The sequence below is a fragment of the Mytilus galloprovincialis genome, chromosome 10 (genome assembly GCF_965363235.1).
Source record: "Mytilus galloprovincialis chromosome 10, xbMytGall1.hap1.1, whole genome shotgun sequence".
In the NCBI taxonomy this organism is placed as follows: Eukaryota; Metazoa; Mollusca; class Bivalvia; order Mytilida; family Mytilidae; genus Mytilus; species Mytilus galloprovincialis.
In genome coordinates, this window is record NC_134847.1 from 16,841,641 (window position 1) to 16,985,819 (window position 144,179).

A 144,179-nucleotide genomic window follows, 5' to 3' on the forward strand; every position below is an offset into this window, starting at 1 on the left:
TTAAAGTGCAACGCATAACACACGTTTTATAAGCGAATAAGGAACGAATAAGTAACAGGGTATCAGTGTAGCGGTGAAACGGGTAAATATGCCCTTATAGGGTTTTGTTTTCACCTCAGAGAACACATAATTACCGCCAAAGACATGAAAGCAATCGATAGTCGATTTATTTCAAGGTGCAACGCATACCACGCGTATTAAAAGCGAATAAGGAACGAATAAGTAACAGGGTATCAGTCGAGCGCTGAAACGGGTACAAATGTTCTATAAGAGTTATTTCACCTCTAAGAACCGACAGTTACTACCAGAGACACAAAAATATTTCTTTTTTAAAGTGCAACGCATAACACACGTTTTATAAGCGAATAAGGAACGAATAAGTAACAGGGTATCAGTGTAGCGGTGAAACGGGTAAATATGCGCTAATAGGTTTTTTTCACCTCAGAGAACACATAATTACCGCCAAAGACATGAAAGCAATCGATAATCGATTAATTTCAAGGTGCAACGCATACCATGCGTATTAAAAGCGAATAAGGAACGAATAAGTAACAGGGTATCAGTCGAGCGCTGAAACGGGTACAAATGTTCTATTAGAGTTATTTCACCTCTAAGAACCGACAGTTACCACCAGAGACACAAAAATATTTCTTTTTTAAAGTGCAACGCATAACACACGTTTTATAAGCGAATAAGTAACAGGGTATCAGTGTAACGCTGAAACGGGTACATACACGCTAATTGGGTTATTTCCCCTCTAAGAACACATTGTTACCACCAGAGACAATTGAAAATCCTTTTCTAAAAGGTGCAACGTATACAAAACGTATTAAAAGCGAATAAGTAACAGGGTATTATCCGAGCGCTGGAACGGGTACATACGCGCTAATAGGGTTATTTCATCTCTAAGAACACATTGTTATCACCAGAGACATGACCACAATTGAAAATCCTTTTCTAAAAGGTGTAACGTATAACAAACGTATACTAGTAAGCGAATAAGTAACAGGGTATTAACCAAGCGCCGGAACAGTTGCATACGCGCTAATAGGATTATTTCATCTATAAGAACACATTATTACCACCAGAGACATGAACACAATTGAAAATCATTTTCTAAAAGATGTAACGGATAACAAACGTATTATAAGCGAATAAGTAACGAATAAGTAACAGGGTATTAACCGAGCGCTGGAACGGGTACATACGCGGTAATAGGGTTATTTCATCTCTAAGAACACATTATTACCACCAGAGACATGAACACCATTGAAAATCATTTTCTAAAAGGTGCAACGGATAACAAACGCATACCTGTCAACCTGTGACGATGAAAATATAGAAGAATCAAATCTCAGGTCATAACGCGTACGAACTTTTTCGAGCTGAATTTCAGTATTTATGGTACATTTTCTTATAATGTATATCAAAGATACCAAAACATCAATGCATGTTCACTTTGTTAAGTCATTTTAAATCTTATTAAATATTATTTCATTGCACTTTTAAAGATTTTTATAAATTTGTGTAACTCAGTCTTGTGTGCTTTACTTTTTGAAAAAAAAATAATACAATCATCAACCACTAGAATTTAATGGAATTCTTAAATGTTTGAGACTATTCACTTTGTAGCTTTTAACCATAAAGTTTATATTTAACAAGGAAATTAGACTATGATAAAATATAGTTATACAGTTAAGGGGGCTCCTGGGTACAAATCAATATTTTTTCTAATATAGGATTTCGCTATATTTTTTTATAAATGAACTTTATCATATACTTAAAAGAAAAATGAAATAAAAAAATGGGGTCACCGCTCATTTAAGCTCACAATCTGCCTCCGGAAGAAGCATATATTTTTGTTAATGTCCTTTTTTTCTGTTGAGCTAATAGGAGAAATAGAGGTTATATCGAAATAAAAAAATAACCTAATTACAGAAATCGCTTAAATTTTACAATTATTTAGTTTATGTACAGCTTATTTGAAAACAATAATAAAAAATATAGGTCACCGATGAGTTTAAAAAGATATTTCAAATTTAATGCCAAAAAATGGCATTTTTGCACCAAAGGGAGATAATTTGGAGCTTTTTCAATGATACAAACATTTTAAAAGTCATCTGGGGCCAAACCGAATCGTTTTTTTGGGTTGATTTTTGTACCATATCATAAAGTAATAACTAACAGTGTAATAAATAAAATTTGTAATGAAAAAATAAAGGTTTAATTTTTTGCTGAAATTTTTGTACCCACGAGCCACCTTAAAGGAAGTATAAATGTAAAAAATAATTTTCAACTTTTTTTTAAAAATTGTATAAAGGTATAAAATAATGAATAGTTATTTTTCAATATGTATTTGAATTTTATATTTTTAATGATTTAATCTTTTTCCCACATAAAACGTAAATATAAGGAATAATTTTGAATGGTGACAAATAAGGGGAAGTAACTCTAGTTCAGTTTGTAACCAATGGTGCAATTTATTTACGACCTAAAGCTAAGGTAATTGGTGTTAATCAACAGTGTGTTTGACACCAAAGCTGTCAAGTGAAGCCATGCACTTAATGGGTCACATAATTTGACAGTTCACATTGCTAGATGAACTTCCTGTTCATGGAAGAATTACGAATTTGCCGGTATTTCAAAGGAATATTACTTATGAAATCAATCTCAAGGCTAAGAAATACGGGTGAAATCGGGTCATTTTCGGAATTCCCGGGTTATTTGAATGACCCGGCGGGTGTTCCGGGTGATCCCTCAGAATTGTGAAAATCTCGGGTCACACCCGCAGAATACGGGTCAGTTGACAGGTATGACAAACGTATTATAAGCGAATAAGTATCAGGGAATTAACCGAGCGCTGGAACGGGAACATGCGCGGTAATAGGGTTATTTCATCTCTAAGAACTCCTTATTACCACCAGAGACATGAACACAATTGAAAATCCTTTTCTAAAAGGTGCAACGTATAACAAACGTATCAGGGCCGTAACTACATTGAGGCAAATGAGGCAAATGCCTCAGGTAAAAAATTGTTTTCACGGAAAGTGTCTTGCAAGAAGCAAGTTCTCTTCACTCTCTGGTGTATCCCCTGGATGTTTTTCGTTATCCATGTTTCCATTTTCCTTTTAGTTTTCAGAGTTGATGGTCTATTGTTTGTACTTCTGTGTTCCGGGTTTGTCTTTTGTTCATTTATTGTCTGAGGGTTGATTTTCATTTGTAAACGTGGTTTTGCAATGTTGCATGTCCACTGATGTGTAGAATTGTGCGAGAAATATATTTTAAAAACATGCGATGCTACTCAGTGGACACAAAAACAAATTGTCCTTTCTGCATGGATAATTGAAATTGATATCAAAGAATACAAAACAGTTTGTTTTATTGTAAATAAAACTAGATAGCTGACATGGTTTGAATTAAAGTAAGGTCACATATTTCCCGATATCAAATACATATGAAATAATTTGAAGAAAAAAACAAGGTATTCGGCCATGTATGACCTTTTACATTGAAAGTTTAAACTTCGTTAAGTAGTGTTGAGACCCTTTAACAGATAATAAAGGAGTATGGGGACATAAACACACACAAAGTCAATGCGTAGAAAAAATACAAATGATCAATGGTCAAAGTTTGTGTTCCTGCTCTTCATCTTCAACAACACTTTTAAAGAATCATTATTACCGTAAAAGATCAAAAAACAAGGCGAAGATGTTCCCTAGTGTGGACTTAAGCAGTACTAGTACTTAAAAATCACCGAAGTCTAATCACAATACTAGACAAGAACAGACAGACAGATACGGTATTAATAATTATGAAAATTATGAAAATTACGAATTTTGCTTTATCCTACATATCGGTCTTTTAATGTTGTCTCTAATACCTAAAATTTTTAAATTACAATGAATCTTTGTTTTTGCTTTGAAACCTGATTGTCAAAAAAATATATAAAAATTAATTATGCCGTTTCGATGCAAGAAAGAGTCTGGGAAATGCTCAGAATGCACGATTTTGCGTTATTTTTCTCAGAGCTTCTGGGGGGCGGCCCCCAGACCCCTCGCCCAAATTTTATTTTGCCTCACTATTAAAAGAGGCTAGTTACGGCCCTGCGTATTATAAGCGAATAAGTAACGAACAAGTTGCTTTCTTTAAAAAAAGAAATGCAATCGTAAACCCAAAATGCATGTTTGGTATTTGGTATTGGTATTAGATATTTTTTTAGAAAAAAAGTCGGTTTCTAGGCTTAATTACAAATTAATGATTTTTGTGGTTATAAAAGAAGAAATGCAATACGTGAAACTTAATAGCTGTTTTTATTGGAATTTGAGATACACAACAGCCTGTGTTTGATTTTGCCTTTTCCACCTGCCCACCCGTGCCCACTCTAGCTATAATCTCTGTTTTGTAAAAAATATTGATTACAAATGCTTATCTGCTTTTTTCAAGTGATTGTACTTGCATGTTTTTTTAGAAAAACTACATGCCCACTCCTATGGGTGGGCAGAGTGGACAAGGTTGAATTTTTGCCCACCCGGTGCCCACTCCTTTGGTGGGTCGGTAGACAAAGCAGAATCCACCTGCGCTGTAGTGTATGTTCATAGTTATTTGAACAAAGAAAATTCACAATTATGAAAATTGTAAGGTGTTCCTTTTACATTTAAACATGATTGTTCTTTCATTAACTTTTAAAAAGTGTCTTTTACATGGTATAGTTACATTAATGTTTTATGGTATGTATGTAAGATTTTTTAAAACAGGTATATTCATAAGCACATGTTTTAGTCAGAAGCATGTTGTTTGAATTGTTATAACAGTGTTTTGGTACACTTAGTAGGATGCAGTTCAAAGTAAGCCAAATATTGAAGGCTGTATTATAACCTGTAATTCCTTACTTTAACTACACTGTATCTTACTGGAGAGTTCTCTTTTGGTATTCCTACCACTTTACAAACACATTTTCTCTCTGACATTTGATTATTTCATTAGAATAATCTAAATATTTAAATTGAACTGAAGTAGCCTTGTAGGTTTCTTATATTGACCTATCCTTCTTCTCTTATACTAGTCTAGTCACTTGGGTGCACTGTATAACCTACTGATCACTGAGATGGTTTGTATTGAAAGAAAAAATGTAACCTGTAAATTTACATTTTGCCTAATTGTACCACATTGTGTCTTGAAAGGGAGTTGTGTCAATGACCGGGTTGGCAAAGTTTTTTTTTTTGTGTTTTGGTGTACGGAATGTTTATTGTGTTATTGTCTATCTTGCAGTAATATTAATCTGACCTTGATTTTATATTCATGGTTCGTGTTATTTGATTCTTGTTTGGTCTGTTTTTTTAGATACTATAAGGAATAAGTGAACTTTGTTTGTTTTATGGAATAATTGTAATGTATTTTTTAGATACGATAATAAAGGTTTAGTTTAACTGTATTTAATGTACAAAATAATTATAAGGCGCGCATGTTTTAGGTTTGTTTCTCAGATACATTTGGTTCTTCAATACAGCAAGAAAATCTCGCACCCAAAGGCGCGCTTCAGCTGGCCCATAAACAAAAATATGTACTAGTTCAGCGATAATGGACGTCATACTAAACTTTCTCGTTTTTTATATAGATTAGGCTTTTGGTTTTCCGGTTTGAATGGTTTTACACTAGTAATTTTGGGGACCCTTATATAGTTTGTTGTGAGCCTAAGCTACGTGTTAAAGACCGTACCTTGACCTATAATGGTTTACTTTTATAAATTGTGCCTTGGATGGAGAGTTGTCTCATTGGCACTCATACCACATCTTCCTTTATCTATCCAAAATATATAAAAGAAATTAAAATTAAGATTCATAGAAGACCAACACAAAGGCCAGAGGCTCCTTACCTTGGACGGACACAAAAATGCGGCGGAGTTAAACACAAAACATAAACACGTTTTGTGAGATCTCAACCCTCCTTTTGTACCTCTAGCCAATGCAAATAAAAAAAAAAACCAGCAATACGGACAGTAAAACTCAGTTTAAAAGAAGTCAGTGTCCGATTTCCGATGTCAGAATAGGAAACAAATGAAACTTACAAAATGACAATGACACATAAATTAACAAAGGACTGTCTACTACCAGTTACTGACATTCCAGCCCCACACCTCAATTAAACTGATTGAAAGATTATGACTGTCTTAATTATTTGAATATCAGCCACAATCCCTCCCGTTAGGGGTTGCGTATCATATCATCATAAAATATATGAGAAGAAAATAACCCGTATTTGTATGAGCTATGGTGTTTATGTATTATGTTGTCTCACTGGTACTCGCATCGATCGCGATCAATCGGGCCACAAGTTTTTGAATACATGATGCCCAAAACGGACCATATTCGGAAAAATTGAATCATAATTGTTTCGTTTGTTTTCAAAATATACCACTGAGGAATACTTTTTCATTGACTATTCCTAAATTTGGGTCAAAACCGTACTTAATCATGAACAAACAGTCATCTTTAATGAGAAAAAAAAACTTGTGTACGTGTATTCAGTTTTCAGTGGATTTGACTTACTCTACACTTTTACAATTATATGTTTAGAGAAACCACATTACATTATTCATTTAAGTTGACGACACTAAAACTTCATCATAAACTATAACCAAATCATTTACCATAAACAGAGACAGACTGATGAACGGACGTAAAGACTTTTAAATATAATGGCCATCTCTATCGTCGACGGAGCATAACAAAATCAAATTCGTGAATTGAGGAACATGTCAGTCTTGTGTCAATCTGTTATCAAAACAAAATCTTGAGATTTTTAGAAATAAAGTATAATGCATAAGTGCGAATAGTAGTTGTATATTTGTTACACGAACGTCTACATAGGTTCGATAGTGTCCTCGCTCTATTGCCAAGTCTGTTTCAAACCGTTCCAATAAACTCTGATATAAAGTGGAGGCTTCCGACGCATCTGTTTATTCAGTATTTATGTCAGGAGTCGATACAAATGCAGTGATGATTTTTTGCTAGAGTATTTCCATGTAATCTAGCCCCATTTCAAAAGAAAACCTTATGCATTTCTCCACTCTGTCACTTTAAAAAGGAGACATTGAAGCCCCGTACTATGTGTAAGGTCAAAGAATTTAACGCACACTATATTATGTTGTGCGCACAATATATTTAATTGTGCGCACAATATGTTTAAGTTGTGCGCACAATATATTTAAGTTGTGCGCACAATATATTATTTGTGCGCACACTATATTATTTTGTGCGCACAACTTATTTAAGTTGTGCGCACAATATAATTTTTTTTCTTTGCATGTCCCTAGCGGGGCTCCGTAGTTTTCACAAAAAAAAATAATTATTTTGTTTTTATGAAGAGGAACATTTTAAAATTAATTACTACAGAAGTGATAATTAGTTCCCTGGCTAAGGTAACTATAAATAGAAAATATTTGTTCTTATCTCTATCTGCATCTGTCATCACTCGGTATCTAAAAAAAATATTTTTTCATATTCAATATCTATTTAATTACATTTTTAATAACCAATTTTTTTTTTATTAAAGTTGCAATATTTAATCACAAATAATAACTGTAATTTAATCATATGCAAGAAAGACTTCCCTTTAATTTCAGTAAAAAAAATAGCTTGCTTTTTACATCATGTACATCTTCCCTAAACTTAAAATCTAAAATAAAATGCTATTAATACTTTTTTTAAAGATTTTATTTTTAATTATTCTCGTTCACAATATAAATCGCATTGTTTACATGAACTCTTCTCATATCTAAACACAGCTGGTTTCAACGTTTGACTCTAATTAAAATACACGCATGTAGGTTAATATTAGCAGCTTGTAATCGTGTGCAATGAAATATTATATTATAATAAATTTCAGATCATACGTATAATATCTCTATAGCAACTTAAAATGCTAATGCTATCTATTCAACAGATTTATAGGATATAAAGTACTAAATGGTGGCCCCATTGCCGGCAATGCTATTTTTAGCAATTATCTCCTTAAAAGGCGCTTTCAATAAACTAATTATGGAAAAACTGCTGTTGTCTAATTGAAGCTCGATATCTATTTTCGATTTTACCGCACTCAAATATATATGGTCCCATGGCTTTTCTTGTTGAATTTTGGGGGTTTTCACGATACCTGACGATTTCGCAGAAAAATTCCCTAATTTTGAGCAACATAAAAAAAATATTTCCGGCCCTTCATACTATACATTTAAAGACAAATTTGTGCTTGCATGAAACTTCATTCATAATGCCTTCCAGAAGAAAAATATATAAAAGATATAACAACCAATCACAGAGAGCCATCTATTTTTATCTCTGTGTCATGTTCCCTTCATAAAATGGCTGCGCCCATGTAATTTTATTTGGTACATTGTAACCAGTAAGCTATTGCGCATGTATTTAATAGGTGGTCATAGAAGCTATTGCGCATGTATTTGAAAGGTGGTCATAGAAAGAACAGAAGTGTTCCGAATAACATCCGGTGTTCCGAAAGACTACATATATCGTCCAATATATACTGCGTAAACCCTCAGGGGTTTCAGGGGTTTACGCAATAAGTAACAGGGTATTAACTGACGGCTGGAACGGGTACATACGCCCTTAAAGGGTTATTTCATATCTTAGAACACATTATTATCACCAAAGACATCAACACAATTGAAAAACGATTTATTTCAAGGTGTAACGTATAACAAATGTATTATAAGCGAATAAGGAACGAATAAATAACAGGATATTATCCGAGCACTGGAACAGGTACATACGCACTTATAGGGTGATTTCATTTCTAAGAACACATTGTTACCACCAGACTTATGAACACAATTGAAAATCCTTTTCTAAAGTGCAACGTATAACACATGTATAATAAGCGAATAAGTAGAGAATAAGTAACAGGGTATTAACCGACGGCTGGAACGGGTACATACGCGCTAATAGGGTTATTTCATCTCTAAGAACACATTGTTACCACCAGAGACATGAACACAATTGAAAATCGATTTATTTCAAGGTGCAACGCATAACACACGTTTTATAAGCGAATAAGGAACGAATAAGTAACAGGGTATCAGTGTAGCGCTGAAACGGGTACGTATGCGCTAATGGGGTTATTTCACCTCAGAGAACACATAATTACCGCCAGAGACATGAAAGCAATTGATAATCGATTTATTTCAAGGTGCAACGTATACACGCGTATTAAAAGCGAATAAGGAACGAATAAGTAACAGGGTATCAATGTAGCGCTGAAACGGGTACATATGTTCTATTAGGGTTATTTCACCTCTAAGAACCGGTAGTAACCACCAGAGACACGAACATATTTCTTTTTAAAATTGGAACGTATAACACACGTTTTATAAGCGAATAAGGAACGAATAAGTAACAGGATAACAGTGTATATAGCGTTAAAACGGGTACATAGGCGCTAATAGGGTGTTTTCCCCTCTTAGAACACATAGGTACCACAAGAGACAAGAAAACAATTGAAAATCATTTTCTAAAAGGTGTAACATATAACAAACGTATGAGACGCGAATAAGAAACGAATAAGTAACAGGGTAACAGTCGAGCGCGGAAACGGGTACATACGCGCTTATAGGGTTAAATCACCCCTTAGAACCCAAATTTACCACCAGTGACAAGAAAACAATTGAAAATCATTTTATTTTAAATGTGCAATGTATACGTAACACGCGTATTATACGCGAATAAGGAACGAATAAGTAACAGGGTATCAGTCGAGCGCTGAGACTGCTACATACGCGCTGATAGGGGTATATCACCTCTTAGAAACGAAATCTACCACTAGAAACAAGAAAACAAGAAAAGGTGCAACGTATACCAAACGTATTAAAAGCGATTAAGGAACGAATAAGTAACAGGGTATAAACCGAGCGCTGGAACGGGTACATACGCGCTAATAGTGTTATTTCATCTCTAAGAACACATAGTTACCGCCAGAGACAAGAACACAATTGAAAATCATTTTCTAAAAGGTGCAACGTATTATACGCGTGTTATAAACAAGGTATTAGACAATCTCCGAAACGATGAACACCCCGCTAACATGTTTTATAGCTGACCATGCGGTATGGACTTTGCTTATTGTTGAAGGCCGTATCGTGAACTATAGTTGTTAATGTCTGTGTCATTTTGGTCTATTGTGGGGAGTTGTCTCATTGGCGATCATACCACATCTTCATTTTTATACAAGCTCTAAAAGGTGATTTCACTTCTTCGAACCAAGAACCAGATCTTCAAACATACGAATATAAAACATTTAAAAGGTAGAACGTATAAAAATCAAATAAGAAACAAATAAGTATCTAACATAGAGCAACAGGATCGGTTAAGCACAAACACATATAAATAGGTCATAAAAAGGTCATTTTACCTCAACAAATTTAGAACTATAACCAGACATAAGAATATAAACAATTAAAAAGGGGGAAGGATATCGAAAATCGAATAAGTAACGAATAAGGAATAAGTAATAAGTAACGAATAAGGAATAAGTAATAAGTAACGAATAGGTAATAAGGAATAGGTAACGAATAGGAGGTAATGAGGAATAAGTAACGAATAGGTAATGAATAGGGAATAAGGAATAAGTAACGAATAGGGAATAGGGAATAAGTAACGAATAGGTAACGAATAGGGAATATGGAATAAGTAACGAATAGGGAATAGGGAATAAGCAACGAATAGGTAACGAATATGGAATGGGGAATAGGTAACGAATAGGTAACGAATTTGGAATGGGGAATAGGTAACGAATAGGTAACGAATAGGGAATAGGGAATATATAATACCGATGAGACAACTATCGACCAGAAAATAAGGAGATTTGGTATGATTATCGATCAGACAACCATCAACCAGAAAATAAGGAGATTTTGGTATGATTACCGATGAGACAACTATCCACCAGAAAATAAGGAGATTTGGTATGATTATCGATCAGACAACCATCAACCAGAAAATAAGGAGATTTTGGTATGATTACCGATGAGACAACTATCCACCAGAAAATAAGGAGATTTAGTATGATAACCGATGAGACAACTATCCACCATAAAGTAAGAAGATTTGGTATGACTACCTATTAGAAAACTATCCGCCAGAAAATAAGAAATAAGGAGATTTGGTATTACTACAGAACAGACTACTATCTGCCAGAAAAAAGGGAAGTTTAGTATGATTACCGTTGAGACAACTATCCACCAGAAAATAGGGCGATTTTGTATGATTTCCAATGAGACAACTATCCATCAGAAAATAGGGAGATTTGGTATGATTACCGATGAGACAACTCACCATTAGAAAATAGGGAGATTTGGCCCCTAATTCCTAACCTGTTGGGACCAAAACTCCCAAAACTAATCCCAACCTTTTGTGATCATTAACCTTGTGTCAAAATTTCATAGATTTCTATTTACTTAAACTAAAGTTAAAGTGCGAAAACCAAGAAAATGCTTATTTGGGCCCTTTTTGGACCCTAATTCCTAAACTGTTGGGACCATAACTCCCAAAATCAATCCCAACCTTCCTTTTATGGTCATAAACCTTTTGTTTAAATTTCATAGATTTCTATTTACTTATACTAAAGTTATAGTGCGAAAACCAAATGTCTTTGGACGACGACGACACCAACGTGATACCAATATGCGACCCAAACATTTTCAATTTTTGCGGTCGTATAAATATAGTCAAGAACTTTGGAATCATATTAAAGAGTTAAATCCAAAAGAGGATAATATTTTTCCACCTAAAATGCAGTATGAAAATCAAACTGTTTATAACAACCAAGATATTGTAAATACTTATAATGTTCATTTTTCATCCTTAGCTGAAAATTTATTACAAATAATACTTCAGACATGGATTTTTCTATGCTACAAAATTTTACTAGTAAAAAGTTAAAGAAAACTGAAAATTTTAATTTAAAACTTATTTCTGTTGGAGAGGTGTGTTCTCAACTAAAACATCTTAATATTGATAAATCCGCAGGTTTAGATGGAATTGGTCCCACTTTTTCATAAAGCTAAGTGCAGAAACAATATCGCCATCATTAACTTTTTTAATAAACAAAAGTATAACTTCAAATCGTTTTCCGCAAAAATTAAAACTTGCAAGAGTAACTGCTATACATAAAGGAGGACCAAGAGATATTCCCTCAAATTATCGTCCAATTTCTATTTTAAATACCATATGTAAAATTTTCAAGACACAGTTATATGATTCCTAAACAATGAAAAATTGTTACATATCGCCCATTCAGGTTTCAGACAAGGTCACTCGTGCCAAACAGCCCTAACTAAACTAATTGACGAATGGTTAAACTATTTAGATAATAGAGAAATAGTTGGTACAGTGTTTTTTAGATTTCAGTAAGGCTTTTGACCTAAATATTAACCATGCCGTACTTTTAGAAAAGTTAAAATTTTATCATATTGGAGAACATATGATAGATTGGATAAAATCATATTTGTCTGAAAGACAACAAGAAGTCCAATACGCTAACATTAAATCTGATAAATCGTTTGTAAAGTATGGAGTGCCTCAATGTTCTCTTTTAGGTCCTCTGTTATTTTTAATATGTATAAATGATTTACCACTTCATGTTAAACAATCCAACATGGATTTATATGCTGATGATTCAACATTGCATTTTCATGATAAAAACATTGAAAAAATAAACAGCATATTACATAATGTGGAATAATTCAAGAAACGTTGTTATAATCATTTTCTTGAAAATTATATGAATGTCAAATAATTTGTTTTCCTTTAACAAAACTTTATCAAATATTGCCATGTATGACCTTTTGAATAATTGAATTGTGTATATAGGAGTAATATATATTGTATTTTAATGTATGAATGTTAACTGTATGCATTTATTTTGTTTGAGGGCCTCAATGCGGAAAATTAGACTAGTTCTTATTGAGTTACTCTCTTTAAATAAAGAATTATTATTATTATTTTCTTAAATGAAAGTGGCCGCGTTTGTATTCATTCTTAATATTGAAATGCAAGTTGTATTTGATGATAATACATAGTATATGTATTAAAAGGTTGAAAATGAACACGGATGCGGCCACTTTAATTGTTGACAAAAACCATATGAAAAGTAACATTTTTTTGGCATACTAGTATTTGAAAGATTTTTCATATTTAGGCTTGAATCGGAGCGTTTTTAATGACTAAATCAGTTAAAATCTTTCACTTAAACTAATTGAATCAACTGAAATAGACACATAAGTGTTTAAAAAGTGTCCAAAATCTTTTGTCAGATGAAGCTGAAATTTGAGGCCAAAATCGGCCCTTAACGGACCTACTCCTTTTGCCGTTGTATAACCAGATGCTTCACAGGGCGCAGCTTTATACGACCACATAGTTCGAACCCTGAACATTGGGGCAAGTATGGACACAACATTCAAGCTTGGAACATCTCTGAATTTGGATTGTGATTAAATAGTTGACACAACACAGGTTTCTGACACATAATGAATGTGGTCTAAGAACTTAAACTTGAAAACTTAAAAATTTTAAATTGGACATTTACCTATTATGGTATATCCATAAATCTAACTACATGGTTAGATTCAGAATATCATAGAACCCCAAGAATCCAATTTTTGATGAAATCAAATAATGTTAAACCTTAGACCCTTTAGACATCAATGTGGACCAATTTGAAAACAGGACCAACCAGATGCTCCGCAGGGCGCAGCTTTATACGACCGCAGAGGTTGAACCCTGAACGGTTGGGGCAAGTATGGACACAACATTCAAGCTGGATTCAGCTCTAAATTTGGATTGTGATTAAATAGTTGACACAGCATAGGTTTCTGACACAGAATGAATGTGGTCTAATGAACTTAAAATTTTTGTTTTGCCTTTGAGCAATTCACTATGCTGTTTAATATTAATCCTCTCAAAAATATGTTTGAAGAAATTATCTTTTTATTTATGAAATCTGAAATGAGAAAAATTGACCCTCCCCACAAATTTTTTTTTTCACATCCCGCTTTCCCTTATTCCAAAACTGATCTCAATTCGAATTTCTAATGGAGTTTGCAACAATAACTACTCATTTAAATACATTATAAAATAATAAAATGTAAAAAGTCCTTGTTATCACTGAATGGTAAAGATTGTTTTAATTTATCAGTTGGTAGTAAAAGTGAATTTACATTGTATATTGTATAAAACAATGATTTAAGTAGATTTAACTACTATTCTGGACAAAGAAAGATAACTCAAAAAAAGATTAAAATTTCTTGCTATTGCGCAATATTGTGCAATTATATATATCTTGCTATTGCGCAATACTGTGCAATTGAAAATACTTGCTATTGCACAATACTGTGCAATTGAAGATTTCTTGCTATTGCGCAATACTGTGCAATGGAAAATTTCTTGCTATTGCTGAATACTGTGCAATTGAAGATTTCTTGCTATTGCACAATACTTAATATAATAATTTTGGATCCTAATTTGGACCAACTGAAAAACTGGGCCCATAATCAAAAATCTAAGTACATGTTTAGATTCAGCATATCAAAGAACCCCAAGAATTCAATTTTTGTTAAAATCAAACATAGTTTAATTTTAGACCCTTTGGACTTTAAAGGGAAACTTCGCAAAAAAATCAAAAATTGATATTATGTTCATTCTGTATAAAAATGCTCAAATTCATAGATATTAAAGTTTTATTCCGCTAGATAAGCGATCACCATCGGTTTTAAATTTAGAGTATCAATTCTCCGAGATCCGCCATCTTGTCTTCTTTCCCGATGAATAAAAACGATATGTCTATAAACCACAAAGAAACAAAACTACAGTAACAGATGTAGTCGTAATTGCGTGTCGATATCTTGTCAATCGTACGATTGTTTAATCCGACTAACTAACTTGATACGGAAAATATTCTTACTTTTTTTTTAAATACCATGGTCTGTTGTTTTTAAACTGTTGATATTGGAATTAGGTGAAAAGTCAAAGTTGAAATCATAATTAAGTGTTCCGTGAAAATTGTTTTCGAAAATCTAATTTGTTCATAATTATACCCCCGCTTTAAAAAAGGGGGGGGTATACTGTTTTACCTCTGTCTGTCCATCAGTCCGTCCGTCAGTCCTTCAGTCCGTCCGTCAGTCAGTCCGTCCCATGAAACTTTCGTCACATTTTTCTCAGGAACTACAATACAAGGATTTCTGAAATTTGGTTTCATGGTTTATCTAAGTCAGCTATACCGTGTGATGCGTTTTCAGATTGATCACTTGACAACTTCCTGTTTACCGAACACTTGTATGATTTTACACATGATAGCCAAGTTGAAAATTTTCGTCACATTTTTCTCAGGAACTACAATACAAGGATTTCTGAAATTTGGTTTCAGGGTTTATCTAAGTCAGCTATACCGTTTGATGCGTTTTCAGATTGATCACTTGACAACTTTCTGTTTACCGAACACTTGTACGATTTTACACATGATAGCCAAGTTGAAAATTTTCGTCACATTTTTCTCAGGAACTACAATACAAGGATTTCTGAAATTTGGTTTCAGGATTTATATAAGTCAGCTATACCGTGTGATGCGTTTTCAGATTGATCACTTGACAACTTCCTGTTTACCGAACACTTGCATATTTTTACACTATTAATATTATCCACTTGCGGCGGGGGTATCATCAGTGAGCAGTAGCTCGCAGTTTACTTGTTCTTTAAAGTGATAAACTTTTTTCAAATATATTTTGATCTTCCCTCATCTGATCACCAGCATGGCTAAAGGTATTACTTCCAAAGGTATTGTGAGGGGTGTGAGGTGACACGTCCAGGTATTCAAGCGATTTCCTGTCGGGCTTGCAAGTTCATGCATCGTTTCACTTCTGCAGGTATTGATCAGTGTACACGGCTGATAACTTATAACTTATAACTTTCCATTTTGAACTATCAGATGTATAATATACAGCTCTGTCTTACTTGTCATTACTAAACTCATACGCTTGTTTATAAATAACATTTCTGGTGTAAAGAATATAATTCATAAAAATATAAATAATACCCAAAAAATAAGATTTGATGAAATTAAAATCTATTTAAATATTTTTTCCAAGGGTGAATTTGGGAAAATGTAATATATAGTCATTGTCAATAGTGAAGGACAGATTGGAACAGACCAGAAATATTGATTTAAAAAAATGTACGCACTTGCCGACGATTCCTTTATACGACTGGATAGAAAGTTACGGAACAATAGCGCAATTTAAAATATATACGTGTATACATTGAACATAAGAAAAAAACATATATTTTGAATAAATAGGGGTTAAAGTGTTGTAAATAGACTAGTCCACGTATGCCAACAGTATGTAATCATTGAATGTCGATAGACTACAGTTGTATACCAAAAGAAGAAGAGAACCAATTTGATTTAAATACAGGTCGATGTATAACTTTTGCTTTGGTTCATTGAAGCTGTGGACCTAGGAAAATCACAGATTTATATTTCAATAAGATTGTTCTCAAACAAAGGAAGGAATTCGTCATCACAATTGTTATATATGCCACTGGACGAACACTAATTATCCCCAGGGGATGTGAATATTTTGCTGGGAAACTTTTGAGTATCAAAGTTTCAAATTTATTTCGGGATTTATTTTCTTTCTTGGTATTCAATAACAGAAAAAAGAATAAATAACTTGTTCGCTAAATAGGGGTATTCTTGTCAGATAAAAGAATTTTAGTTATATTTAAAAAATAGGGAAATATGACATTAAATTGGTTCTGTCTTTTTTTAAACAACGTTAAAACGATGTGTGTCTAAGGTGAACGCCACAAGAACCCTGTAATACTAGTACGAGAGTATAGCATGTAAACATTCCTTCTCAATAATATGGTTGTATTGGAAATCTTTTCATACAGATTGACAACTCATTGTCCGATATGCATGTAATATTTGCCACATGACGCCCATAGTTCTTTCTACCATCATCACCTTATTCTTTGATATTGCTGTAAACATCGATGGTTCACACCCAAACAAAATGGGAGTAATGAACCTTCAGAGCTTCTCCGTGTTATACACTTGTGAAATATATAGACGAAATTTCTGTATTGAAATGAATCTACATCTCACAAACAGGATTTTCAAATAACGATTTTGAGTAATTACCTTACAAACCAATATAAACGTATGGCAAGATATAACCATGAAGGAATTTAGTTTTTGTCAGACGCAAGAACTCATCACTATATCATAAACGTATACGTATATATATGCATACAGTTTCAAATATCAAGAACAAGCGGTCGATGTCGATAGTCTGTTTTCTAACTGTTCAGAGTTAGACATGTCACTTGTTCATTCTTGGAAGCCTTCATATTCCCCGTCTAACGATGGAACTCTTTCTGATTGTGTTGACTATAAATGCTTGTATGGTAATTCTGTCGTTTATCTGTACAAGCGGTTGCATTTCCTGTCCTTTCCCAACAAACAAACGAACGAAACGCCACTAGTCTGATTTCTCTGGAGCTCATCCTCAATGGCTCTTATACGTCAGGAAACTTACATGTATACTAATAATGATTGTTTCATGAACAACGATGTGTGAACGAACTATTATAAATTCGCCAATATCTGTTATGCATGACTAAAATATAACTTTTATTACAACTACTGTATTACTTATTTGGATTATTCAACATTGCACAAATATTATCATAGAATTTTTTAAAAAATCCTCAAAAATTCTCAAAAGAAATAATGCCTTAGCTTAGATAATTGGTATTCTTTTCACAAAAAGTTCGTGTAAATGATTGTCAAATGAATTTAATTATGTAAGAATAAAATGTTAAAAAGAAACTAAAAAAAAATTATGCATGTTGTAGGTTGTATTTTTTTGTCAATTAAAAACTTTAAAATTGCAATAGTTTTATTAGCATTTAAACACAGCCAGATTTGAATACAAGTTAAGAAATTCCGGTAAAGTCAATGATATCAAACAGATGTACAATGGTATATCAAATTGGGTAATATTGCATTTAGTTTTTATTAAAGATTAAAACTACTATTTTTTGCTTCATATTTGAATCTTTACGCCAATTGCCGCTAAGAAAGTAATAAAACATTGTTTCCTTTTATTTTTATACACTTTCGGAATTACGAATCAGAATTTTATTTTCAATTAATTTACACAATTTAATTATTGTATCTTTATTCTCATCGTGTATTAAATCTTAGTGTATTAACATCATGGCAGCATATACTCTTTCTAATCCTTTCTGTTTATCCTTTCCAAATAACAACATTTATACCTGTGTACGCTTGAACTCACACCTGCGGCTAAATAGCTACAAGGTAAACGAATTGACCTCAAGCCAGAAATATACAGTGACCTTTACAAAATAATATACACACTCTGCTCACACATTAGTTGCATTGAAATGATTATCAAAACAATAACGGTAAATAGAATTGAAATATTTTCAGTTCAATATCAGTAAAAATGTTCAATAAATATTTTATTAAAAAAATTAATTAAATTTATTCAAAAACATTTACTAGAGATAATTTTATAGGAGTTTAATTCAATCAATACAAAACGGTATATATATGCATATTCACTTTCGTTCATTCTTATATTGTGGTTAATAACTTCGACCATTCGTCAGCTGTGCGCTTTTAATTACGTATATTGTCGATAAGCTATAAGAGTTAAACAGATTTTATTTTTTCCCAGAATTCAATAAATCGGGCTAATACGTCACGACCCACTCGAGAATTCAACCAAAAAAGTTACAAATACTTGATTTTCTCCGTTATTAGAAGGAATATAAATTTAAAACTTTGCAAATGTGTTTTTTATGTTAAGATGAACATGATTAGATGATAAGTAAAAAATCGCGGAATTTCCCTTTAATGTAGACAAATTTGAAAACGAGACCAAAAATGAAGAATCTACATACACAGTTAGATTTGGCATATCAAAGAACCCCAATTATTCAATTTTTGATGAAATCAAACAAAGTTTAGTTTTGGACCCTTTGGGCCCCTTATTCCTAAACTGTTGGGACCAAAACCAATACTTACCTTCCTTTTATGGTCATAAACCTTGTCTAAAAATTTCATAGATTTCTATTCACTTATACTAAAGTTATGGTGCGAAAACCAAGAAAAATGCTTATTTGGGCCTTTTTTGGCCCCTAATTCCTAAATTATTGGGACCTCAACTCCAAAAATCCATCCCAACCTTCCTTTTGTGGTTATAAACCTTGTGTTTAAATTTCATTGATTTCTATTTACTTATACTAAAGTTATTGTGCGAAAACCAAGAATAATGCTTATTTGAGCCCTTTTTTTGGCCCCTTATTCCTAAAATCTTGGGACCAACTGTTGCAACCAAAACTCTCAAAATCAATCCCAACCTTCCTTTTGTGGTCATGTACATTGTGTCAAAATTTCATAGATTTCTATTTACTAAAACTAAAGTTATAGTGCGAAAACCAAGAAAATGCTTATTTTGGGCCCTTTTTGGCCCCTTATTCCTAAAATCTTGGGACCAAAACTCCCAAAATCAATCCCAACCTTCCTTCTGTGGTCATAAACCGTGTGTTAAAATTTCATAGATTTCTATTCACTTTTACTTAAGGTAACACGATACCGAATGACGTTACGCCACGAGTTATCGTTCCTGACGTTATCGTATAACGTTCACACACAAGCCAATGCAGCAGGTTCTGCAATCACAAAGTGATTACATAATAAAGAAAAAATATTTTTGATAATCATAACTATGTGACATTTTTAACGGTTACTTTTTTCTAGATGCAGAGTGCCGAGAGTTTTGATGCAATCCGTAACGGTTAACTTTTCGACATAGATTTTTTTATCGTTTTACGGCAATTCTTCTGCTCATTGTTAACCTTTAAAAATGTATTACTTTACTTTTACTTTTAATTCATATTCTGTTTCTTTAATATTTGAGCATCTGCACGATTTATCTATATATGTTCTTATGCAAAATAGACGGAGTTTTATCACTTTATTTTACTCTTAGTTTATTTTTGCAATAAAAACTTTTTCATGATGCACGCCGTATCCCAATGAAATATTTTGTTTTGAAAATAGAATTCTTGTCTATAGAAACTTAGGATGATGTGTAAAAAAACGCGGAATTGTACAACTATTAATTGGTGTTAAAATAGTCGTCAAAAACACCGCTCGGGCAAAATGAAAAAAGAAATTTATCTGGATGAGAATACGGATAGAATAAGACAAAAAAGCACAATACAAGCAGACTTTGAAACTCCTACAGAAAATAGTTTGTTAGTATGGAATGTAGAAAAGTGGTTTAACTTGGTTATTTTGCCGAATAACATTTCCTGTGTTCCAAGTGTAAACATTCTCATTGGCTGTACAGAGTAAATCTGATATAGTTTCGGAAACATTTTAAAAATAAAGTGCTAGCTTCGTAATATCATAGACCAAGTCTACACAGGACAGACAGCAACATCGGAATCAGGCCTGAGAAAGTTACCGTAGGCTGGGAAATTCATGGGAACTTGATTCGGTAGAAATTAAAAAAAAATAAACCAGGTCCCGTTAGAGTCTGATTAAAGCCAGTCCCAAGTATCCACTTGCATCTATAAATATTTTTGTGTGATTTGAGTTGGAAATGATGTACATGTACAAGTTCGGAGACAAAATGACTGATAGATAATTAACATAGTTGCCTTTTTAGGTCATGGGTGGCATATTGCTCACATGATATACCCTCAATTTCCAGTGTCAGTCCAAATTTTCTCAACCATCTTCCCGGATCGCCTCTATTACAAAACCTATCTATTATTGTATTAATGTTAACTTGTTCTCGTCCTGAACATGCATGGCATATTTGCCACTGGACGTTTAAGCAACCAACAATCAATCCTACAATTTACACCCGTCACTTGAAACTTCAGTTGTTAAAATTTAAATCATTGCCTCTATTTTTTTCAAAGAAATCGACAAAGTTTACGAATATTTACGCAAAAAGAAATATCTACGTTTCCGCAGAGACATATGTCTCTGGTTTCCGCTTGCTAATTATGGAAGTGGGGTAACATGAAACTTTATTTGTAAAAGTACAAGTACATATAAAACAAAAAAAAACATATGGAACATGTCATTTGTACAAAGAATGATAAATAGAGACATGGGATTTGCAATTTATGAGATAGCAACATCTGGACATTTAACGACATCAAAACCAAAGACATCAAGCAAATTTTGACTAATGGTAATTGGACCAGCATCTTTTTATTTCTAATTTGTAAATTTAGTAAACGTTGGCCCCCTAAATTGGAAAGTATAATTAACACAGTAACATTTCAGTCTCCTAGTACATATGTGTTTAAGTCCTAATACTTTTGTTCTTCTGGAGAAAATTTACTCGGAATTATTATAGAATGCTTTTTTTTCTCTGTGTCCGTTCTACCGTCAATCCCGCACTTGGTGTATATAGGGTTTACAGTCTTTTTGCTTCAGGTTTAAATTATGTACCTGGTGTTACTACTCATATTAAAAGTTCGCATATCGTCTGGATTTTCTTTATTTTTTGTTCATGACAGGTTGCTGGATTAGGCGTTTTGATAAAATATAAAAGGCACGCAGACTCCGGCTTACATCTCCTACATGTGGAATTTCAAGCTGAAACTTTTATATTTCGCATTTGCAGTTTGTTTCACTTATAAAGAATGCATATATGATCTCAAGATTTGTTCGTAAATAATTTTCCACAAATGACACTGTGAAATTTTGCATACAGTTTGCAAGGTTTGTCCGACTTGTTGAGCAGCCAACTCACACATTTACACCGCGTTAAACCAATGTGTGTAGCAAGTCAAGAATAGGACGGCTGTTTGTCTATCATTCTTTTAATGTATTTGAGCTTATGATTTCGTCATTTGATAAGGGACTTTCTAAGTTTTGAATATTTTCTTTGAGTTTTGTTATTTTATTTTTTAGAATGTGCATTTTATCAGGATCATTATTTTCCCTCATAATATTCACAACTAACAGAATGTTAAACCTTTTTTGACTGGTGCATCAAATGTGTCTTTTATTAACAACTGTTTTCAAAATTGTATTGTATCGTCCCGAACATGCATGAACTATTTGCCACTGAACGTTAAAGAACCATCAAAAACCGATCAATTATAAAACTATAAAAACCGATCAATTATAAAACTGTTAACTGAATCAAATTTTTAAAGTACTCTATTTCTGCATGGATGAAGCAACGACACCACCATTGTCTTAAACGATGGAGTTAAAAACTCAGTAATTCAAATGAATCCCACGTGAAATTTTTCATGTTATTTTCACGTGAACTTTACAAAAATATGAAGGTATTTTTCATGATTTAAAGTAAATTTTTTAATAATCTTATTTTGAAAATTTACGTGAATTCAACGTGTACCTGATTTATGCATGATTCACGTGGAACCAACCAGTTCAAGCAAGTTTCAAGTATATGCTCGTTATGAAAATCAGACGAGATTAATGTTAATTCATGTGAGTGAAATTTCCAGGTGCAGAACGAAATAAATTATATCAGCAGAATTGTGTATTTCATTACTAGGAAAGGAGTAGGTCCGGTAAGGACCGATTTTGGCCTCAAATTTCAGGTTCATCTGACGAAAGATTTTGACCACTTTTTAATCACTTAAGTGTCTATTTTATTTGATTCAATTAGTTTATGTGAAAGATTTTAACTGATTGTGCCATTAAAAACGACCCGATTCAAGCTCAAATATGAAAAATCTACCAAATATGCAAAAAAATGTCACTTTTCAGATGGTTCTTGTCAAAAATGAAAGTGGCCGCATCCGTGTTCATCCTCAACCTTTATATATGTTATGTATTATCATAAAATACAACTTACATTTGAATATAAAGGATGAACACGAATGCGGCCACTTTCGTTTTACACGAAAACTGTCTAAAATTTAACTAAAATGCTAGAATTGTAAAGATTTCAGTGATTTAGCATGACTTAATGGTGCTAGTACCCGATATATGTGCATTGTATTGTCAAAAACAGCCCATATGTATGTAAAAGAAGCATTCTACTGTTCAATTAATAAATAAATTAAAGTTTACATTTTAACAATTTTGTAAAACTGCTATATTTTGGGGCCAAAAAGGGGTCTTACCGGACCTACTCCTTTACGAAACCCGACAGAGGAAATAAAAATAAAAATAAACACCATTCAGATCCCGACACATATTTTGTTTTCAATATCTCTGAGTAGTAATACCGTAACGTTACATTCTGTATTCAATAACGTCACACGTTTTCGGTCCAATTCTAATGGTATCAATCAACTTTGAAGCCATTTATCTCAAAAACAAGGATGGTGACATATGAGTTTCTATACGTGTATGGATTCAGTATGCAATTCTGGATATTATGTTAGTTTTTTGTTTTTCTCCGTATATAAGAACATAGCCATCCATTGGAAAATCTAAAAAGTTAAGCCGAAAAAAAGGCATTTCCCCTATATACCTAGGTAAACTTGTCGCCAAAATTGACGTTTTCCTATGAAAATACCAAGAAAACAAAAATGGTGACCCCCATTTTTTATTACATATTCCGATGTAACTCGATTCAAAGAACACGTGTGCCAAAAAGTTTGGAAATCGGGAGATATGCCATTCGGTATCGTGTTACCTTAAGTTAGAGTGCGAAAACTAAAAGTATTCGGACGACGACGCCAACGTGATACCAATATACGACCAAAAAATTTTTGATTTTTGCGGTCGTATAAAAATTAAGAATCTAAATACACGGTTAGATTTGGCATATCAAAGAACCCCAATAATTCATTTTTTGATGAAATCAAACAAAATTTAATTTTGGACCCTTTTGGCCCCTTATTCCTAAACTTTAAATTTTAAATTGGACATTACCTATTATGGTCCAATATCCAAAATCTAAATACATGGTTAGATTCAGCATATCAAAGAACCCCAAGAATCCAATTTTTTGATGAAATCAAATAAAGTTCAATGTTGGACCCTTTAGACCTCAATGTGGACCAATCTGATAACCGGGCCCAAACATCAAAAATCTAATTACATGGTTAGATTAAGCATATATCAAAGAACCCAATATATACAATTTTTGTTGAAATCAAACAAAGTTTAATTTTGGACCGCAATTTGGACCAACTTGAAAACTGGGCCTATAATCAAAAATCTAAATACAGGTTTAGATTCAGCATATCAAAGAACCCCAAGGATTCAATTTTTGTTGAAATCAAACAAAGTTTAATTTTGGACCCCAATTTGGACCAACTTGAAAACTGGGCCAATAATCAAAAATCTAAGTACATGTTTAGATTCAGCATATCAAAGAATCCAAAGAATTCAGTTTTTTTTTAAATCAAACTTAGTTTAATTTTGGACCCTTTGGACCTTAATGTAGACCAATTTGAAAACAGGACCAAAAATTAAGAATCTTCATACACAGTTAGATTCGGCATATCAAAGAACCCCAATTATTCAATTTTTGATGAATTCAAACAAAGTTAAATTTTTGACCTTTTGGGCCCCTTATTCCTAAACTATTGGGACCAAAACTCCCAAAATCAATCCCAACCTTCCGTTCATTGTCACAAACCTTATGTTTAAATTTCATAGATTTCTATTTCCTTATACTTAAGTTATGGTGCGAAAACCAAGAAAAATGCTTATTTGGGCCCCTAATTCCCAAAATGTTGGGACCTCAACTCCCAACCTTCCTTTTGTGTTCATAAACCATGTGTTTAAATTTCATTGATTACTGTTTACTTATACTAAAGTTATTGTGCGAAAACAAAGAATAATGCTTATTTGGGCCCCTAATTCCTAAACTGTTGGGACCAAAACTCCCAAAATCAATCCCAACCTTCCTGTAGTGGTCATAAACCTTGTGTCAAAATTTCATAGATTTCTATTCACTTAAACTAAAGTTATAGTGCGAAAACCAAGAAAATGCTTGTTTGAGCCTTTTTTGGCCCCTAATTCCCAAACTGTTGGGACCAAAACTTCCAAAATCTATCCCAACCTTCCTTTTATGGTCATAAACCTTGTGTTTAAATTTCATATATTTATATTCATTTATACTTAAGTTATAGTGCGAAAACCAAAAGTCTTCGGACGCCGACGACGCCAACGTGATACCAATATGCGACCAAAAAGTTTTCAATTTTTGCGGTCGTATAAAAACTCAACAATGAGTAATGAACCCGAAAATTTTTTGGTCGTATAAAAACTTAACAATGAGTAATGAACCCATAAATATAAGGTCAAGGTAAAATAAAACTGGAGAGACTGACATGCACCTCATGAAATATTTTAATACACCTAATAGATATAAACAGCATATAGTATTAGAAAAAGACAAAAAACCTCAAAAAACTTTTGACCACTGAACCATGATAAGAGGCCAAGGTCAGACGACACCAGCCAGCTAGACATGTACAGCTTACAATCATTCAATACACCAACTATAGTAGACCTATTGAATACTGGAGAAGAAAAAGACCAAACTCAACTATAATCACTGAACCATGAAAATGAGGTCAAGGTAGATTACACATGCAAGTTCGACGTGTACACCTCAGTCCTTCCATACACACAATAAACTATACCTATCGCGAAAGCAATAGTATCGTAGATGTGGACTTGACCACCAAAAACTTCACCTTGTTCACGGATCCACGACACAAGAGGTCCAAGTGAAAATTGGCAAATTGTCCGACAGGCATAAGGACCTTCGAAGGTCCAACATACCAAAATAGTTATCCTATTAAGAAATTAATATTACAAAAAAATCCAACCTTTTTAAAGTAGGCACTGAACAATGAAAATGAGGTCAAGGACAAACTTCACAACACGAGGCATATATATATATATATATATATACGAAGTATGAAGCATCAAAGTCTTACACCAGCTAAAATATAAAGCTTTGAAGTAGTACAGGCTTAAAACTCAAAACTAAACCATACAAATGAGGTCAAGGTCCGATGATGCCTGCCAGTTGGACATGTAAACTTAACCATCCTTCAATACACCAAATATACTAGACCCATTACTAACTAATGAAATGCTAAAGGCAAGTGCCAATAGTTTAGTTCCATGTTATAGAAAATTATTTAATTTATGTCTTAACACAGGAAAATATCCCGAATGCTGGGCTGAAGGATACACTCTACCCCTTTTTAAGTCAGGGGACCCAACTGATCCCTCAAACTACAGAGGCATCTCAATTACATGTGCAATTGGTAAACTTTTTAATACAATCTTAAATGATAGACTTGACAAATATTTATTACAAAACAGTCTAATTACTGAGTTTCAAATTGGCTTTGTTAAAAAGTCCAGAACATCTGATCATATGTTTTTGCTTAAAAATATGATTGACTCGGTACTTTCCACAGGTAAAAAATTGTATGCCTGTTTTATAGATTTTAAAAAGGCGTTTGATTCAGTCATACATAGTGGTATTAAATATAAACTATTACAGATGGGATTAGGAGGAAATTTTTACAACATTATAAAGAACATGTACAATGTTAGCTCAACTTGTGTCAAAGCTGGGAAAATTTTAACTGACTCTTTTAGAGTTAAATTAGGGGTTCGACAAGGTGATAACCTAAGCCCTAATCTTTTCAAAATTTTTATAAATGACTTTCCATCATATATTGATAATGTTGATGATGATCTGATTTTGGGTGATACTAATATTAATTGTTTAATGTATGCTGATGATATTGTTTTGCTCTCTACCACATCATATGGTCTTCAATCTAAGTTAAAAAATGTTGATAAGTTTTGCTCTGACTGGTGCTTAAACATAAACACCAATAAAACAAAAATTTTAGTATTTAATAAGCAAGGTAGACTTATCAATGAAAAATTTACTCTTCAGCAAGTTGAACTGGAATGTGTACAGCACTACAAGTATTTAGGCCTTATATTTTCGGCTTCAGGTGTCTTCTCTCATGCAAGACAGGAATTGTACAAAAAGAGTCTAAAAGGCTATTATAAATTATGCAAAGATGTTATTCGTTCACATCCAAAAATTACTACCAGTCTACATCTATTTGATCACATGATCAAACCTATTTCTTTATATTCCTCTGAAATTTGGGGTACATTTAACCCAAAGAGTAGTAAATTTAGAAATGATATAGTCTTAGATAAAATTTATTCAGATCTTGAACCAGATAAATTACACATGAAAATAACAAAATTTATTTTGGGTGTAAACAGAAAGAGCAGCAATTTTGCTGTACTCTCTGAACTAGGTAGATTTCCTACTTATATTAGTATTGTGAAAAATCTACTGAATTATTATTTTAGAATTGAAAATATGCCTGAGGACTCTTTATTATATAAAGCCTTACAAACCTCAAAAGATTTAGATGATAAAAATCACAATAGTTGGTATAGCAGTGTCAGACACTTATGTAAAATTATTGACCTGCCTAGTAACTTCATTAATTTTAGTAAATACAAATTCAGAAAATGTTTACTTAATTGTTTAAAAGTATCCTATGTCAAATCTTGGGAAAATGCTTATAGCCAAAATAGCCAAGGAAAACTAAGAACATATTGTCAGTTTAAAACATCATTTTGTAAAGAAAATTATTTAAATATCTTGAAAAATTTTGATTTGAGAAAAGCTATCACAAAATTCAGGATTTCTTCTCATAGACTTAAAATTGAAACTGGGAGATATTCCAAATTAGAAGTTCATCAAAGAATTTGTGATAAATGCGATTTAAATAAAGTGGAAGATGAACTTCATTTTCTTATAGAATGTCCTGTATACTCTAAGGATAGAGACATGTTATTTGATCTGATATTTAAAGAATGTAAAAATTTTTACTCCTTGGATATGGTCAATAAATTTATTTGGCTATTAAACTGTGAGTCTATTAATATTTTAAAACAACTTGGCTATTTCTTATCAAAACACCTGCCTTGAGTAAACATATATAATATAACACTGGGATACTGTAAGTAATATTTAAAATGTCTAACTTTTTAAAGCATACTGTTTTGTTGTTTTGCTTTATTGTATTTGTAATTGTTTGTAACTATATATTGTCATGAATGTATATGCACTATGCCCCTTGAGGGTACCTCTTATGGAAAAAAAAAAAAAAGATATTCTATTCTATAATATCGGAGATATGGACTTGACCATGAAACCTCAACTGATCAATGAAATGAGCTAAAGAACAAGTGTAAACAGTCTGGACTTTACAAGGACCTTGAAGGATGCACACATACCAAATTTAGTCTGGTCTGCTGACAAGTTTGCAAGTTTTATTAATTAATGACAAAAGCAGAATACTGTGTTGCATTTTTAAGGTCTCAACTAGGCAATTCAGCAATGATAACTTTGCATACTTTTGTCATCATGTACCATGTTTAAAATTGTGTTATGACTTTTCTAGGCGTGTCTATTTTGATATTCAGTCGACTTGAAAAGCTCTAGTCTAGTGTTTATGTAGTTTATTCAATTATGACATTATGAGATGCTGCTTCTTCCCCACAACAGCAGTTTGAATGGGTTAAATGAAGATAATCAATTAACTTTAATCAGTTTAATTGAAATCTGGAGAAGGCATGTCAGCAACTGCTAGTGGTCCTTTGTTAATTTAAGTATCATTGTCATTTTGCAGGGTTTCTTTTGTTACCTATTCTGATATTGGACTCCCAACATCTTTTGAAAAAAGTTTTACTGTGCATTTGTTTATTCTACATTAGCTAGAGGTATAGGGAGATGATTGAGATCCAACAAAAAACAATTTTCGCGTCTGTCCCAAGTCAAGTGCGACATCTAGACCACATTTTGTTCAGGGGCCAGTTGAAGCACACCTCTGGGTGCAGGATTTTCTCAGTGTTAAATCCATTGGCGACCTTCAGCTGTTTTCTGTCCTTTCTTTCCATTCTAAATTCTATATTTTTTAAGCAAACTGGGAGACTTCGAAGTCAGAATTGTATGTCAAGATGGAGTCTTTTGTGCCGACAGATCTAATGAAGTGGCAGTAACAGTCTAGTCTTCGCTCTGAATATGTCATTAGACATTAAACATCCTTTAGGAGAAAAATTCGAGACAATACCATCATAAATAATGTTGTATTACTACATTTTCAAGGCATGTTGTACTACTAATCAACAAATTTTTTGACATCACATTTTCAAAATTATATGAAATAAGACCAGACAACAGACACATGTTGAGAACATTTTAATTATCAAAACATCTCAACAGTCAGATTAGTCCATGATTCTTCTTAGTATATTCTCTGAGAAGGTGTCATGGTTCCCTTGATGTAAAGGGCTCGCACGTTCTGCCAGTTCTTCTTCAAGAGAGACACCAAGAAATTGATGGACAGAGAAATATTTGAATAGAGTTCATCTGGGCTCATGTTGACATGTCCTACACATACAGCCAGACAGAGTACCTGAAAAATATAAGTTAAGTAAATACAAGTTGCAACATTATAGAATTCAGATGTTATTTGTTGCCTATATACTATGTTTGTAAATAATGGTTTGTTTCTTCATTTTCTATAGGAAATTAAAAGTATATTGTTTGCTTTTGTATTACAAAAGTAAATATGTAGTTCCAATTGAAATTAATCAAGTTCTGATTCATTTAATACAAGTGCAGAAACTGAAATTTCTCAATTATTCCATTTATAAAGGGACATTGTACGGTGACCTATAGTTGTTAATGTCTGTCATTTTGGTCTCTTGTGGACAGTTGTCCGATTGACAATCATACCACATCTTTTTTATACAACTCTTGAAAATTGATCTGTATTTGGCAATAATAAGTATGCTTCAGATTCCAGAATTTTTTGGTTGTTGCACAGTTAAGTTTGACAACGGAAACTTATTTAGGACATACAGATGTACAAGGGTGAAATGTAATACAAATGTCTACGTTTAATGTTCACTTTAGGAAATTCAGGGATTAAAATAATCCAATCTCAAATTGTACAATATCTCTATTTGTACAAACAACAAACGGTGAAACCCACCTTTTTCAACTGAAACTTGATAGTTGCTTTCTGTTCCTCACACTTTGTGACCAAAGATTCGTTATGAGAGACTTGGATGGGAAACTTTCCTGCTTTGTTTAATCCAGGACCCAACAACCTTGGGATGGTCTTGATGATAGAGTCAGAAGCCAGGAAACCATCGTATCTCTTAGCTACAAAACAAAATAAAGAATTACATGCTTTGGTACATACTATCAAATGGCGACTACCTTCTTGATCCTTCAGTACTTGTGTTTTAAACTTACTTTAAGAAAGTGTACTTAATGAGCATGAATAATCAGCAAATTATTGAGGTATTGTACACAATTGAAAAGAAATAAAATAAAATAAGCTTAAGTTATTTTATGTATAGATGCAAGCCTCAAGGGCATAGGACAAACCAGACTTGAGCTTGATTTGGAAAAGCAGAAAAAATGGGATCTGCAGTTATTCGTTATTGCTACTTCAGCACATTCAGAAAAAAATAACTAATATAGATATTGAAATGACATTTACATGGTTGCAAATCCTGCAATTAATTAAATTAGGTAATTATTTTGACAAGTCAACTATTTTCCTCCTCCATATATTTCTGCAACTCAAATATGAACATCAATCCACGTCATGGTTTGATTATTTGTATTGCTGTTATGTTTGTTAAATAGATTTACAAGGTATACCCAGCATCTCCTTTTACAAGATAAAATTAACATTAAAATGTTGCATTCATATATAATATAAGCTATTTTATAAGTACCTAATTTTTTAACAAGCTTTTTGTCCTTGTTCAACTTTTTCAAGGAATCAGTATCCATACTGGGGAGATCATTAGCCTTAGCCTGATCACAATGCACTTGGTCACCCAAAATACAGATCTTCATCTTTGGTCTTGGAATGTGCTTTAGTCTGTAAACATTTAAAATTAGGATTCAACAATAAATCAATACATACATCATGTACATGTAGAGTACAATGAATTTTGTAGCTACACAATAGAAATTACATTTTAGAGTACATTTAAAGAACATTGCTATTCTGCATTGTTACAATCCACACTTTCAAAACACGGAAACTTTTAACATATTACATATTTTTAACTAAAACATGGAACTATTGTATGAATTATATTTCTTGCTAGAATATAAACAGCTAAATATAAATTCCATACACAAAAACGCATTTCCATAGGTTTTTTTTTTAACATCATGCATGGTATTGGGACACTTTTTGATATGTATTTCTTAGGAATGTTTCGTGTTTAACTTCTAGAATCTACTATTTGCAAATTAACTTATGAAGTTCAAAATGAAATATTTTGGGATAAAATTTCATTGATCTTTTTGTGACACAATTTGCAACATTACTGCTAACAAATTCTTACCACCAGCAGAACTGTTTCTGTTGAAGAATCACTGATCTCTGGCTTTACTTAACTTTCTGGTACCATCGTTTGTGCAAACAATGTATACCTTCCCAATTATTTTAAGACCCTGGGTGGAGGTCCGCTGGGAAGTTTCCCAGCTACCTATGCCAGGATGCCAACAACACCATCATTTTTTTCTTTTAACAGATAATTTTGTTACTTTTAAAATACAGAGTGTTCAATTCAAATGTAAAGTTCCAAATAGTCTTAAAAATATAAAATTCGTACATTTTCCACATTGGCCTTGTTTATCATTATAAAGAAATTAAACAAAGTTTAAGTGTTGTTGGCTTTTTGAGAATTTCCTGGAAAGGTCATGTAAACCTACTTGACTGTGCCAGAGAAACGCTTGTCCTTTTGAGGATCATAATTCTTCAAAGCAATCTGGAGCTCTATAGACTGCGTAAATTTCCTCTTCTTGTCATTGGAATCTTTCAGGACGGTGGAAATGGCCTCGTACAAGTTGTCACGAGAAATTTTACTGAAAAACAAAAGTAAAGTTTTCACTGATGATCAGGACTAACAAACTAGTCTTTATAAGGAAATAAGCAAATTGAAACGGTATTACAAATGAATAACATACATGTACGGTATATAATCAGACTTGCAAGCTTTTGGTGACCGACACATTAAAAGAAAGTTTATGGACTTGCAAAAAAAGGCTACAAGGAGAATGATGCTGTTCCTGCCATCGTTAATGAAAGAGGTCAGCAATACAACCGAACATATTATAAAAGTTGCACAAATACATTCATCAGTGTTGTTCTTTTAAAAGATGTAGCTATGCTTACATGTTACTGGTCTACAAGACAGATCAGTGATATAGCAAACAAAGCAGTTAATGTTACAGCTTAAAACGCCAAACATGTCATGGACTAGACAAACTTGGAGCTGGAGCTGTGTTATTACAAATTCACAAGCATATAAACAAACTCTATAAAATACATGTACTTCATAATCAATCTATTACAAATTATGTAATTCTTTATCATTAGTTGCAAGGAAGAATAATATAACTTGCTTTAAATATGAGTCAATACTTATTTTAAACACGATTTGTAGTATGAACGCTTTGTGAATGGCCAGATGATGAACTTGCCATACAATATTATCACCTTCATACACGTTTCTTTTACAGTATAGGAAACCAACACTGCAATTAATGTGCAGATATGGGGCAAAAACTGTACTAAGGACACATTGAATGTGATGATTGACAATAGACATGTACATTTATTATATGGTAAATTCAGAAATTAATATTGATGTTAAGGAATGCTGCTATTGTCATTTAAAAAGCTGGAGCAATGTTATATGAAATACACAATTCTAAAGCAATATGAAATGCACAATTCTAAAGCAAATTTACTAACTCTTGAACTAATTCCTTACAAATCATTGATATATATTTGTTCATTGACATTAGTTATGCAATTGCAACGAAGACTTAAATTACTTGTTTAATTCTTTCTCATCTTGAACAGCTCAACGTTTTAAACATTTGTAGTATGAAAGCTTTGTGAATGGCCAGATGATGAACTTGCCATACAATATTATCACCTTCATACACGTTTCTTTTACAGTATAGGAAACCAACACTGCAATTAATGTGCAGATATGGGGCAAAAACTGTACTATATGCATCATAATATTCATTAATTATACTGGAAATTCAGGAATTATTATTGCTTCAAATGGAACACTGCTATTGAAATTATCAAGTTGAAACACGTTCAAATATTTCAAAAATGTTTCTCTGTTTATTATGTTGGTGGTCTAGGTGAGTCGCAAACAATACAACAAAAAGGGTAGTTGCTTTTACAGCTTAGAAACGCCAAACTTGTTACTGACAACACAAATTTGGAGCTGGAACTGTTTTAAATGGGCCATTTGAATTTTGTATCAATTGTCTACACCCCAATATTACTTTTGAACTATGTAAAGATGTGGAATACAAGTCAACAAGACAACAATCAAGCGTTTTTTTTTTTTATATTAACCATTAAACAGACAACTAAGGGACAAACGACTTCCGCAACAGATAGCAACCTATTTGTTAGTCTTGTATTGTTACACGTAGATTGTCCACACTTCAAGTTTCATCTTAATTATTTCAGTCAAATTTGTTGTCAGACTTGGCATCTTTCTGTTCATACATGTTCTTTGTATTTACAAATATGACAAGTTGGACAACAAGAGCTACTTAACATTTGTATGGATTGCATTGCAAACCAAAGCCTACATTTCTTGGAAAAGGGAGTTTTTTAAAATTTACTTGTATCTTCTAAAACTGACAAAATGTTGCCCCGCTTTACGTGTCACTTGTCTATATGAAAGACATATGATATAGCGAACAGGGCAGTTTTATATTACAGCTATAAACGCCAAACTTGTCATAGTCTGGACAAATTTGGAGCTGGAACTGTGTAAAACAAAAGTGCCAAGATTCTAGATCTATTGGTACAATGTAAACACTGCACTATTGAATTCAACTTGACAAGCTTGCATAAATAACCTTATAAAGGGACACAACAAGAACTGTAGAAGTGACCTCCCCGAAATTAGTACTTGCATGTAAATCAGAGTTGGGGAGGGGTACATGTAAATTGCACCAGTTTCACATCATTTGGTTGAGGCAAACTTAGGTCAAATAGCAGAAACAAAAAAATATCAATTTTATATTTGTTAAGCCTTAAGGGCACAACTCTACAATGGAAAAAGAGATGCTACCAAAATTCAAATTTGATACATTTGATGTATTTTGGTAGCCTCCCTTTTACCATTCAAGATAATATATGATCCATGTTAATTTCCTTTGAACCTTAAATGTGTTCAAGTACGGGAGACATTGCAATTATATCCATTTAGATTAGTTCTATTCATTGATTAATAAATAACTGATGAAATGTAGCCCAGCTTTACGTGTCACTTGTCTATATGAAAGACATATGATATAGCGAACAGGGCAGTTTTATATTACAGCTATAAACGCCAAACTTGTCATAGTCTGGACAAATTTGGAGCTGGAACTGTGTTAACATAGTACCAACATTCTATTGGTACAATGTAAAATCTAAGAATTATAATCTTTATCTTTATAATACATGTACATTCTTAATCTTCAGAAAGATACTTGTAGTATTACATTCAATCTTTTAAGAATAATTATAAATTTATACAGGGAAGCAAGTTCTGAATTTTTATGCTATTTGATATTAGAAATGGCATTGGTCTGACAAGTGGACTGAAAATGTCTGAACTGTTCTGTCGTAACAAGAACTCATGTGGACTGAAATTTGGGACAAAACACTAATTCGGCATAAAAATTAGAAAGATCATATAATTTTTAACATGTGCACCAAGTTACATGTACAAGTTTATTGGACTTCCAACATTATTCAAATTAAAGCTACCTCAACCAAACACTTCCCCTGAAGCAGGACAGACGGATGAACAGACCAAAAACATAATGCCCACTACATGTAGTTGGGCACAAGCCTACATAAATAAAATGAATTTACTATGTTGGAGCTTATTCCCTTCAAAATATAGTTTCTTTGGAGATCAAATTATTTTAAACTGATAGAAATGTAGCCCCGCTTTACGTGTCACTTGTCTATTTGAAAGACATATGATATAGCGAACAGGGCAGTTTATTATCACAGCTATAAACGCCAAACTTGTCATAGTCTGGACAAACTTGGAGCTGGAACTGTGTTAAGACATTGCTATCACTCTATCCCAGTGTAAACAAAATCATAAATGCAATCTTTATCTTCCCTGTAGAGCCAGAGGTTGAAAGCTTGTGTCTTGATGCATGTAGGCACAAGAAAGGTCTTAATCAAATGATGAACCCAAACCTTAAAAGAAATAGTAGTCCGCTGTAATATTTTTAAATTCTTTTTGGGATGACCTTGAAATTTGTAACAATATATTTATGGGAAAGGTACTTTTCAAGGTTACGACAGAACAGTTCAGACATTTTAAGTGTTTTTTTTTGTCATATTGGGCAACAGTAGGTCTTGTCTAGTCCAAATAATTGTGATGTCTGGCAAGACTATTTTAATATTTGTCAATGACACAAAGACTTGTACATGTATACAATTCTTCATGTCATTTTATTAAATATCCAAAGGTTTTCATCAACTTTAAACTAGAAAAAGTTTGAGCTTATCTACTGTAAATTCAGAAATTATTGCTTACATTTATCATTGTGATCGTCATTTTAGACTTAAATGTGATTTTACCTGTTGAATTCATCTAAAATATTTCAAAAATTTCTGGATTTTTTATCAAAATTAAAATAAAATAAATCAAATGTAAAAATATTCCATCATTTGAACAACTTGAAAAGATGTTGCCCAGCTTTACGTGTCACTTGTCTATAAGAAAGACATATGATATAGCGAACAGGGCAGTTTTATATTACAGCTATAAACGCCAAACTTGTCATAGTCTAGACAATGTTGGAGCTGGAACTGTATAGTCATTAGTCATTACTATCACTCGTATAGTCATTAGTCATTACTATCACTTGTATTTCATAATGAAAACAAAATCATGAGTGCAATCTTTATCTTCTCTGTAGAGGTTGAAAGTTAGTCTTGAAGGGTTCTTAAATCTTTTCATAAGGTAAGGACATTTCCTAGTGCTTTTTTGTCATATTTGGCAGTCAAATCTTGTCAGGATGTATTCATAAGAGCAGAAATGCACTTTAGATCACTTTAACGTCGAAGGTCATTTTCTGCTACCATTTGTGTCAAATTGTTTAAATTTTTTACTGTAATTCGTCAAAACATCTTTTTTATGATATGTAAGAGGTCTTAAATAATTATATCTTAACAGTTTTTTATTGGGAAAAAATTAATGTGTTCATCGTCTAAAAGAAGTTGCACATTTTAACAATTACTGTTGTCATAATTTGGCCAGAATTTTTACGGTTATTTATCTTGAAGGTATCACCCGTTTCCACCCTGTTTCATGCATACAATTCTTCATTTTTTTAAAGATCAAAGTTTCCACACCTGCCATCATAATTTTTTCAAGTGCAAGATAAAGGTAATAGATGGCAAAATCTTTAAATGGGGCCTTCAAATTTTGTTTTAATGTTGTTTGTTTGCTTCTCCGTGCTTTTACAATACAAATCTCAAATTGATTGTTTTGCTTTTAAATTCTAACAACTTCACACCTAAAAGTACATCTCATGGATATTTATTTATAAATAGTTTTAAATAAATGTCACCATGCTTTACGTGTCACTAGTCTATATGAAAGACATATGATATAGCGAACAGGGCAGTTTATTATTACAGCTATAAACGCCAAACTTGTCATGGTCTGGACAAACTTGGAGCTGGAACTGTGTTGGCAAGTCATCGAAATTGACCAAAATTTCCAAGGTTTGCTTCAATCTAATGATTTTCACATCAACCACACTGGTCAAGACTAGACAAGTCACCACCAGTCATTAAAAGACTGAAAATGTATAGGGTAACAAATGGAGTCTTGTCATTCAACTTGCAACTGATACAAGTCCGAAAACGTGTGGTAAATTTTAAAGTCTTAAAAAAATGTGGTCACATCTCAAAATCATCGTTTCAATATTACAATGATACTTAGAAACATTAATATGTCGTGTGTAAGGCAAAAGAAATAACATTTCAAGTAAAGTTTTCCAGGATTAGGTGGATTTTGAAGAGCGATGAATACACACCTCATCTTGCCTGCTTCGGGAAACCGGAAAAGGAAGTTGTGAGGAACCCTGCGATCGAAATAGGTAATGAATACAGCGTAGATTTTGTATTGCGAACGTATGACGGACACATATGATTGCTTTTGTTTATTATCAAAACCATTTTCCTCTTTTAAACTAGTGCCCTTTCTATAAACTAGGATAATTGAAAGCTGAAGTAATAAGTTTTAATTATGAAAAAAGGAAAAGAAAACAATTGCCAGTTACCGTATACTGGGTTCATTCGCCCATAGAGTCCTTAATTCGTCCTGGTTTTATTTTAACTGCTTTAAAAAAAGCAATATTAATATTAAGAATAATATGAGGCCGGTGTTACCTGTGAAAAGGTAAGAAGTCCGTATCATTTACATTTTTATTAATTATAATATTTTTAATTTAGGTACATCTCTCCTCGGTCCATGGCATCTTCCTCTGAGCATACTATTGAGGGAAAGAAAAGCAATTAATCTATATAGTTAAATATTTTCTTTGAAAAATTAAAAATTAACTAATGAAACCAGTAAAATATTCTTGTACAGTAAAATAAAAACAAAATATGAAATAGACAAATACATTTCTAAAAATAGTTTTGAAAATAGAAAATTATTATGTAAAATGCGAGTAAGTGACCATTTCTTGGAAATAGAGAGGGGTAGATATAAAAGAATTCAAATAGAAAATAGAATATGTAAACATTGTAATATAAATGCGATTGAACATGAAACCCATTTTTTCTTAAAATGTAAATTTAATAAATCTTTACGTAATCAGCTTGAAAAAGATATAATAATATATGTCCAGAATACTTTAAATTGTCTGAAACAGATAATTTAATTACAATTACTTCTATCTTCATTTGATATTATGCAGCTTACTGTTCCGTTCATTAAAAAGTCATTTGCACTGAGCATGCTGAGGGGAGTGGACACAACGCCTGCATAAATATTACTGTTTTACCACTTTATATATGATGTTTTATATGTTAATTTTTCCATTGTGCATATTGTATTGTATTGTTTGTATATGCCTTCAACCCCCAGGGGTAAAAATGTGCATTTCATAAATAAATAAATAAATAAATATATAAAACACATGTTGTGTTAAGCTCTGATCCTGTCCATAACGTTATAGTATGGTATTAGTTTTCTGTTTTGCTTTTTCCAATCATATTGTGTTGTAAAATGATGCCCTTTATGGGTTCTTGATTAGATTAATAAAATTCTTATCTTATCTGATCTTATCTTATACTCAATAGCACTTTCAGTTTAGATTTTTCTTACACATTTTTTAATGGTTCCGTCAAATGTTTACGTTTTAACGGGATTAGTGATTATTTGTGATATTTTTTTTTATTTCGCTTGCAAGTTTTGTTTTGCACATCAATATGGATACTTCTTTTGATGTTTGGTTGTACTGAATATGCATGAAATATTTCCCACTGAAAGTAACGTAAGCAACAAACAACAAAAGATATCGTATTTGGGTAATGCATATAAGTCTATATAAAATGAGAAGATATATACGGTATGATGAGTGCCAGTGAGACAACTCTCTGCCAGAGACCAATTGACATAAAACGTAATAAAATGCATGGTTCCCCATTTTAAAGGAAGAAGATATATATTTTGCTTTAATATAAAAAGTTTGGAGGGAATTACAAGTTAAACGGGTCTTGCTTATAAAATTCACTTTACTTTCTTTAATAACGGTACAATAAGATTAAGAAATTGAACGATTGTCAGAAAAAAACTGAAGTTATTTATATTCATCTAATATGTTTACAAGCTTTGTATGATGTAGAGAGGTATATAGCCACGCTTCAGGCCCAATTTTATTTTCACTTTCAAGTTCTATACATAAGAATCTTATTGCAGAGAAATAATAAAAAATCGAAGTTTTACGCTTAAATTTTCAATAAATAACGTCGCAAATGACAATTTATTTGTAAAAAGCGGCGCAAACCGACATTGGACATCTTGCAAGACATTTACCAGAAGCCGTTGCATTTTTATATGTGGTGTCAGTGCTGCAAAAGTTCGATTTTGATATCGTCTATGTATATGTACTTTTGTGAGCATAATTTTCACAAACGAAATATCATATAATCTTATAAAATAAAACCTAAATTTTGATAACTTAACATTTTCCAAAATCTGACCATAATGAACACTATTTGTTTTTGACAAAAAATAGCGTTGGTTGATACATGAACGCATATTTAGTTATATTGTAATACTTTATCTATAAAGCATATCATTCATTCGAATTTTCCGGGATATAACACTGTTTTGAAGAACACATACACCCCTGTTAAAGTTATTATGCGTATAATCTGTTACGTCTGACACGTTTATTTTTGACGTTTTGTCAATATGTAGTCCTTATTTAAGACTATTGTTAAATATAATAAAACAATTTGTATTTTTTTTTCGGAATAGTATTACCTGTCTAGTCTATGGATATAAGTTTTATATAACTTAACTGTTATGACTTTATAGAAAATACTGTTTATTAGTTTGGACTTGTTGATTACACGGTATTGACGCATTAACGTACATAACGTCTGACCGTTGGTCCATGGGAACAGTACATGCATACATGTATTCCAACATACATGTTTCTTGCCGGCGCCCTTACCAATATGAGGGTCGTAATGGGGGTAATTTCGTGACGAATAACGGTAAATGAAGTTAACGGCAATTTTGGTGTATGAAATTAATTCAATCCGTAATAATTACATTAGATGTATGTTTCATTATAATACTTTATTCTGATTGGCTAACTGCACATCACATGTTATTCCTTAAGCAATTGCATTACTCAATAAAACTTTTCATTCATGATAACACGTGGTCCCACAATAAAGTGCACAGGTGAATTAAATAAAAAAATATAAAATTCGTGTTTTCATGATCAAAGCTAAAAAATGTAATTATAAGTATTGAATGCTTCTTTTTGTAACTTTATAGGGTTGTAAAAGCGTTGACCTTGCGTACATTTTTAGAATGAAGCGCTTCCGCGCTTCATACAAAATGTACTTCGGTCAACGCTTTTACACCCCAATAAAGTTACAAAAAGAAGCATTCAATCCTTAAATAATTCAAAAATTACAAAAGATAAATGCATGATTTTTCGATTTTCAATTATGGTTTAACCAGCCAAAGATTTACGCAAATTTTTACCAAAATCTGTGAGATAGGCCACAGTAACTTGGCCTTAAACAAGTTGTCTTTAAAGGTACGACATAAAATGACCGTTTGACGCCTGACGACCATCTAATATTCAGCAAGGGCAGTTTCATAACATATGATTAATAGGGACTGTGTATGAGAAACTTTGAAAGATCCAGTCTTCGAGCCTCAAACGTATAAGCTGACCACACTACGAATATGCATGCATATGCCATTTCATAACACTTGTGGATTGGGAACTGCATGCGTTTGAAAAACTTTGAAGGCCTCAGACAAAGAATTTCAAACAAATGGACTGACCACACTAAAAATCAAGGGCCATTTTCACGCAATTGCTGACCAGGAACTGCATATGAAACGCCTTGAAAGCTACAGGCCTCAAGCTTCGAACTTTGAGGATGACCTTCTTATATAAGTGAACGTCTTCTGTCGTGTCTGATTGTGTTTGTTCATGGTGGTGAATTTGGTTTCGATCTTTTGATTGTGTCTCTTAAATATATGCACTACTCTTGTAAACCCGGGAATACTTGTAGTACTTGACTTGCAACTATAGGATTAATTCATGTTACTTTTATGTTAAGTTTGTGAGTAAGTACTATAATTCTCAAGATTCGATAATCTCACAAAAGATATTTCAAGGATCAGTTGCGACACAAACATTCTGAGGAATTGGTCTGTCGATAATATCCTCAATAGCAAGTTCTGGTTGGCGTCTCAACGTCAGTGGAACAAATTTCTATTATGGTGTCCGAATTTTTACTATAAGGGCAATATTCTTTATAATTCTATCAGATTTGTCACTGGAGCCAAATTTTATTGTACTATCAAAATCAACTGACATGCACATATCAGTTAGATTTTCTGTCTCCATCTGGGTATTTTTGTATCAAGTTTGTAAATAAGGGTTATAATCATGAGTTCGGTACTTCAACATGTTCAACCTATATTAGTTTACTTACCTGTGACTTTGCTGGACAGTTATATCTATTGAATAAAATTCTATAGTGTGTAACTTGACACGATTTTTTATAACAAAATCCACCCTATATTTTTTTGTACATGAATCAGGCCGTTATTTTTCTCGTTTGAAAAGTTTTACATTGTCATTTCGGGGCCTTTTATAGCTGACTGTGCGGTATGGGTTTTGCTCATTGTTGAAGGCCATACGGTGAGCTATAGTTGTTAATTTCTGTGTCTTTTTGTTTTCTTGTGGAGAGTTGTCTCATTGGCAAACATACCGACACAACGTTAGATATTGCTACTACCATGAAAAATAGCGCTTTGTAAATAATTGACAGGAAAAAATTCTTAGAAATGCCGAAATAGATATGTCAAATTATATATGAAAATAAAGATTGGTTCTTAAATTTTCACATTATGATAGAGAGAGAATAACAATGTAATATTCATAGGCACCGGAAGACACAGATTATCAGAGAAAAGGGTTTGCTTAGCCTTGTCCCATGTAACAAACTTAAAACATATAACTCGAAAAAATCGTCAAATGTTCACGCAACTCTTTGAAATTTTGCATGAACGTTCTATAACGTGATATATTTCAGTTATGGTTTACATGGCTGTCTCCATTGAGAATTTACATAGATATTTTGAAAAGAATATGATGAAATGAAATGTCCCAGGATAAATTTATTTTGGAAACTTGAAATATTTCAGTTAAAAAATAAAATTTTGAAAGATAATTTATTAAATTGTAAGCACGATCGTTTTGTACTAAGTATAAGCTCCAAGAACTCAAATTATCAAATAAATTGAGCTACATATTCAATTAAAAACAATAGGGTTGCAATGTCTTGCGGAAATGTCCGAGTTAAACTTTCATGCCTTCACAAAACTTTTACGGCCAAAAAAACAGAGAATTAATTTCGTGAAGACTATTTTGGGGTTCTGAAAACTATACCAATAAAAAGTACTTTAAAAGCTGTATTTGGTACACCAAATTGTAAAGGGATTACACGTTATCTATACAGAAATACGATTTCATGAAAATGTCTTGCGAGGTTGTCCGTTAACATTATTTGACGTTGCAACAAGCGTAATATGCTAGATATGACATGAACTGCATTCGCGGGTTCCTTCTTCCGCTTACTATAAATGTCCTGCTTTCTACCATACGAAATGGTGCACATATTACAAAGAATGCAAATCTATAAAACCATCAAAAAGAAAGAAAAACTTTAGTATCATAATTATAAGCCATTGCATTATCTCTTGTACCACCGCTTGAATTAAATGATGCAGAAATAGTCCACAAAAACACAAATTTAATGATAGTAAAATCTGATATCCTATATAAATTGTAGAATCATAATATTATTGAATTGGAATTTCGGCGGCATTTATACTTGTGTATAATACTTATGCATTTACCCAACAAGGAAAAAAGGAAACAATAGATTGTGCGAGTTTCTAATTTAACGTCATTTTTCTGTTACAATAAATGGTAGCAATATCTGACGTTGCGTTACCGTGGTCGTGTGTCACATCTTCTATTTATATATATAAGTTACTATACAAGTTATATACGTGAGTTTGTATTTATTGTAATTTGTGCAGGCAATTTTTGTACAAATTGCAATTTAAAGTCAAAATACAAATTACAATTTGTACAGAATGATAACTTGTACACAACATATACATTTATAAATTATAATATATCAAAATAATACATATATCAATATATATATAGAATGATCCATATATTTGAAAAAGGTTTAAAAAAATGAAATTTAGAATTTTGGTAAAAGCAAAAAAAAAATTTATCATACTATGAATAGCATTCATTTCAGTCACAAAGGATGGGACCTTTTATAGCTGACTATCCGGTATGGGTTTTGCTCATTGTTGAAGGCCATACGATGAGCTATAGTTGTTAATTTCTGTGTCATTTTGGTCACTTGTGGAGAGTTGTCTCATTGGCAAACATACCACATCTTCTATTCTTATATATAAGTTACTGTACAAGTTATATACGTGAGTTTGTAATTATTGTAATTTGTGCACGCAATTTTTGTACAAATTGCAATTTAAAGTCAAATGATACAAATTATAATTTGTACAGAATGATAACTTGTGCACAACATATACATTTATAAATTATACATGTTATATATAGAATGATCCATATATTTGAAAAAGGTTTAAAAAAAATGAAATTTAGATTTTTGGCAAAAGCAAAAAAAAAAAAAAAAAAAAAAAAAATCACGGTATCTTACTAATAGCATTTATTTCAGTCACAAAAGAGTTTTTTTCGTTTCGATGATAGTTGTACAAGCAAAAACAGTATATATAAGAGGAACATAAAAGTAGATATATAATTAAACATAGCGGACAAAAACATCCAGCATACATATCATTTTTAAAAACAACAGTATCAAATTATAGCAAACTGTAGCTGTTGATGTGGATAAGGTAAAGAAATGTAAGTGAGAGTAATTCAAGTACACAAAATACCTATTATTTTATGATAAAAATGTTTTCTTCTAGTATTGAAAGCCAGGGGTCCCAGAAGATATTGGCCGTATGACTGAAAAGGGTTACTTGTAAAAAAATATATTCTTTTCTAGTGTAAGAGATTCTTTGACGTATTTTTTTGTCCTGTAAAATTCACCTGAAGTTTTGTTCAATTTTGTAAGGAACTGGTATTCAAGAATGATTAAGTTTTGTTATCTTATTATTTCTCTAAATTGTTTTCCTAAATTGCCAAATAAAAGAATATCTATATTAAATGGTATTATTATTTGTGCTTGGTCATAAACCCAATCAGCGGTACTCATTTTTTGTCAACCTTAGAGCGACAAACTTATAAAATCAGTTATAAATTAAATAACATATCGAACAAATATACATGTATGATTAATGCTGGTAATTTTAAAATCTTCCACTTATTCAGCAAGTCGGCCATCATTGTGAAATTTGCAATGCACTTATCACTATGGGTTGAAAAAAACCTTTAAATGACAAGATATTAAAGAATTAACAAGCTAAAATGGTTACAGGTGACAACTCACAAGTTGTCCCAACAGAGGTGAGACCAAATGTTGTGTGTCCTCTGTTGTCAAAACGAAAACCATCAGTTGTTATACTTCCTTGAACGATTCAATGAACATTATAAAAATACATGTATCATAAATGAAAGTTTTATTGATTAATTCATTTTTATATATTTAAGTTAACATAGAATACAGTGAATAAACCCAGCAAACTTGCACGTAAAATATGAATTATCGAAGGCTATAATTATAAATGAAGCAACTCGTTATAAACATCATACTATGTCATCATGGTCATTCCTACATTTGTATTAAAATATAAAATAATCAGGGTTGCTTTCAATTTCGTAGCAGCTACATAGATCTAAATAGGGCTATGTAGATTATTGACTACTGAATGTGTAGCTAGACTAGTTGCTAAATAGATCTAGATTGCAGTTAGATGGTTAGGTTAGCTACACGTTAAGTAGTCAAAAATCTCTGTAGCCCTATGTATCTGTTACGATATTGAACGCAACCCTGCTAGACACTTTCCTGCTGTTGGTGTTAAAACTAAAAGTGTACATACACAGATACATACTAAAAGCAAACTGTTTGATTGTTGATCCAGTGTTATGAATTGTATCTCTGTCCGGATATGCATGGATTGCCTCATTTTTATGCCTCATTTATGGGCATTATGTTGTCTGGTCTGTGCGTCAGTTTGTCTGTTCATTGATTCATCTGTCTGTCTGTCCTGCTTCAGGTTGAAGTTATTGGTCGAGGTAGTTTTTGGTGAAGTTGAAGTCCTATCAACTGGAAACTTAGTACACATATTCCTTATGATATGATCTTTCTTATTTTAATGCCAATTTTGACCCAAACTCCAAGGTCCACTGAACATAGAAAAAGATATTTCTCAAGGTCTTTCAAACCTATCCAGATATTGAGTCCAGCTATAATGTTCATTGATTCAAAGACCAATATTTGTTCAATTTGTCAGTTGTCACTTGAAGAAAGCTGAATTGTGTACAAATTACATTGTACACTTGGATTAAGCTGACATCATGCAACAAAAGCTTTCAAATTTAAGATAGCAAATGTTTTAAATTGAAATTAAGATTGTTTGCTCAACTTGTGTGGTTGTTAGTAATGACAGAAAATTTGCAAGTGTAAGTAAGTCTTAACGTTAACTCTTAACCCTTTCAACGCTATACGCGCATTATGCCGCAATGATGTATGCCGTCCGCCACTGCTATTCACGGCATATGCCGCGATGACTGGATTTTTCATCAGGACCCAAACCATTCGGTTTTCATTCGGGTCCTCTCTTTTTTTTTCCTCGTATGAATCGAGGATATACAAGGTCTCATTTGCGCTTGAAATCCCGGCAATTTTTAAAGTATAGTCATGCAGTAGATGGAAAAGAGAAGGAAAATAAAAACAAATATTTTGACAAATGCAAATCGCGGAAATCGGAAACGAAGCTGTAAATATGGAAATATTATACCTCAATGTGTTTATTACATTTAATTCGTGTGGGAAATATGATTTGATCGATCATTACGAGACGTAGAAAAAGGGGGGAAAACGGAGATTGACTGAAAACTTTGAGAAAGGAGCCACTTATTTGTGCCATCATTACATAATTTGTTGTGTATGGTACAATACGCTACGGAATCGAGCAACTGGTGTCTTTTTTCTATATATAGCAGACATTGCAGATAAAACAACAAAATAAATGAAGTCGAAAAGTAGTTTTTATTCAAAATTCAACACAAATGTTACACAGGCCATTCATTAGGAGGCGGTACCAGGTACTTTTACCCTTCTATGCTATTGACAGGTATTGCCTAAATGTAGGAATTTTCATATAAGATATCAGGCCTCGACAATAACGCTTGTCCGATTGTCCTGTACCAGAGCGAAAAAAGGTCGGACAAGTAAAAACTGTAACAAGCTTGTCAGTTGGGACAAGTACAATTATTCTGCAGAAAATAAAGTTCATCCAACTTTGATAAACAAAGTATAATTATAAACAAAAAAAAACAAATATTAATTTGACATGTTTCTGTATTCTGTTTATTCAAATGCGAAACCTTTTTCTTCAACATTTTTACTTGCAATCGATAATTTTTAATTGGTTCTTTGTCTGACAGGTACTTTTTAACAGGTTAAATGTATACTATTCTCGGAAACCAGTCTTACTGATCCGAATCAATATTGCGCTTTGTAGATAAGGTAACTTTACAGGACAGTTCGTCACCTCGACAGGCAGTTTAGTTCAATGTTTAATAGACAGTTTGGCACCGCAGGAGACATATTTAGTAGACATGATTGATAGACAGTTTGGCAAGGCAGGAGACATTTCGGGACCAAGACAAATCAGTATCTCATTTTCTTCCCTTATTCTGTTCTTTATAATAAATACCATACCGGTAAATTTTTTACAAAAATATTTTTTTTTTATTTACCATAATTTCATAAAATTCACAAAACCATATTCGATCATAAGCAGAAAAAAACAATACTTGCAATATGGTGACCTATAGTTGTAAATTTCTGTGTCATTTGGTCTCTTGTAGAGAGTTTTCTCATTGCCATTGGCAATCAGACCTTATCTTCTTCTTTTTATTGATTGCATTTGAATAAAACTTTTTTCAACTAAAAAAAAAAAAACAGGATACAAATCCAATGAGTGTACAGGCCTATCAGATGGTGCCTAATGTTTAGATTCTGATGAGACTTGCATTGGTGAAAACTAGAACCTCAGGCTGGTTAAGTCCTGTGACATGACTAGATTCAGTTGTACTTGACTCATATTTTTGAAAAGTATTTAAAAAGAAATTCATCAAATTCTATTCTATTGTTTAAATTCATTTTTTTTCCCTTTAATCAACTTAAAATTTAAAAAGGTTATTTTTAGTTAAAAAAATTTGGACAAGTAACAATTTCATTCGGACAAGTAAGTTTTGGTATGTACTTGTCCTACTGGACAAGTTGAAAATAAAGTTATTGTAGAGGCCTGGATATTCATGGAATAAATTGAAAAGTACCACCTAGAAACGTGGAAAGTACCAGTCAACATGAAAGATAATGAAACCCCTGATTAATAATGTAATAAATTACACCTTTTACCTGTTAATTACCTGAAAATGCAGGTAACCTGATAAAATTTTGACTGAAATAATTGCCTAACATTACAGTTCATGCTCTTCTGAGCATTTTTCATGCAATAACTTTCTCTGTATCTCTTATAACAAAAAAGATACAGCAGTCTGAAAAGGAATATACTGTTCTAAAGAATGAACACAAAAAAAATGCAGCAGCAACAGCCATTTTTCTATTTTTTTGTGTAGCGTTGAAAGGGTTAACATGATAAAAAAATCTTTAGTATGTTAGTTTTTATAACTCTTCAAACCCTTTTATATGTACATCCATCATGTCCTTTTGAGCTTCATGATCATCACAACAGAATTAAATCCTAGTAATGACCCTTTAAAATTTTTCCATTTTTGAAGATTTTGAGTTTTGTCTTAGATGTTTACTTAAAAATATACATATAGATTTTACATACATGGCAAACTCCTAAAATAATAACCTTCATTTATATGAGATTATTGATTCTGCTTAATTTCAATTTTAAAAATTTGATCGTTTACTATCATGACTAATTTGGCCTCATCTTTATATGACTTAAGATTTTGAATATCTTTGTAAGGAAAAATAGTTGTAGACAGCAAACAGTTCAAAGGAAAATATATCTTTCTAATGTTCAAACACACATAGATATTTAGTGAGAGGTCAAGTCACAATATACATGATATATATATATATGGCATGTGTTCACAAAATTTTCTGAAAGAATTTGGACATGTACAATATAAGTATGCCTTTCTGTTGTAACTAAGAACATGCTTTTTTATGATGTATGGTTACAATGTCAACGACGTATACCTAAAATATCCTGTTCTTCATATCAGAAACCTTGAAAGAGTAAGAATTCTGTATGTATCAATTCATAAAAATTAATCTATCGATAGCCATAACATTTGAAACCATAACATTTCAAATGTTAAAATCTCTTACATAGTAAACACAAATTTAAAATAGTGTGTCACATCTTGCTTTACTTTGACCTACACTAATCAGCAGATACATTTACTAAGAATAGGAGATCTTAACTGTCCCAATCTTCATTAGAGAATTGATATTTTATTGCAGAATGTGTGTGTAGCAGAAGAACCGCGGATTCTATGTGTCATCCGTGACATGATAGATCCGAATACAGCGGGAAGTAAAAAGACCGTTAATCTACCAGCATCAACATCTATTGGAGATGTGATAGATGAGATATCCAAATTAACAAGATATATTGCCAGCAGTATTAACATAAAATACAACAAACAAGTGGCAGCAGAAATGGAAGAGGTAAAATACATGTTAATACGCAACACATACATGTACAAACATCAGGTCACATGATATTTGTTTTTTCACAAAAAGAAAAATTCAGATCTCAAAATTCTAAGTACTGCAATCACAGTAATATTTCACAATTTTTTTCAATCATTGTGATTTGCAGTTCTGGTAATAAAAATGATTTTAAATTGAAAACAGCCGTATATATATAGTAAAATTATTTTGAATGAGTTTATTGATAAGTCAACTATCTCTTTTTGCTGACAAGTACAACATAAGTTTATATAATATTTATGTGTAAACTCAGCTGACTGGCCAAAAAACTGAAAATGTTAAATACAAAGTATAATACATGTTAACATACTAATAAACTCTATTTAGAAAATTACTTTATTGCTTATAATTTTGATAAAATACTCTGAAAAAAATGCCCAGAGCAAATATTTTATGAGCACTTTAAAACAGAACTATTTCTCACTCTGAAGTGACATATGCTTGAAGTTGTGATGTCATGTAACAAGTTTATATTTGTATAATCAATTTGGTTACCATAACTCTACCCTTTAACATGTTTAAAATAAAACATATATAAAAATTCTTCATAATTTCAACTGCCAAAAGTATAACAATTATACACCAAAATAGAAATCTATTACGTTTTCCTATAAATATAGTTCAGTGTTCTTTGAGCAAAGGTCATATATCATTATTATCACTATGAAGTCAATGAAATTAACACCTTGACATATATCTGTTTGACACTACAGATTAATTTTCTTTAAATTGGAATTTTGTAGTTGATTACAAATATATGACATTGGAGAAAATGTATTCTATAAATGATCAGAAATTATCATATTTCTTCTAGATATCCTTGTATACTTGTGCAAATCAGAAGTTATCAGATATCTGTATGCTTGGAACAAGACGACATGAATTCACAGTGGTGGAGAAAGAGGACACACTGCCACAAAAATTGTCTGATATTCCAGTAAGTCATTGTCTTGGGGTCAAATGTTGAATATAAGATCTGGTCAAATAAAAAAAAAGAAGATGTGATATGATTGCCAATGAGGCAAATCTACACAAGAGACCAAATGACACAGATCTTCACCTGACAAGACTTGGGTGATTTTGTATAAATTTCCTATTCAGATCAATGAATAGATTTAGAGTGCTATACAGACAGTTTTATAAATTCTATTACAGTTATTTTCTATTTATTATATATATACTTAGTAGTAAATACCGATAAATTGTATGTATAATACAATCAATGGCAAGCGTGCTGTATCAGCCACCCGTGATGATAACGATATCAGCACGGTTGCAAAAGCTTTATCACACCTTTAATCTGTATGACGTCACATCATCGATTGCAGTCACTGTTGCAAAGGCTTTATCAAAACCCTAATCTGTATGTCGTCATGTCAAACCTATAATCTGTAAGACGTCATTTCAAACCTCCTTATCTGTATGACGTCATGTCACATAAAAAACATCTACTTGAGGTATATGTATATAATAAAGTGTATATGATAAGGCTTTTTCAATATCACACACTCACAGGCCATTCATTAGGAGGTGGTACCCGGTACTTTTACCCTCCTATGCTATTGACAAGTACCGCCTAAATGTAGAAATTTTTATATAAGATATTCATGGAATAAATTGAAAAGTACCACCTAGAAAAGTGGAAAGTACCAGTCAACATGAAAGATAATGAAACCCCTGACACTGTATCAACCCTCAACCAATATAATCCCTTGAGCAGCAGAGCTCTTGGGAATATATTGGTGTCTCGGGGTGATACGGATGCGATATTGAAAACGCCATATGATATTCTCTATGTATCACACTGTTATGGTTATGTTTCTATTAACTTATATATGGGTAATCAGTTTCTTAGTACTTGTACCAGTTATTGTCAAGGTTGACAATTTGTAGAAGTAGATGCACCATGAAAAAGACTACCAAAAATGCATACTTATTGTGTATAAAAAGTGAATTTCTCTTTTTTTCAGCCCGCTCCAGATCCACCAAGTTATGATAGTGTTGCATCAACATCTTCATCCTATATATCTGGTTCTACACCTGCCAACGAAACAGTTTCCACATATCCTGACTCAGGCTATACATATGCCTCCATTATGTTGAAATCTGACACAGGTAAACATGTACATACTAGAAACAGTTATTCTGACAATGGCATTATCTTGGGACCACTGACGCTGTTTCAGTGGATTTGTGGATGCATGTAATCTAGAGTGTGAAAATTTTGTAGCTCAAGGCAATGCCAAGTTGAAAAGAAGTTAAGATAAATAAAAAAAAAATTGCGGTCTATTAACCAAGCATGAACTTGTATTTGTTTAGTAATATGCTTGTGATCATGAGGATTATTTTGAAGTATGTAAACAAATATTTTGTTTGTCTAAAGAAATTTTGTTCAGCGTTAGATTGCACATGTTATAAGTGTTTATTTCTTTTGTTATATTTCAGGATATGTTGGACTGGTCAATCAAGCAATGACATGTTACCTCAATAGTTTGATTCAGACATTGTACATGACACCAGAATTCAGAAATGCTTTATATAGGTAAGATAGAGATCAACGATAGTCCCATTTTCATTTTCTCACTTTTTTACAAGCTTTGTATTACTTGTATATCATTAAGGCCGTAAAAGTCTTGGTATGTGTGATAACAAATTTAGAAATGTTTTTTTTATATTTCATTGGCACTATGGTAATTTTGCCATGAACAAAAAAGATTAATATTACTGCGTACTCATTTTCATAATCAAGAAGTATATTGCATTATTTTGGAAAATAATGAAACTATATTAAAATGTTCTTATAATACTTATTCAATGATATTAACTTTTATATTAGAATTACAAATGCATTTCAAAACACTGCTGATTAGTAGAACATATGGTGAGTAACTTCCATCAATGTGAAATAGCCTTTTCAAATTAGTAAGATAGGTTACAAAACATATAATATATAGAAATAAGAAGATGTGGTATGAGTGCCAACAAGATAACTCTCCATTCAAGTCACAAAGTTTGAAAAATTATAACAATTAAAGGTCAAAGTACGACCTTCAACACAGAGTCTTGGCTCACATCAAACAGCAAGCTATTAAGGCACCCAAAATAAATAGTGTAAAACAATTCAAACAAGAAAACCAAGGGTCTAACTTATATAAAAGAAGAGAGAAAAGAAACACTTATGAACAAACGACAACCAATGAACAAACATACCGGTAAGCTCCCATTGAGATCACAAGCATATAAATCAAATATTGATGTAATTATAGATGGGAGTTTGATGGATCAGAAGATGAGGCTTTCAAAAGTATTCCATACCAACTACAGAAACTTTTCCTACAGCTACAGGTAATATTATCTCAGAATTGATGAATTTCGAAAGCTTTCAATATGATGATACTGTACATGAAAAAACGTAGGAAACTTTAGAACAGATATGTATCCTGTTCAGAAGAGGTATTTTGTAGAAAATTCTAGCCTAGACGAGGTAAATTTAGTCTGGAAACTAATTTATTCCTCTTGAACATGAAATATCAGTTAAAAAAAATTCATAACAATAAATAGCTAAGAAAAATATTGAAAACCCATTTTTCCTTAGCAGAGTAAAAAAAAGTAGTTAATAATGCACAAATTAATCAAGCCTCTCAGTCAAGGGTTAAAAAGGCATATATGTTTTGGCAAATAACATGACGAGAGGTTAGATTAGGCATATCCTTTATGCTGAAATATCACTAGTGTCTCTTGTATTAAATTGATTGATTGATTGTTGGTTGCTTAACGTCCAGTGGCAAATATTTCATGCATATTCAGGACGAGAACAAGTTAACAATAAATACAATAGGTAGGTTTTGTCATAATAGAGGCCGTTTGGGATGATAGTCGGGGAAATTTAGACTGCCACTGAAACATAAGGGTATATTGGATAGGGACAGAAATTTTGCCTTGCAACAGGTCACCTACGGACCCCTCAAAGAGTTGATGCAAGGGTTTCTTAACGTGCAAAGAGCGTGGCACTCCCTTTACACGAGGATAAATAAAGTCATATTTTTCAAGCTGAAATGCAACACACAAAAATAATTCTAAATGTCATATTTTTGCACCTTTTATCATGATGAAAATTTCTGAATTTACAGTAATAAATTAAGCAAGGCAAGAGTAAATGAAGAATAACTGTAATAAATATGTATATATGTATTGTTATAGACAAGTAAAAAGAGAGCAGTGGAGACCACAGAGCTTACGAGAAGTTTTGGTTGGGATAGTAGTGAAGGTAGGCATTAAGTTCATATTTGTACATGTTTATTTAATATTTTTGTAACTTTTTTTTTTTACCATAACCCTTTTGCCGATGAGTCCCGGTTTACCGGGATTCACCCTTCAGACAGCTGACGATGAGTGCCGTTTTACCGGGATCGGAATACCTCTTTTATATTTCCCGCTCAAAACAGTGCAAACACGAGTTATCTTTCTTTGTTTGAATACACAGATGAAAGTGTAAACATGGCGCTTCCATTTGTTGAAAACCGTGTCAAAATCAGAGGAAATTTACGGAATTTACGAGAATTTGAAATGAGGGAACATTTTTTTTGAAAGAATATGGAAGAATTGAAGCCAAACTAGTATACTTTTTTTATATCAAATGTTGTATTATGTACAAAACACTTGGACTAAACATCGTTCAGTGTAAGGAATTTGTACAGCCTCATTAAATTTTTCATAATTTTGCCGTTTTGGGTTAAAAAATTACGATTTTGGGTCAAAGAGCAGAACTTTGATAATTTTAACTAGATAATGCCGAAAATTTGAAAATTTGAATATTTTATGAAGAAAAAATTATCAAAACATGAACAAAACTGTGAACATGTTGTTAGTGAATGAAATAAAGACACAAATAACTACAGACAAGTTTTTATTGACATTTATTATGAAAATCTCCCACTTGAGTAATAGTAGCTAGGGAAGCCATCGTCTCAGGGTAGCTTCTGTCTGGGCAGCTATCGGTGAAAGGGTTAAGAAAACATAGAATAGATCCTTCTCCATTCATTCCATTAATTTAGTGAGTTGTCCTCAAATTTGCTATTAGATAAGTCTATATAAATATAATGTGGTATGACTGCCAATGAGACAACTTTCCATCCAAGTCAAAATGTTTAAAATGATAACAATTATAGGTCAAAGTGTTGACTTCAACACGGAGCCCTGGTTAACATCCAACAGCAAGCTACAATGGCTAGGGTAAAACAATTCAAACAGGGAAAACAAGGGTCTAATCTATTTAAAAAAGGAGAAACCAAATAACCCTTATGAACCACCCCAGTGAATGACAACAACTGAACAACAGGCTATTCAACTTTAAAATTCCATATAAATTTGAAAATAAGGAGAATAAAAAAAAAAAGGGGAAAAAAGTATTATTTTTATGTCCGTTTAACTTTTTGATGTCGTTCAAGCCCCAAAATTTTTGACCATTTATGATATGGCATAATTACCATTGAGAAATCTTTCCACCAAAGTTGAAGTGGATGTTAGCAATTGTAGGTGACCATATGTTTAAAAGCTCTCTTCCCTGCAGGTAAAACAATGTTTGATAGACATAACATTTATTCACTTCAGTGTGGCAGCAACATGATGTCCAAGAACTATGCCGGGTGATGTTTGATGCCCTTGAATCGAAATGGAGGAATACAGACCAGGCTAATCTAATTAATCATCTGTATCAGGGCAAAATGAAGGACTATGTCAAGTGCTTAGAGGTAAACAAAAAGTACACAAATATGTTTGCAAGCAAACTAGGATCAGTTTCTACCTTATGTTAATGCTACTAGTTTTGCCCATTTTTATAATTTGGACTTTAATTGAATGTTTTTGATTTAATGTACTGTTTACATGAAGGATATTTTTATGTTTGCAAGTTAACTCTGAAAAAAAAAGATTAACTTGAGCCATCAAGGTGTTTATATTGTTTTATAAAACTCTTTAGAACACAGGCTATCTAGAAATTATCTGTGAAAAAAATATTGGCACTAAAAAAACAAAGGCATACACAATGACTTAATTAGTTTTAAAGAGCAAAGCTATCCATAGTGCATGGAAATAAAAAATATCCTATCAGAATCTTTAGATGTTAGACACCTGAATTTTAAACCAACTGTTAAAGATTCTGATGTTTGAATATTTATCTTGACAGTGTAATAATGAAAGTGCTAGAGTGGATGCGTATTTAGACATACCATTGGTTATTCGTCCATTTGGATCACAGACTGCTTACGGTTCTGTGGTAAGTATTAATGCATATTTAGACATACCATTGGTAATTCGTCCATTTTGATCACAGACTGCTTACGGTTCTGTGGTAAGTATTTCTGTGTATTTAGACATACCATTGGTAATTCATCCATTTTGATCACAGACTGCTTATGGTTCTGTGGTAAGTATTTCTGTGTATTTAGACATACCATTGGTTATTCATCCAATTGGATCACAGACTGCTTACGGTTCTGTGGTATTTCTGTGTATTTAGACATACTATTGGTAATTCATCCATTTTGATCACAGACTGCTTATGGTTCTGTGGTAAGTATTTCTGTGTATTTAGACATACTATTGGTTATTCATCCAAATGGATCACAGACTGCTTATGGTAACTATGGTAAGTTTTTCTGCATATTAAAATGTACAAAATGTATTATTAGTAATTTTTACATTCAGCTAAAAAAATATGTGTATTTAAAAGTACCATTGGTATATTAGTCAAATTAATATGTTGATAAGTTGAAAAAATTACACTTCATGGTTCAAGTTTAAATGAATTTTAGGAAATATATGAAATTTTGAATGTGACACAAACCCAAAAACAAAAAGGTTGACTACAATTCTGGTTATACAGCAAAAACTATCATATTATTTTTACCATTTGATGTTTATACATGTATTAAAGTCATATAAAACGAGTGATGGGTAAAAAATATTGTTAATCCAATTCTTGTACCAATGCAGATATCTATCATAAACTTAATCTTTTGTGTACGATTTTATCTTTTTTTACGCTTCTATTTCTTATAATCGTTGAATTTGTTGAATTTGTAGAGAGAAGCAATAGATGCATTTGTACAACCTGAAATACTGAATGACACAAATCAGTACTTTTGTGAGAAATGTAACAAGAAATGTGATGCCCATAAGGTACTTGTATGTTAATTAACACTTCAGGTGTAATACCACTATATCACAGTACTGATAGGGGTAAATCAATGGTTGTATTACACCTTCAGTGTAAAAGATACATAAAATCTTTTATAATAGTTAAATCAAACACTTATTTAGTAAATTTTACAAAACTGCATTTTAGACTTGCTTTTTAATTGTAACACATACATATATAAGGATCATTATGAACGTATTGTGATTTGTGACAGATAGATTTGAGAAAGAGAAATTTACTGCCTAGAACTTTGAAGTTTTTTCACACCATCAGTGCCATCAAAATTAGTTATTCATTAGTAATTACTGAGAATCCCTATTTACAGGAGATACACTGTAAGGCCAGCAAAAATAGACAAATCTGTCTTGCTTGAATTTTAAAAGCATGCTTGAACAAAAAAATTAAAAAATTTAATTAGAGATGTATGTTGACTATGACGATGTGTTATGCAGGTATTTCCGATGTATGTATTTTTTCAAACATCCAACATTTTGATTGTTATTTTTTTGTTTTTGCAGGGATTTAAATTTGAGACGTTCCCCTACCTCCTAACATTGCAGCTGAAAAGATTTGATTTTGACTACAATACAATGCATAGGATAAAATTAAATGAAAGGTACACAATTTCTTATTGTATCAGTAAAACCACAGTTGAGACATAAACTTAAGGTAGATTTATGGTATACCGCCATCTTGGATTGTACAATCACAGTAAAAAATTGGTCTAGTTATTTGCCTAAATCTGCAAATTTGGAGACAGATTTGCAATGTTATGGTTAGACCGTTTAATAATATAAAGAAAACTTGGTGATTTATTGTATAAATCAAAATATTTAAACAAATATCAATTTTTTTGCTTTAAGAATAATTTTTTTCAAATGAGCCATTTAAGGAAAGATAACTCTTTTAGTAAAAAAAAAATACTGAACTAATAGGGAAATATTTTATTTTAACTTGTAGCAAGAAAACAAATTGGTGACACCATTTTTCTTTTTATTTTCTGAAAACATATTACAAAACCTATCTTTTCAAAATTTATTTCAAAATTCTATTTTCGTAGATTTTTTTTTATGCACACAAATGTGTTTTTCCATGAACAATCTTACCTAATTTAGGCAATTTTCAATGACTCATAGTTTGAAAAATAACATGGTGACCCATACTTTTTATTAGATTTTTGAAAAGAGCATAGTAAAATCTTCATTTTGTCTAAGTATAGGAAAATTCTGTCTAAAAAAATATATACTATATATGATCTACCTAATAACTGCACGCTGAAGTCATAAAAGACATCTAGAGGTAAACTTCTGTCTAAATGATATACAAGGATCCATGTCAAATCTGAAATCAAACCCTCATTGGTGTAAGAAGTGTTGTCACTCCAGAGGAATCTTTTTGTCACACTTTCCAATGTACTGCTGAATGGAATGACTTCATATTTGATCTCCAAATTCATAGCAATGAGTAGTAATTTATGAGTGCTTATTGAATCTGTATAGACGACTACATTCTGTTTTCAAGTACTTTGAACAATGAGTGGAGGTTTGCTGAGTACTACAATAAGTGATTGTCTAGTCAAGTTGTGAAAGAATTCATCAAAAACTACCAACAATCTAAATATAGAATTAAATTTCATATAATCCAAAAATCGATTCAAATTAGAATTTCAAATCATCACCTACCATGTAAATTTTGATTACACTTAAAAATTTGTTCACTTAACAGTTTGTTTGTTTTCCTACATGCAGTGTTCTCCCCAGAAATTTTGGATAACATCACATTTTGCGTAAAAAAAATAACTATTTTTAAGGTCTTTCCTTTTTCTATAAGGAAAGACCTTACTGTATTTCTTCTGTTTATTATTATTATTATTATTATTATTATTATTCTTCCGCCAAACTTTGACAAATTTATCCGCGTTAACCGTAAGACGTGTTGCTTTCATATTCACACTTTGTATCTGTGTCATGAATACCTATCCGGAACTCACCCTGTGAGTCGAAATATTTTGTCGGTTCGGAGTAATCCCTCCGAAACCAAAAAACCTTGTTATCGTTCCAACACCGTAACCGTAATAGGTAGAAAAAAACCAAAGGGTGAAATTTGTTCAGGACCAGACCCCGGTTCTTCGTTACATTTGGATCGAAAAGATTCAACGACTCATTGGTAGGGTTATGCCCCTCTGAAAATTAACCGGTGTCGGTTGGCCACCAAAACTCAGAAACCGTAAGTCGTAGACACCTAGGATCTTCACCAATCATCATCAATTCATGTATCTTTGAAAAATACCTCAAGGTCAAATTTGTATGTTGACCTTGACCTTTGACCTAACACCTTGTTATGGGATAATCTCAGAAACCATTATACTTACAGAAGTTTTAAATAATGGAAAATGTTTGGGTCATTATGGCGCAACTTTGTTACATTTTGACCGAAGAGATTTGACCTTTCTGTAAGGGGCATAACCCCTGATTTAGGCTTCTGAAAAGACAAAATCAGCTTTTACTATGTAACCAAAGGTCCTAGACCCATGGGGTCTTCAGCAATGACATTGGGAACTAATGACCTTGACAAAGGTCAAAAGGTCAAAGGTCAAGGTCATGTCCCATATAGCGAATTATTTGTTTTTGACCTTATTTACAGGATTTTCAGTGTGTTTTAAAGCTTTTTAAGGTTGACCTTGACCTTTTCAATACATTCTACGTCTATTGGAACATGTATTTTACATTACAAAAGGAAAGACCTCTCAATTGTTCAAGAACAATTGACATTTTAATTTTTAATGTCGTTTGTCGCGTCGCGTTGATACTCTATTTCCTTTATATGTTTTAGTTTATATTGTTCAATTCATAACTGAGAATACAATTAAACTATAACCACAAAAACAGTTGTTTCAGTTTATGTTTTCTTTATTCATTTATTGTTACAGAATTATTTTTTTCCTCTTGTGCCAAATAAAAATAAATATGTGGTTTCAGTTACCCAACAGTAAGTCAAATGAATGAATGGTTCATTATAGATCAACCTGTTTATATACAAAACAAAATATCTAGTTCACAAAATTAACTATTTTTATATTATATCAAGTAAAGATAAAGTAGCAAAAGTAGCAAAAAAAATCAATTTAAAAACTTTTTTTATCATGTTTATGAAATTAATTGTTTCATGGCACTCAATAAATTAGTCCCAGTTGTTTCTTATCTTTACATCAAAATGTTATCTAACAAATAGTCTGTTAATGCGTAGTTTTCTCTCTTGGTATATTTTTTCTGTCTACTGTCCATCTGTTGTCATTATCATGAAAATGCGGATTTTTGTCATATCTGGTCCGGTTCCGATCCGCAGTTTACACAAAAATGTGCAATGGCGGCCGTAGAAAAATTTACGAAAATGAGTCTGAGAATAAACATTGTTTGACAAGAGATTGTGAATGAATAAGACGCTTTTAATGCATTAAATGGATTAAACATAGACTTAAGCCAATTATGATAACTTTTTAAAGAAGTATTAAACTTAGTTTAGCTCTAAACCAAAATTCTCGCTCTCGTATTACCGGAAGAGAAAGAAAGTAACTTTTGGAGAGATGCACAAATAAAGGACCTTTTTTAAAAAAAATTAAAATCGTTTCAATCTTTGAAATTTCGTATTACAAAACGTAGATTTTGAAATGTTTTGTGATTGCATTTTTCCATGTCGAAATTGGTGATTGCAGACACGTGGTATTAGTCATGTCACAAGTGTCAGCTTGGGATATTCGCATCCAAACAGTTATCACCCTGAGGGCAATTAACACCTAGCTATTTAATCTCTTAATTGCCTTTAGTGTCCGACTTAAAGGGATTACAATTAAAGGTGATATAATTTTTATGATCATAATCGATAATAGATGAAAGTTCCAAATTGAGGACAAGTAAAATAGCATCTTCAAAATAATTGTAGCGTCGCGGGAATAATTATAGCGTCGCGGCAATTATTATAGCATCACGGTGAAAAAATATAGCGTCGCGGTACCGCGACGCTAAAACGGCCTGGGTAGAACACTGTACATGAAAAGCATATAAAGTGTGAAATAATATAAATGTGTTTTCAATTTTCTTTTACAGAATGACATTTCCAGATGTATTAAACTTAAATCATTTAGTAGAATCGACCACAAATTCCACAGAATGTGCATCAGAGAAAGTGATACCTGATCCTGCAGAGGATAGTAGTGATGAAGGTAGGTAGACAACTCCATAGAATGTACATCAGAGAAAGTTATATCTGATCCTGCAGAGGATAGTAGTGATGAAGGTAGGCAGGCAGGTTATCAAGTGTCTTAAACCAAGTTTTCCTATAAAAATGGGAAATTCTTTGAATTTACATTAGTGGTAATGGTGAGAAAATGTTAATCTCTGATTGGATTAAAAATGGAAATGAATGAGTCAGGTGTATATCCTGAGGATACTTTAATTTCCAAATTACCAGAAAGAACAGAAGTCATTAATCATACAACACTAAAAAATCATATATGACCTTCTATCTACAGAAATCATAAGATAACTAAATCATGACCAAAAATACAAATAATCTGTGGACAAACCTTTTTTGTTTGTTTTTAAAAAAAATAGAAATGATAAAAAGAAGATCTTCAAAGTATGTTTTGAAGAGCTTATATTATGTATGTTTTACAGGTATAGATGAAGGTATTGAGGTAGAGAATTGTGTGTCAGGAGCTTCATCTGGAAGTGATTCCTCTAGTCTACTCAACGAAGCTGCTGCTAATTCTAGAAACGCACAGGAAATGAAGGTATGTTTAAGAAGGTTAAATCTGTTTGCCTCAATCAAATGTCATGAATATTATATACAATGCTGATTACTCAAAACACAAATCAAGTTTTAATTTTGGTGGCGTCACCTTTACCATTTTAAAGTTATGCCCCTTTACAAATGGAACATTCAGCTTTTTCGTTTCTGTTCTCTAACTTAAGTGTGCCCCAATCAAATGTTATTAAACATGTACACAATGTTTATTACGACAAAACTCAGATCAAGTTTGATTTTGGGTAGCATCCCTTATATCATGATTTCATCCTTGAGTTTTGTCCCTGTATAACATTATATTGCCCATTTATTTTGTTTTTGTATTGAAATATAGCTAATTTTTACTTGGTAAGGGTATAATTGTGATATGCATTGATGAGTTTTTAGACAATGGCTAGTTTCATTAGATTAAAATCAGTAAAACATCTTGATCAGTTGGATATTGTAGTTCATTTCAGTGTTATTAGTTCTACTTTTTTTCTATCCACAGGGTCCATATATGTACGAGTTGTTTTCCATAATGATACATTCAGGAAGTGCTGCTGGCGGCCATTATTACGCATACATTAAGTAAGATTAACTAAAAATTTTATTTATAAGTTTACTGTGTTTTAAACCAGTCCGAAAGCTTATAACAAAATCCTGAACTTGTACATCATCTAAAGATGGGGACTGAAAATAGTTTAAAAACGAGTTTAAAGTGAAAAAAAGGTTGATACAATTGTTATGCATCACTGAAAAGAAATAAATTGGTCAATGTACAAAAGTTTGTGTTTTTCACTAAGAGAAATTCCTACAGGAATAAAAAAATAACAGATATGCAGATATCTTTAATACATCTGTTTCATAAATTTTATCACCTTCATTGAATAATTTTTTAGTATTAAAGTGAAAAGTACAAACATGTTTATTATATTATATTATGTGTAAATCGATTCTGCCTTTTTATTCTATTAATTGTAGTCAATATAAGATTGTTTTAATTTTGATAACTGTCTTATTTTTAGGTGTTTCATAGATGGACAGTGGTACAGCTTCAATGACCAACATGTCTCAAAAGTAAGATTATGTCTTGTAAACATTATATAAATGACACATAGCTGAGAGGGTGATAGAGCAGATTGTTACCCCGAGAAAACATTGTCAACTGCGGCGAAGCCAAGGTTGACAATGCTTTTTCAAGGGATACCAATCTGCTCTATCACCCTCTCAGCTATGTGATATTTAATTTATTATACTGAATGTCCTATCATTATTGTCTTTTACAGATTAATATTTTATTCAAAAGTATTTCACATACATAACAACGTTACAGGTAGTAAAAAAAAACCAACAAAATTAAGCAAGATGGTTTTTTTTTTAATTTTGACAGTTAAATAATAAAATCTGATGAGTCAAAATGTCAAACTTAAGCATTGTATTCAATTACTTGATGTAAATTCAATTCATTGTCCTTTAAATTGTTGATTTTTGATTGGTCTAGACGAGAGGGTAACATTTAAAAAAAAAGTCACCCTCTCAGCTATGTGATAGAGTAAATTCACACCCTCGTATTAGCCAATCAAAATATGGCATTTCAACATGAAGTATAATAAAACTGATTATACATGATCACAATTATCCAGTATTTTATTCTTTTGTGGTGGTCGAAAAAAAGCCTTGTTGTTTCTCTTTTTGTGAATAATCATAGTATTTTACGTTTTACTGAAAAGAACCATAACACATTTAAAGAGAATGCAGTTTCTTTGGTTGTAAACCATAATGAACACATTGCAATATTTACAGCAGTTTAACAATGCTTATTTAAACAAATTAATTCAAGGAGTCAATGTTATATTTTACTTTGAACAAAAGGTATTGAACGCAGAGTTTCTCCAATACAACTTGATATAACTAACAGAAATCAACCTACTTAAACTTAGTTGTATTGATTTCAACACCAAATAATATTTATTTTCGTCCTGAATATGCATGAAATATTTGCCACTGGACGTTAAGCAACCAACAATCAATCGAACAATATTATAAAAATATTTATAATATTTATTTATAATATTTTGAATACTTATAAATAATATTTTGAATACTTATTAATGAAATTTTAATAGATTGAATTGACCTGTTGCAGGAAAATAAAATCATACACATTTAATGAATGCAGATATCATTTAGCTTATTTTAAGGATGTTATCTAAATTTGATATTTTCCTACAGATTACATATGAAGAAATAACAAAAACCTATGGAGGATCAACTGGTTCCCGAGGTTACTACTCAGCTACATATACAAGGTAACGATAAATGCTGTTAAATATTATTTGCATATATTTTTGAGGTTGTTTAACAATGGACACAAATACCAGATTAATTGTTGTGATCTTAGTAAATGTTGCACACAAAATGCAAATTTTCATTGTAAAATTAATACTGAAATGTAAATTTTTATAGTCAAAGTTTCCTTTATAGTGCTAGTTTTAATTGTGATACATTGTGATAATGGCCATTTAAGGTGGTACCTAACACTACAGGGAGATAACTCTGTAAAGTCAGCTAAACGTTTTAATTACGTTGCATTGTAAAGGGAATATTAAAGCTTCACAGTAATCAAAATTGGTGTTTGTCTAACTGCTATATAACCAGTGTAATATTTCTGATAAAATGGTTGGTTCAAAATTTTTGAAATTTTGAAATTTTTGTTAAAGGGTCAAAGTAGATACTTTATCAAATTTTTATGAATATAAATACATTGTGAGACTTTATTATTATATTTATATTAGAAATACTAATGAAAATTGATAGCACTTTAGGTTTCTCTTGAGAAACATCATACAAGATAAATGTATATAGTACATGCATAAAATTGAGAACGGAAATGGGGAATGTGTCAAAGAGACAACGACCCGACCAAAAAGCATTGTATATTTGATAAAGTATATATAAATATTTGCAGAAGCAAATTTTTGTTGTTCCCTGATTCATAGATTATTTTTTTTCTATTTTTTCTGCAGTTCAACAAATGCTTACATGTTAATGTACAGACAAATCGATAAACAAAGAAATGCAGGTAAATATTCATTTTTTGTAATACTGAGTTTTTATTGTCGAGCCTGCAACTTTTGTTGCAGAAAGCTCGACATAGGGATAGTGATCCGGTGGCGGCGGCTATGGCGGCGTTAGCTCACATCTTAAAAGCTTTATATTTTAGAAGGTGGAAGACCTGGATGCTTCATACTTTGTATATAGATGCCTCATGTTACGAAGTTTCCGTCAGTCATATGTCCAATGTCCTTGACCTCATTTTCATGGTTCAGTGACCACTTGAAAAAAAAGTTCAGATTTTTTGTAATGTTGAATTCTCTCTTATTATAATTAATAGGATAACTATATTTGACATGTGCGTACCTTGCAAGGTCCTCATGTCTGTCAGACAGTTTTCACTTGACCTCGACCTCATTTCATGGATCAGTGAACAAGGTTAAGTTTTGGTGGTCAAGTCCATATCTTAGATACTATAAGCAATAGGGCTAGTATATTCGGTGTATGGAAGGACTCTAAGGTGTACATGTCCAACTGGCAGGTGTCATCTGACCTTGACCTCATTTTCATGGTTCAGTGGTTATAGTTAAATTTTTGTGTTTTGGTCTCTTTTTCTCATACTATATGCAATAAGTCTACTATATTTGTTGTATGGAATGATTGTAAGGTGTACATGTCTAGCGGGCAGATGTCATGTGACCTTGACCTCATTTTCATGGTTCAGTGGTCAAAGTTAAGTTTTTGAGTTTGGTCTTTTTTTCTAATACTATATGCCATAGGTCAACTATATTTGGTGTATTGAAATATTTTTTGATCTTTATGTCAGTCGTGCAGGTTTTATTTGACTGTGACCTCATTTTCACGGTTCATTGCACAGTGTTAAGTTTTTGTGTTTTGGTCTATTTTTTTCTTAAACTATAAGTAATAGGTCAACTATATATGTTGTATAGAAGCATTGTTAACTGAACATGTCTGCCTGGCATGGTTCATCTGACCTTGACCTCATTTTCAAGGTTCATTGGTCTTTGTTTAGTTATCTTGGTTAATGTTAAGTTTATGTGACAGTTGTAATAAAGCTTAGCTTTATACTAAGGACTATCAACATAAAATCAATGATTAGTATAGAAGGCGAGACATTTCAGCGAGTGCACTCTTGTGTAAGTTTGTAATCATCTAGCCTAGGAATCTTACAGTTTAAAATTATTACATTTTCGATAAAGTCTGTTCTGGTACCATCTATTGATCCAAAGGTAAAATTAAATAGAGATATAGTATCAATATTGTAGCAGCTACATAGGGCTACATAGATTTTATGACTACTTATAATTAAATGTTTTTGCTAGGATCATGGAAACTTGTGTTCTATCAAGATTTTTTAATTTTTTTGATGTGCATTTTATTGTGGATGCTCATGTCATAATAGGCGAGTGACTTATTTCAAAAAGACGCTTAGTTAACGACTTTAATGCACCCACCTAACACACGGCTGTATTATATATCATTCGAAAGCTGTTAATCTGTACTTTCTGTTTTGCCCGGTCGTAAAAAAATCGTACGGTGCAATTTTTGATAAATCAAGGTCAAAGGTCATGAAAAAAAATTCAAATTTTTGCGATTACTAAATAAAACGCCATTTTCTAATTCTTGTACCATAAAATTTTCCAGAAGATCATATGAACTTTATGGAACATGAAACATAATTTCCAAATCAAACAAAAAATAAGAGATTCGATGCGCAAAATTTCCCGAAAATTGAAATTTATCACAAATCCTAAAAAAAATGAAAAATTATTCAAAAAGCAAAATATATCTTGGGGAATCGATATTTGAATGCTAAAAAAATAGATAAATGTATATGTTTTAGGTCAAGGAATATTTGTTTTGTAATTTTAAGATGCAATTATTAATTATTGTTCATGGAACAGCCTTCTATTGAAGTGTTTGCAGTTGCCCAAAAATCTGCCATCTGCAAATAGCGATCATTTTGTTAATCTATGTTAAAATAGCACATCGCTAATTGTGAATATCAGGGAGGAGAATGATTTTCCATAATAAAAGAAGGGGTATTCAAAGTAAGAAAAGAATATATGCGAGGTAATTGAGGTTAAAATATGTTTTTTACGAAGTCAAACTGTTTTACTTTTTGTAATCTTGTTTAAATGCAAACATTACTTTGCGACTAAATTGTAGGCAACATTGAAATAAGTAACCTTGTTTAGAAACACTTGGTTGTCTAAAGCGGGATGTAAACGAACTAAATAAAATGCGGCTGCTTCTTATTTAGTTTAAAATCGTGTTATAGTATTAAAGTCATATTAAATGTGTTATATATATAAAATGTAATTATTTGAATAAAATATGCTTTGAATATTTTCTACATAAGCTTTAAAAATACAAATGCATGTCATTGTGTATGTAAAACACTATAAGCAGTTGTGAAATAACAAAATGAAAAAGTAAAATACCCTTCCTGACCTCATAAGATCATTCTCTGTTTTAGGAGTGTTCGTTTTCATGGTATGCTGTGTTTTTTGGACTGTTGTTCATCTCTTGGACTTTAATCTTATTTTGTTCATGGTTTTAATTAACTTTATTTGATTCATGGTTTGAGATGTTGATTGTCCCTTTGGTATTATTTTACTTTAAACACATTAACTTGCAGTAATGAAAATCAGCCAAAAAATCACCTCAAAGTAAAGTGAAGAAGATTAACGCAATAAGACAAATATCCGCGAAAATAACTTAATTTGCTCACGATGATATATATATAGAACCAAATCGTTATCATGATACATTTAGCTACACTGATCTACAATTTTTAAACCTTTTACTACTTGAATAGTGACGAAATATATCAAAGGGACATCAAACTCATAATTAAAAACGAACTGACAAAGCCAGGCAAAAAACGAACAAGACAAGCAACAGTATACAAAACACAACATATCAAACTACAGATTGAGTAACACAAACCCCCAAAACATTTTTTGAGTGAACTCAGGGGCTCCCGAAGGGTAGGCAGATCATGTTCCACAAGTGACACCCGTCTTAGTTTAAACATATTTATTTATAGTGGATTGGGAAACAAGTTTTGCAACTTAAATTAATCGCTTTCCACTTTGCGGGTGCGATTGATGCCTTGTAGTAGCCTGCTCTTTTCGAAATCTACAAAGGTGTGTTTAACGTGCAAGAGATATGGCTCTCTCTTAACACGGGTCAGCCATTTATCGTCCCCTTCCGACGGACTGTCATCGTTTCCTCAAGACCATACTCACAAATGGTCTCAAGGAAGAGCCGAAAATTCAGTCCCTGAAATTTTCGTCACGGAACGGAAACGAACCAGGAACCTTTGTGTTAGTAGTCCGATGCACTAACCACTACACCACGACTCTCTTTTACCCGTCTTGTGGCTCATGTATTTCCTAACTCGGTGCCAAGCCTTATTCGGTTGGTGACATTCACGGCAGAAATGACGGCAATTTGGTTACGTCGATGGAACTTATCAGTCGTCATCTGGCGAAACAGATATCTCATAATTGCAACTGACTCGTAGTGGCGTCCATGAAATTTTCAAGGGGATGATTTCAACTTTGCATTTGAACTCTGGTTTAAACCATGTTTAAACCACCATTTTTCTTCAAATGTCCTGTACCAAATCAGGCATATGGCAGTTGGTATCGAATAATCTGTTTCTTTGTATGTTGGCGTTTGTTTTTGTAGCAGTTCTGTGTTTCTGTTATATCGTTGTGTTCCTCTTATAGTTGATGCGTTTTCCTAGTTTTTGCTTTGTGACCCGGATTTATTTCAGTTACTAGTAAATCGATTGATGACTATTTAATAGCGGTATACTATAGTTGCCTTTATTTCAGAGGAGTTGAGGCTCATATCGGTCTCTCCTTTAGTAGTATAGATATGCAGGCGTTGCTATAATGTTGTTACATAGAAATGAAAAGTTTATAATTTGGTAGTAAGGGGTGTTTTTATGGGTTGTTTTATGCTCATCTCTTTTGTCGTAAAACTTGTTCTCAACCAACCCTCATCATCGATTTCAAGATACGTGATAGAGTAAACTGTATCTTTTGAGTCTTTTATTTTTATTGAAAATACGAGTCCAACATTGTCACAAATTTTGCGATATTCAGTGAGATGACATCATCTATATAATGGAACGTGAAGTTTCAAGATAATGATAGCTTCTTTTCAGTCGTCATCAGAAACTCTTGCATGAAGTCATCCTCGTATGTAAAATGAACTAGTCGTTCAAGCTATTCAGGAAGTCTAGTTGTAACTAGAATCGTTGCGTATTAATGGATATTTTTTCTTCAAAATTATTCTTATTTGACGAATTAATGCATGTAAACAATGAACAACGCAATTTAAGCAATCAAGTAGTCAAGTTTTATAATGTGTTTACTAGTTTATGAAATTCTTTAAAATTTCAATTTTCATCAATTTATTTTCTATTTATTTTGGTCTAAATTTTCTATTCACATTAAATTAATAAAAGGTCTTTTCACTACATCAATATTTATAATGAAGCTACAAATCAAACAATTAGAAAAGTCGAAATATGTTTATTTCAGTCTGGTAGTTACAATGCAGATTGCAATCTCTTAGTTTCACCCCCTTTATTTCAAGCAATAAGATGATTCGCGCACATATTTTTTCTACTCTAATTTTTTCAGATTCTTAAGAATTTGTTTACTAAATCTTATATTGACCACATACAATGTTTAAATAGGAAGAAATGCTTAAAAGCTGTTTTTTCGCAGATGGCGGTATTTTGGGCAACTATATGAGTTGTTATGATTTGCTGTTTGATTAGAAGTAAGCATAATTTTAGGAAATTTTATGATGTCAAAAACTTCTTTGATAGTCATTACAGGGTTTTACTTAGTTTTAATTGATTAGCATTTGCACCAGAAAGAAAAATTTGGGTTTTCACACATTTTGTTAACTTTTACTCGAATTTCAGGAAACATGTGCTATCTGTCAAAAACACGCTTTAAATATTAAAAAATGCATTTGAATAATGACTGTTAATCTCTCTGCTAAAAGTTTAAATTGTTTGCATATGTGAATTTAGTATATAAAAGTCCCATTATGCAATCAGGCTGAAATCTTAGACAATATGCACTTATTCGTCCTTGGCCTTTGATCTTGATTTGACGGAAATTGCACCGTACGATTTTTTACGACCGGGCAAAACAGATAGTACAGATGTGTAGCTTTCAAATGATATATAATTTAGCCGTGTGTTAGGTAGGTGCATTAAAAATTTATTTTTATGGTTAAAGTCACTCGCCTATAATGAATATATTTTAATGAACTGATTTTGACTGATCGTGAACACTTTATTAACATTAAGGAAGGTTTGTTTTTGTTTAGTAATGCATAAACTAAAGTCCTTGACAACCATAGGTTAGTGTTAGTACAATACAGCTACTATGGACTACAATAACCACCATATATATGGTTAAAATAAACTCTAAAGCCAAATAAAAGTATATGTGTGGTTCCAGTACACCGACTGACCCTAGTTTAAACCTCCCCCAATCCCAGAACTTTTATTTCATTTCAGAAAAAACAATTTCGAACAATCACATTTTTAGGAATGTTTATTTAGATAACTAAATTCACAGACTTCTGTCATCTGAAGTTCCATCAGAAGTATCCACTATTGCTAAAATGCAACAAAATTAATAGAAACGTAAGATATCCTTTTATTTTACAACCAAACACATGGAAAATTGTGATTTTTTGTTTGATACATGTATAATAACAGAGTCCGACTTGGTAAACACACAATTTTTTTCTGGATTTTGACAATCCAAAATAAAAATAAAAATGAAATAAAATTGCCGACCTACCGACCCTGTTTTTTTAAGGATGTAACTGGAACCAGAAGTTTATTTTTATTTGGCCTTATTAGTTCCATTTGTGAAAACAAAATTCAGGTAAAAGGAGAGAATATTACAGACATTGGGATGGACTGCTGTCTATTAATGTTTACTTACAATGTTATGTATAAAGTGAGATTTTCTTGACAGATTTTACACAGCCTGATGGTTTCCCTGCTCATATCAAACAACATTTACAAAATATGAAAGATAAAGAGGAGAATGAAAAAAGACAACGAGAATTGGATAAGTCAATGTGCAAGGTATAATTATAGCTAACATCTCGAAACTAGTTAACATTGTATCTGAAATCTTGTCAAAGAATTGAAAAGCTAACTGTTCTAGTATGAATTTATGTATGTAGAAAGAAAGAAAAAGATGTAAAAAAAGTATGAGTGTCAATGAGACAACTCTCAATCCAAGTCACAATGTGTAAAAAGTAGAGCCTTGACTCCTACCAAACAGCAAGCTATAAAGGGGACAAAAATGGATGCTGTAAAACAATTCAAACAGGAAAACTACTAGTCTAATCTATATAAATAAAGAGAAATGAGAAAAAAAGGACAAGCACTGAACAACAGGTTCCTGAAAGTATGAATAAAATCCGGAAGTCTCCTACAGTCTTGTTCACCATAATTGTCAGCAGACTTTTCAGTGTTCTTCCATTACCAAAAAACAAATCTGTAATGTCTATGACAAAATTATAACGATCTTAATTTTGCCTATGCATCTATGGTGCATCTATTTAATATTTTCAGAAATCACTTGACTGTTAATTATACAGAATTTTTAAACTGTTCATTATTATTTTCCAGATTAAGCTTTTCTGTTATCACCCAGTGAAGAAAAGACAAATTGAACAGAAGCTAGAGATACACAAAGATAAAACGTTAATAGAAAGTACAGAAATAGCCTATAAAGTAAGGACAAGGAATGATAATGAAATTACACAATGATAAAGAATAGGGACCTTTTCGGGGATATTTGGAATTCAAAACATTTTTTTTGTGCACCTTTTTTTGAAAGAAATTACTTATGAAAGGCCTTTGGTGAGGGAGATTTTACCATTGGTAGGCCATAATTTCATGAAAATATTAATCTTACCATTCAGACGGATAATATTGACAAAAATACAAGGCTTATCCATGATAAATTAAAGATAAACCACTGAACACTGATACTATTTTAATTCAAAATTGGGGGGAAAATAATGACCAGAAATCGTGTATAATAGAACTTTTTAAACATTTTATGCGCATAAATTTTTATATAGAATATTTAAATGTGGAACATACAACAGAGAATAAATAGTAGTTTTTTTCAACATGAAATTTAAAATTGATCAATTACAAAAGAGGTTTGTATGATTAAACAATTTTTTTTATATATGAATTTGAAATTATTCCATGTTTTTTGTAAATGAAAAAATAAAACTGGAAGAGCATTTGTAAAAAAAAAATAATACTGCAATCTTAATGATGAACTGCTAAATCTACACGCCCGCAGCTCAATTTTTAATTTTTTAAGTTAGATTCTGTTGGCCTGTAGATATGATTTTTACAGGCCCGAGAGCAATTTTACTAGCCTGGGCTGCCACTCAGCGTGAAGCTTGATACTGCAATACAATCATTTGACAATACTCTTGAATAATTAATATCAGGTTTTTATCCCATTTATGAGGCAATAAGTAATAAATTCACACTTTATTTGCTTAAAATGTAAAATATTTAAGTTATTACAGGAAACATTAAACAATGGAGATGACTTAAAAGACATGTTGGTTATATGTATATGAGAAAGAAAAAAAACCAACTAAAAGTTTTAATAAGAAAAGTTCCTTGTAAACTTTATGCTTTTGTTTTCAATACAGTCCTTGAATCAATTTGGATATAAACACAACTGATTAATGATTACAATTACCCCAAGTCTGAAACAAACAAAAACAAAACAGTGTAAAATGATATTGTTTGTTTCAGATGTTTGATTTAGAAGACGTCCTACCTCTGGACTGTTGTCGGATCGTTAAGTACGATGAGTATCATGATTCTTTAGAATGTTCATATGAGGGTCAAGAGGAACACACCATGGGTCAGATTCTAGGAGGGGTCAAACAGGCGTATAACTTTGACTTGTTATTGGAAACTAAACATTCAGATCAAGAATTCCAGGAATACCGTCCAGGAGGTCAGTATATAGGACATTGGTTCCTTGTGAAAATTTAATAAACTGTGTACTAGAACAACTTCCAAATAATGAAACATTAAATATTGACACAGTACAAATTTGTGTTTATTATCGCATCTCCTTATTTCTATATTACTAGTAGAATTGTACAAAGTTTTGAAAAGACCAAAGAATTTTAAGTTTATTCATTTTCTTGATCTGTTATTTGAATTTAAAATCATCACTGTGTGTTTTATTTGATATATTTTTAACCCACATATATTGATAATAGATGATGTTTGAGAAATTCTGAATGTATAAAAATAATTCATCAAGGTTTATAATTTTGTAACCCAAATGTGCGTTTTTTCTACTAAAGACTCATCAGTGATGGTTGAATAAAAAAAATTGTAAATAGAGTATGCAGTTATAAACGAGCATTGAGGACCCAAAATTCTGATAGGTATAAGATATTTACCAAGCTATATATTGATAGTTGTTTCATGATTAAAGCATTTTCTATGCAACTTATGTAAATGCTGAAGACAACAATCACTATTTATTTTCATGTTCTGTCTTTCAGGTGTAACAGTGAAAGTCTATGTTGCAGACATAGAAAATGATATTCTCCATGATCCCATCAGTGTACGAGCCTATCAGACTCAAACTGTTAATGAATTTAAGAAACTAGTCTCAAATGTAAGTCTAATGGTGAATTTTGTTTAATAAAGATCAATAAACATAAGATAAAGCAACTTTAACCATGAATAGGAAAGTAATGTAGTTAAATAATTTTGTTACTAACTTATAAACATAAGCATTTAAAAAAATCAGTAACTACATTACTGCAAGATCCGAATGTAATGAATCCAAGTTCAACCAAATGATTGTTTCAAAAGATCTCTTCCTTGTGCTTTGATAAAAATGATGTACCATTCAGAGGCTTTAGGGTGGATTCTGGATCCACCACTACCGTTTTGAATTCATGATAAAATTTAAATTAAAGGAAAAGTGATAGCTATACCATAGAAATTTATGTATGATTTATTTTTAGATACTGAAGTGTCCGGTAGACCAAATGAGATGTGTTTTGGAGAGATTCCATAGTGATTTGAGGTTTTTAGCTGTGCCAAATAAAACTCTTAAAGCTGAAGGATTCTTTAAAAGTAATAAGGTATGGAGATGCATATACAATGTATATGGTGGCTTAAATAAAAAAAAATGCTAGGTATGTCATAGTGAAATGAAGAAACTCAGGAATACACATAAAATGAACAATTTTATATAAATAAATATGAATATATTTTACATTGTGATAAAAAGAGTAAAGGTTTGTATGAAAGGATGCGAAAAAGTCACTGTACTGCCTTCAGCAATTAGCAATACCCTTACCGTATAGTAAAGATTTAAATGGTCTAGGAAAACAAAATGCAAAATAATTTTAACGAAGCAACTACTGATTTAACCGCAAACAATAACAAAAAAATTAGTCCAGGTTAAAACATAGTTTTCCACTAATAACCTATGGAGGTCAACCAACGTACACAAATTCCTTCATAAATCAAAATCCAAATTTAACTTGTAAAACCGATTACTAAATTTTAGAAAAGTTGTTTTCTGTACAAGTTAAATTGGTTAAGCCTTGTATATTTCATCATTTTGTAATGATCTCTAATCAGATTTGTGTGTAACGTCTAGTGTTGGATAATCGGTTGAAATTACCAACCGATTATCTATTACAATCGTTTGACAGCAACCAACCGACTATCGGTTATAATCGCATCAGAATACTTTGCCCTTTTTTTAAATGAAATCATGCATTTTAGTCTCATTGGTCATGTCTAATGTGTATATTCCATTTCATTGCAGAGTTTTATATGTTAATATTTGATCTTCTGTTTCCTTTTCATATTTTATTTAGCAATTATAAAAATGAATTAATTAGAATCCAGATTCAGATTGAACATATTTTATCTCATAATTACAACATTAATTACCAAGAGTGACACTAACTTTTCTAAATTTCAATGGTGTAACTCACATTATAATTTCAATAACTTAGCAGTATAAACATTTGAATGTTTCACAGTAAGAAAAGATATATATAAAGTATTTTACTTTAAGAAATTTAAGATTAACTGAAAAAAATAAAACAATGCATTTGCATTGAAATATATACAGTAAACAAAGAGGATCCAGCCAATGTCTGTTAATTCGTGTAGAATGCTTTTTTTCACTTTATGATCATCATTTTTCTGTCAACTGTGTCAAGCGAGCGTCTGAACTTATAATTGCAAAAATGCGGAATTATTACATAGTTGAACCGTATCCGATCCGTGATTCTAATGTATTTCAATGGCGGACAAATTTCAGAAAATTTACAAACATAAACGATGTTTGACAAGCAATTTGGGAAGGAATATGACGCTTTTGACGCTACTAATGGATAAAACATTAATAAAAGGCAATTTGCGACACGCTCTAATGAAGTAAAAAAATTATTTTGTCTAAAATCTGAAGGATTTCATGTACGCTCTCAAGTAACAAGTATCCGGTATTGAGAGAGTATTTCATACAAAGTTATTTATTTTAAAGATCAATCTGTATATATATAGTCAATACTTTTGTCACGTTTTAAAGGGGAAAAAATGGTTTTGTCTTTAATTATAGGATGTTTGACATTGTTATTGTCATCCACTGATATTTTTTGTTGCAATTTGTTTGACTGAGCAAATAAAATTCAAACCGCAAACGGACCGGAAGTTGATACGCAAAAAGTCCGGAAACTATAGCGACAATCGATTGAACAAAATCCCAATCGATTATCGACATCGTGAGGCCCAACCAACTGATTTCCGACTTATTCCGATCGTCGGAACAACACTAGTAACGTCTGTTATATATTGACAAGTAAAACTGAAAAATTTGTTCAAATGGTTAATTCATGGAGATTGTTATATATGGAAGCTTGTTAAAAACTTTTGCGTGAAAAAAAGTATTTTAAGATGTATATGTAGGTTAAAGTAAATCTAAGGTCATTTTATCTGAACTTAGGTCACGTGATTAATTTTTTAATGGCATTTGGCACAATCCAAATAAATGAAGTCTTGCAAGAAAATTGGCTAACACATGATAAGTATTTGTTAGCAATGTAGATAAACAGGTTGAAAATGAATAGAATTATTGAACTATATTGTATAAATATATATATATTTTGGATAATTACAATTAACATTTTAGGTGTACATAGAATTCTCCGGTTTAGAGAGTGTAGAAAGTGGACAATTTCAGTGTAGCAGATTTTATAAACTTTTAGATCGACATCAAAATACAATACGTATATATGTCAATATACCGTCTGTAGGTAAGTTGTAATTCCTAGAATTGTTCATTTATTCATGTCTTACAAAACCTTACGTAAAGATTAATGTCTTAAAGAAATACTCAGAAAAACCTTCAATGTGTTGTTGCAGAAAGAGTATGAACCATGTTACTTAAATCTTTTTTGTGTGAAAAGAGGTTTTGCATGTTCTGTCTGTCCTCTGTGCTAGAAAACTCTGTTGTCATTTCAAACTTTTGTATTTGTTCAAGTTTAAGTGTTGGCTTTAAGTTAACTTTTCTTTTCTTTTGATGAGTTTTAATGTAATTAACATGTTTATTTTCCAGATGAAGTAAATGAATATATGAAATCTAGTTACCGTCACAATAAACTATTAGAAGATATGTGTTCTAGTGTAAAATCTACACAAGACAATAATTCATTAGACGTTGACGAGGGAATTAGTGATAGGGGGAGTGATAGTGAGTTAGACTCCAAATTAAAATCTGTGACGTTGAATAATTCACATAGTGACCGGTCTTTAGGACAGTGTACCAGTCCAACAGAGACTGGTTCCGAGGGACGGACAAGTAGCCCTGTTGGGCAAAGTTGTAGTAGTAGTCAGGAAACCAGTACTAGTGCTGAATTTAGTCTAAATACTAATTATAGTGCTGAATCAGGAGCAGATAATTATAATGTTGATGACGTTATACGAGAACCTGTTGAACACTGTGATAGCGACTCTGAACAGACAGCGCCCCCTTCTCCTGGTGACAGGGGGATAAATGATATGGATACTCATTCAAGTAAAGAAGGTAGTGAAAATTTGGACACGGATAATAAAAATGAAAGTGAAAATTGGGATAATGATGAAGTGACAATTGTTCATGAAGAACCATTTAAACATTATTTTAACATGGTGAATAGAGATGAGGATATTGTATCAAAACAAAGATGTAAGTATAATCTGTGTATTGTTAAAAAAATGTATAAATTAGCATATTACAGCCGAGGTATCTGTTAGTTTTACGCTTGCCATTAAAAGAGTAAAGGTTTGTATGAAAAGGATGTGAAAAAATGTCACTGTACTGCCTTCAACAGTTAGAAAAACCCTTACCGTATAGTAAAGATTTAAACGTTCTAGGAAAACAAAATGCCAAATAATTTTCACAAAACAACTACTGATTTAACTGCAAATTTAACAAAAAATTTAGTCCAGGTTCTTGTCATAGAACAGGCACAGAAAAGTGTGACTAGGTTAAACAGATTTATCAGTACTTAATCCTCCACCTAACCTGAGACAGTGCCTGTCAGTGGTGTAAAAGCACAACATTAGAACTACCTGTAAAATTTAGTTGAAAAGGGCTCGATTCAACAGGTCATTACTAAGCAAGAACATAGCTTACATAAGACACAAGCAGGTTCTGAAAGCTAGCCCAATTTAAACTTATGTTTAGAACTTGTTTTTCAAGACTTAAGTTTGCTTAATATTATGTTAAAATCATAAATGAACAGAAAAATTCTGAGCAAGATTCTTCCACTTCATTTGAAATTGGTGGATAGTTGTCTCATTGGCAATCATATTTATATAAAATTCAAAGAAATGGGTTAGGTAATTTAACATAAACAAGACATGCTTGTTCTTTCAAAGTAATGGTTGTTTAAAGATAGCTTGTTCTTGTTTTTCTAAAGCCCAGTAGGTCATGAGGTTTGATCTCAGGTTGGATCAAACAAATACAATTGATATTTGATGCTTTTCTTGGAAGTACAGAATAAGAACATACATGTCATCTTGGAGACATAGTAATGAATGTTTGTTAAGCATGAAGACCGGTTTTTAAAACATGTCCTGAATTACCATGCACTATTTCTCTTCAATCTTGACATTTATTTATTTTTCAGCCTTAACAATCTTAGTAGATAAGAGGATAACACTTGGGGCTTTCAAGGCAGAGCTAGAGCCATTTATTGGTACAGACTCTGAAAACTTTAAGGTAATTAATCATCTGAGGAATTAAAGGATTTAGCAATCTTTATTGTGGTGTAGTCGTGACAACATTCAACTGTATGTAGACTCCTAGGTTGTTAAGGGATAACTACTGTTGTCTTGTGCTGTTCCCTTAATTTATTTTAATCTGCAACTTTTTTGGTTGTTTTTTGTGGGTTCCTTTTATCTGATAACATGGACTTTGCCATTCCTGCTTTATACTTCAGTTTGTTGATCATCGACTCATTTAGAAAGGCTCAATAGAATTCCAACATGTTTGCATAATCCTTATATTGAAATTGTAAAACTGTTGATTGGTCATAGAGAATTTTGGGGTTTCCCCGTACACTAACATGGATGTGGTAAATTCTGTGTATAGCAGTTTGTTTATCTGCTATCACTGGGAAATTTCTCAATAGAACTTAAAAAATATTCTTATAGTGTGTTGTTCATTTTCACTGAACAAGTACACATTTTGTTTAAGGGTCAGCTGAAGCCTGTCTTCTCACTGGTGAAGACCCATTGGTGGCCTTCAGCTATTTTCTGTCTTCTGGTCGGGTTGTTGTCTCGTTGACACATTCCCCATTTCCATTCTGTATTTATTTCTTCAGTATATGAATTTGTTCACTTGCTGCTTTATTTTTATATTTTATTATTTTCAAGGTTATTTAACTTCAAATCATGGATTTACTTATCTGTTTCAATGATTCACACATTTTGTTAATGAATAAATAAACAGTAAATTGAATTTAAATTTATATACATAGATGAGACCTATTTCAGTGTATCAATTCAGATAAATAGGAAAAGATTTATATTACAGGTGGTAAATCACTATTAATCTTAATATGTGCGTTTATTGTAGGTGTATAGAGTTTACACGAAAAATCAAGAATTTGAAAGTATCCGGCTGTCAGAAACCTTGTCTTTCTTTGAAGATGGAAAAGTAAGTTTAATGTGGTATTCAAACAGTAAAAGTTTTAATCAGAAAATAACACCATGAAAAAATTTGTCCTTAACTGTCAAGATGAAAATAAGGAAAGCAACATTTGGTGATAGTCCAGGGAAACAGGTTTTAATGAGCCGTCTAGGTAACTGTAGATCCTAACAGTTGATCAGTGATAGACAACTGATTGCCTACTGAGACTGTTTTAAAATTTGATGGTGTAGAAGATGGATTAATGTTTAATTAAAATTGAGAAATGGAAATGGGGAATGTGCCAAAGAGACAACAACCCGACCATAGAAAAAAAAAAAAACAGAAGGTCACCAACAGGTCTTCAATGAAGCGAGAAATTCCCGCACCCAGAGGCGTCCTTCAGCTGGCCCCTAAACAAATATATACTAGTTCAGTGATAATGAACGCCATACTAATTTCCAAATTGAACACAAGAAACTAAAATTGTACACAAGAAACTAAAATGTCTAGTCTCATTATCTCATGTAATATATGCATAACTGGATAAAACATGTTAATGTGATATGAGTACAAACCTTGATTTGTAGAATACTGATGCACTGACTTTATTTTTAACTTGCTAGTTCCCAAGGTAACAGTTTGAGAAAAGACAACAATTATTTTGACTCAAAGCCAAAAAGTGTTCTAAATTCCAAATGCTGTTTGCTTACCGTAGAAATATAGATTCCGCAACGGCAACAAGTGTATTACAATATTTCTCCACTCGAGACAGTTAAATTTTAATGTTTAAAGCGTGAGGCTTGCTGAGCTTTTTAAATAATTAAAATTTAACTGTTGAGAGTGGAGAAATATCGTAATACACGAGTTGTAGTGGTGGAATCTATTTCTCTTATGATTTTTACCCTTCCTTTTCAAAGATTTGAGGAAAGTTGTGTACTTTTGATGTGACATCATCAGGCATGGTTGCCTTTTTTCATGACGTCACAGTAAGAAAATTCAGAAGAAAACAAGAAAATTTAACGTCACAATTAAATTTCAACCAATCATTTGCCGAGAACAGATTTTTCACTAGTGAGGAGAAACATTTTTCTCACTCCGGTCAGGAAATGTGAAAATAGCACAAAAATTAGAGAAGCAGTAAACACCAATTTTTATGTCTTTGGTTGTACCCAGCTCAGGATCAAATCTTAACTTACCACTCTTTAGGCAAACCCAGTAGTCCATCTATCATGAGACGGCCCCTATGGTCATAAAATGTGAATTTCTATCAATGTAAGGATGTTGATTTTTGTCACAATAGAATGGCCTGATTGAAAGTATGTATTTATGAAATGCAATTATGTTTACAAAATTTCTATTTTTAAGAATAAATTGGTAATATAATTAATGTTTATTATTTTCAGCTGAATATTAAGTTAGGGAGAGCTTTAAAACAGGGAGAATATAGAGTCAAAGTGTTCCAACTTGATATCAATGAAGCAGAGGTATGAACAATATTTAGTTACTTAAGTTAAATATTCTTGCCATATATAAATTGATTGATCCATGCACACTCAGTACCTTGCTCTTTCTATATATCATCAGAACTTTTGTTTTTCAGAATTTTGTAAACAACATCTCAAAAGAGAATTAACCAAGACCACATGAGAACAGTTTAGAACCTAAGGCATTGTGTCTCTCTTTTTTATTATTATGAAAATAAAAAGAAATTCATGGATTTCAAAATAGCATTGTACAATTTTGATTTTGAATTATATGTATACTAATGGTTTACCCGACTTTAAACTGGCTTATGTCTTCAAGGTATATTTTAATTTTCAAAATCTCACTTCAAAACTTTATGAAAATCAAAATCAACACATAAAACTAATTTTCAGTTCAAAGCACCAATGGATTATTTAAATGGAAAATAAGTAATATTTGATAGGTTACCAAATTTTAAATATTACAACTAACTGATCACTTTTTTCTTTACAGCCTAGCAAGTTTCTTATTGATACAATATTTGCCAAAGGAATGACAGTGTTAGAGTCAAAGAAACTGATAATTCCAGAGATTAAAGAACAATGTGGCCTTGACATTCCTGTACATAGGTATGGAGCAAACTCTCTGAGATAAGAAAACTGACAATAATATTAATTAATTAATTTTGTGTTCGAAAGTATAAATGAATTTGCAATAGGTATTCATAAAAAATTTCAAGATGTATAAGATAGATTATTTTTTTTCAAATTTCAAATGTAATTTTGTTTTAAATTGTGTAAAAAAAAAGTTCAGTATGGATGAGGGTTAAATTGAAAAAAAGAGGGGTGAGGGATATGATTAAAGCTCTGTTCACATACTCAAAGATGTTAAACAACACAAAAGAGTGGTTGAATTTAACGTTAAAATTTTCTATATTTTAATGTATTTTGTTCTCAAATTCAGAATAGAAATAGAGTGTATAACAAAGATAGGGAATTAATGTTCCTCCAAGATTAATTAACATGTTATTGTAGTTGATTTTCTGTATTGTTTAGATGCCGATTACGGAAGAAAACGTGGAAGAATCCCGGTTCTATTTACCTTGACAACCAAGTGTATGAAGATGATGTACCTATATTTGCCAACTGGGAAATATTTTTACAGAAGCTTGATGGTAAAGAATTCAACAATATTTATTGATTTATATGCATACAAATAATATAAGTATACCCCTCTCTGAAGCTGGACAACATCTGTCTTTCAATCAGGATCTTTTAATTAGATCATCCTAAAAAATTGGTAGTAAACTTCATGTGAATATGCTTTACTGTAATCAATTATCATTCTTTCATATAAATACCATGTAAGAAATTTTCATTGTTTGCTTTTGTCAGGAACTACAAATTAGAGCTTTCTGAAATTTATAATGAAGCTTAATGTTATCTTGCCTTACTGTGTGATGCATATTCAGATTCATCACTCATTAACTTCCTAATCACTGAATACATATATATATTCTTATACTTAAAAGCCACATGTTTAGTTCTATTTGTACATGTTGTAGATGAAGAGCAGATGATATCATCATCCCAGTTAGCCATCTTTGTACGACAATGGCACCCAGCAACTGTAGAACTAGAAAATTTCAAGGAGATATTCTTAACCCAGCAAACAGTCGAGGAACTGAAGTCAAAGGTACATATAATATGATATAATAAATCATAAAACTCTGTTTTTGTGATACAGATTTATTTCATTTAATAGCAAAATGCTGGAGGAATTTTCAGTGTCTTGGGGTATAAATCTTCCATATTTTTTTTTTATCAAAATAAAATACTGTGAAAGTACTTTAATTCGTGAGTATCAATTTTCATGGTTTGAGCAATATTTACATGTTCGTGGGTTTTTTATGCCCCACCTACGATAGTAGAGGGGCATTATGTTTTCTGGTCTGTGCGTCCGTTCGTCCGTCCGTTCGTCTGTCATCTGTCCCACTTCAGGTTAAAGTTTTTGGTCAAGGTAGTTTTTGATGAAGTTGAAGTCCAATCAACTTCAAACTTAGTACACATGTTCCCTATGATATGATCTTTCTAATTTTAATGCCAAATGTTATTATCCCAATGTCACGGTCCACTGAACATAGAAAATGAATGTGCGAGTGGGGCATTCGTGTTCTGAGGACACATTCTTGTTAATTTGTGGATTTTAGATTTCTAAAAAAAAAAGTGATCAACAGATTAAAGACCATCAAAGGTGTTAATTAGGCCATAAACATGTCACCTAAAGAAAACAGTAACATAAACAAATGCTATAAACGTATCTTGAATTGTCAAATAATTCTGATCAAAATCAAGCCCAGCATGAAATTATTATTTCCAATATGTACGAGAACTATGAGGATATAAAATGAACACTTTATCATACTAGCATATCAATACCGGAAATCTGACTTTCATCGATCAAAAATATTTTTTATGAGAATCAAAAAATCAAAAGTTGTACAGTTTAGGTTATAAAAGATTAAATGGGTATAATCCTGCATGCAGTTGTAGTTCTGTGACTGCTATTAAAGTATTCTCAGATTTGGCGTTATTCAATATATTCTCTAGATCATACCAGTAGTCAAACCTACCGATGGGGATCTTTCCATGTCTTGATTTGGACAATGGTTGTTTTATTTCGTTGGACACTTAAATTCGTGGATAAAGTCATCCATGAAAACAACGAAAATTGGTACCTCACGAATAAAAGTACTTTCACAGTATTTAATTTAAAGAAAGGAAAAAAATGTATGCAATGAATAGTGACTGTATGAATTTGAAGAAAAATGAGCAAATTCCTTTTCTCAGGTACAAATGAACAATAGGGTAACTATATATATTTGGGGTATGGAATAATATTAAAGTGTAAATATCCATCTACTGCGATTCAACTGACATCATTTTCATAGATTATTAATAATGGTAGTTTTATGTTTTTTACTTGTTGTAAAACCTCAATTTAAGACTTTCAACATAACTTCAATTATGGTCAGTAAATCAGGACAGACATTTCAGTATGTGCAGATATTGAAATTGAACAGTCATTAGAATGGTGGCTTATTCAGCATGATAAAATTGTACTTCACTCATTTTGCTTAAGTTTATGATATAGATCCATTTATAAGCAATGAGAAGATTTCAGTTTCTGGAGGATCATTTTGAACAATGTCTATAGATATAAATTACCAATTTTTTCTGTTTTAGATTTCAGAAGTTAGTGGAATTCTAGAAGATAATATTGACTATGCCAAGGTATGCTTTTAATATGTTTATCACACTATGATATGCTTATTACAAATTATTTACACAATTAGTTTAAAAAGAGGGCTGCATGATTACAGCTCTATACACATATTTGAGGAAGATTTTACAACTTGATTTTGTTTATATTATCTTGGTCTTTAATTTTCTATCGCATTTTCATAGAGTCTTACATATATATTATAAGTGTTACTAATAAAAATGTAAATCTAGAAATGTCAGAAAATGGGTCAATTAGCTTTGGATAAATACAAAGCAAGCCCATCTATTTTACAAAATGAATAATCTGTTTCATGTCATTGTCACACAGAAGTGGTCAATAATTTTCTATAGCTTAATGTTTTGTGTTTGAGTATTGCAGCAACTTTATCCATTATCTTATCTAAAGCTTCACCAATTATGTTTGTTCTTTAGGGTCGCAGCAACATGATTCATAATCTTGTATATAGCTTCACTAATTATGTTTTGTTCTTTAGGGTCGTGGCAACTTTCCCTGTGATGTTTCTCTACTGGAGATGAATACAGACTTAGACTGGAGTCCACATGCCACAACATTAAATACATGGCCTCTATATATCTGTGATGATGGAAGTGTTCTATTTTACAAGTAAGTTGGACCATATTTTTATAGGTCAATTAGGTCTGGAGGCAGGAAAAAAGATTATAGCTTCTTTTTAGCTCACCTGGCCCAAAGGGCCAAGTGAGCTTTTCCCATCACTTGGCGTCCGTCGTCCGTCGTCCGTCGTCTGTCGTCCGGCGTCGTTAACTTTTACAAAAATCTTCTTCTCTGAAACTACTAGGCCAAATTACACCAAACTTGGCCAAAATCATCATTGGGGTATCTAGTTTAAAAAATGTGTCCGGTGACCCGGCCAACCATCCAAGATGGCCGCCATGGCTAAAAATAGAACATAGGGGTAAAATGCAGTTTTTGGCTTATAACTCAAAAACCAAAGCATTTATAGCAAATCCGACAAGGGGTAAACTTGTGTAACAGGTCAAGATCTATCTGCCCTGAAATTTTCAGATAAATCAGATAACCTGTTGTTGGGTTGCTGCCCCTGAATTAGTAATTTTAAGGAAATTTTGCTGTTTTTGGTTATTATCTTGAATATTATTATAGATAGAGATAAACTGTAAACAGCAATAATGTTCAGCAAAGTAATATTTACAAATAAGTCAACATGACCGAAATGGTCAGTTGACCCCTTTAGGAGTTATTGCCCTTTATAGTCAATTTTTAACCATTTTTCGTAAATCTTAGTAATCTTTTACAAAAATCTTCTCCTCTGAAACTACTTGGCCAAATCAATCCAAACTTGGCCACAACCATCTTTAGGGTATGTAGTTTGAAAAATGTGTCCAGTGACCCAGCCATCCAATCAAGATGGCCGCCATGGCTAAAAATAGAACCTTGGGTAAAATGCAGTTTTTGGCTTATAACTCAAAAACCAAAGCATTTAGAGTAAATCTGACATGAGGTAAATTTGTTTATCAGGTCAAGATTTACCTGCCCTGAAATTTTCAGATGAATTGGACAACCCAGTTTTGGGTTGCTGCCCCAGAATAAGTAATTTTAATGAAATTTTGCTGTTTTTGGTTATTATCTTGAATATTATTATAGATAGAGATAAACTGTAAACAGCAATAATGTTCAGCAAAAAATGATTTACAAATAAGTCAACATGACCGAAATGGTCAGTTGACCCCTTTAGGAGTTATTGCCCTTAATAGTCAATTTTTAACCATTTTTCGTAAATCTTAGTAATCTTTTACATCTTCTCCTCTGAAACTACTTGGCCAAATTACACCAAACTTGGCCAAAATCATCATTGGGGTATCTAGTTTAAAAAATGTGTCCAGTGACCCGGCCAACCATCCAAGATGGCCGCCATGGCTAAAAATAGAACATAGGGGTTAAATGCAGTTTTGGGCTTATAACTCAAAAACCAAAGCATTTAGAGCAAATCTGACAGAGGTAAAATGGTGTAACAGGTCAAGATCTATCTGCCTTGAAATTTTCAGATAAATCGGATAACCTGTTGTTGGGTTGATGCCCCTGAATTAGTAATTTTAAGGAAATTTTGCTGTTTTTATACGACCGCAAAATTTGAAAAATTGTTCGTCGTATATTGCTATCACGTTGGCGTCATCGTCGTCGTCGTCGTCGTCGTCGTCGTCGTCCGGCGTCCGAATACTTTTAGTTTTCGCACTCTAACTTTAGTAAAAGTGAATGGAAATCTATGAAATTTTAACACAAGGTTTATGACCACAAAAGGAAGGTTGGTATTGATTTTGGGAGTTTTGGTCCCAACATTTTAGGAATTAGGGGCCAAAAAGGGCCCAAATAAGCATTTTCTTGGTTTTCACACTATAACTTTAGTTTAAGTTAATAGAAATCTATGAAATTTTGACACAAGGTTTATGACCACAAAAGAACGGTTGGGATTGATTTTGGGAGTTTAGGTTTCAACAGTTTAGGAATTAGGGGCCAAAAAAGGGCCCAAATAAGCATTATTCTTGGTTTTCGCATAATAACTTTAGTTTAAGTAAATAGAAATCAATGAAATTTAAACACAATGTTAATGACTACTAATGGAAGGTTGGTATTGATTTTGGGAGTTAAGGTCCCAACAGTTTAGGAATTAGGGGCCAAAAAGGGACCCAAATAAGCATTTTTCTTGGTTTTCGCACCATAACGTTAGTATAAGTAAATAGAAATCTATGAAATTTAAACACAAGGTTTATGACCATAAAAGGAAGGTTGGTATTGATTTTGGGAGTTTTGGTCCCAACAGAATAAGGGGCCCAAAGGGTCCAAAATTAAACTTTGTTTGATTTCATCAAAATTGAATAATTGGGGTTCTTTGATATGCCGAATCTAACTGTGTATGTAGATTCTTAACTTTTGGTCCCGTTTTCAAATTGGTGTACATTAAGGTCCAAAGGGTCCAAAATTAAACTTAGTTTGATTTTGACAAAAAATGAATCAGTTAGGTTCTTTGATATGCTGAATCTAAAAATGTACTTAGATTCTTGATTATTGGCCCAGTTTTCAAGTTGGTCCAAATCAGGGTCCAAAATTAAACTTTGTTTGATTTCATCAAAAATTTAATAAATGGGGTTCTTTGATATACCAAATCTAACTGTGTATGTAGATTCTTCATTTTTGGTCCTGTTTTCAAATTGGTCTACACTAAAGTCCAAAGGGTCCAAAATTAAACTTAGTCTGATTTCAACAAAAATTGAAATCTTGGGGTTCTTTGATATGCTGAATCCAAAAATGTACTTAGATTTTTTATTATGGGCCCAGTTTTCAAGTTGGTCCAAATCAGGATCTAAAATTATTATATTAAGTATTGTGCAATAGCAAGTCTTTTCAATTGCACAGTATTGCGCAATGGCAAGAAATATCTAATTGCACAATATTGTGAAATAGCAAATTTTTTTTTAATTAGAGTTATCTTTCTTTGTCCAGAATAGTAAGCAAGAAATATCTAATTGCAAAATATTGTGCAATAGCAAGATTTTTTTTTAATTGGAGTTATCTTTCTTTGTCCAGAATCAACTTAAATCTTTGTTATATACAATATACAATGTATATTCACTTTTTACTACCAACTGATAAATTAAAATAATCTTTACCATTCAGTGATAACAAGCAGTTTTTTTACATCTTAATATTTTATGATGTATTTAAATGAGTAGTTATTGTTGCAAACTCCATTAGAAATTTTAATTGAGATTAGTTTTGGAATAAGGGAAAGGGGGATGTGATTAAAAAAATTGGGATCAATTTTTCTCATTTGAAATTTCATAAATAAAAAAGAAAATTTCTTCAAACATTTTTTTGAGAGGATTAATATTCAACAGCATAGTGAATTGCTCTAAGAGAAAACAAAAATTTTAAGTTCATTAGAACACATTCATTCTGTGTCAGAAACCTATGCTGTGTCAACTATTTAATCACAATCCAAATTTAGAGCTGAATCCAGCTTGAATGTTGTGTCCATACTTGCCCCAACCGTTCAGGGTTCAACCTCTGCGGTCGTATAAAGCTACGCCCTGCGGAGCATCTGGTTGGTTATTATCTTGAATATTGTTATAGATAGAGATAACTTGTAAACAGCAATAATGTTCAGCTAAATAAGATCTAGAAATAAGTCAACATGACCAAAATCGTCAGTTGACCCCTTAAGGAGTTGTTGCCCATTTTCTTCAATTTTTAACAATTTTCACTAATTTGGTAAATTTTTGTAAATTTTTACAAAATATTTTTCACTGTATCTAAAGGTCCAAGTTTATTATAGATAGAGAAAATTCTAAGTACCAAGAATGTTCAGTAAAGTAAGATCTACAAACACATCACTATCAGCAAAACACAATTTTGTCATGAATCCATCTGTGTCCTTTGTTTAATATGCACATAGACCAAGTTGAGCGACACAGACTCTTTAGAGCCTCTAGTTAAATGAAGTCAAATTGTAAGCAAGATGGAAGAGAATTTGTAAAAAGATTAAAATGAAAATCAGTTTCATCAAATTCTGACTTTTTGTATAATACTTTTGTGTGTAAAAAATGTGAAAATAACCATTTTTTACCCAATCACCAAAAACCTGCAAATATATCTTTTATTTGAATCTAAAGTAAAAATGCATTGTAATAGTCGAAATATAAGGAAATAATTTCAACTAAATTCATCACATTTCAGGGATAAAACAGAAAAGCCAATGGAATTGTCAGAAGAACAGAAAAAAGAACTACAACAAAAAGAAAATACAAGGTAAATGTTGTCCAAGCAAAGATTAATCATTACTGCTGCTTTGAACCATATGTAAAAAGTGGCAAAGAAATGCAAGTTTTCACTTTAAATCTGAAAAATACTGCCCACTGAATGTCTTACAGGGGTGAACATCTCTGTTTTAATGAGAAAAAAAAAATATTAGTCATCTATTTTTTGTTTTAAATAGTAACAAATGAATCTTGATATATACAGGGTGAACAAAATGTAAAAATTACCAGAAAAGTGTAATATGTTGACTAATACATAATTTAGAAGAAAAAAAATTCATAACATACATAACACATTACATGTTATAGACATTAGAAGGGGATCTGGTCACCCCTACTATTTTCATTCAATAATTTGAACTGGTTCAAAAAGTGGGAAAATTGCTCCTTCCTCTTTAGTTTCTAAATGACAGAGGATAGTTCATGTTATAGAAATACTTGCAAAACTAATTGGAGCTATTTTATTTGAAGGTTGAACAGAACAACTGCCAGGACAACATACTCACCTAGGAAAGAAAAAGCTTTGAAGATCTACACAGATGACCATCCCCCTAGCACCAACAATAAAACTTCCCCAGATCTGGACTGAAAGGCTTAAAACCATTACATTTTTAACTGGTTTCTGGTTTCTTAATAAATTGTTTTTCTGGTTTCTTAATAAATCGTTTAACTGGTTTCTCAATAAATTGTTTAACTGGTTTATTGATAGAGTTTAAGACAGGTTTTACTGATAGAATTATAAACAGGTTTAACTGACAACATTTCAAACTGGTTTAATAAGTAAAACTAATCTGATATTGAAAAACACAAAATAGATAAGATAAGGTATTTAACTGCAGTAAGGTTTTTCTTGGTTGAAAAAATACCAACCTGTTTTTAGCTTCACAAATTTCTATGGAGTTCAACTGTAACTGTATTAAAATTTTAGCTGATTTTTAATTGTGATGACACAAGATCCCAGAAAACTGGAAAATTCACCAATTAATGTTACCCATAGAACATTTATTTCTATTTTAATAGCTAGATATATTTCATAAATAACAAAATGTTGAAACAAAAAATTGTTCATACAGAGTTAAGTTGAATGTAATGTCCAAGCACATGAATCAGTAGTACTGTAAATTCATAAATTATTGTGATGTTTTTAATATTGCGAAAAATGCAACAGGGTTTAAAATGGCAATAATTTAAACTCGCATTTTGAATTTTTTATAGGAATTAAATAGGATTTTTCTAAGTATCGCAAAAATTAAATTAAGTCTAAAATGACAAAATCGCAATTATGAATTCACGCAATAATTCTGAATTTACAGTATTTAAAATCTTGATACCACTTATACTGCATGATAGTTGTTGAACATATGTTTGATTAATTCTGTAAAATGAGTGGGCCATTTGAGGTCAGGTTAATATCTTGAAATTGACAAAAAAGTAGTTCCACCCAAGAAATCATGCATAACCATGTCCTATGGGTATAAAGATTATTACAATTGTAAAAAGATCATGTATAAAGTTTTTAATTGTCAAAGAATTAAATGTAAAATATTTCTTTTGTTATTTTTATTTCACAGCTTTCCATACATACAATTTATTTATGTGATCAGCTGCAATATCTTTATTTTATCAAGAAGGTTTAAAGGACTATAAATGTTGCATAATTATGATAAGAAAAAATGCAATTATGCAAATTATGTATGTCAATTAAAAAAAGTATTAAGTACTCCAAAATCAAGAAAAGTAAAGAACTTTTACAAACCTAAACTAAAAACATGCTGAATATAAAAGATATGCCCATCATCACATGTGATTTCAACGGAAAAAAAGATGGAATCACTTTAAATTATTTAGTCTGAATTTATTAACACATATTCATGATTCCATTCTGATTTGCATATGAAATGTATTGACAAATAATGTAAAAGACACAGATGAAAGTGATTGAAAATTTATTCACCATGTTAAGAAATTTAATTGTCAAAAATAACGTTCCAAAAAAATCCATCCTGATTTGTAGTTAAAAAATAAATGATGTTTACAATTGTTAAAAATACACTACATGTATATACAAGTTGCATTAAATATATTTAGGGTTACTGCAATGATGTCTTTATAGAACCTGCATTTTTTGTCCTTAAAAGTTTGTATTGTTTTTCTGCACTTCAATTAACACCATTTAGGCCTACTGGCTCGGAGCTTTCAAAACAAGAGCCTGAACCTGTCTGGCAGTATCAGAGAATATCTGAAATAATTTGTTTATTTCTTTAGTAGAAGTGTTGAGTTTTAAGTTGAATAATAAAGCATGCAAATTTGTCATAAATATCTCTTTCTGCACTTAGAAAGATTGTCAATTGATATTATCTTAGTACTCTTAATCATTCTGTAAGAATTTAATATCAATACTTTTTCAGATAATACACCTGAATGTCTCATTACTGTCAATTAGAGAATTGTTGTGTTTTTCTTTAGACCTTTTCAAGATATTCAGAAAAATATCAACCAAGATTGTCAATTGTTACATTATTAATTAATCTGTTTTGTTAAAGTAATTTTAATTTATAAGGTGCTGTGAGGAAAAATGTTTAAGAATACTGTTTAAGTATAAATTATTTCAGAATTGTAAAGAAGCCAAATATAAATACATGTTTTTGTTTTTTTCTTGGGATTGTATATATTACTACATGTCTACATCTTCCAGTGTATATCTACATTGGCTGTTCAGATTTCAATGATTTTGAATAAAAAATATCTATTAAATGTACAGCGTTGTCATGGTTTCAATGGTAGAGTAGATAAAGTACAAAGAACTGCAAACTGTAATTAGAAACTTTGATTATGACCAGAACAATATATATTCCTTCATTGACACATAAATTTTCAAATACACACTTGGTCCGAGTACACAGTTATTTCGTAGTGCATTTCTTTTAGACAATAAATGAAAATTAAAAAATCCCACCTGCGCTTTCTCAATAATATTTGTACAGTGTGTTGTACTACTTTTGGGACAAATTATATCAAAATTATAGAAAACTTCATCAGCTCTAACTCAAAATATGGACAATTTTGTGTTAAGGGGGTCTTGAAATCTTTTGACAGCTTCCGAAGTGCTAATTTCTGACCTTTTGCAGCTGGACCTAATCACTACTTTACATTAATATTTATGACCCAAATTTTTTTACAGTGTCATTTCACCCCCAACTTGCTATATGAGGCATAAAACATGGAGAAATAAATTTGGAAGGGGTATAACAAAAATTGGCAAGTAACACACTGTCCACACTAAGGACTATATTTGTGGACAACGAAAAGGACAACGAAAATCAAAGGACAATAACTGCGTACTCGGACCTTTGGTTAAAAGAAAGTGTTTTGGACCAATCTCAGCCCTTTATTTGATTATGTGTCAGTAAGAAAAATACAGATCCAGCAAGTAAAAAAAAAACGCAAATGAAATGACACATGAATAATTAAGAAACAATGCAATAAGGGGAATATATCTGCAAGTACATCATAAGTTGACAATGATAAGTGAATTGAAATTGAAAAGAACCATGCTTTTGTTTAAATGTATAAAAATAAGGAGATATGGTATGACTGTAAATGAGACTTTATGAAGAAGAAATCAGCAACTATAGGTCACCATTAATCCTTCAACAGTGAGCATAGTGTGTAGAAAGGCGTTAAAAAAGAACCCCCTGTGTCAAAATGTTAAACAGTTCGAACAAGAAAACCAACAGACTGAGTTATAAAACAATATACAAAAGACAAATATGACAAACATCAACTAACTTCTAGTGCTACCACCGCAATACAGACTCATGATATGGGACAGACACATTTAGAATGTTGCAGGATGAACATATTTATCAAAAGTATAATTACAAAAATACTGAACTCAGAGAAAAATTCAAAAAAGGAAGTCCCTAATCAAATAACAAAATCAAAAGCTCAAACACATCAAACAAATGGGATAACAACTGTCATATTCCTGTTTTGTGCAGGCAATTTCTTATATTGAAAATGGTGGATTAAACCTGGTTGACAGGAAAGCCAAAAAGTCGTCAAACAAAGACACAACGTACATATCTAAGAGTGTGTGCATTTAACGACAGCTACTTCAAAACCAATCACAACTAATAAGTAATAAATGGATCATGTTTTCCACAGACTAAATATCAATTGATACACATCCAACAGATTTAGTATGAAAACATCATAAACAGTCTTAGTTAGATAAATTATGAGATAAGGATAACTATATTGGGTTCTTTGTAAAATATTACATTGCCATCAATGGATCACCTGACCTCGACCTCATTTCGATAAGCGACTTTCCATTTTGAATTTTCCTTGGAGTTAGGCGGTTCTTTTGTCATTTTACTTTTCGGTCTGTTTCTCGGATACCTTTAAGCGATAGGGCGTATATTCGGTAAATGGAACGATTTCAAAGTGTACATGTTTGCCTGTTATGGTACCTCCAACCTTGACCTTATTTTGATGGATCATTGATAAAGTTATATATGTCATACTTGTAGTAACACCTTCATATTAGCACAGACCTTCAATTTAAAATCATGGTAAGTTAAGCTGGCGAAACATTCCAACGTGTGCTGTCTACTGATAACCAAACTTTTACTGAGAGATATAATGTTAAAGGATTTTATATTCAATATAACAATTCATATTGCTACTAATTTACATCCATGAAGGTTGAATCTAAAGATTCAACTTTATTTACCATATACAATAAAATTAACGGTACCAATTTTCTTGCACCAGATGCGCATTTCGACAATACATGTCTCTTCAGTGATGCTCGTGGCCAAAATATTTGAAATCCAAAGCTTATATAAAAGTTGATATAAGATAGTTTACAAGATAGCTTGGGTAAATTTATGCAATTTTATATATTGAATATAGATATATTCCATAATATACTTTGTGACCATATCATGCCTAAAAGCATGACTCTGCAAATTATTTGAGAGTTATAGCTGTGAAGGTAGTAAAATAGACTTAGCTTCAATTACAGACCATACATATCGCAAGCAAATCAATCCTTATATATACTTTGTTGTCGCCTCATTCTTGTAGTTATCTTAATTATTTGTATTCCGTTTGGGAGAATTTATAGACCTTTAAAGTCGAAATATTAGAGTATCTTATCTTTTAAAGCGCTTTGTTTTGTGTCTTCTTTAAACTTTAAGTGTATATGTATAACCCTTTTTATATATGTGCCTTACTGCTTTTGACGAATGACTACTTACAGTAGATTAAATATATCGACATTTGACAATTCTATGAGCTAAATGTTTATGTGTATTTTTGTTTGTCTCGCTTAAAGTTGCAGATTGCCAGACCTAAAGATTACTATCAGGTGGCGGCGTAAACTATTTGTATATGAAGCTTTATATTTTAGAAGATAAAAGACCTGGAATGCTCCATACCTTGAACATATTGTATGCAGATACCTCATGTAACTAAGTTTCTGTCTGGCATTTGTATATTGTTCGATAATCCACTGGTATCAATGTAAGAATCTATATATATTACAAACCAGACGTTCTAACTGTTTAAAGCTTTGCTACATATTCATGATATTATTATTATTAAATTGATCTCTTGACATTTTCAATTAAGGCTTAATAATAAGATGTGTAGTTGGAATTTTATACAGACATGACAAGAAACCTAGTCGAACAATGCTCAAAAATATTGAAAAGTATTGAAATGTTTACATCTTAACGGATAATTTGTACAGCAATAGCAAAAATTAAAGAATTATTTATTCAGAGTTAAAAAGTAAAAAGCAATAAATTTTGGGATTGTACTCCAAATAAAAAGTTGGTTTCTTTTAGTTTAATTTTTCGTTTATTTATGCGAACCAAGCCATGTGATCTAGATTTCTATTTTCGGTGAAATTGTGTTGTGTTTAAGTAACAGAACAACGGTTATCGTTACTGATAGTTCACCATACTTAACTTTATCACATGATCATTTTACTTCCTCGTTCTTGTTTACACTTGTTATACACGGGTTGAATTGGTCATAACAAGGTGAGTTGTTAATGTCTATAATCTTTAGATAATATAGGAACAGTATCCGTGTAGGCAACATTTCTTTTCTAAATCGAGTTACGTCTATTTCGGATAATCATTTCAATACTTCTAAGACGACCCCATCAGCCAAATGGTTTTTGTATTAGATCGAATTCCTTTTTTATTTTGTTATTATTATCTGATAAAATATTGTATACTAAGTATAAGTCGAATGGGGGGGTGGGGGGGGGGTGGGGGGGGGGGGGTAATCCATATATATATTCAAAAATTGATGCAGGTTGTAAGTGTGATATTGCATAAAATCAAAGTTAACTAAAGTGAATGCTATAAAGTTTTAAAAAAGCTTGTCATCTGTTCTGATACAATTTTGTGTCTAAGAGAAGCAATAAGATGTTTGAACCTCTACAATTAAATAAAAGGTAAGTTTAATACTTTGTCATCTCAAAGGGAAATTTATTGATTTTCAAAAACTCACATATTAATCATGATAATGATATAAAAACATTTATATGTGTCAAACATGACTATATAAATCGCCCCTATTTGTAATAAAATAATATTTGATGTAAGGTCTAATTTTGAATTTTCAAAACTGACTTTGAAATGAATTGACACTTCTTGGAAAATCAACATCATAAACAAGGTAAGGAAAAAATCGGTTATTATTTAACAGTAAAAATATGGTTCCTAAATCAACTGTACTTTCTGTCTGCTAGAAAAGATTTCTATGAATGAACATAAATGCTATGTTTTTTTTGGGGGGGGGGGGGGGGGGGGGGGCAGCTGAGTGGTTATAACACAAAATGAATAATTTGAGAGTATACGTATTGGTTATATCGAATTTAAATATTTTTGCCAAGACTGTGACGAAGCTCTTTGTTCAGAATGCAAAGAACACCACACTCTATTAAAAGCAACACGTGGACATACAACTATTCCAATTGATGATTATCAAAAATTACCTACCTTCATAACCAATATTAAACAGTACTGTGACATACACAATGAAAAATATCAAAACTATTGTCAGAAGCATGAATGTCCGATTTGCTACAAGTGTATTCAAGACCATGCCAAATGTGCAGAAACTATTTTACCCCTCGAGACAGTAATAGAGCACTCAAAGACGTCTCAGATTTTCGAGGATTTGAATCAGAGTGTTTCAGATTTACATTCAAACATCACGCAGATGAGGAAAGCCCGTGAAAATAATTTGACTAAACTAGCAGATCAATGCAAATCAGGAGTCAGGAAAATTCGAGAGTTTAGAATAAAATTGAACCATCACCTCGATGCTTTTGAGAAGGGTCTGCTTTTAAAACTTCAGGACACCGAGAGTAAATGCAATCAACAAATTAAAGAAGTCATTAAAAGCCTTAATGAAGTAGAATCGGAAATTTTAAATTTTGATAACATATTACAAGGTATAAAGCAACATGCTTCAAAACTCCAAGTTTATCTGGCGACCAGAGAAATCGAAAAGCAAGTCTCAGAAAGAGAAACCCGATTGACCTCCATGATGGAAAACAAGCATTTTGATAATTTAACTGTCAGATTGGATATAGACACAAAGATAAAAAATATTCTATCTGATGTGAAATTGTTTGGAACAGTATCTATGGAAACAGTACCAACCAATGAAAAAATAATCAACAGGAAATCTAGACAAGCTCAAATAATTACTACCGTTATCAAGTCTTTCGGCGATATCACGTTGAAACAAGTAAAAAAGTTTGATTTTGGTAGTAAAAACGTAACTGGATGTATCATACTCCCAGACAGACGAATGGCATTTACTGAATACAGTAACAAGCGATTGGTCATCAGGAAGGCAGACGGAAGTCCGGATTTTGAAATTCCATTGAAAGAAAGTAACGCATTTGATCTAACTTTAGTCAGGGATGCAACTGTTGCTGTTAGTTGTGGTGTGTATTATCCACACTATAGAAATTGCATTCAGATAATTGACCTGAATTCACTAGAAATAACAAAAATCGGAAATACAACTAACATATGTTGTTATGGCATAGTGTGTGTTAATGGATTGTTGGTATTCTGTGGGAATAATCCAAATGGGATTTATTGCGTGGATGTGGAAACTGAACAACAGAGCAGGATAATCAGCAACATTGATGTAGGGGCATGGTTATATATAACTTACTTTGAAAACAAATTCTACACGACGGATGGATCAAATCACACTGTTACTAGCTTCGATAACAAAGGAAATGTTATCTGGGCTTACAAGGATGATGTAAATATAAAAACACCACGAGGAATTTCTGTTGATAACAGTGGAAATATGTTTGTTGCATCTGAAGGATCAAACAATGTGACCATCATATCACCTGATGGAAGCCGCACAAAACAATTACTCGACCAGAACAATGGATTGGATAGACCTTGTGCACTGCATTATGATCGTTCTTCCAATCAACTTCTCGTAGCTAATAGATGGGGTACAGTATATTTGTTTGACGTAGAGTAAATGTGAACCTGTTGTCTAAGAAAGTACGGGAATACTTACTAGATCTTTCATTTGATTCATATCTTCATTGTGAGTCTGAGGAGACATATCCTTAATGGAATTATATGATGTCTATCTTGTAAATTTCTCAAATAGGTATTTAAAAGATTGTTAATTCTTAACTAAAATGACTGATCGATCTAGTGTGCATTTTGTTTTTAAGATTTATCATTAACAGATTTATTATATGCAAATGTAGAAAAAAAAAAATGGATCATTCAAAGATTGTTCATTCTATACAAAAAATGCATATAAGTAAAACTTATGTAAAGTAATAATGTAGGATAAATCAAAATTGTCGTTCCATACGTAAAAAATATTCAGTATCAGTTGCAGTATCACAACTTCTTATGTGCGGCTGATTTTGTCACTGTTTTGAACATGCAATCAAATAAAAAGCAAAAAAGTACAAAATGGCATGTTAGTATCTCTACGATTTTCAAGTATATTTCTGCATGAAGCATTGTTTTATTCATAATCATTACAAGTTTCTGTTTCCTGTCTGTTGTAACATATGTGTTTTCTCTCAGTTTAAAATAAACTGGTATCCATCCTTCCAGCCAATATCTTAATAATAAATATCAAACTTTGCAGTACTTTACAGTTGTTGTCAACATCAAGACAAAGAAAAGAATAATAAGATTGGTTTATTCAAATTAGTTTAATTATAAATTTGAAATGCTTACTCCCCTGTTTTTTTTCTTCTTCTCAAACATGAATACAATGTGGAAGAGTTTGTACCCCTCACAACGCAAAAAAGAATACAGAGATATAAAGTGATAATGTTTGTTCAGCATATACAACTGTCATAATCTTAACAACGTTGAAAGTTAAGATTATGACATTTGTAACAGAATCATGGGTAAAGGTGGACAATGGAGAATGAAACACAATACCATTCATGTGTAATCAACTTTATTCACTTCTTTACATATAAATATTTTTTGAAAACTTGTGCTACAACAGTTTAATTTTATCAACTTGTATAAAAGAATCTTAAACGTGAGTTAATCTGGAAAACACATACACCTCCAACCATTTTCTCCAAAATTCGTACACTGAAATGAATGCATTCATATGTGTCAAACATGATTAGATGTTTTCCACTCCGTCGTAATAAGAATAATCTTCACTGTGCACCTTTTCTAACAAGGTTTATTTTAAAATTGAAAAAATCTGCGCTTTTCACTGCATATATACTTCTAGGACAATCGACATCATAAACTTTTTAAGGAGAACATCACTTATTATGAAACAGTGAAATGATAATTCTTATTTGAGTTCTAGATTCTGACTGCTAGAAACGATTTCTAGAAATGAACACATGCTTTTTGTATGGAGGACTAACGTATTGGTTAAGTTAAATAAAAATATTTTACAGATCTATTTGTAAAACAAATGGCTTCTAATATTTTAATTGGTGGCATCTGTGACGTTGATTTTTATTTGTTCAGACTGAAAAGACCACCTTACTTTATTAAAAACAACACGTGAGCATTCAACAAATCAAATTGATGATTATAAATTTCACCTACATCAATTGCTGATATTGAACAATACTATGACATACACAATAAAAAATATCAAAATTATTGTCAAAATCATGAATGTATTATTTGCTATAAGTGTATTCAAGACCATGCCAAATGTAAAGAAAGTATTCTTTTCCTCGAGACTGTTATACAGGACTTCAAGGCGTTTCAGAGTTTCATAGATTTGAATCAGAGGGATTCAAATTAACCATCAACCATTACGCAGATGAGGACAGCTCGTGAAGATGATTTGGATAAACAAGCCGATCAATTAAAATCAGCAATAATTATTGAAATTTCGAGAGTTTAGAATAAAAGTTAACCATCATTTCAGTGCTTTTGGAAAGGACCTGCTTTACAAATATTCAGGACGCCGAGAATAAAAACAGCCAACAAATTAAACACTGTAAATTCAGAAATAATTGCTAGCATTTATAATTGCGTTTTTGTCATTTGAGACTTAAATGCTATTCTAATTTTGACGATTTTTAAATATTATAAGGTGTTAAGCAACATGCTTCAGAACTCCAAGTTTATCTGGCTAAGCAAGTCCCAGATAAGGACCACCGATTGATCTCCTTGATGGAAAACAAATATTTCGATGATTTTAAAGTCAGTTTGAAGATAGAAAAACATATTTAAAATATCATGTCCGATGCGAAGATGCTTGGAACAGTTACTATAGAAACAGACACAACAAATAAAAACAAATAATCAACGTGAAATCAAAGCAAGCTCAAATAAATACAACTGTTGTCAAATCCTTCGACGATATCATGTTTAAGCAAGTAAACAAGTTCTATTCTGGTGGAAAATACGTTACCGGATTATAATAGCCACAGACGGACGAATCGCATTTATTTAACACGGTAGCAAGCGGTTGTCCATCAGAAAGGCAGACGGAAGTCCTGATTTCTAAAATTGATAGAAAAGAAAGTAATGTATCTTATTTAACTATAGTCGAGATTCGGACTGTTGCTGTAAGTTCTGGTTTGCATAGTATTGTTACGGTTTAGGAAGTAAGCTGTAGGTTTGTAGATATACAAATCTTTCGGGCTACTCAGTAAACACTTTATTCTATTTTCGCGTTCGTCGTTTACTGTGAGCCAACGCGTATACAGAAATTTAATGAGCATTGTGTATACTTATATATTGTTATTGTATGTATATACATGAAAATACGGATTTTTTGTTATTAAAATTTGCTGTTACAAAATGATAGAAATTATTATAAATTAAGGAATGTATCTCCCTCATGCAAAGCTCTGATTCCTTTCACGGATTTGGTTATACTTTTTGGACCTTTTGGATTATAGCTCTTCACCTTTTATATAAGCTTTGGATTTCAAATATTTTGGCCACGAGCATCACTGAAGAGACATGTATTGTCGAAATGCGCATCTGGTGCAAGAAAATTGGTACCGTTAATTTTATTATTAGTAAGGTCTCTGGGAATAATGATATAGAGTTCGTCTTCTCTGTTTGATCATGAGGGTCCTCTGACTGAACGACTGTTTCCACCTTCTGTTTATCCTTATTTTACATCTTCCCGCTTTATTACCTTGTTATTTTATTAGCGTAAGGCATGAATATTGTAACCGGAACCCATACATGCTAGGAGTTAGCTTAGATAAGTCCCGTTTGTCAATTTCCAGACTCAACAGAATGTCAACATTCCGATCGCCGCGCAGTTGAATCACTATGTTCATTGACGTCAATGACCTAATGACCTGAGATCAGCATCAAATTAGCATAATGTAATTTGCCCACCATTTCCATAGGGGCACGAGACGTTGATGGACCAGATATATAAAAGTGAGGGTATAACAGTCTTCAAGGAGACTGCGTCCCGCTACCATATCACTCCTGATACCAAGGAAATTACTAGTGCAGACCAAATGCCCTGCAGTCGATGCAATACATGTACCTTTGCTATTGTATGCATCCCCGTTAAATAAATGGACCAAACAATTATTGACCTAGACGTTTTACTACGCTAACTATGTTGATGTCAAACGATTAACGTACCAAAAGGGGGGTCTCTGAATATTTTATACTAAATTTCTCTGATGGGTTTTATACTTTTTTTCCTTTGTTCCTTTGTTTTCCGCCTATAGTTGATGTGTTCTCCTCGGTTTTGGTTTGTAACCTGGTTTGTTTTTTCTCAATCGATATATGACATTTGCCTATATAAATATTTTCTCAAACATCAAACTAGAAGATCAAATAAAATTTCATTTATTTTAGTCGTAGCTGTCCATCGTTCCAAAATTCTACAAACAAATATTTTGTTACTATAATTTTGATTTAAACAGTCCGAAGAAAATTGGTGAACACACAAAGTGTTTTTTTCTCTATTATTAAGAGATCTTTTTGGTTGTCGGAACAGAAAGATACTAAAAATTCATACTTAACACACTCTAGTTTTCCGGATTTAGCTTTACTTGATTTCTAGATTTGGGTATACTTTATGTCCTCTTATATCAGCTCTTCAATGTTTGTATTTGGTTTGGATTTGTTTAGTTTTCCGGCCTCGATCATCACGGAGAATCATAAACTGTCGATATGAATATCTGGTGCAGTGTGATATGTACTGTATATTATAATAAGATAAATATCTTATTAAAAAACATTAAACGTTTATATTTGATGCGTTCCCTCGGTTTTGGTTTGTAACTCGGATTTGTTTTTTCTCTATCGATTTATGAATTTCAAACTATTAATTCAAAATTGACAAAGGCTGAATCTGAAAAAAACCCACACTCAATTATGCAAATTTAACATTACAAACATTTCTTAAAGTACAACAAATCAACAGAATTGCTTATACCATTAAGCAAGTCCAAACAAATGTTTGCAAGAAAATCCTCTTAGTCAATAAGGTAAACTACAGAGATCAATGTAAATTTCAGGGCTCGGTTAACAACATTCCTGTAAAATTTAGGATGTTCATGTCGTTTGAGATAATTTTTCTACAGGAACAGTTTTCGAATCTTTAGAAGTATTTTGTAAAGGTTTCGATTAATGTTTGACTGACTTAATGATTTACCGGTAATACATAGATTACGCTTATTGATATCCAAAACGTCACTGCGGACACGGGCATAGCAAAAGCGTTGTGATATATAAACACATTAATACGGTGCCAAAGAAACATGACCGTCCAAAAAAAAAAAAAAAAACAATCCTAAAAGAAAATTCATCCCTTTTGTCGTAATTTTTTGTGTATAGATTTATTTATTGTAAAAGTGGAATATATTACTGTTAATATATATATATATTTTTTCAAGTTAATTCCTTTGAGTAAATTTCTAATGTATACTAAGAGAAATTTTGATTATCAAACGAAACATACCATCGAGATAACGGCAGGTGTAATTGTATTTGTCATTTAAATAGAATTCAAGAGGGTCTTTACTAAGATTTGTCATACAATGGGATTCATAAAAGTACAAGACCAAATCTGTTGTGCTATTGAAGAGTGACCATAGGAATACATTCAACCTGTCGATAAACTTTATTGCCAAAATGTACATAAACGTCAACGAAAAAATTACGGTTTTAATCTTCCAGGGGTATGTCAAAGATCGTCTTGTCCTTTTTCTAAAAAAGTTTATCGGAATGTACTAATACCTTGTTGATAAATATTACGTATCAACTTCACAAATAATACATAATGGTCTTGATATACAGATTCTTCGTATTGACGTTGTTTATTTTCTTAATAACGTGTTATTTTGTTATTTTATTTGTGTTTGTTCTATTATTATTATCACTTTTACTGTTTGGTCTGTTTTTGGTGATATCCATTTGACGTGGCTCGGTACTTATGCAAGCCGTCAATGTGTTGTGTGTATTATCTTTCATTGTTGCTGGTGTGCTTTGTACGTGTGACTTTTTGTGTTTCATTTGTACATATGACGTGACTCTGTACTAAAGATCCCGCCATTATGTTGTTGTTCTATTATAATGCCATTATGTTATTGTTCTATTTTAATTTTGAAAATACTTTAAACGACAAAATTATTTGATATCTCTACCTGTGTGACGTTTACATTCTGACGTCATACACGCGCAATTCTACACCAGAGATGATGTGAACCTAGCCATTCAGTCACATAACTTCAAATATTTCAATCCTTTATGGGTTGATTTAAGATAAGTAAGCAATGAACGTGGTTGTTAAATATGATATATGTTTTTTTTGTTAATCTTTGTTAAATATGGTTTATTTTTGTTCTGATTGAGATTGTGACACGGCGATGACTGTTCTATCCCTATTTAGAAAATTTTACCTGTGATATCTGTTTTGTTCACGCATCATTGTAAATGTAATCGAATTTGATGCGACTGTCTTACAAGTCAGAGGTTTAGCACTATAAAACCAGATTTAATCCACTTTTTTCTACATTTGAAAATGCCTGTATTAAGTTTACAATATGACAGTTGCTGTCAATTTGTTTGAAGTGTTTTATCATTTTTTTTTTTGCCATTTGATCAATGACTTCCCGTTTTAAATTTTCCTCGGGGTTCAGTATTTTTGTGTTTTACTTTTTTCTCATCATACTAGTTCCATATTGTCGTTGAATTATTTTAGACCAAGGACAATACATAATACTTTCACCCCGTATTAAAATAGCAATTCAAAAGTTAATGCACATGGGAATTGAATATATTTACAGGTCAATACATTGTAATAGATCACTAACTCTTTTTAGATTGATACACTTGTCTCTTAAGAATACTCCCTGCTCCATCTCGCCTTAAATACATACATTTTCTTTCTTTGAACAGTGAACACTTCATTTATTCAAGTTACGTAATTAATACAGTGTACTGACTCCGATCTCAAGTTTTCACGGACCCTATTACACATACAAATTGTCTGCTGATAAGCTTTTTTTTCATAAAAGAGAAAAGAAGCCATCGATTTGACAGGTCTGCAGGTCTGAATTAAGTCTAAATAAGGAAAACAATACGTAGGTCAATATCAGAAACTTATCATAGATATCATGATACTCGCGTTTTGTTAACAAAGGGACAATGTACTCACTGTTAAAATTGTATTCATAAAACTACTTTGACATTAAAGAATTTATATTGCTCGATTTCAGATTAGCCTAAATTCTTACGAAGTACATCCATAGTCTGGTGTATTCCATACTTGAATACAAAACATAGTTGAACATGTTATTCAAAGAAATTAAAAAGATTACCTTTACATTTATTCCCAATGAATGTTAAGTTTTATAAAATAAAAAAAGCAAGAATTAGGACTATTTATTCAGTTTAAAATTCATTTTTATTGAGTTATTCTTTTAAACGTAACTCTTGCACTTTCAAGTAAAAACGTACTTTCAAAAAAGAAAGATTTTATTTACGCCAACTATAGAAAACAAAAACAATTTACAAAATTCTGCAATAGATTACGGTGTATATGGGTTATGTTAATCAAAAAGAACGTTATCGTTATTGACAGTTCATCATACTTTAACTTTATCATATAACTAATTCTTGTTTACTCTTGTTCTACATTGGTTGTAACGATCATGCTGATCAGACTAAGGTGAGTGAGTGTTTGTGTCTTCAACTTTAATAGAAAATCGTAAATAAAAAAGTAGCAATATGCTTGTTTGAAGCATTCTTTTATAAATCGAGTAATTGCATTCCAATTAATTATTTCGACTTTGATTTTTCACGAACGATTCCATCCTCCCTTTGGTTTTATTCTGTTTGAATTTCATTTTGTTTTTCCGTATTATTTGCTTATCTTTGATTATGTGCATACACACACGGTTCAATATGAGCAAATTAGTACAAGTCGAAATGTATGTAGATACATTACATTATTTGAATTGAAACTATAATGAGATGTTGTTACAAAAATATATGTAAGCTGGTAATCTGTCCTCGTGCAATTTTGTTATCGCGTGCTTTATTTCTTGTAAAATCAAAGTTAAGTTATACTGTCATCTCAAAGAGAAATATATTTATATGTGTGTCCCAAGTTAAAATGCATCTAACAAAAACACAGAGCGGACTTGGCAAGGTACTTGTATATCCAAACAACACTATACACTTGGTAGAAAAAGGACTTAAAGAGGGACGAAAGATACCAATGGGACTAATATGTCCAACAATAAAAATCAATAGTTCATTCTGTATATAGGCCCAATGTCATTATTAATTTTTTCTTCTAAAGGTTTTTCTTGGTCATAGTTTTTTAATGAAGATTTTTTAGTGACAACCGTAAAAATTCTTTAAAAAAAACTCCGACGTTGTAAGGGAATTGTCCAATCACATTGCAGTTGTTTCTTTCACCAAGTTTTCGATGAACAACATTGATAGTGACAGCAGATGATTTGCTCAAACAAGTAGTAAATGTGATTGTGGAAACCGGGTCTAATAAGTGTTTATTGAAAAGTTGTTGTTTTCTGTTATTTAAGTACCCGATAAAACAGAATTAAAAACAAAATTAAGAGTTGTGTGTTGGTTTTATATTTTTACAGGGCTTTTGGTACAAGACATGACTTCCAATATTTCCATTTGTGGCATCTGTGACCTCCGGCATCTTTCAAATCTATCTACACACTGGTGCCAAGACTGTGACGAAGTTCTCTGTTCAGAATGCAAAGGACACCATACTTTATTAAAAGCAACACGTGGTCATACAACTATTCAAATAAAAGATTATCAAAAATTACCTTCCTTCATAACCGGTATTAAACAATACTGTGACATACATAATGAAAAATATCAAAATTATTGTCAGAAGCATGAATGTCCGATTTGCTGCAAGTGCATTCAAGACCATGCCAAATGTACAGAAAACATTGTACACATCGAGACGGTTATAAAGCACGCAAAGACGTCCCAGACTTTCCAGGATTTTAACCAGTGTATTTCAGATTTACAATCAAATATCACACGTATGAAGGCAGCCCGTAAAGATAACTTGGCTAAAGTAGCAGATCAATGCAAATCAGCAGTCAAGAAAATTCGAGAGTTTAGAATAAAATTGAACCATCATCTCGATGTAGTTGAGAAGGATCTCATTATAAAGCTTCAGGACGCCGAGAGTAAAAGCAGTCAACAAATTAAAGAAGTCATTCAATGCCTAAGTGAAGCAGAATCGGAAATTTCAAATTTTGATAACATATTACAAGGTATAAAGCAACATGCGTCAGAACTCCAAGTTTATCTTGCGACCAGAGAAATCGGAAAGCAAGTCTCATATAAAGAAACCCGATTGACGTCTCTGATGAAAAACAAACGATTTGATGATTTATCAGTCGGTTTGGAGATAGGCACAAATATAGAAAATATTCTATACGATGTAAAGGTGTTTGGAACGGTATCTATGGAAACAGTACCAACCAATTACAAATTAATCAACGTGAAATCAAGACAAGCTCAAATAATTACAACCGTTGTCAAGTTCTTCGACGATATCAAGTTAATGCAGGTAAACAAGTTTGATTCTTTTAGTAGACAAGTAACTGGGTCTATCATACTCCCAGAAGGACGATTAGCATTTACTGAATACGGTTACAATCGTCAGTTGTCCATCAGGAAGGCAGACGGAAGTCCAGATTTCGAAATTCCATTTTAAGAAAGTACTGCATTTAATTTAACTTTAGTCAAAGATGCGACTGTTGCTGTTAGTTGTGGAAATTATTTAGGCAATACAACATGCATTAAGATAATTGACCTGAAATCACGAGAAATAACCCAAATCGTAAATACAAGTAACATAGCCTATGGGATAGCGTGTGTTGATGAATTGTTGGTATACTGTGGGTATAAACCGAATGGAATTTATGCTTTTGATGTGAAGACTAAACAACAGACCAAGATAAGCAGCACCATTGATGTAGGTATTATGTCATATATAACTTACTTTAAAAACAAGTTCTACGTGACGGATGGAACAAATCACACCGTAACAAGCTTTGATAACAACGGAAATATAATTTGGGCGTACAAGGACTATGTAAATATGAATACACCACGAGGAATTTCTGTTGATAACAGTGGAAATGTGTTTGTTGCATCTGCAGGATCAAATAATGTGACGATCATATCACCTGACGGAATCAGCGCAAAACAATTAGTCGACCAGAAAAATGGATTGGATAATCCTTGGGCACTACATTATGATCGTTGTACCAATCAACTCCTTGTAGTTAATCTCCAGTGTATGTTATATTTGTTTAACGTAGAGTACGGTGCACCTGTTGTGTGAGCAAGTACCGGAATACTCGACTTTTCATTTGATTGATATTTCTTTTGTAATTTAGTGTGTAAAGAGGCATATCCTTAATTAACTTTTATTTTGCTTTTCTTGTAAATTTGGGTAAAAAATTATCAACAACGATTATCGATTGTTACATTATTGATAAAAATGTTTTGTTAAAGTAATTTTAATTTATAAGGTCCTTTGGGGAAAATGTTCAAAAATAATGAGCTGTTAATTATTTCAAAATTGTAAAGAAGCCAAATATAAATACATGTTTATGTTTTTTTCTTGGGATTGTATATATTACTACATGTCTACATCTTTCCAGTGTATATCATCATTGGTTGTTTCAGATTTCAATGATTTTGAATAACATATTTACATATATAATGTATAGTGTTGTCATTATTTCCATTGTAAGAGAAGAGACTGAAAACGTACAAAGAACTGCAAACTGTAATTAGAAACTTTGATTAAAGAAAAAGGAGACCAGAACATATCTTATTCCTTCATTTGACATATATACTTTCAAATACACATTTAGATTTAAAAGGTAATAGGACCGATCTTACCCCACTATTTGGTTATGTGTCTACAAGAAAAATACAAATCCAGAAAGTTAGAATACATGAATGAAATGACACATGTAAATAATTTAATAATAATGAAATAAGGAGAATATCTGCATGTATATCTTAAAGACAAATCCCTCTATTGTTTATGCGCATATACAAGCGCAACAGTACTATGCCGTCAGTGGTTTATGACGTCGCGGTTTCCGCGAACTGGAAACGTTTATTAGAGTTATTCCTCTTTGAGCCGATGGAGAGAGTGACAATCGTTTTGATAGGTTAATTTGCCGAGAAAAAAATGATTTTTTTTTTTAAATAATTATAGACATGTTCAGAATTGGATAAAATATGAGAATGGAAAGAGAGTCAACTATACAGCAATCTAACAACAAAAAATACACAAAAATGACCGTAAAGAAACGAAATAGAATCTGGATACTCGACAACAAGATGAGCCAATCAAATTATAATATATATAATACTTTTTTCCTTAATTTTCTACATGTATAGACTTTTGTAGGTTCTTAATTACATCGATAATTTACAAATCATTAAGAAAGTACGAAAATCATCAATCTTTCTGGTCATGTCCTCAAAATTCACTGTATCTTTAGCAATAGGTATGGATATGGCAAATTGCACTGACGTATTTTGAATGTGTACTGCACTTACATTTTTACATGAATATGATAATTAGATTTCAAATAAACACCAACAAAACAGTAACCAAATGACGCATACATGTAAAACAAAGTACATCTAGAGAAGTTAACATATAATCTTCTAACATTGTAGGTTTTTTTATATGACCATTCCGAGTTTGTCCCGATTGTTTGATATTTATGTATAAGGTGCGCATTTTTTGTTTAAAAAAACATAATCGTGTCTGTGTTAAAAAGATGTCGGAATGAAGAATTACAGAGGAATGCATATGGGAAAAAAAATAATTAAAAGGAAATTTGAGAAAAGAGGTCGGACTAGGTTTTATTCATACTCACGGTATAACAGCTGTATGAGTATACTTAGACTGAGTTTCTAGCAACATTACGGATATTCATAGATGCCTAAGGATGAGTGATCAAAACAGAAATGGTGTTAATTAGACCCCGTTAACACTTGCACGGAATTGAAATAAAATCGATCTCTGAAGAGCATTTCGCGTTTTCGATCTTTTTAAAAGAACTTGTGCGTTTACATTTAGTATACATTGCATATCTAAAATAATCAGCATAACCATTTCGTTGACAAAAAATCGTAAAAAATTGAATAAGGAAATATTTGGTTCATTAGATAATTATATGCTTCTGCTTTTATTAATATTATATTTGATTAACATGTCATAAGAAATTAAAAAAAAAATTGTCAGAAAAAAATTACTTATAACGCTCATTTCGTTTGAAGATGAGTAATCTACAGAAAAAAAAATACTGAATGAATACAATTGAAAAGATATTGTTTTAAAAAGGTGCACCGAATATCACATGTATAGTAAGAGAATATGGAACGAATAAGTAACAGGGCATCAGTCAAGCACTGAAACGAGTATTTACGCCTTAGAATAGGGTTATTTTATCTCTTAGAACCAATATATAGCATCAGAGACAAGAACAAAAAAGGTGCGACCTATAACAAGCATATTGTAAGCGAATAAGTAGCAGGTCATCGGTCTAACGCTAAAACTGGAACATACGCGCTAATAGGTATATTTTACTTTTAAGAACCTATAGCTAACATCAGAGATAAGAAAACAATTGAAAAGATTTGTTTCGTAATAGGTGCAATGCGTTTCAACGTATAAGGAACGAATAAGTAACGGTATCAGTCGAGCGCTGTGTATAACGGGTCCCGTCTCAACTCAGGAGTATGTAATTTAAAGTGGTTGTTGTTTGCAAAAGAGTTACACATTTGTTTTTCATTAATTTTTTTTTTTTTTATTATTTTCTAGTTTGAATTGTGTTACATTTGTCCTTTCGGGACCTTTTATAGTTGTGTATGCGGTATGGGATTTGCTCATTGTTGTAGGCAGTACGATGACCCATAATTAATAATTTCCAGTGTCAATTGGTCATTTGTGGAGCATTGTGTTATTTGCAATCATACCACATTTTCTTTTTTTATTAATATATTTTCAGAAGAATGACGCAAAAAACGTCGAATATATTAATTTGGTTTTTATTATCTCCATGGCACGTTTTGTCAAATCATTTGAGAATAAACACTGAAAACATTTTTAAACTGACCATGCGCAGATTTATTTTCATATCTACATAAAACACTTGGAATTTTATATCGATTGATTGATTGAAAAGTCGATCGCGATGTATCTAAAGCGTTTTCACTTGAAGAAAAATCGGTTCATAAAAAAATCGTTCTTTTAAAACTACGTCTGGGGATGGAATGTTTACGTCCGATTGAAGATCGATCTTTCTCATCTTTGCAATACTAAAGATCGGCGATCTCAGAAATGATCGATCTTTATTGTTATTGGAAACGGAGTCTTAGATTTCTAATGATTTTAAGGAATTATTATCAAAATAAAAAGGAACAACATTCTTAAACGAAATTAAAATTCATCATACCGGAAGCAAAATTCTGTCTTGTCTTTTAGATGTACTTTGATTGAACAATGATATTATATAAAATGTCTTCACTATTTTAAAAAGAATTTCTGTTCAACACGTAAGCACTATGAATAACCTGAAATGAAATGTTCACAGAAGCATTCGTGTGTACTTTTGTACAACGCATTGTTTTCCAACCACCGCATTTATATTACGTGTCTGTGATACTGACTGAAAACTCTAGTACTATCATGTGTAGATTACTGTGAATTTATCGTAGTTTAAAACAAACAAACAACAAAACAGCAAATAACAAGAACTGGGTTATCTCTAATTTGTGAGAATATAGCCTAAAACGGCCGAACGTCTTTCGACGTTGTTTTTAGAATTGGCGCAATGTGTTCCCGCCAATTCAAATTGTTAACCCCTTTTTTGAAATATCTCGTTTTCCATTACGGTGACCCCATCTTTTTATTTCCTTATTTTGTTTACATATAAACAACGCATATTCTATTGAAGACTCATGGAGAAATTATTGGTCAATTTTTTTTAAACTTATTTTTTTATAGGTATTTCACAATAAAAAAAGGCGGGAAAACTATTATAGCGACTTATCATTATTATTTTCCATTCAGTAAAGGGTGATATTATTAAAATAGTTTGTATTAACAACTAGGTTAACAAAACAGACAAGTTTTTATTGGATACGGACTTTAAAAAAAATATTACACTGCTATTGACTAGAAGTCCCAATTTCCAAATTCCGTGAAAAAGATGGCGTTTTAAATCGGAAACGAGGTCGGTGACCCCATTTTTTTATTTGCTTATTTTAAAGCTTTTACCTAGCCTAAAGTAAAAATAAAATATAAAGAAGATATTATTGGTAGATCTGAATAGAAGGATTTGTCTTTAAGGGCATACGATACAGTTTTGAACCTGTATTTACAAGTTGATGAAAATTTGCATATAGGCTATTTTTTACCTGATTAAATCAAATATGTAATAAAAAATATACCTTCATGTGCTACTTTTTGAGTAAAATAAGGTCGAAATTTTGTATATTTGCTCAAAATTCAGATTTGTGTCCGTATTTTCTTTTTCGAAAGAAAGACATAACTTTTTTGTTATAAAAGATAAACACAAAATGGTTTTTGTTAAATAATCGGTAATTTCTGCATTTTATAAATATCATTAAAAATTATGCAATTTTTATTCCGAAATAACTCTATATTTATCAAATGTTCATGAATAGAGGAAAAAACGTCATTTTTTGCTGCATGTTTATCAAAATTAAAAAAATTGCGCTATTTACAGTTTTATAAAATTTGGGTCACATAATCTCCTTGCAAAATGAAACAAATTGCTGTTTTAAAAAATAGGGGTCCATGCACTCGTTTTCAAATTAAATCAGTTTGAATGATAAAAATCAGTCGAAAAATGCATCTTTTCCCGATATGTCAGAGTTTGACGTCGCGAAAATAACATTTTACGTTAGCAACGTCATTACCTTCACTGTAACTGTATCGTATGCCCTTAAGATGCTAATATTAAATAACATGAACATGACCATGTTTTTGTTAAAATTTATAGAAATAAGGAGACATGGTATGACTGAAAGGAAGACAAGTATCTATCAAAAAACCATATGAAATGAAAATAAGTAACTTCAACCATGAACATAGCCCATAACGAGTACAAAGGTGTTAAAAAAGGGCCTTCTGTGTTTAAACAGTTCAAACAAGAAAACCAATAGCCAGAATTATTATAAGACAATATACAAAAGACAAATATGACCAACATCAACTATTTGCTAGTACTACCACCATATAAAAGACTCAAGCCATGGGACAGATACATATGGAATGTATGGAATGTTAGAGGATAGAATTTATAAAGTATAATCACAAAAAAATGAACTCCGAGGAAATTTAAAAAAAGAAAGTACCTAATCAAATTGCAAAATCAAAAGCTCAAACATTCAAACAATTGGATAACAACTGTCATACTCCTGTTAAATGCAGGCATTTTCTTATATAGCAAATGGTGGATAATACCTGGTTTTGAAGCTAGCTAAACCTCTCACTTGAATTCCCAGGCTTCTCACAAAAGAAAGCAAAGTTACTCAATTTTATTACGGCACAATATATTCACAAGAGAAACAAATATATTTCACAGCACAGGATAAACACTCGACTATATACCACTGACAGTCACATATAACATGTAAAGTTAAATGTCAATGAGCAAATATAGTGTCAAGCCATTAGAAATAATGAATATAATTATCCAAACAGATCGACTAAAAATATTAGCTAGCCGCCAAGCCACGGCCGCCAAAAAAACTAACAGAATTAAACAAATTAACTTAAAATAACATCTAAACAATACACAATTCAAGCTTTTAAATATAGCATGCAAGAAATAATATCAAGCAAAAACTAAATAATTAAAGCAAGCAAGGAAGAAACAATATCAACCCTGAACATAAACTTTTCTCCATACAAGAAACCATATCTCATATGAAAAGAAACAGCACCCAACAGTGTGAACAATACTCAAATAGTACCAATTTTAGTATGGAAGAAATAATATCAACCATAGACTAAAATATTAAAGGAAGTATGGCAGAAACCTGAAATTCAACCATTTCTAATCCTTTAACTCCACTTGAGAAAATCATCTCAAATGACAAGTTAACATATCTAAATTAAATGAGCAACCCTTCTTTTAAAATATAAACCTAACTGCCTTGTACCTTCATACTTAAGATGCAAACCGCCATCTTTATAAGCAAATAAATCCACCTTTGGCTTTTCACATTTCAAAAAATATCTATACGAATGAATGAATTCTACTTTATAACTCAAACATAAATACAACAAAGCCATATTAACTTCCTTAATCTTCTGACCCGTTTCCTCAAAATTTATAGGACGAGGAAGAATACCATACAAAGCAATAACCATAGAAGGAAACACCAACTTAGTAGTAGAAATCAAATGACAATAGGCAGACTTAAACTGATCAATAGATAAAACACGAATGTCATTGGTACCACAATGAATAATTAAACATTTATAATCTTCATAAATACTCCCCTTGCTCTTGTTAAGCTGATAAGTAATTTCTCACATGGAAGCCCCATGGAAAGCAAAAACATCAGCATTTTCAAGCTTCACATATTTTGCGATAGAGTCTGACACTATCAGAAAAGTTCCTCGTTCTGCAAAGCAAATATTTAAATTAGTAACCTAACAAGGAAATAATCTTCGACATCATTAGCGAAACTTTTTTTTGTTCTAAAGTAAATTCTAAATACTTTTTATATGCATCACTATGCCAATCTCCATGAAGTTGAATTAATTCAGTGGAAACCTCAGCATCAAAAGCTATTGATGCTCCCCCTCTTCTAAAGCTATGAGTAGAATAAGATAAAGAGTTATGACCTGTTTTTTTTGTATTAAATATCTAAGCTTATTTTGGTACTCTTTATAAGTAATGAGTAGAATGCGTCCCTTTTTAACTTTACAAAATGCAGGATCCTTTTTAACGGCAGGAATAGCTTCTATCATATTCTTGTATGGATTAACCGGACATAAAATCTTCCACTGAATACTAGAAATGGGAAATCTCAACTTTCTTTGTCCAAACTGAATAGTTTTAGACCATTTCAAAATAATTATTAAAACATCATTTTCAATAATAATATCCCCTCTACATAATTGTTTATTTTCCTCAAATTCTTTTTCTGAATTTTGAAGATTAGATTTTCTACTCATCATAAAAAAGGCTAACAAAAAACAAACTCCAGAAAGTCTTATCCTGGGTGTCATTCAAATCCATAAACTCATAAATTTGTTTTAAAATCAAAGGAGTTATATAAAGCGCTTTCCTTGGTGAATAAGGATTTAATTTCTGTAAACCTTTCACTGTAAGTTTTAACGAAAAACTTTGTAGATAAGGAAACTCCACATCATTGTATAAATGCAATAATCTTACTCCATTGATATAATTTTTTAACAGAATGCACCGATTTAAAAGACCTGCTAAAAAATTGAGCATACAAACACACAGTATTCAAAGATGCTGGTGAAAATTTAAAATCGAAATAAATACAAAAAGTTAAAAAAGTCCTCCACTGAAGTTTAACGTTTTCAAAAGTGCCACGAGCAAAGGCAGACTTGCACGATGTCTGTTGATCCACTTTCAACAAATTCGGCTGTGAATCTAAAATAAATTACCAATCATTAGTAAACTGAAAAAACCTGAATAGACAAATTTCTCAAAACATTTACCTATTCTTATGACAGGCAATTCATAAAATATGTCTTCAAATCTTGAATCAAAATGTCATCTTTACAAAATATCTGCTGTTCTGTTTTCAACTCCAGGAAAATGAACAGCCTTAATTTCAAAAGTAAACTTTGCAGCATAAAATAAAATTTCTCTTAAACAACATGGCATATATGCATCTCTAGTACAACCAGAATTCAAAACCATCACAAATACCTAATGTAATTTACCTAACAATGACTGCAACTGTTTTAACTGTAGCAACTAGTAAATTTAACCAAGTCTTTACTGACAATAAAATCTCTTCCACTCTCTCAGTTGTTGCTGACATTGTAAGCTCCGAAGTGTCAAATTTCACTCCTAAAAATGTCATGCTTCTTCAAGACCACAAGTGTATAAAAGTCTACCTAATAAATAAAACACAACATTTGCATCTTCTGATTTTTCTGCTCCAGCAAAATCATATAAATAATTTAATAATAAATATCCAGATTGCTTCATCATGTAAACTACAGATGAAGTTACTCTCTGACAAATATGAGCTGATGATCTAAGTCCCATACTTAAACCTCTTTCTACAAAAATGTGATTTTTCCAATGAAATCCAACAAAATTAATATCTCCAGGATCAATTAGAATTTGGCGATAAGCCCGCTTTAAGTCCCTCTTAAAAATACAACAATTTCTACCTTTTAACTTAATAAGATTAACAAAAACAATGGATAAGTCAAATTAACTGACTCATCCCAAAAAATGTCTTTATCAATACCTGCATTAATACAATTTTCAGAAGGAAAACTTAAATCTAGCATTACCCTTCTTTCACCTGGTGTACTCTTTGACACTGAATTTAAAGGAGTTTACACTAATGAAGAATATATAAAAGGGTTCACTTTTAAAGGCCCAATAACAGCTTTATATTTTAACTCCTTTCTCAAATACTTCAAAATGAAATCTGGAAAATCTCTAGCCCCGCTATGATTACGAGTTTTTTTTCATCTACTATATCACCTGCTGTATACCCAATGGGAAAACCAAATTCTAATGAGTCACAAAAAATATGATCATTATATCAACTAACATAGATCTAAAAATTATATTTTTAACTTTAAAAAACTAGTATTCTACAACATTGATAATTCGGTAGACCTGATAATTTAATTTCTCTCTGAATATCCACAAAATACTGTAAATCTAAAGAATTAACATTCAAATCACAAATTAAACACTTTTTGTGTTTATGACAAAATTCATAAATTTTTAAATATAAAGCTGATTGAACTGGCAAAGATTTATTTACCACCCTTTTACTAGAAATTATATAATTGTCATTTTCAACTGTACAAGTATCAATTTTAGAAACCTCCATTGACTTAGAGATTTCACCACTATCAATCAGCATTTTGTCCTTATTTGAAGCTACAAGTAATCATTCAGGATAAAAAGTATCTATCACTTTTGAATTAAAATTCCCAATGCTATTAACAGCTTTTTCTAACTCTAGTCACGACATATGAACTCTGTGGATGTTTCATTTTAGCCTTATCCTCCCGTAAACATGTGGCACAAATATGTTGTACAAATCTAGTCTTGCCTGCAATATCCAAATTTTGTTCATCCTTCGAAATATTACATTTATTTATCTGATACAAAGGACAATATTAAACTTTTCTATCAAAATTCTTTTCAGAAGAATTATCTGAACATTTACTAGCTGTTTTATTCAACACTTTCTTTCCTATTTCGATCTTTTATATCTGGGCGTTATGTATTCGGGTTTAGTTTTCTGTAATTAGTTAATACTTCAGTTTCTTTATGTATATCTCTTTCAGATTCATTTGATAAAATTTACTGTTTGCAATAGCATGAATTGTTCTATATAATAAGAATGTTCTTATCCCGGGCATAAAAACAATGCCGTATTTGGCGAAACCTTTTCAACTTTTGATCTTCAGTGTTGTACAACTTTGTACTTTTTTCACTTTCGATCTTTTATATCTGGGTGTCACTTGTAAGTCTTGTGTGGACAAGGCGCGTTTTTGGCGTATTGAATTTTAAACCTGATGCTTTTTGTTATCTATTAATCATGTTTTTCTTTGTCTAATATGTTCTATTAATTTGTATTGTAGTCCTGTAATATTATGTTGTCATTTCAATGTTATATTTAACTTTGCCATTAAAGTGCGAGGTTTGGCATGCCACAAAACCAGGTTCAACCCACCACTTTTATTCCCCTTTAAAAGTGTCCTGTACCAAGTCAGGAAGATGGCCATTGTTATATTATTGTTCGTTTCTGTGTGTGTTGCATTTTAACGTTGAGTCGTTTGTGTTTTCTCTTATTTTTGAGAAATTGAGATAAGACGTGGCACGGTACTTGTCTATCCCAAATTCATGTATTTGGTTTTCATGTTATATTTGTTATTCTCGTGGTGTTTTGTCTGATGCTTGGTCCGTTTCTATGTGTGTTACGTTTCGGTGTTATGTCGTTGTTCTCCTCTTATATTTAATGCGTTTCCCTCGGTTTTAGTTTGTTACCCCGATTTTGTTTTTTGTCCATGGATTTATGAGTTTTGAACAGCGGTATACTACTGTTGCCTTTATCTATTAACATTCTAACCTCTAACAGAGAAGTATCATCTGACCATACATTCTCACCTTTTTCAATTAACTTTGCCCATGCTGCATAAAAAAAGCCAAACAAATAGAAAATTGAAGAGCATTGAGGATCCAAATTCCAAAAAGTTGTGCCAAATACAGCTAAGGTCATCTATGCCTGGGATAAGAAAATCCTTAGTTTTTCGAAAAATTCAAAGTTTTGTAAAAGGGAAATTTATAAAAATGACCATATTATTGATATTCATGTCAACACCGAAGTGTTGATTACTGGGCTGGTGATACCCTCGGGGACGAAACGTCCACCAGCAGTGGTATCGACCCAGTGGTGTAAATAGTTATCAAAGGTACCAGGATTAAAATTTAGCACGCCAGACGCGCGTTTCGTCTACATAAGACTCATCAGTGACGCTCATATCAAAATATTTATAAAGCCAAACAAATAGTTATCAAAGGTACCAGGATTATAATTTAGTACGTCCTTAAGCAATTGCATTACTCAATAAAACTTTTCATTCATGATAACACATGGTCCCACAATAAAGGGAAAACGGTAGTATTTAATTTTCCCAGCATTAGGTTGGCCTTTTGTGTACCCAAGACTCAGGGTCGGATCCAGAACCTTGATGACTGGGGGGGCACCATGAAAATATTTTTAAAGAGTTGTTAAGCTATTTATATATGTTAATTCAAACAAGAGGCATACTAAGCATGTGTACATTAAAGTATGTTCAATAAAGTTAATCAACAAGAATGTCTGGTAGCACTATTCTCCTTGGATTTCTCCTTGCATACTGCATCACCACCTCCTTTGGATTTACAGTCATGTTCCTATGAGCATACATCATGATAAGAGAAGATAATCTACTTGTTGACATTGTTGATCGTAAGTATGTCTTCACAAGTCTCAGTCTACTGATACTTCTCTCACATTCACATGAGGTTACTGGAAATGTTCCACAAATTTTCAAAATTTGGTGCACATTAGGAAATATGATTGAGCTACAGTTTTGTAATGCTGTGATAATATCTGAAGCTGAAATTTATCACCAGCATCTATTCTGAAGTCCAAAAGTGCTTGAAAATTTCCAATATTTGCAGTATTTCCATTTACAATGTGCTTTGCATCATCTCTGTGGCCTCGAAGAGCAAAGTTCTGCCTTCCACAAATAAGGACGGTCTTTACAATTGATTCCAAAACCATCAAATTTTTCTCCTTGCGGCTCTCTAAACCATGATTCAGGGTCATGTGTACATTAGTCTGTCGATTGATCTGCTGAAGAAACATTTCTCCTTTTGTTACACACTGCATATGTCTTTGATATCCTGTACCTCCTCGTTTTAAACTTTTGGTACTTTTCCCCCAAAAATGTTCATCAAATACTTCCAATGCCTTTTTCCAGTTTTTGAAAGGGGCATTGACAAGTTTGCCTCTTTTTTCAGGTTCCTTCTCGAATAAAACACAATGCAGACAGTATGCTCCATCCTCCTCTATGCTATAAACTAAGCCTGGATACTTGGAGATCCATTCTTTCCGAAAGCATCTGTTTTTATCAGCTATTTTTGTAGATGGGAACTTGAAAGTATCAGGAATAGTCACACCTTTTGTGTAGATTGTATATTTCTCATCATTATTTAAAGTTCTACCAAACCAAGAAGTAACATCATTTGGAGTTAGGCACTGGGACCTGGTGTCGGACTCTGATTGTTCAACAGCTTTTTGACTGAAAGAAATTTTGAAAAGATTTTGCACACATGAATAAATATTTTATTACAGTTTATTATATGACAAGTAATTTCTATAAAATAAATGAACTATCATTTTTTTTCAGCAATTATATTTTTCCCCCGTACATTCATCCTTCATTTTTATATTCAGTAGTGTATGACCTAATCAAGTTATCTTCCACAGATATTCTTTATACTTTTCCACCTTTTTATTCTGAATAAACATTTTTTTGGCACATTTTGCACACATTTTTTTTACATTTTCTGAATTTTTATTCTTTTATCCCATCTAGACCCTCATGATACGGTGAATTTCTATTAAACAAATTGTTTTGTACGTTCTTCCGTTTTTACAAAAGGATGAAAAATGAGAATTTAATGATTACTAAAGAAAGTGAAAATATTCAATTACCTTTCATTTACGGCTGATTCGGCATTTGTAAAGTCTTCAATTCTTGTGGTTGGAGTTTCAACACTTTTCGGTCGTTTTGATGAACTCCCAAAAAAACTCTGGATGGATATTTGTCTCTTCATAATTCAGTTGTTGATCATTTTTCTCATTAATTTATAATTGCAATTTTTGTTTTAACATCGCCGTATCTATATATCAACAAACAGCACGTGTTTATAGACAATAAACATCTATTTTTATTTATTTATTATGAAAGAACTATTTTGATTTGTCATTTCTTTTTTTATCAGAGATTTCACCAATCGGCACGTAGTTAATATAAAAGCTTTTGGAAATAGACATTACACATAACTGTCAATATTTACACGCTGCTGATCGATAAATTGTAAAGGGGTAATAAATCACACATGTTGAAACTAAAGCCAATTAACCAACTCGCAAGGAAGTCAAATCAAGCTGTGAGGTAATTCACATTTCCGCACATCTGGCATCTCTAGATAATTAGATTGTGTCGCAAGAAAATAATGTGATTAAAAAATATTTTCGTGACATCAACTGGGGGGGCACGTGCCCCTTGTGCCCCCCGGTAAATCCGCCACTGAGACAGGTGAAGGAAGTCAAATTAGGAGCGCTGTGATTGGATGTAAGGGTACAATATATTTTTTTATTTATCTATGAATAACTGCAGTGTGTAAATTTATAATATAAATTTTAAAACCTATTGAAATATTTTCTAGAGAATTATTCGAAAAGGCTTCCAAAATTTCATAAATTTGGTGCAAAATGACGGTGGGCATGGATAACATAAACAAGCTCCGTTGGAAATTGGTCATGATACTATTTCGCTTCAATTTTTAGAATACAATAAAAACGTTCTAACACCACACATAACTGTTTTATCCAGGTTTTTATTATAAAAACTGGTAAATTTAGAAAATGTTAGTATTGTCGCCTATGGCAGAATAAATAGTACCGTTTTCCCTATAGTGCACAGGTGAATTAAATAAAACAATTATAAAATGCGTGTTTTCATGATCATAACTAAAAAAATGGAATTATAAGTATTGAATGCTTCTTTTTGTAATTTTATAGGGTTGTTAAAACGTTGACCGTGCGCACATTTTTAGAATGAAGAGCTTCCGCGCTTCATACAAAATGTACTTCGATCAACGCTTTTACACCCAATGAAATTACAAAAAGAAGCATTCAATTTTTAATTAAAGCGTACATTGCAGGTTTCATGTGACCTTGACTTCATTTCATGGTTCATTGGGTGAAAACTAAGGTTGTAGATAATCATATATCACAAATCAGACGTGCTAACTGTTAATTTTAGGCCTAATAATAAGATGTGAAGTTGGAATTTTTTACAGACATTACAAGAAATAAGTTGTTAATGTCTACTTCAATAGAAAATGTTAAGTTAACAAAGGAGCATGCTTTTGTAAATGGAATGACTCTATTTCCGATCCTACTTGTGATAATTCGAAGACAACGTACCCTATTATCCCAATGGGTGTTTGTGTTGGATCGAGTTTGAATTCCTTTTTAATTTTTTTTAAATTATTATTGTCTGATAAAAAGATTGTAGACTAAGTATTTGTCGTATTGTGGGAAAAAGTTAATATATATTCAAAAGTTGATGCAGGTAGCAAGTATTTTATTGTATAAAAAAACAAACTCAATGTTATTAAATATGTTTAGCTTTTTAAAAAAGCTTGTCATATATCATGATACAATTTTGTGTTTGTGTCTAAAGTAATAATTAGATGTTTGAACTGTTTCCAAATAAAAGTTGAATTAAAATTGAGAAAGGAAATGGTGAATATGTCAAAGCGACAACCACCCGACCATAGAGCAAACAACAGCCGAAGGCAACCAATGGGTCTTCAATGTAGCGAGAATTCCCGCACCCGTAGGTGTCCTTCAGCTGGCCCCTAAAATATGCATAATAGTACAGTGATAATGGACGTCATACTAAACTCCGAATTATACACAAGAAACTAAAATTTAAAATCATACAAGACTAACAAAGGCCAGAGGCTCCTGACTTGGGACAGGCGCAAAATTGCGGCGGGGTTAAACATGTTTATGAGATCTCAACCCTCCCCCTATACCTCTAGCCAATGTAGAAAAGTAAAAGAATAACAATACGCACATTAAAATTCAGTTCAAGAGAAGTCCGAGTCTGATGTCAAAAGATGTAACAAAAGAAAATAAATAAAATGACAATAATACATAAATAACAACAGACTACTAGCAGTTAACTGACATGCCAGCTCCAGACCTCAATTAAACTGATTGAAAGATTATGTCTTCATCATATGAATATCAGGTACAATCCCTCCCGTTAGGGGTTTAGTATCATACTATCATAAAATATATGAGAAGAACATAACCCGTGTCATGCCAACAACTGTATTTTTAGAAATAAATGTGTTTAGTTCCGATGCAAAGACCCTATCAGTGAATCAATGTTAAAGCCAAAATATGCAATCTTTAATGACCTGACAACAGTATCGTAACTATATCCCCTTTTAATAAGTCTATTTAAAGGTTTTGTTAGTTTCTGAGGAGAATACAGACATTTTTGTGCTTTATCAAGAATATTTCCATAAAATTTTGGATGTGAAATACCTGAACGTATAAGATGTCTGCATGTTGAGTTATATTTACGAATTATTTCCTTATACCGGTGATAAAATTTAGTAAATGTTTTGACCAGTTTGTGATATCGAAAACCCTGGTGTAATAATTTTTCAGTAATACATAAATTTCTCTCGCTAAAATCTAATACATTGTTACATACACGAGCGAATCGTACAAGTTGAGATATATAAACACCATAAGATGGTGACAAGGGAACGTCACCATCTAAAAATGGATAATTAACAATAGGAAATGAAAAATCATCTCTTTTATCATAAATTTTTGTATTAAGCTTCCCGTTTATGATATAGATATCAAGATCGAGGAAAGGGCAGTGGTCATTGTTATCATTAGCTTTATTTAAAGTAAGTTCTACAGGATAAATTTCTTTAGTATACATACTGAAGTCGTCATTATTTAGAGCCAATATATCATCCAAATATCTAAAAGTATTGTTAAATTTTTGTATCAAATGTTGTTTTGATGGGTCTTTGCTAATTTTAGTCATAAATTGTAACTCATAACAATACAAAAACAGGTCCGCAATAAGTGGTGCACAGTTAGTCCCCATTGGAATTCCAATAACTTGACGATATACGGAATCTCCAAAACGAACAAAAATGTTATCAAGTAAAAATTCAAGTGCATAAATAGTATCAAAGCATGTCCAATTGACATAGTTCTTTTGTTTATTGCTACTAAAAAATGATCTAAAAGAGTTTGAACATATGTACTCGCATTCCGACTTTTTAAATGCCCAGTTAATTAGGGATGTGAATTTTTTCTTAATAAGAATATGAGGCAATATTAGTTTGTCATTATAAAGTGAATTAGATTTATTTTCATGTCTCTAGTTAAATATGGACTATAATAACTTGAAACCTTTTTCTTATGTTCTTCTACAACAGTATCATAATTTAAAGAGTCCACCCCACCACCACCAAAAAAATGTAACAAGATAAAACAATAAACAAAACCCTAGAAAAACGTGAATTAATCTGGAAAATACAAGCCTCTTTGTTTTCCCCTCACCAAAAATCACATAATGATATAAATGAATTTATATGTGTCAACCATGAGTATATGTCTTCTCCTTTAATAATAAAACCAGTCCTCGCTGGTCATCTGTTATGCTATGTTTATTTTTTATATTAAAAATCAGAAGTTTTAAATGACTTGATACTTCTTGGAAAATCAACATCATAAACTTTTTAAGTAGTTATTTTTAAACAGTTAAAATATGGTTCCTAAATCAACTCTTCTTTCTGGATGCTAGAAAAGATGCCTAAAACATTAACATGAATGCTATTTCATTTATCTAATTGTTGGAGGACGTCATAAAACAGAATGAATCATTTGGGAACATAGGTATTTGTTATATCGAATTCAAATATTTTTACAGGGCTTTTGGCTTTTGTTACGAAAAATGGCTTCCAATATTTCGCTGTGTGGCATCTGTGACCTCCGACATCTTTCAAATCCATCTACACACTGGTGCCAAGACTGTGACGAAGTTCTTTGTTCAGACTGCAAAGAACACCATTCTTTATTAAAAGCAACACGTGGACATACAACTATTCCAATAAATGATTATCAACAATTACCTGCCTTCGTAACCGATATTAAACAATATTGTGACATACACAATGAAAAATATCAAAATTATTGTCAGAGGCATGACTGTCCGATTTGCTGCAAGTGCATTCAAGATCATGCCAAATGTACTGAAAACATTGTACATATCGAGACGGTTATAAAACACGCAAAGACGTCCCAGATTTTCCAGGATTTGAACCAGTACGTTTCAGATTTACAATCAAACATCACGCAGATGAGGTCAGCCCGTGAGGATAACTTGGCTAAAGTAGCAAATCAATGCAAATCAGCAATCAAGAAAATTCTAGAGTTTAGAATAAAATTGAACCATCATCTCGATGCTGTAGAGAATGACCTAATTACAAAGTTGCAGGAAGTTGAGAGTAAAAGCAGTCAACAAATTAAAGAAGTCATTAAAAGCCTAAATGAAGCAGATACGGAAATTTCAAATTTTGATAACATATTACAGGGTATAAAGCAACATGCTTCAGAACTCCAAGTTTATCTGATGACCAGAGAAATCGAAAAGCAGGTCTCAGAAAAAGAAAAACGATTGACATCTTTGATGGAAAACAAACGATTTGATGATTTTACAGTCAGTTTTGAGATAGACACAAACATAGCAAATATTCTATCCGATGTAAAGATGTTTGGAACGGTATCTATTGAAACAATACCAACCAAGGAAAAAATAATCAACAGGAAATCAAGTCAAGCTCAAACAGTGACAACAGTCCAATCTTTAGACACTATCAAGTTAATCCAGATTAGAACGTTTGATTCTGGTAGTGAAAAAGTAACCGGATGTACCATCCTCCCTGACGGACGAATGGCATTTACTGAATACGGTTACAAGCGATTGGTCATCAGAAAGGCAGACGGAAGTCCTGATTTCGAGATTTCATTAGAAGAAAGTAACGCATTTGATTTCACTTTAGTCAAGGATGCGACTGTTGCTGTTAGTTGTGGGTATTATCAAAGCGATAGAAAATGCATTCAGATAATTGACCTGAAATCACGAGAAATAACCAAAATCCTAAATACAACTAATAGGGTCTATGGCATAGTGTGTGTTGATGAATTATTGGTATTTTGTGGGTATGAACCAAATGGGATTTATGCTTTTGATGTGAAAAATGAACAACAGAGCAAGATAAGCAGCACCATTGATGTAAGGGCATGGGCATATATAACTTACTTTAAAAACAAGTTCTACATGACGAATGCAGACAATCACACTGTTACTAGCATTGATAACAAAGGAAATGTTATCTGGGCTTACAAGGATGATGTAAATATGAAAACACCACGAGGGATTTCTGTTGATAACAGCGGAAATGTGTTTGTTGCATCTAGAGGATCAAACAATGTGACCATCATATCACCTGATGGAAGCCGCGCAAAACAAATACTTTACCAGAAAAATGGATTAGATAAACCGTGTGCACTCCATTATGATCGTTCAACCAATCAACTCCTTGTAGTTAATCTACAGGGTGCGGTATATTTGTTTAACGTTGAGTAGGGTGCACCTGTTGTGTGGGCAAGTACTGGAATACTCGACTTTTCATTTTGATTCATTTGATTGTAATTCAGTGTAAAGAGGCATATCCGTAATTAACTTTTATTTTGCTTATCTTGTAAATTTCTTAAATGAGTATAATACTGTTGTCTCATATCTTCACTTTATTTACTCCAACACATGGCCACATTAGAATGAAGGGTTCGTCTAAGAATAATCAAATGTGGGTCAGAAAATATCAACAAAGATTATCAAACTGTTTTGTTAAAGTAATTTTGAATTATAAGGTGCTGTGGGAAAAATGTTCAAGAATAATGAACTGTAAATTATTTCACGATTGAAAAGAAGCCAAATATTACTACATGTCTACATCTTTCCAGTGTAGAGTATATCTACATAAACTGTTCAGATTTCAATGCTTTTGAATAAAAAATGTCTATAAAATGAACAGCGTTGCCATGGTTTCTGTTGGAAAATGTATAAAAAAAACTGCAAATTAGAAACATTGTAAAAAAAAGGCAGGAACAGAAAACTGTAAGTTCAGAAATTATTGCAATGTTTTTATTATTTCGAAAAATTCGACAAGGTTATTATCGCAATAACTAAACCTCGCGTTTTGAATTTTTATTCTTTGAATCAAACTTGATTTTTCTAAATATCGCAAAAAATAAAATAACATTTTAGTCTAAATTGACAAAATCGCAATAATTGATTCACGTTATAATTTCTGAATTTGCAGTATTTTCCTTCATCAAGACATATACTTTTAAAAACACATTAAGTAACAAAACTTAATGGGACCAATCTTAGCCCATTATTTGGTTATGTGTCTCTTAGAAAAATACAAATCCAGAAAGTAAAAAATAATGCATGTACATAATTTAGTTATAATGAAATAAGGGGAATATCTGCAAGTTTATCTTTATTGAAATCTCTTATTGAGAAAAAACAGACTAGAATATATTCCTTTATTGACACAGAAACTTTCAAAAACACACACTTAGATGAACCCAGGTTTATGAGATCAATCAAAACCCTTTACTTGCTGATGTGTCAATGAGAAAAAAAATACAACTCAAGAAGGTAAAAAAACAAGAAAACAATTGAATGACACATAAAGATTTAGTAAAATGGAAGAATGGGAATATCTGCAAATATATCTAAAGTTGACAATAACAAGTTACATGCAATTGAAAAGGACCTTGTTTTTGTTCAAATGTATAGAAATAAGGAGACATGATATGACTGTAGGTGAGACGAGTATCAATCATAGACCATATGAAGTGGAAGTTATATCTATAGGTCACTATGCATTCTTTAACAAAGTGCATAGTCTGTAGCGTGTAGAAAGTTGTTTAAAATGCCCCACTATGCTAAAATGTTAAACAGTTCAAACAAGAAAACCAATGGCCTGAACTATAAAACAATATACAAAAGACAAATATGACTACAGAAACCAATGACTAGTACTAGTACTTCCACTGAATAACAGGATTCTGACTTCGGACAGGTACATAGAGAATGTTGCAGGATGAACATGTTCATGAGCTCTAATCTTCCTCTGAACCTAGTACAGTACTGTAATATAGCATACGAAAAATTGAACTATCAATTGGAAGAAGGAAAGCACAAAAATCAACAAACAAAAAAGATACAAAGTACCTATCTAAGCGTGTTTCCAGTCAAAACTAGTTCAAAACCTATTACAATTAATACGTTATAAATGGATAATGTTTTCCACAGACTAAAATATAAATTGATACAAATCCAACTAATTTAGTATGAAAACGTAAAAAAATGTCTTAAGATGAATTTTGAGTTATTAAATAACTATATTGGTATATGGGCTCTTTGCAAAGTCTTACATGGTCATCAAGTATTCACATGGCATCGACGTCTTTTCATGGATCAGAAATCAAGATTAAGTTTTCAATGTAAATTTTAAAGTTCAGATACTTTTAGCAAGAGGGTTATATTTTATGTATTGAAGGTGTACTTATCCGACTGGCAAGTTTCATCTGACTGAACTTTTTTCATGGTTCAATGGATAGGACAATGTTAAGTTATTGTGGATTTATCTATTTCTAAAGTACTTTAATCAATAGGTCAATAATAGTTTGTGTATGGAATGAATGCAAGGTGCAAGGTATATCTGGCAGGGTTCGTACAATCATGGCCTCATTTTCATGGTTCAGTAGTCTGTTTAATTCTTTTGGTGGTTTTGGTGAGTTGCTCGGGAACTTGAAACTATTGGGCCATTATATTCGGTGTATGTAATCTTTTTAAGAAGTAAATGTCTTGTCTGGCATGACCTTCTGCTTTTGTTTTTTATTTGGTCGGGCTGTTGTCTCTTTGACACATTCCCCATTTCCATTCTCAATTTTATGGTTTATTAGACCTTGATAAAAGGCAGATAATTTGAAGGTTTTTCAATGACATTAACATTTTAAAAGTTATTGAACGAATTGATTGTTTTGGTTGATTGCTGTACAATATCATATAGTTACAACTAATATTGTAATAAATAAAATTTGTAATGAAAAAACAAATGTTTCAATTTTTTGCTATTTTTTTGTACCCTCGATCCTCCTTAAGTAGCATGTGACCATACCATGTTAACAAACGTGAATATGCAAATTATTTGAAAGATATAGCCTTTCAGGAAATGCTGGAAAGCACACTTGTCTTCTATTACACACCATATATATAGCTAACAATTCAATCCATTTATGAACATCTTATACTTTGTCGTCGCTCCATTCTTGCATTTGGCTTATTTCCTTTAGCTGCAACTCATGTAGGAGTATATGAAAAGGGTATCCCACATGGTGAATGACAGTAAAATATTGATTAATATAACGTTACGATAAAAAATTTTTACTCTTTTTGAAGCTTATGAGATTTGACGAACTGACGATAATTTGCAATAACGGTAGAATAAAAGTTAAGATATTGTATGAAGCTATTTTTTTGCAACTTGGTAGTTGTACCGTAGTTAGTTCTTTCTATAAGTAAATAATTATTTTAGACTGAACGTAAAACAAATATATAGACATTTGTCTATTGTAGGCAATTTATATTAGCAAAGCCATGTCTCAGTTTTGTTATTTTCCCCTTTTTTGGCGACCATTATGAATTTTTCGACCATATTGAAAAAAAGTGACAGTCTACCATAACGTCATAACTTAAAAGAAACTTTGGATTGCATTTCATATGCCTTTCACAGATAAGGATTTTATTTGCTTTAATGTAAACATGGTTGTAAAGTTTGAACTGATGGACAGAGACGGAAAATGATCGCCATATCAGTAGCTTAAACATTGTTAAATTGACTACCTAATATGTACAATGATATATCTACAATTGTGCAAAGTTTATGGTTTTATCATCAAACCCACAATTCTTCTAAAAATGTGTACAATTTCAAATCACCTGGACTAGTTATTTATAGTTCACCTGACTTTAAATTTATCACATGATCATTTCACTTCTTCGTTCTTGTTTACACTTGCTTTTATACATGAGCTAAATTGTTCGTAAGGTAAGATGTTAATGTCTACTCTAAGGAAATTCTTTCCAAAATCTTAAAGTAAAATGCTTCTCTTTGTAGATCAAATAATTTTTTCCCGATTTAAATATTTATCTTAGACGATACCATTCATTTTTGTTTTCTAATTATTGTCTGATATTCGATTGTTAACCTATCATATTAGGGGGTTGAAGCAAACTAAAATGGCTACAGGTTGCAAGTAAAGATTTCCATGAAACTAATCTAATATAGAAATGAAAAGTTGTTAAAAATGTTAAATATCAAGCTTTTAATCCTTACACAATTTTATCATGTTTATGTTTCAAGGATTGTGCACCCTTTTGTTGTTTCTAAGCTAAACACATGGATGTTGCACTTCAGTAAATATAGACAACGTAATTTCCCAAAGGAACTCCTTTTATGGCTTAAACTGTATCGCTAATACTATAAAGTTGCGCCAAAAAAAGATGTCAAAGAAAGGAAAGCTCATGTGCACTACTTTTTTTAAAGGTCAAAATATAGGGTTGTGAGGCATATTTTCAACATTTATATGCCCCGAACTTCTATGAGTTTAAACTTGACTAAAATTCTGTAATAACCATGATATTCCTCAAATAAAGTTGGATCTTCCTATGAATTCAAGGCAGCCGCTATTCATATTTATTTTAATTTATACTGGTAACATTCCCAAGTGATGGTTGTATGCGATGAAACATAGAGATCATATCTTGGAACCAGAACGTAAGCAAAACATAATATATATGAAGTGCAACCTGGAGATATTATCAAAATAGATCTATAGCTTTCCCCCTTGTACTCCTATATTTGACAATTCGGTTATTGATAGATAATCATTTTTTACATGTAGTGCTAGCAATGATTTTAATAAAACAAGAATATTAGTAAAGATAACGATTTAAACAAATGTAAATATTGTCTTATGTAAGTACATCTTCTAGGGTGCGTTTCACTTTAGAGACTCAGCGTGAGTTTGTTTTAATGTAATGGTTTTCTAGAAAGTTTTGTAAACAATGAACGCTAGCAAATACTCACAGAAAAACAAGTGATTAATCTATGTTTAAACTTATAACGAACATCTCTGTAATAAAGTCTAGGGATTTTCTGCAAATATCTCGCCTTTATTACCACAAAACCCACATTTTCTATTAAACATTGTTAAATGCAATTAAACAGTATTGATTGAACAATGTTCCCCTACGTACAAAATATCACATCCCTTTTATTCTGTATTTTTGTTGTTTTAATATTCACCCTGTATAACCCCGATACAGATGAAACCGGACGTTGGCGGTTTCGAATCGAACACACAGTGTGACACTGAGTTCAGACAGTAAGGAATTAATATTTTTAAAGAAAATCCAATATCTCTTCTTCGCATATTCTGCTTCAATATATTCTTTGCCATAATACTCATTACTTACTCCAAGGTTTTTGAAACTTGTGACATTTTTGTACACAAACATCGCAAAACGAATGACAATATCAATGATAAAACGTGCTTGGTATTCTTAAATATTCCAAACTTAATGTTTCTCGTGCCTCATAGTTTTAAAACATACATTTTTGAAAATTTCATAATTTAAAATTAACAAAGGAGTAGGTCCAGTAAGACCCCTTGATGGCCCCAAAATATAGCAGTTAAAATGTAAACTTTTAGTTATTTATTGGACAGTAGAATGCTTCTGCTACATAAATATGGGCTGTTTTTGACAATACAATGCACATATATCGGGTACTAGCACCATTAAGTCATGCTAAATTAATGAAATCTTCACAATTCTAGCAATTTAGTTAAATTTTAGACAGTTTTCGTGTGAAACGAAAGTGGCCGCATTCGTGTTCATCCTTAATATTGAAATGTAAGTTGTATTTTATGATAATACATAACATATATAAAGGTTGAGGATGAACACGGATGCGGCCACTTTCATTTTTGACAAAAATCATCTGAAAAGTGACATTTTTCGGCATATTTGGTAGATTTTTCATATTTGAGCTTGAATCAGGTTGTTTTTAATGACTAAATCAGTTAAAATCTATCACATAAATTAATTGATTCAATTGAAATAGACACTTAAGTGTTTAAAAAGTGGTCAATGAACTTTGCATGTATTAAATTATTCTTTGATATGATTTTAACAAATATTCATGTTTTAAAAAAATAATTTACCACCAAAACATGCAGACAGCAACCCATAATATCCATTGTATTGTCGAAACACTCTTTGAGGTATTTTGTACGTGCAAAAAAAAAAAATCCTTATGTATACGAAAGTGTAAATTGGTAGGAAAACACAATTACTCGAGATGCAAATATCACTGACTAAGCATACAGATACACAGGTCCGATTTCTAATTTGATATCATTTTTTAAAGTGTTAAGCATACGACATTCAATGTACGGATACACCACTGTCCCAGGTTAGGGGAGGGTTGGGTGCCCGCTAACATGTTAATCTCGCCATATTCTGTATGTGCCTGTCCGAAGCCAGAAGCGTGTAATTCAGTTGTTATATATTTTAGTTCACTATTTTATGCATAAATTAGACCGTTAGTTTTCTCGTTTGAAGTGTTTTACATTTTTCATATCGGTGTGTTTTATAACTGACTATGCGGTATCGGCTTTGCTCATTGTTGAAGGCCGTATGTTGGCCTATAGTTGTTCATTTTTGTGTCTTTTGGTATATTGTGAAGAGTTGTCTCAAAAACAAGTCTTTTTGAAATAGACAGCAATCAAAAATAATCAATGAATTATAAGCTTTTGGCCTGAATAGCAGAGGCGAGTCCAAGGGGGTCATGGATTACAATAGAGTTACATTAAGACTAAAGAGTATGTGTATACAATGAACATATAATTCATAGCCACCGTTGATAAGTAATAAAGTTTCTTTAACGTGGAGATATACAGAAGAAAAGATAATTCTCAATATTAACTGGTTTGCTTTCTTCGATTATGTTTTTTTTTAATTTTAAGGTATAAAGATTATTCTTAATTTCCTCGAACATTTCAGTCTTTCTACTGTGGTGCCAAAATCTAACTAATTGGTCAGTTTTGTTATTTTAAGCATCTTAAAGTCTATACCCATCCATATGCATTTCATTGAAATTTTGACTTATTTCAGAGAAGACCAAACTTTAAGGGACCATATTTATATTCCACTGTTACCGTTTGCGTTATCGGTAAATTATGCGGTTGAGCAAAGTATCAATAATCAAGACTACCTTACCTTAGACATTTGCTTTGTTGCATCTGGCATGTCTTTATAGTTATCAATAAAAAAAAAGATGAAACGTTTCAAAGTTGGTACTGAACAATTTCTAGACCCCTTTATTTGTTAATGCCACGCGTACGTAATGGCTGATTGTTGGTTGCTTGAAGTTCACTTGCAATTATTCCATGCATGTTCAGGATAAGCACAACGCAGCAACACATTAACATTATTACAATATATGCACACTTATGGGAACTCATAAGATCGTATATACTCTCGATACTGTTTACTTATATTTGGCAGTGCACGTCAAGTTAATGCATGTTATTACGTCTTTACCTGTTTGCGTTGGATATATACTGACTGATACTTTAGTAACATGATTTACCTCTTAGTTGTAATTTGCTTTGAAATACTATAATAACACTTTTGTCAATATTTTATGTATATTGTTTTTGTGCTTGGACCGACATTTTGAGTTGAGCCAATTGCAATTATACAGTTGTTTTATCATGTTGTGCTCTTACACCAGTGTCCCAGGTTTAGGAGAGGATTGGGGGCTCACATGTTTAATCCCGCCGCATTCTTTTTTGTGTCTGTCCATCGTCTGGAGCCTATAGTACATTGGTTATATAGATCTGTCATATTTTTTTCGTTGATAAATAATTCATATAACGTTATATATAAAATAAAAATAGATGTGGTATGATTGCCAATGAGACAACTCTCCACAAGAAGCCAACATGATACAGAAATTAATAGATCACTGTACGGCCTGCAACAATGAGCAACGCCCGTACTGCATAGTTAGCTATAAAAGGCCCCGAAATGATAATGTAATATTATTCAAACGAGAAAACTAACGGCCTTATTTATGTCAAAAAAAACGGACGAAAAACAAATATGTATTAACACATCAACAAACGACAACCACTGAAGTACAGGTTCCTTACTTAGTTTTCTAGTTTTATATGTTTCACCTTTTTGTATATATATATCGGGGCCTTTTATAGCTGACTATACGGTATAGTTTTACTTCATTGTTGACTTTTGTATGTTGAACTATAATAATTGCTTTATACACCTACATGTACTTCATTTAAACTTTGGTGGAAAGTTGTCTCACTGGCCAACACACCACATCTATATGTAAAAAAAAAACCCAGTTGGAATGCCATCTAAGGCACTCGACAAACTAAGTTCAACGAACTCCTATGGCTGCTTTCGTTTATGCGAATTTGGACCAACATCGGCATTTGAAAGAGCCTCAAATTGTGACAAGAAATAGTCATTAAAGTTTTTGTTTTGGCAGTACTATACTTTTTGAAACTTTATTTCCTCTGGAATATATTTATTAACAGTTTATTTCATCCGGAATAACGTTGAAAGTCCAAATTTTCAATAGAAACATTTCTATTAGATGTACACTGGTTAAAAATTGTAATTTTGGCTTTGGATGACTGATAGGTTATGTTCAACTACTTCGACTAAGTTAACAGATAACAATTTACAATAGCATACAGAAAAAGGGTTGTCGATGCCATCTCGTATACCTTAATAAGAAAGTGAATTATGACGGTTTTTTTCAACGAATTGTACAGTGATTAATTAAAAACGCACAACGATCTCGAAACATTTGGTGAGACGAACGATACAGTAAGAGAAAACTTAAATTGCATTTATTATGAGTTCTAGGGAACATTTGAAGGCACGTAGTAATTCAATGTATAGTTATTTATTATTGCTTAATGTATTAATACGAAAAGTGTATGCACGAAAAGATATTCAGCATTGTTTATCTCATAAAACGTATGCAATTGCACCATGTATGTGCGTTTTGCATCTAACGGTTTTATCAAACGTTCTAAGCAATATCTAAAACTTACAATAACTTTATAATTAAATAAATAAACTAACTTGCACATTGACATATTTATATGTACTCAAATAAATTCTAGAGAGGCATTCGAAATTGTTGTCATCCCAAATGTTGTCCTGATTATCGCTTCGAACGTGTCAACGTCCGGATTCATTTTTATCGGGGTTATACGGGGTGATATTTAGCACTTTGAATATTTCATAATACATAGGCCTACAGAAGGGGTCATAAACCTTAAGCGGATTAATTTTAAAACTTTTATTTTTCTGAAGTTCACCTTTTTGTTTATTCAGAACATATATTTACTTGTAAATTGTGTTGCAAACATTTATCATATGTTCAATAGGAATAATGATTTAAAGTTACGCAAAAGTTACACATGTATAACTGATAAAATATAATTGTGAGTTAAAATAGAATAAGGAAGAGAATATATCTCATGAACATGTTTTTGGATTTTAAATGCTCTTCAACTTTGTTCTTGTTTGGCTTTATAAATATTTCGATATGAGCGTCACTGATGAGTCTTATGAAGACGAAACGCGCGTCTGGCGTACTAAATTATAATCCTGGTACCTTTTAACCCCACCGCAGTTCTATGGTCGGTTTGTCGTCTCTTTGACACATTCCCCATTTCCATTTTCAATTTTATTAATAATTTACCACTGATCGTGTTGCATTTAATTTTGATAATAAACTTTGCATGATTAATCATCAGTAACAGGAAGAAACACAGTTGTCGTTTATTCATTTTTAAAGGAAGACGGATACAGATAAAAAAAAAATATTCCGTTTCTATACATTTTCAAGAAGTGGGCTCCATGGAATTTAACCACTTGCTGCGATAAAGATATATAGCAGTTTTCCTGTCGCCTTTCTTCTGTTCGTGTCTCAATTATGAAAAATCATAAGTAAAATTAAAAATGAAGCAAATCTACAAAGTAAAATGTTTAAAACAACTACATCTGGCTTGATTTTGCTCAATATTATATAAATATTTCCCAATAATACTAGTTTTTCTAATTCTAGTTTTCAAACATGTCAAGCATAAGTATTTGTGCATTCAATCTGAATTCTATCATTTCCTGAAAACCTTACATTATAAGACTAATAATATTACAGTAACTGCAGATTCTTTTAAGTAGTTTCAGAAACATAAAGGCATAGATTACCTTAGCTGGATTTGGCAAAACGTTTAGGAATTTTGGTCCTCAATGCTCCTCAACTTCGTACTTTATTTGGCCTTTTAAACTTTTTTGGATTCGAGTGTCACTGATGTGTCTTTTGTAGACTAAACACGCGTCCGGCGTATATACAAAATTTAGTCCTGGTATCTATGATGAGTTTATTTATCGAAGTGTTAACAAAGAGAAAAAAAAATCAAATTGACCAATCCAATTCGAGTATATATAGAAATACAAATCATATAAGAATTATAAGACAAATAAACCAATTGCAATAAGAAGAACACAACATGCTTTTACATGGTAACCATATCTTGTCTGGTTAACACGCAATCAATCACTTTTGAATGCAAATTTAAATATGTTTAATACATAGATGCGTTATAATTTACCATATTTACAGTCTTTGATAGAAAGACACATTTGTTTGAATTTGCAGGTTGTTTTTTTTTTTTACGAACAATGGCTTCCAATATTCTTCTGTGTGATATTTGTAACCTTCGATCTCTTTCGAATCCATCTGTTCACTGGTGCCAAGACTGCGACGAAGCTCTTTGTTCTAATTGTGAAGAATACCATGCTTTATCAAAATCATCAAAGGGACACTCGATCATTCCAATAAATGATTATCAAAACTTACCCTCATTCGTAGCCAACATTAAACACTTTTGTGAAAAGCACAGTGAAAAATATCAAAATTATTGTCAAAACCATAAGTGTCCGATGTGTTACAAATGTATTCAAGAACATGCCGAATGTGGAAAAAGTATATTTACACTTGAAGATGTTGTTAAACAACAAAATGCTTCACAGTCCTTCCATACTTTAACCAAGAATGTTGAAGATTTAGAAGTGAAGATTGGGCGAATGGAAAACGATCGTAAAAATAACCTTACTGAAGTAATCAATCGCTGCAAAGAAGGTCGGAAGAAAATTCATGATTTTCGGTTGAAAGTAAATAATCACCTGGATACAATTGAGCAGGGACTAACGATAGAGCTCCAGGATGGGGAATCCAAATGTAGTCAAAAGATAAAAGAAATCCTTAACAGACTGAGTGAATTAGAGCAGGAAGTTTCTAACTGTAAAAGTACACTGCAAAGCATGAAAATGCATGCGTCGGACCTCCAAGTCTTCTTTGCCATGCCACAAATTAAAAAACAATTGTCCGAAAAAGAAAACGATTTAAACTGTTTACATTCAGATGATTTCCTCGTTACTCTAGGAATAGATACACAAATTGAAGCAATCCTAGTTGATGTGAAGAGATTTGGAGCCTTTTCGATAAAAACAATTTCCTGCAGTAAAGAATTCACCGAAACAGAATCGAGGCAAGTAAATAGTGAACCATTTTCTGAATTTTGTCAGGGTTTATGTACTTGTAGTGTCAAATGAAATAATGATGTAATAAATGTAGATTGAAGTGACTCATAATTGTACAGAACAATGCATTTACACTGAATATTACATCAGACATGCATTAAAAGGACAATGAGCCTTAAAGTGTAAAACGTGATCGTTTTTATGCTTCAAACCTGCGAATTGACATGCACAGAATTGCAATTTAAAGCGACATTTAAATATCGAATATATCATCCTGTCAAATCCTAAAAAGTCGAGTTCATGATGTCACATGAATTGAAATATCTTTTATATATTCTGAAGTGCGACAACACTGTTTTCTGTTAAGACAATGATGTGTTGCTTTGTATCATATAAGCTTACAACCTATTTTTTTCTATCCTAATTGAGGTGTTATTTGAGTATCAAAAAACTAATAAGAAGAAGCATTAGTAAGCATATAACTCATGCAAATTTATGTATAGTTGATAATTGTAAGTTTTTTTTACAAGTTCTTACTTTTTTTAATTCTAAAATCAAGATAAAAAATATGCATAGTTCATACTTATTAAAATGCTTTACATTTAGTTTGAAATATAAATTATGATTTTCTTCTACAGTTCAGACTTTGTGGACGAACACATGCCTAAACAAATTGATGAACAGAAAAATGAAAGTAAGATTACTTGCATCATGCATACATTAAATGTTCAAACTAATAGCATCTCTCACAATGTATGTTAAATAATCTACGTTTGTATGCAACTTTTACATTGAAGAGCAATACAATATCAGAATATGTAAGATATTAATTGGTATATCATTTCTGTCTGATGAGACCAAACTTATATTTTGAAGGGTAACAGAGGACCACCTCAAGGTAAACAGTAAACTGTCATAATTAAAATTATCAAATATAGATTGATTGGAACTTGCTTAACGTCAACTCGTCGAATATATCTGAAACATTATATTATACGTCATACGCGCATTTCGTCTAGTTTCTTTATAATGTTATGACGACTGTTATTGCTTTCGTCTGTTCATCTACTAGTATTTTCTGCAGGTCAATGCTGTTTTCTGATTTGCTACGACTGATTTTGGTTCCGCCTTGTTACCTTCTTATATTTGTTGTAATTGAAAGTTTACGCTTTAAGTTATATAAAGTTTGGAGAATACAGTGATTGATATGGGTTTAGTAGTTAGAATAGGCTTCCTGCTACTTTATTTACAAGTTTGTGTTTGTCTGTATGAATATGAATCCTAAGAAAACTTACATATTTTCAACAATATTTGTAGATATTTGGAAAACGACTATCCCATAGTATACAATTCAGATTAAAAACAAGTACTAAGAAAGTTGTCCTCTACAGTGTTACTAAATTAACCTCTGGAGTTGAACGTCACTAATGAGTCTCTTGTAGACGAAAATGCATCTGGTTAACAAAATTATAAGCTTGGTATCATCCATCAAGTTTTTATTTATAACGATGACTGTCCTTTATTGTTTATATTACTAATCGGCATACCTCAATTGGTGACCCTACAATACAATCACATAGTATGCTTCAAAATAAAGGGATGTGATAGAGATTTGTTCATATCTCAGAAGGATATTTATAAAGCCTTATTGTTCTCTAGATTGATTCCCCTTTAAGCTGTTTTTTTTTAAAGAATAGTCTTCAGTGTTCCTTGATCAATTGTTATCAATTTCTCTACTTATTTCTAGTGGAAGATAACACAAATTCTAACGTGATACTTTAAATTTAGTTTTGGCATTACAAAAGATATGAGTCTTTTGTGTAAGAAAAGCACGTCTAATGAACACAATCTTAATCCGGGTATCTATATTCACTTCATATTGTGACGATGCTGTTGAAAATCTACTCTGAAATACAGATGACAATATAAGAGGGCCATACGACGCGTGACAATGCAACTGCTTTTATTTAACTTTTATCTGTGTTTTTGTTATCCCGTATACTTTTATTACTGTGTATATTCTGAAATGAATCTATATGAAAAACGTGGAACGAGAAACGACTATGAACCACACCAACACAAAACAACCGCTAAACAACAGGATCCTGACTTAGGACAGGTCAATAAAAAAGCAGAGGTTTTTAACGTTTTAATAGGCACCAACATTCACCCTAAACTGAGGTAATAGTTTTTAACATTACATTATAAAAAGATACACTATAAAATATCATTTGAAATGGCTTCCCTCGACCAAAAAGATGTTAAATAAAACAAAAAAGTAAACATACACTGAACGCATAAGTTTGATCTATGACACTATATAAAATGGCGTTAAATGAAACAACGTACACAGGTAAATTAAGATATAACAATTTTGTTGTTAGGAGAACGGAAGTAAACATTTTTTACAAAACAAATAAATTTGTACAGAAGTGAAAAGTTATCGTCATACTAAAAACTTATCAAAGGGGGTACGAATTAAAAATAGTGAGACGAGATATAACACAAAATAAGTGAACACAGAATTACAGAAATGCATTACAAAATGTGTGAACAGGTCAGATTATAACACGAAAGTATCATTTAAGAGTACTAGCAGTTACTGAAAGTTAGTTATAAACATGTTTTACATTGGAATTGTCAATCATATTGACAATAAATCTGTCTGCAGGGAATGCAGTTCTACAGAAAATCTTTGAAACTGTTTAATGCCGTAGTGGTATTGACCATCCTAAAATATGTAAAGAACTTCTGGATAATTTTAAATCTCGATCTTTCTCTGAAATTCATTATATCCAAACCTTTGATTTTCAACTCTTTATACCATCATTCCAGATGTTAAATTGAAAGACATTAAAGAAACAACAGAAATGGCTTCATCCATCTCATTTTTAGATTTATACCTATTATTGACAAAAGCGGTCCAGAATCTAAGACGCTTTTAATTTTGAAATTATAAATTACTCCCACCTTAGCAGCAATATACTAATTTCATCTGCATATGGACTATACATTTTCCAACTTATTCGGTATTCAAAAGTTTGCAGCAGCTACTCAGACTTTATAGAAAAAAGATGACCAGGCTTATGTCAAAGAAAGTGTCGTCCTTTTTCTAAAAAAAAAAGTTAATCGGAAGATACCATGAACTAATTGATAAGTACTTCAATATTAACTTCTCAAGTAATACATGATATTATTCAAATATAGATTATAGGTTTTGATTTTGTTTATCATCTTAATTAAATGTAATTGTGTTATGTTTATTTGTCTTTGAATATTTTTTTACCGTTACTGTTTAGTCCATTTTTGGCGTTATACATCCAGCCATTGTGTTATTGGGCTATAATCATTTTTTGTATATGGTTTTCATTTTTGATTATGGGGTTTGTCTATAGATTGTCTACATGCCATTTTATTTTTCTTTGCTGACACATAAAAATAAGGCGATATGGTATGATTGCCAATGAGACAATTATCCTCCAAAGTTCAAATAAAGTGGACGTTTGCAATTATAGGCAACCTTACGGTTTCAATAATGAGAAAACTCCATACCGTATGGTCGGCTTTAAATGCCTGCGACATGAAAAATATGAAACAATTCAATTGAGAAAACTAACGGCATAATTTATAACAAAACAATTACAAAAAAAAAAAACATTGACAGGCTTGAATCAACGACATCCAATTGATTTAATGTAAAAATGTCATTAACAGTCAGAGAAAAAACATGACCTTGTGCAATACCAAACTGTAGGTATCGACAGATTGTAGTACCATGAAAGTACATATGTGTAATATTTGGTATGGTTTTTATTTACTGACAACAAAATCTATATTTATACCAATGAAAACGATATTCAACGATTTGATAACAGTGTTGAATATAAAGGTAACTCAAAGGATTGATAAGTTTACCCGGATCGTATCTAAATTTCTGGGCTCGGTTAACAACATCACCGTAAAATTTTGGATGTGCTATTTCGTTTGAAATTAGGTACAGCTAAACGTGCCGACGAAATATTTGTATTTAAGAGAATTTAGTAAAGGTTTTAAGTAATTTGTGGTACCGAAATCCTTAGGTTAATAATTTTTTTTTAAATAATTTTTTGATTCGAGCGTCACTGGTGAGTCTATAAATACAAAATTTAATCCTGATATTTCTGTTGAGCGTATTTACTAGTAATACACAGATTACGCTAATAAAAATCCAAAACGTCACTACAAACAAGAGCATAGCGAATGTGTTTGAATATACAAACAAAGTAGGACGGAACCAAATAAACATCACCGTCCAAAAAGGAAAAATTAACAATGGGGAAAGAAAATCATCTCTTTTGTCGTAAATTTTTGTGTAATGTTTTTGGTGTAATACTGAAATATCTTAATTTAGAAGGGACAGTTATTGCTGTTGATTTTAGGTTTATTTAAAGTAAGTTCCTTTGGGTAAATTTTGAGCAATATAGTTAAAAAATTGTTGATTATTTAACGAACAAATATCATCAAGATAACGGTAAGTGTTGTTAAATTTATCAATTAAATGGAATTTAGACGGTTCTTTACTGATTTTGGCCATATCCTGCGCTTCATAATTGGTGCCCATAGGAATACCTACAATCTGTCGATAAACTTATTATTATGTTTTAGCAATGGTAAAAAAAGAAGTGTGAACCATACTTTTTAATTCTTTTTGTTACAAATATTTTTTTTTAATAAAAATTAAAAAAAAAAATGTACTTTATAAAACAGTTATCGCACACATCGAGCGCTAAGTTTTATATGAAATCTTCTGCAGGTTAAGGATTTACTCTGTTTAATATTTACATTATTACTTATTTGTTAGTGTGCAGTTTGTTTAATTCATAAATATATACGTATGTGTTGGTTTGTAGATGTTTGAAATACTTTTCAATATCTATTCAACAGATATAAGTCAATTGAAAGGTGTTACTTCTGGTAACAAATGCAAGGGAAATTCCAAAATTCTGAAAGATAAGGAGCAACATGAAAAATGGCTGGAAATGGATAAACTTAGGTGGAAGGTATTTTTGAAGTATTTCAGGCATTCAAAATAGCATTCGGAACATTGCTGAAAATATAGATAATATTTCTTTAAAAGAGTAACAGAAGGATAATAAAGCGTCTAGATAATACAATATGATTGCATTCTGAAATTTAAAATCAAACATGATACCAAAAACTGTTAAAATTGAGGGAATAACTTGTGTTTATCCCCGTAGATCTATTCATTTTACTTTTTAATTGCAATTTTGAGGGAAGAAAACTTAATAATCCATGTATATTTAGTTTTTACCTTTGTGTAGAAAAAACTGCGAGTTTGATTTAATATTGAAAATATCATTTTGAATCTTAGCTTGTCTAATGTCCCAAGTTTTTATGAAAATTAACTTGTTTGCTTGTCTAATATCCCAAGTTTTTATGAAAATTAACAAACAATATATTAGATCTTGTCAGTAAAACAGATCTAACCAAAAAGAGAAAATATCTTCCCATTTTCTGCAAGTATTAATTTAAAATATACAGAACATTGAAAAACTATACCTGCCAGTTGTACACAATTTTTCAATACACCAAATATACTAGACCTATTGCTTGTAATATTCGAGATATGGACTTGACCACGAAACCTCAACTGATACATGAAATGAGGTAAAGAATAAGTGAAAACTGTCTGTAGGATACAAGGACCTTGCAATATTGGTCTCCTGACAAGTTTGCTTGATTTATTATTTGAAGTCAAAAGCAGAATATTGTGTTGCATTTTAGTTTGCTTGATATACTATTTATGACAAAAGCATCTTGATGGCCTTTGTATCACGCATGTAAATATGTCGTTTCAATTGAAATAATCACTAGGTGTGATTTAGTTATCTCTTTCAGCACCAAGACCCGGTTTACTGGGAAATCAATTTTACTTCTGTGACCGCTATATCCCGCAATACCGGGCTGTACATGGTTCCTTTTTAAGCCAATATTTCTATTGGTCATTCGTCGGAAAATCCGTCTGACGTAATATACTATCGTCATATACATTCATTCAAGTTTACTTTTAACAGAAAATAAACTTGATATTGGTCTATTATTGGCGATGAATTTTTTTGAAAATTCTGTACACAAAATGGCGCATATTGGTAGTGAAAAACGAACTGTCAGGAGATGAAATTATTGGTTATGTTGGCTGATTTGACTTAATAAATGTTAAAAGCTGGCAGAAATAAATTAGAAAGGCAATGGAGAGAAATATAGAAGGGGATAGTGATGATAAAGATGATTTACGAGGGTTTTGAAGCTGTGGACATATGGACAAAAATTTTGACACATGAAGATAGGAACTCAAAGAAACATTCGTTTATTTAGGGAACCTGTGGACCCAGTTAAAAGTTTTGACACTTCAGGATCTGCCCTGAACTATTTTCAATGTTTTTATACTAAAGAAGTATTCACTTCTATCGTCAATTTAATTAATTTGAATGCAATCAGAAAATCGTACATGAAAGTTGATGCTTTTATCTGTGCTAACGAAGTACACATACTTTATCAAAAAAGTTACTTTTTACAACAAACTCACCTTTTTCAACAGAAAATTGATGGTTGTTTTCTGTACCTCACACTTTGTGACCAATAATTCATTGTGAGAGACCTGGATGGGAAACTTTCCTGCTTTGTTTAATCCAGGACCCAACAACCTTAGGATGGTCTTGATGGTAGAGTCAGAAGCCAAGAAACCATCGTATCTCTTAGCTACAAAACAAATGAGAGAATTTCATACTTTGGTATTATTGTCAGATGAAGACTACATTCTCACTGCTGCCAAACAGATATCATGATTGAGTTCATATTATCAAATAGTGTTTAGTGTTTCAGACTAGTTTTAAGACTAAGAGACACTTTAGTGGACTTGGTGAATCATCAGCAAATCACTGAGCGCTAGTACATATTTGAAAACTATGAAAACTTCACAACATTTTAACGCTATATGCAAACATCAAAGGCCAATGACAAACCCAATTTTATATTGATTAAAAAAGCAAAAAATAGATCTGCAGTTATTTGTTTTTTCAACTAGTCTCTAGTACTTTCAGGAATGAAATGAAAAATAGTCAACTATATTTTCTTTATCCAGACTTGTGCAACATTAATCAATGTAAACACTATCATCATCTTTTAAGTGGCACTGTTATGCTGCCAGATATACATGTATACCCGCCATCTCCTTTGTACAATGAATTTTGCATCTTCACAATAAATATAATTAAATTTAAAGAGTACATTAAACAAAGGACATTGTTCTTCTGCTATGTTAAATATTTAATTTACATGTAAATTCTAAACAAGAAAACTTTAACATGTTACTTCTTTCTAAATAAAACCTGGAATTATTTGTTTGAACTAGAAAATTTAAATTGCATATGCATATACAAGTGGAACAAAAACGCATTTGTGTTTTCCACAGGGCTTATTTAACATAATGGTAATGCGACACTTTCTGAATACAACTAACTTATCTTTATCTATTTACTATGATTGTCGTGTTTAACTTCTAGAAACATACTATTTATAATTAAATCTCAAAGGATGCTTAACATGACATTAGTGGGAAAAACTCACAAGAAGATTTCAGACGAATTCATTTGGGTTTATATATTTCCTCATCTTTTGGCAACACAATGTTACAATACTGCTAACAAATTCTTACCACCAGCAGAACTTTTTTGTAGAAGAATCGCTGATCTCTGGCTTAACTTAACTTTCTAGTACCATTGTTTGGCAAACAATGTATACCTTCCCAATTATTTTAAGACCCTGGGTAGAGGTCCGCTGGGAAGTTTCCAACAACACCATCAAGTTTTTCTTTAGCAGATATTTTTTTTTTAAATTTGTTTCTTTAAAGTACTGAGTGTTCACTTCAAATGTAAAGTTCCGAGTAGTCTTGAAAAAATAAAATTCTTACATTTTCTACTTTGGCCTTGTTTATCATTTTATAGAAATTAAACAAACAGTTTTTGACTTTTTCGGAATTTCCTGGAAAGGTTGTGTGAACTTACCTGACTGTGCCAGAGAAACGCTTGTCCTTTTGAGGATCATAATTCTTCAAAGCAATCTGGAGCTCTATAGACTGCGTAAATTTCCTCTTTTTTTCATTTGAATCTTTCAGGACGGTGGCAATGGCCTCGTACAAGTTGTCACGAGAAATTTTACTGAAAAACAAAAGTAAATATTTAACTGATGAGGACTAACAATATACTAGTCTTTAACAGAACAGCAGCAGCAAACTTAAACAGAATCACCTAGGATTAACATGCATGCATACTAATCAGCTTTTTGTGACCGACACATTTAAAGGAAGTTTTATCGACTTGTCAAAATAGGCAATAAGGAGAATGACGCTGTTCCTGCCATCTTCAATGATCATCAAAGATGTCGGCAATACAATTCAACAGATCATAAAAGTTGCACAAAATCTTTCATCCGCATTTTTCTTTAAAAAGACATAGCTCTGCTTTACATGTTACTGGTCTACATGACAGACCATTGATATAGCAAACAAGGCAGGTGATGTTATAGCTTAAAACGCCAAACATGTCATGGACTAGACAAACTTGGAGCTGGAGCTGTGTTATTACAAATTCACAAGCATATGTACCAATATATACACATATGATAGTCGCTTGTCATATTTTAGAATTTTGTCAGATTATCGGAGTCCTCTGGTTTTATCCGTTTGAATGCCTTAAAAAAATATGCCCATTGACCCCCGTTTTTCTTTTCATTAATCTTTTACATGTATAGTTATAAACCATCTGTAAAAGTCTTATAAAACCATTATTTGTTAACAGTTTTTTAGAACTTAAACTTGTCAATGATAAAGCTATGAAAAGTCAAGAGAGAACACTTT

At 31.9% G+C, this 144,179-nt stretch overlaps 3 protein-coding genes across 3 annotated transcripts in view; 2 read left to right on the forward strand and 1 right to left on the reverse strand.

Annotated features, from left to right (window-relative positions):
* Positions 1-29,307: 29,307 nt before the first annotated feature.
* LOC143049936 (large ribosomal subunit protein uL1-like) lies at positions 29,308-37,295 on the reverse strand. Its single transcript, XM_076223714.1, has 5 exons — positions 37,259-37,295; positions 31,874-32,026; positions 30,880-31,028; positions 30,123-30,295; positions 29,308-29,540 (listed from the first exon to the last, which is right to left on the reverse strand). Exons 1-5 carry the CDS (start codon positions 37,261-37,263, stop codon positions 29,370-29,372), a joined length of 651 nt encoding a protein of 216 aa, XP_076079829.1. The 5' UTR covers positions 37,264-37,295; the 3' UTR covers positions 29,308-29,369.
* Positions 37,296-44,380: 7,085 nt separating this feature from the next.
* Positions 44,381-88,575, forward strand: LOC143049935 (ubiquitin carboxyl-terminal hydrolase 47-like). Its single transcript, XM_076223713.1, has 34 exons — positions 44,381-44,512; positions 48,681-48,887; positions 49,747-49,869; positions 50,903-51,047; positions 51,378-51,474; positions 52,199-52,277; positions 53,133-53,199; positions 54,543-54,682; positions 55,117-55,206; positions 56,016-56,111; positions 56,649-56,746; positions 60,234-60,349; positions 60,804-60,919; positions 61,424-61,503; positions 61,941-61,992; positions 63,148-63,224; positions 63,942-63,997; positions 70,020-70,132; positions 70,685-70,789; positions 71,846-72,053; positions 72,616-72,731; positions 73,087-73,206; positions 75,273-75,396; positions 75,699-76,307; positions 77,254-77,345; positions 78,204-78,284; positions 79,661-79,741; positions 80,235-80,350; positions 80,777-80,895; positions 81,286-81,416; positions 82,967-83,014; positions 83,500-83,630; positions 87,735-87,806; positions 88,286-88,575. Exons 1-34 carry the CDS (start codon positions 44,474-44,476, stop codon positions 88,401-88,403), a joined length of 4,062 nt encoding a protein of 1,353 aa, XP_076079828.1. The 5' UTR covers positions 44,381-44,473; the 3' UTR covers positions 88,404-88,575.
* Positions 88,576-135,907: 47,332 nt separating this feature from the next.
* Positions 135,908-144,179, forward strand: part of LOC143049939 (ubiquitin carboxyl-terminal hydrolase 47-like) — an 18,311-nt gene continuing 10,039 nt past the window's right edge. Inside the window, exons 1-2 of the mRNA XM_076223716.1 lie at positions 135,908-135,959; positions 140,189-140,304. Of these exons, the coding sequence (XP_076079831.1) occupies positions 135,926-135,959; positions 140,189-140,304 (150 nt within the window). The 5' untranslated portion in view covers positions 135,908-135,925. The remainder of the gene's footprint in view (positions 135,960-140,188; positions 140,305-144,179) is intronic.

Excerpts from the sequence above, each read along its gene's own strand:
- LOC143049936 (XM_076223714.1), bottom strand. Across the intron at positions 30,296-30,879 it reads AAAGCTTGTTAAAAAATTAG|CTAAGAGATACGATGGTTTC; the intron begins GTACTTATAAAA and ends TTTGTTTTGTAG. Across the intron at positions 29,541-30,122 it reads TCAAGTTTCAGTTGAAAAAG|GTACTCTGTCTGGCTGTATG; the intron begins GTGGGTTTCACC and ends TATATTTTTCAG.
- LOC143049935 (XM_076223713.1), top strand. The coding sequence starts at position 44,474 with ATGGTTACAGGTGACAACTCACAAGTTGTCCCAACAGAG. Across the intron at positions 48,888-49,746 it reads TGGCAGCAGAAATGGAAGAG|ATATCCTTGTATACTTGTGC; the intron begins GTAAAATACATG and ends TATTTCTTCTAG. Across the intron at positions 56,747-60,233 it reads AGGATAAAATTAAATGAAAG|AATGACATTTCCAGATGTAT; the intron begins GTACACAATTTC and ends TTTCTTTTACAG.